General features: G+C 41.2%; 1 protein-coding gene, 2 long non-coding RNA genes and 1 pseudogene across 13 annotated transcripts; 1 reads left to right on the forward strand and 3 right to left on the reverse strand.

Moving 5' to 3' along the window:
* The first annotated feature begins 5269 nt into the window (after positions 1–5269).
* LOC147329919 (band 4.1-like protein 1) lies at positions 5270–109846 on the forward strand. Of its 10 annotated transcripts, none has more exons than XM_086291333.1 (25): positions 5270–5432; positions 57570–57707; positions 59622–59786; positions 64210–64314; positions 70538–70580; positions 70787–70862; positions 71229–71447; positions 71806–71893; positions 71972–72124; positions 74552–74649; positions 75447–75622; positions 75838–76067; positions 76442–76480; positions 77000–77044; positions 78413–78562; positions 79712–79798; positions 81453–82856; positions 84680–84730; positions 85316–85675; positions 86103–86231; positions 100660–100719; positions 101946–102041; positions 102575–102655; positions 102745–102861; positions 104551–109846. In XM_086291333.1, the coding sequence occupies exons 2-25, from the start codon at positions 57669–57671 to the stop codon at positions 104554–104556; spliced, it is 4017 nt and encodes a 1338-aa protein (XP_086147459.1). In that variant the 5' UTR covers positions 5270–5432; positions 57570–57668; the 3' UTR covers positions 104557–109846. The 10 variants fall into 10 exon arrangements, with proteins under 10 accessions (XP_086147459.1, XP_086147461.1, XP_086147460.1 ...); XM_086291335.1 differs by having other exon boundaries at positions 85319–85675; XM_086291334.1 differs by having other exon boundaries at positions 76445–76480.
* On the reverse strand, positions 86875–90192 carry LOC147329920 (zinc finger MYM-type protein 1-like; annotated as a pseudogene). The gene is made up of 3 exons (XR_015129043.1): positions 90171–90192; positions 89866–89919; positions 86875–89437 (listed from the first exon to the last, which is right to left on the reverse strand). The product of XR_015129043.1 is annotated as a zinc finger MYM-type protein 1-like (transcript).
* Positions 92375–93680, reverse strand: LOC147329921 (uncharacterized). The gene is made up of 2 exons (XR_015129045.1): positions 92625–93680; positions 92375–92431 (listed from the first exon to the last, which is right to left on the reverse strand). It is a non-coding gene; the product is annotated as an uncharacterized LOC147329921 (long non-coding RNA).
* Positions 98625–99090, reverse strand: LOC147329922 (uncharacterized). The gene is made up of 2 exons (XR_015129044.1): positions 98875–99090; positions 98625–98681 (listed from the first exon to the last, which is right to left on the reverse strand). It is a non-coding gene; the product is annotated as an uncharacterized LOC147329922 (long non-coding RNA).
* Positions 109847–121896: the final 12050 nt, after the last annotated feature.

Genomic DNA, 121896 nt, shown 5'->3' on the forward strand with positions numbered 1-121896 from the left:
CTCCTATATGAGGCCAAAAGGTGTGCGGGGGCAAGGGGTTCAGGATGCTATTAGACATGCAGCCAGGACAGAGCAGAAATCCAGTTTCAGCTCTAAGACTTAAATATGCTGTTGGCCTCTCACAAGTTTGGTTTCCCAATTTTGGGGAACCCACTGGTAGAATCCAAAAAGGTGATTGCAGTAGGCAGCAATAATACTGATCTAGGTAATGTGAGATGGATGAGCCAGAGGAACAAATAATTTGCACCAGTTCTCACCAGAATTGCCGTTTTGTTTCCTCACAGCATGTTAGTATAATTGAACTGAGCTTAAAACCCTTTTCATCCCAGGAGGGCGATTTAAGCAGGCAAACAATTTCCAGCACCGCCACCGATTTATAAAAAGTACATTTAAAAAACAAATATGCACAAGGTGAACTGAGACAATCTTCTGGTTCTAATGACTTTAAATTAGTCTTGGAAGAAATGTGGAATTAAAATACACGACTGCTAATATAGCCCTAAAAATAATATTTTAGAAAAAATATTCTGGCAGCTTTTTCCACAATTTCAGAGTTTCTCATAAAGATGTTAATGAAAAGCAGATCATTATGATCATCATTACAAAGAATAATTGCTACCTCATGTTTCAAAGGGAACATTAAGGTGATGGTTGAACCTCAACCGGCGGCTCTGACTCATGTTTCTGTGCTTACTCAGCCAGTTTGGATAATTAAATTCTAAGCAAGGGACTGGAGCCCGGGATCAACTTATTAACATCCTGATTGTCTATGAATATGCATTACTGGTGTGCTATGTCCATCCCCGTGTCTGTTCCACTTTCCTCCGAGGCCATCGTCTCACTTCACTCTCTTCTGAAGAGCCATTATGTTTCCCACTGCAGAGGAGATAGATGCTTCATTATTAAACAGGCAGCCTTTGAAGTAGTTCGGATTGATCTGTCCACCCGCAATTTAAACAATCCTGCGTGTGTTAAGGGGAGGCGAGCGGCAAGGATCAATAGCTAAACACTTATAGTAATTTCATTTTTGACTTATAGCTCGGCGCATCGTGCATGCAGATCTGGCCGGCTTGAACTGGAGTAACGGAGGAACACAGCCACTTAAACCACTCTCAGCCTCAGAATACTTTCACACAGAACACATGCTTGTTTTCAAAGTGAAACAACACTTTTATCTCTCACTGACTTTTAGGCTGTCTCATCTACTATTCAGTTCTCTCAGTGGAAATGTCTTAATGATGCAACTTTGGGAAAAGACGATAAATTTACAGACGGGTTACAAATGAAGAGGAGAAAGCTGAATAAAAAATGGAGAAACATAACACTGGATAAGTACGAACAAGGACCGAGCGTTGCCCCCCCGGTTGCGTGCATCAGAACAAAAACAAGCTTCTAAACCCCTTTGATACTACACAGCACTACATGTACACATTTTTGTACATGAAGTTCAATCTATCGATCAGTATCTTAGAAAACATTTCAAAAAATTATTACAGAATGGTAAACCTAGCATCTTACATTACCTATTACATCACTTTCTAGGTTGTGAAGATACCAAAACATTGCAGTGATTTTAACTGTACTACAGCAGGGATTAGGTAACATTTACCAATTATGTCTAACTTTATTTCAATAAAATATTGAAGTGCTTCTGGCTTTGTTTTGTGTTATGGAGCAGTTGTGGTGCTATTGTTAAAAAACTGTCAAGATCAACACAAATTTTAGCAAATAGCGATTGGCACCCACCTGTTACTTTAGGTACACCTTGCTACTACTAGGCTGGACGCCCCTGTTTCCATTTAGAAGTGCATTCATAGATAGATCACAGTGTTGGAAACATTCCTCAGAGGCTTTGGTCCATATTGACATGATAGCATCGCACGGTTGCTGCAGATTTGTTGGCTGCACATCCATGATGTGAATCATTCATTCCACAAAATCCCAAAGGTGCTCTATCAGATGGATCAATGCTTTCATGGTGTATGCGCCAAATTTCTACCCAACCGTTCAAATACTGCCCCATATTTAGGACCCATCGGACCAGGGAACATTTTTCCAGTTTTCTGTTTTTCTGATGAGGCCATGCAAATTATAGCTTCAGTTTCCTGTTCTTAGCTGACAGGACTGGCCCCCGGTGTGCTCCCATGCTTCAAAGTTGGGAGTGTTGCGCATTCAGACGTCATCTTCTTCATAGCTCGGTTGTATTGAGTTGTTATTTTTGAGCTACGGTTGCCTTCCTATCAGCTCGAAGCAGTCTGGCCATTCTCCTCTGACAACTGGCATCGTCGAGGCATTTTCTCCCAGAGAACTGCTGCTCACTGGATCTTTTTTTGTGTTTCAGACACAACCCCAGAGATGGTTGTGCAGAAAAATTCCACTAGATCAGCAGCTTCTGAAATACTCTGCCCAGTCCATCTATCACTAACAACCATGCTGCGTTCACCTTTCTTCCCCCAGTTTTGTTGCTCAGGTTGAAATCCAGCATGCCTGGATGTCTTGAATTGCTGCCATGTAATTGGCTGATTAGATATTTGCATTAGTGGGTTAAAAAAGGGTACTTAATTAAGCGGCCAGTGAGTGGATACTCATAAGGGCACCTGCAGTCAAGTTCTAAAGATAATAAGTGTATAATCACAGTAACCTGTTACTATATAGCCACGCTCGATACTTTCAAACATTAGAATTTGACTGCATATGCAGTAAGGCTGGTGACAAACCATTCCCACTAAGTGAAGTAGAACCGTACTGGGAGCACAAATTAATTGTAGCATGTGGAATGACTTTAAACCTCTGAAATGCACTGCTGCTGCTGTAAACAAAGCCCAGAAATGGTAAAACACTGCATTAAACAGGTGAATACAGTCATGTGCAAAGAAAAAACAAAGGTCTTAAATTTAGATTTAGCTCACAGGTCCAAAACATATTCCAAAGTAAGGCAGCGGATTCATTTTAATATGCAGCCCAAACCAAAATTACACATCAAAGTCTTTACAGGTGTAGTGAAGTGGTACACACAGACTACACAGACTGACATATAGATGCAAGAGATGTCTCGACTCAGTTTGTGCTAATGAAATAATAAAAAAAAAATCTGGGTTTTGGAGTTTGAGTGAGCTTAATCTGTTCCTCTGCTCTGCTTGAGGCTAGCAGCTCAAGGCTTCATTAGCTCCATAACACACAGAATACCCCGGATGGAGCCGTTGGTGGTTAAGTTGTGTTGAGAGTAATGCAGGCATGAGGTTTTTACAGAAAAAAACACATTTATGGTAAATGATTTAGGCTACATGTTCTTTGATACTGACCAGCTCTTTAATGAGACTGTCATGTCCAAGCTGGACTCTTCTCCAGTGCATTGTTTAGAGCTGTTTTGTCAAAGCATGAGGTTTCCCTTCACGTCTGTGCCCTGATGCTCTGAGGGAACTGTTACTCCTGCTCTTGATGTGTCAGTGAGCATGTTTATTGTTTGAACGTGCATGTTTTAACCCAAGCCATGACCGTTTTAAGTGCAAAAATATAACCAATTGGCACCAAGAGCAAACTTGGCAGTTTTCAGATCAACAGTCTAACCATTTTGTTTTTGGAGCCTAAACCCAAGCAGCGAGTGGGAAAACTCAAAAGGTGAAAATGTTAGGTGTCGCTGTGTGCAGACAGGAATAGGACCCAAGGTGCAGACTCCGGAGACAGTCGTGAACTCAAAAAGGCTTTAATTTGGTACTCAAAAATATAACATAACTGAAAAAACTCAAAACAAACTTAAACCAGAGGAATGACAGAACACACAGCTAAGAAAACGGTAGATCGCGACCCGGACACAGAGAAACACAGGGCTTAAATACACAGAGGGAGTAATCAGGGAATGAATAACAGGAGGGAAATACAGCTGGGGCAAATCAGAACTGACGAGACAAAAGGAAGCGTAAACTGAACACACTAAGACAGAGACCTTCAAAGTAAAACAGGAAACACATAACATAGACTCACATGCAGGCACTACAGAGGGAACAGAGACGTGGGACCAGGGCAGACACAAACACTGACTGAACACGGGGATATAGGAACTAAGGATACATAGAGACGCGAACTAGACAAGGGGATGCAGGTGATAGGGGAGACAGAGCAACTAAAGAAGACAGAGACATAAGCCATAAGACGGAACTCAAAGAAACCAAAAACTAGAAATTATAAATAATAACATAAACTCAAAAACCCTGGGTCGACGACCCAGGCATCCTAACAGAAAAACACAAATGTCCTACTGGGATAGGAACAGCGACCTCCTGGCAAACAAACTGCAACCTTGGTACTAGATTATCTGACTCTAAGAGTTTTTAGGAGTGTGCCTTGCTAGTAACCCTGAAAGCAAATATAGTGTATAGAGTCTCATGGCAATCTTACACACATACTGTCCACTAGCTTTCCCAGCATATTGCAGCACTGCAGCACTGGTTTCTGAGAACAGGAAAGGATTAATCAAAACAGCCTCAGCAATATCTCATCAGTGATTAATTATATCTAACTCGGGCTCTCAAAATAATAGCCTACCTTGTTAATTTAGCAAGCACAATAGGGAACTGATACCTCCGTATTATTGCTTTTCATGGACACGCTCCCATTATTTTTATTTACAAGAGGGGGCAGAATAAGGATGCCCTGCCCTTTGGGCCAATAAATCCCATCATCTCTGTATGCAAAAAGGGAGGGGGTCAATAGGCTGTGTGCTGTTAGCTGTTGACTTGGTGATGAAATCAGAGAGGGGATTGTGCCATCCTCATCCTGACGACACTACAAGAAATAAGAGCAGCTCCTCGCGCAGTTAGGGTTTATTATATTGGCTTATTATAAGACATATTATATATTTGATTGCACGAGAAGCTGTCTAAAAAAAAAGAAAAACAAAAGGAAACACATTTAAAAGTGTTTATGTGTCACATTGTCATGGCACACAGGGGTACGTGAACGTAACAGCAGTGGAAACAATAAGAGATGGTGTCACCTCGCTGCCCCATTTCCCCTGCTTTTTTATTCAGATGTGATCACTTGTTGACAGAGAGGGCTTAAAAATGTTCTTGCTGGATTGACACCAGCGGGGTTTTTTCCCTTTTTTTCCTTTCTTTTGCGCACTTCCCCCTCAGCAGCACGCGGACAGTACAGGCTATGTGCCCGAGCGTGTCTTCCTCCCTCCTCCTGCCTGCCTCCCTGCATCTGACAGCGTCCCTCCCTCTTTCTCTCTCCTCCACCTCCCTCTCTCATTACGCCTTTCACCGGCAAAACTCCAACACACACATACACACACACACACATAAACACACAGACACACGCGCCACCTTCCCCTTAAACCGGGAAATAAACACGAAGCGACGGCAGGAGCAGGACCGAACTCCCCCGGCCCGCACCATCCATGGTCCTCCCCTGGATGTCTGTCTGACAGGAGGGTATGTTGACTATCTTCATCTTTTTTTTTAAAATTAGCACACTGTTGGTTTTTATTTGAATGTCGCGCTTTGGTGCTTCCTTCCTTTTCCACACGTAATTGTATGATCACGGCTTCTTGTTACGGTCTTTTTGTGCTGCAGTGGGGCGGGAGGGGACGGGGGCTTTTATCCAAGCTGCAGCTACTTCACGTAGAAGCGATCATTGTAGAAGGCGCACGGACTATGCCCGCTTGCCTGCGCCGTCCTCTGCCGAGGGATGAATAACATTATGGGAATGGAGCAGGGGCAGGAGCGAGTTGTTTGCGCCCGCTGGTATCAGAGCTGCAAGCCTGCAGCCAGGCAGCCCCTCCCTCCCTCTCTCTCTTATATATACGTGATGTTTTCATCCTGAAGTTAAAAGTTGCTGCTTTAAGAACAAAATCGCCTTCTGTGTTTGTGTCTCAGCCTGTCAGGGCAAACTGGATCTTCTCTTGTTTAAGTCTGTTCGTTCTCAAATGCACCCATCAGCACTTATGCAACAGCCACCCTGACAAATACACACACACACACACACACACACACACACACACACACACACACACACACACACACACACACACACACACAGAGGAGTTACTTGCACAATGTTGCCTCCCATCAACACCTCTGGCTTGCCCACACAAAGCAGTTATATTTAGCTTCCAAAACAAAGTGGAGGGGATGTACAGTGCATTTAATGCTGTAAAACCCACAGTGAGTGATTCTGTCAGTGCTGTGGCCTGAAACAGTGACTTTAGTGAAAACTGTGAAGGCAGTTTGGCCGCAGAGGTGAACACTGAGGCAGGTCACGTTATGGAAGTGACCTCACCTTCGCCCCCCTGCCCTCTGGCTTTCACTAGTTATGTGGACTTGGTTGGAGAGTTGGAAGGACTTGCCTTCAGGATGCTTTAGTAGGAATCTTTCAGCATTTGCATGGCTTTCCCAATGACATTTGATAGCTTTGATGTTTCATGCCGATTGAGTTGTTAACAGCTGATGCAAAGGGATATTTCCAAATGTTTATAACCTCTTCCTATTGATTTTGTCATCCTTAAATTTGTGCAAGTCAGACAGTCCCCTCTGCAGGGTTCCTGGCCTGCTCCCTGCCCCCATACAGGTGTGCTTATGGCACTTTGTCAACACATTTCTTCAGGCCGCACATGCACCGTCAGCCTCAGCTGGCAGGCCTGCTGTCACACCGCATCTATGTCGTTAACATCGGACACACTCCTGCTCCTGCTGTGTCAGCCTTGCCTAATCAGCCTGCCAGCCAGCCTCCCTCCGAGCATCACCTGATGCTTCTTCTCCTCCTCCTTCTTCTTCTTTTCCTTCACCAAACACCCCCACCCCCACGCCTCCTACCTGCAGGGGAGCCATTACCTCATCTCAGCACCAGTTTCTGCACTGCTAGCTCATCATTATTTTTGCATCAAATTGCGATCATACGACGTTCAGACATGGGAAAGTGCTCCAAACTCAACGATTCTCTGTGTCTTGTCTTTTTTACTGTAGTGTACACACAAAGTTTCGCTACTGATGTGCACACGTCGGTGTTTGTGCATGATGCCTGAGGGTACTGCTGGGATTTCACAGCCCAGCATGCTGCCTAACAACATTTGCAATTCAAATGAGTTTGTATGAGGCATCTGAAGCAGCCCTCCTCTCCTCTGTGTCTCTTTGGAGGCACTTGCGGATGAACTCAGCCATTTCTTATTTCAGTGTTACGTCTCTGTTGGAAAAAGAGGGCAGTTACTTGCTTCTCAGAGCCACAGAGGAGGAATAAAGTACAAATCTTCCTTCAGCCGTGTTTTAGTTTGCATGTTCTTTAGCATTTGGTACAGGAACATGGAATGCTGCATAATTATGCAGGGTCACCCTGATGTTACAAACATTAATAAACAAGGCACCAAGGCTGTGTGGGTCTGTGTGTGTGCGTGCGTGTCCTGCACTCTGGCTGTCATTGCTGTTGGCCTAGCTAAATGTTTTTTGACCCGTCGTGTTTTTGTAGCTTGGCCAGTGTGGTCACGTCTCTTCCTGCCTGCTGAACTCCAGGGACCGATCCCAGACACACACACGCACACAGAAATGTATTTGCACTTCTGTGTTTGTGTAGACTACCCTGACCCCGACCCTACCCGTCTCATCTAAATGCCTCCTTCTCTAACCTTCAGTGTTATAATCTTCAAAAGCATGGATGCATCAACCTTCAGTGTAACAGCATCGATATTTCTGGCTGTGATTCTTTGAGCTGTTCAGTGTTTGCATTCTGTAGATGCTTCTCTGTGTAGTTGTTTTCACCAATAGTGGGGCTGCATTCAAATTGCATTTCTCCTCCACAAGGGCGCACAATGTATGCATGCGCAAGACGTGATGTGGAAGACAAAAGTTTGTGTATTCATAGATTACGGATCTGATCATTAGTTATCATTTAATAATAATAATAATAATAATAATAATAATGGATTGCATTTATATAGCGCTTTTCGAGACCCTCAAAGCGCTTTACAATTCCACTATTCATTCACTCTCACATTCACACACTGGTGGAGGCTACAGTTGTAGCCACAGCTGCCCTGGGACAGACTGACAGGGGCGATCAGTCAGCCTCGCTGACTGATATGGCAGCAAGGCTGCAGCAAGGCTGCCATATCGCGCCATTGGCCCCTCTGGCCATCACCAGTAAGCGGTAGGTGAAGTGTCTTGCCCAAGGACACAACGACCGAGACTGTCCGAGCCGGGGCTCGAACCGGCAACCTTCCGGTTACAGGACGAACTGCCAACTCTTTGAGCCATGCTTTACCACAAGCATGACTGTCATTATTTAAAAAAAAAAACTGCACAAAGAGTCGTCTCAATCCTCATTTGGAGACATTTGTGCCTTTCTCATTATGAAAAGATTTGCTGCACCCACAAGTAAAAGCAAATAAGCTGAGATTGAAATGTAAAAGCATTGCTGTTGTGATTCATTATTACAAAATAATAAAGTTAATGAAAACAAAATATTCAAACCAGAAGCAGCAAATGGAAAGCGGTGCTAACTCTCCTACGTTTTCAGACATGGAGTACGTCAGATAGCTTCATGCTAGTGGTGCTTCCTATCAGTGACTCTGCAAGGGTTCAAGTGATGCAAATTCCATCATCAGAGGATGTGTAAGATGTTCTATATAGAACCATGATTACAGTGTTTCAAGAGCGATATCGATAGTTAGCGATGTTATTTTGCTTTTACACACAAACATCAAAGTGCATTTTCCTAGCATTTATTTTGTGTAGTTATTTATTTACTAATTTACGCGCATTTACTGTGCTCGGATCAGCTCGTTGTTGTTTGTAGGGAACAGGGAGTGCCCACTGGTGGACAAAATATGCAATGTCAACACTCAGAACATGGTTGAAGGGTGTTTCTTCAGTTTCTTCTTTGCGTTTTACATTTTCATTTATCAGTCACCCAGATCAGCAAATAGCTTTAATCAGATGATAATATCAACACCCCATAAATCATTTGGGCGATAGTTCTTATGAAGATTAAGAATGGTGAAAATGCCACGTATCCCTCAGAGTTTTATTAAGTGCAGTTTGATGTTCAGCACAATTTCTGAACGTTGGTCTGACAGTTACTTTGTAACTACTTAGTTCAGAGCAGCTGTCAATCACTGCTGTCAGTCGTGACAACATCAGATGCTTTATAATATCAAATAAATGATGCAAAGTATATAATAAGAAGCCCTTAATTTGCAGTGTTTTTGATTTGGATTCTATTGTGGAGAAAGTAGTCTGGCAGGAGCTCACGTGCAAGCTACAAATTATTGGTTGAAATGTGCTTTTGAGCAACAATGTTAAATGGGAAATAGTATGTGACAAATATTGAATCAGTAATGCCATCTTCCTCTTCAGTGAGTCTCTGTACTCCAACTCCAAGGTCGTGGACTGCAGCTGCCTCTCAGCGAGTGCACCATAGTGGCACATTAAGCCATTCCCCACCTGCTAGATTGAGTGAGTGGCCATGCAGCTCACAGCTGATCTCCAGGTCAGAGCGACGTCTAGCATTCTCACGTCCACGGGTTATCAGACAGGAGAAGGATATCAAGGACCACGTGAATAGGTAAATGGTTAGTAGTGACTGAACTTTCAAAATAAGAGCACACAACTGTCTACTAGTGACTCTATAGTGTTGTTCTTTCAGACAGATGAAAGAAAAAAAGCCTAAAGGCTGCTAAAAAATCCAAGGAGAGCTCTATAATAACGTGAATCTGATATGTAAGAGATCATGTTTGGGGATTTATTTTCTCATGTCTCATCGGCTCAATAGAGAGAGGTATTTATGACCTATAATACAACCAGCCACAAGGGGCACAATCAAGATACTTTGGCTTTGCTACTGGGAAGATGTCATTTTTGTCCAATCTCAAGCCTATGCTGACTAGAATGCTGACTACTTTCACATGCAAATCGAGCATAGCCTACACACCGTGTGTCTAATGCCTGATACCTGATAAGAGATGAGTAGTACTGTGTTACTGATTGTGGGCTGATACAGCTGTAATTTTAGAGGTACAGCAGTACCTGCAGCACTCTGTAGATGTGTGTTTGTTTAGCCAATATGCACAGAGAGGGAATCTTCTCCTGTTTTACACACTCTTTTGTCAGCTTGATTTGGGGAAAAAAAACAAAAGAGGATAACACAACATTACTGCCACTGAGTCTGACAACATAATTGCAGTGGTTGCGTGATTTGTTTTTTTAATGGGGATCGAATTAAGCCTCATCAGATTGTAGCGTCCACTGCAGTCCTGTCAGAATATTATTAGGGTTCAGACTGGAACATCATTGTTTCACAGTCTGTCTCGGGGTTGCCAGCAGCAATGTCGACACTTATTTGGTCGTCCCCCGTCTTTATGACACAGGTCTCATTTTAAGCCAGTTATATCCTGCCGCTGTCTGTCTGATCAAGGCCGCGTTTTTTAGCTTTCTACAGCTTCTAGCGATTTATTTCCTTCTTCCAGTTGCATCATTCTGTTGCCCTCAGATGTGAGAATAAAGAAGGAGGAGCTATTTCATGCTGTAAGACAGTTTTATGTCGCTCTTCTGTTTCCCACCTTCGGTCACATGTGTCCTCCCTCCCCGGCGATGAGAAGCATCACTTTGTCCTTCTAAAGGGGGTGAGGTGGGGGGGATTCTTAGCTTCACCCTGAGCAGCTGTGGCTCAGCTCGCCTCAGCCTCATGATTGCAGTGACTCAGCAGGTTGTCCTTCTTTTTGCTCCTTTTCCTCCTCTTCTTTGCATACCCGCGCTCGTCTCCCTTGATCCCTCTTCGCTGCCGCCTCCCTTGAACAAATCCCCTGCCTCTGAAGGATGAGACTCATCATGTTGTTGTCTGGCTTTGATCTGGCTCACGATATCCCATAATGCTGCTTTTTCTTGCCTCCCCACAGTAAAGGAAAAATATATTTTACAGGCAAAGTTGGTTCATGTGGGGCGGTGAACAGCAGCCGCTTCTTTTCAGGTTGATTATTCCGCCTTCGCTGAGGTCTGCTGTGGAAATACTTTTATCCAGCTATTTTGGCCTCTTCCAAAAAACCAGGCCAGCAGCTATTGTTTCCTTTTGGCCGCTTCACCTAATTAGAGCCGTTGCATTCAACAGTTGTGGAGGAAGGCTAATTCCGCTGTTGATCTTTGTTCATTTCTCCCTGTGATTGCTGAGCGGGATCGTCTGAGTTTTCCGTGTAAAAATCCGGTAAAACGAGGAAAAAATAGTCGGTGCCAAGGTCGATCTCTGTGCAAACTGTTAATAAATTCATAAATCAAGACCTAAAAAGAGGATTAGGTGAGATTAGGGTTGCAAAAAGTAAAATAAGAATCACAACAATAGCCTGCTTACTGCTGCTTAGCAAAATACAGATGAGGTGATTTGCATAAAATAATTTTCGAGCATGATTAAGTTGCACGTTGCAGGTAAAGTAAGGCTGCATTTGGCCCAAGTGCTCAGTGATTAAAATGTTGCTGCTGCTGGTGCGTGGTTAACGAGATATACAGCTCAGCTAAGGACAGTAGGTACACTCTGATGTCTACATTATATTTCACTGATAATTAAACTGAAGAGGATTGTGCACCAAATGCCCAGTGAAGCAGGTGGGCGTAGTCTGCAGGCAGGCTGTGTTTGGCTGTCTTCTTGCTGGGTATCACCCAGTGGTCCTCCGTGCTGGAAAATATGTTTATTGAGGGTCTTGCTGCTGCTGTTTGTTGCAGTGGTCTGTGGAGGAGTACAGTAGGCGCACATACGACTCCCACTGCCTTCGGGCCCATTGTGTGGCTTTTAAACTGGTCGGACAGGTCGGAAGGCAGATCCAGGCACAGTCATTACTCTGCACTGTGTACAGTCATGCTTGGTTACAGAGTGTGTGTTTACACTTCTCAGTTTATGCTGCGGAAACACGTGACACACTTGTGTGTGTTTTTCTGAGTTGTTCATACGTTTGTTGCACCGACTTGTTTGTGTTGCTGCTTTTGGAGCTTCGTGAAGGATCAACTGTACTGCGCTGTACACACAGAGAAAATCTGTGGCAAAGCATGCGAGCTGTGTACTTATTCTTACATCAAATCCTATTCATGACGTCATCTTTTTTTATATCACAACCGAGAAACCTCTTCAGCTTCACATATTTTCTTCTGTCACAAATCCTTTTTTAGCTAATGGGCTTTTTGTAGAGTCCATTCGGTAGCTGTTTGGACCGTGTCGTGTGATTAATCATGCCAAATTATTGGTATTGGCTCATGCTAGTCCCGTTTAACCTCTCACGTCAATTGTAAACTGGCTAAATGTTTAGAAACGGTATCATGACAAGCTAAAACTGTTTTTTGGCATGAATGATAAATATGTAACAAAAATATTAGTATCTGAATTGGCTATTGGCCAAATGCACTGCTTAAATGAAATGAAAGTTAGTTAACTTCCTGTGATATTGAGGTTTTCCTTTTTATTATTTCTTCTTGAACTTTCAATCAGAACTTTGAGCTATTAAACATAAAACTAAAGGCACCGAAGGACTCAGACTACTTGAAATTTGAACAGCTATACTTTCATCTGCAAAGGAAGACTTTGTGATAAAATGGAAAGCTATAAAACAACTCTAAATGGACCGTATGATTAAATTGTTTTGCCATCAGTCATACTATATTTTACATTATTTTTGTCAGTTTGCTACAAAATGTGTAAACTTTGTATTTACGTTGCAAAGCGTACCATATTTTAAATTACTCAATGCATGAGTCACATCTTCCACGCAGCCATCAGTAGCAGTAACTTATGCACATAATAAAATGATCCGCTTTTAGACTTAAAATGTAGTTATGATGGAGAATCCATCACAGTGAGTTTTGTGACTGTGAGCTTAAGTATGACTGCCTTGTGGCATGCAGTGGGAATAAATGAATAGATAAATGCAGTTTGTAATGGCTGTACTGTACAGCTGACGGCTGTAGCAGACTCCTAGTAGGTACAGAAGTTGTGCAGATCTTCAGAGCAAATTCATTAAGAGTTTTGATTTTTTTTTTAAAGCAAGAGTAAACACCATCCTACACTGAGACATGCAGGCACTTCATATGGTCTGTCTACTGCTTTCCTGACACATTTAAACAGGCAAGGATTTTGATCTCTTTGAAAAAAATTGCACAAAAAAGTTGACACACATTTTTTAGTCACTTAAATACATAAAAAGGCAAAAAAGACCAGTAGCTACAGCAAAAGACACAAAAAGAAATCTCCAAAAGCTCTAAAACATGCCAGGATCTACATGTAACTCTTGCAGCAGTTGGTATCAAAGTGTAAACGACTGCTCAGATTTGATCTGTGTGGCGAGCCAGCAGTCATAGCTGTTCAAATGAAAGAAATCTCAAAATATAGAGTTGTTTGACCACAGTAATAATAGACCGTGTTTGCCCAGAGGAAATACAGCTTTCCAGGAGAAGGAACTCATGATAACTGAAACATAGAGGTGGGAGCGGCCCAGTCAAACACTGGGAGCGAGATGGGATGAGCTATGCATCAGATCAGAAAGTGCTTAGACCTTTCAACAGGAAGATGATCCAGACCGCACTAACCCGTCGAGGAGTGGCTCTAAAAGAAGAAATGGAAGCTAATGGAAAGGCTCAAAGCCCTGATTAGAATTGATCATTGGGTGGAGACATACAGTAAAACCCTTAAACATCTGTGAACTGATAGAATTATACATGGAAAAAAGTTAGAGGTTATGAAAAATTGTAGCTTTTTTTCTTAAAGGGGGGCTTTAGCTACTTTTTCCACAAAAGAATAAGATATGATATTAATTTGCTGTTGAATGATGTACAGAAAGGGACGTTTTCCTTCTGACTGTTTTCAAGCACACCTTTACAGGTAGGTATTGTTTCAAAGAGGATCAAGTGTCTACTTGCACAGCTGTGCTGAAAAAGTGGATACATTCACCTTAAGTGTTGGCAGTGCTTACTTTGAGCTTTTGCTTTATCTCCCACCCACCTTTTTTCATACAGGTGAAACACGTTTCTGCACATACTGTGAGGATTTATGAGTCACAGTGTTCATTTTATGACTGCTTTACCTTCTCTTTGTATTCTGACATTACTTTGTAACGCAGTTGTTGATTAATTCAGTCCAGATGTTTAGTCTGAACTTTATTCTAGATTGTTATGTAACCAACAGAGAACCTAGACAATACCTATATAATAATATTCTGTAATGCCTTTAATATTTTATTCATAACAAGGTAATAGTATAGTTGAACATGAATAAAATTACATGCACTGATATGAATGAAACAAAATAAAAAAAGCTGGTGGGGTATTGTTGTCTAACGGGCAGCAGTAATGGAGGAGGAGAGTTAGCATAGCATGGAAAAATGCTAACAGCAAAGATATTTCACCTGTGCTGCACCGGGAGTTCTTCTTTGTCACATCTGATTTTTTACTTCATCACAAACTGCCGTTTATCTGGTTGCGGCACATAGCCGCCCCTCACTGAGCCTAGCGAGGTGTCATTGTGTTGAAAGGGAGTTTTTCCTTCCCACTTTCGCCAAGTGTTTTGCTCACATGGGGTCATCTGATTATTTTAGAATCTTTACCTTACAGTATAAATGCTTTATGGTAACTATTGTTGTCATTTGGCAATATATAAATAAAAATTGAATTGAAATTGAGGGCTGACATGCTTTCTCTCATTGTGTTCAATCTTATACTTGTCAGGAAACCTACATTTTTGGTTACAAGAAACGAGGAGGTAGCGTGACTGTAAATATCAGCAATGTGCACTAATGACTGTCACACTAAGCTAAAATGATAAAAGTTCTAATAAGTTTGTTGAATGACATGAATATACTTTTTCTTTATCTTGAGCCTGTCGTAATTTTTTGTGAAAAATTCACTAAAATTATATTCCTGCGTATACTTACATGCTACATTTTTTAGTAAAGAAACACGAAACTGATGTCTCCATTCAGTCTCATCATTACAGTATAACTTATTAACACTGGTGTCGTACAGGAACAGGAACAAGTCAATTTTTACTTAAAGATTCTTTAAGCTCAGGGTTAGCTTAATTAACTACCTAGTTAAGCTAATTTCTAGCTTTGAAGTTTTAGCTCTTAGTGAGGTAACTGTAAACTTCTTCTATTACTTCTGCCTGTCCAACATTGCTGACTTGAGTGCATGTTCTTTAATGTAGTTTCCTGTCTTGTTCCTTGGTGTGCTAGTATGGCTCGCACTTCTTTAATATTGTTGTTGATTTATAATCAGCAGGCGCTCCAGTCTGTAGCGGGCCCATCTCTGCAGCAGTTATCCGTGTCCGTCGGTGCCAAACTCAGAGTACAGCAACTACTCCTTGTCATTCTGTTCAACAAGCAGCAGCGTTTTGTAAAGGAAATGAAATGTTGTTGTATTTTAGGGTGGTCCACTCCTGCTTGAAACTGCTGTGCGTTGGCTTTTGATCACTCATGCATTTGTATTGTTATCTCTCCCCGCACAGCACTCTCACTTCTCTCCCCCACCTGCACTCATAAAGTTGTAAGGCTGTTCCTCAGTAATGGAAACCTCTCACTGTTTTGGCATCAGCAGCTCCCTCTGTGATAGTCAGAAAGTGTTTTTTATATAACTGGAGGCTTTTCTTTCATTCTTCCACAGTTTCAGAGCTTTTTGTTGTTGTTTTTTTTGCTGGCATAATGCGTTTGACTCTGCACGTACTGATCATTCATGGATTCTTTGTCATCCATCGATTTATTTTCCCTTTGTTGTTTTTATGTTGGCAGCGGTAATGAGAGGCTCGTTTATAATTGATGCTATGTTCAATGTCCCTTTGGTAGCAGTTTTCATGCTGCAATCTCACCAGGCACTTCTATGCCAACAAAACGCACAGCCCTGCCAAAAACTCCGGTGTACAGATTAAGACGATTGGTGTTGGCTTTCAGCTGCCATTTAGCAAACCACACTCTATTGTCTGCAAAGTAGCAGTCTTTAGCAAAAGGATGATTCTGGCTAAAAAAGTTTTAAAGACAAGTCTAAAATGTGTGCCTGTATCTCTGTGCCTGTCCCTGTCTATACCTAAACAAATAGCACTGAGCGCCTTGTTCAGCATCTTTACAAACCTTCTGACACTGACACCAATAACACAGAGGAGTCCTGTAGTTTCCTTTCAGCCTTAAGACTGATCCTAATAAGGAGATGAATGGCTCTATACAAACAGTAGAGTTGAGCTGGGGACTGGATGTATGCCCACTGGTTCTCGCTTTTTCTGGGTGAAATTCCTTTTTCAGTCCCTGCTGATCTTGTGGCCCTCCACTGAAATGGTCACTGCTCAGTGTAAGTGTGAACAGAGGGGAAAGCTCCCGTAGCACCTGGGCTGGACAAGGTTAACAACCCGAACAGTGCACATGAGGGAGTTGTAAGAACAGAGGGGCAGTGCTCAAACCGGTGACCATGGCACAGTATCATCCCTGCAGGTGTTTCTTGCAGATAGACTGATGGGATTGATTGAACAATCATTTTCAGGACTTGTTAAGTTTGTTAAATATAGTATTAGTATTTGTGGCAGTACTTAGAAGCCATCATTGTCCACAGTGTAAAAAATGGGCCATAATGATCATCTATAATGCTGTTTATTGATCATACAAATTCACTATTGTTAAAATCAAAAATATTCAAATTCACTAATGTGGTTCATTTTTGTACCACAAAAATTATGTATAAAAGAAAAAAGAACCCACTTTCCAACAATATTCTTAAATCATTTTCTAAAAGTGATGGGGAATATACACAATATATATACATATATATTGTATATATATATATATTAGGGGTGCAACGATACTCGTATCGATATTGAACCGTTCGATACAGTGCTTTCGGTTCGGTACGCATTTGTATCGAACAATACATTTTTTAAAATTTATTTTATCAACTTTTCTTCTGACGATGCTGTCTGTGTTGAGCGCTCAGTGGATCTGCGTTCGACTACTCCGCCTAGGCTGCACTGTCAAGCGCAGATCCACTGAGCACAGTGCAAGCTAGCAAGACAGAAGCTAAGCTCGTTGCAACATGGCAAATTGAACCTCCCCCACCCTCATTCTGATCTGTCGTTTGGAACTATTTTGGTCTTCATGTGACGTATGACCCTGATGGTAAGGACAAAAGTAAAACAGTATGTCGGATGTGCCACGCAATGCTCAATTACATGGGTGGGAGTATACAAATCAATGAACTGTCTTTCTGGATAGCGCAAGATTTAATAAAGTTAAGATGAATGCTAGGCTCATGGCACAGAGAGTTGCCAGTTTTGCTGAAAAGCACAAACCACATTGTGTTTGTTTACGTTAGAAAATATATTTTTCAAGTTCTAATGACTCTCTCTTTAGATTACCTAATGTTGCACAGTTCCACGGGGAATATGTATCATGTCATTTCCTAACGGACTAACACTGCACAGGGATTTGATTTCATGGCTTAAAATTAAAAAGGGTAAAATTAATCAATTAAACCATACCTCCCACTCCTTTGAAAGGTTTGTTTTGCCAGCTGATATCAGTACTGATAACTAACTCTATTTAGAAATGTGAGATAAGAGAGTAAAAATGCTGTTTTTAAATAGTTTTACAGTCTTAAGTAATCTTAAGCACTCCTCCACAGTTCAGTTAGTTCTGTGCTTAACCCTCTGCCCCCTGCTTTATCTATCCTGCACTGTATGACACCTTCCCTAAAATTGTTTTTTTGATAAGATCTCCCCTCTTAGAATTAAGGCCACTTTTTACAATAATGATCCATCTTGTACTGGACCACTCTGCGCCTGTCTCACCTTCAGTCCTAAGTAATATCTTTATAAGTCAACAACTATTACGTATAAATCAGATAAGTTTTCCTCTCATCTGTTTTAACAGGTTTCTACATAAGAGGGCCATCAATTTGAACAATTGTCCCTGTCACTAAACAATTGTTTAGTGACAGGGACAGTGCCAGCCTACTCTCTCAACATGCAACAGTCCTCTCATAAGGACGACACATTTTGACCTTATAGAGCCATCATATTTTACCCAGCTCTTTCTTTCTAAAGTACTGGACAAAATGTTTACCTGCAGCTGCAGTCTTTCTTATATAAAAACAATATTTTTGAGATTTTTCAGTCTGGTTTTAAATTTCATCACAGCACAGGATCAACTCTTTTAAGAATTTTCAAAGACCTTGCGTGAGTCATTGACTCTGTTGTCCTCATACTTCTGGATGTCACTGGTGTATTTAGTACAGTGGAGCACAAATCAGCCTTGAGTGATGTAATTGTATTTCTGCCATTACTTGATTCAAGTCTTACCTTACTCATGGCTCCTTTTTGTCAGCATTCACATCTACTCTCCTAACAGCAACTTCTCCTTAACCTGCGGTGTACCTCAAGGTTTAATTCTGGGCCAGTTTTGTTTTTGTTTTGTTTTCACTGTATAAACTATCACTATATTCAAAAAACGTTGTGTTGCTTACTACTTTTATGCTACCTGCCACTTAAACCAGACACCAGCTTCTCAGGCAGGTTGTTAAACTGTTGTTCAGCTGAGGTTAAAACTTGGCTCTAACAATATATCCTTTACATGTATCAAAACAAAAATGAAGCTTTAGTGATTCAGTTCAGACAGTTAATTGTACCAAAACTCAAATCTTATTTTTTAACATTTTACACCTCATGTAAAGAGTATCAGTGTTTTTTTTATTCCTTTTTAAAAATTTGACTTAAAGATCAAATCAGTTACTACAGCCTTTCAGGTTTTTGTCTGTTAACAACCTTGGAAACGTCATTCATGTTTTTATTAACTTACTGCAATTTGTTAAATGTTGGACTGAGCAAAGCACTAATATTACGCTTACAGTTGATTCAAAATGCTGAATGGTGCATGGAAGCATGATCATAGTTTGCCTGTACTTAAATCATTACACTGACTCTTTATGAAGTATAGGATCGATTTGAAAATGTTGTTGATCACATGTATGGGCTTGCTCTATCCATCATTGCATTCCTATTTTCAGTCCTATGAAAAAAAATTCCAGGCATCCTCAGTTGCAGTTCCAAACCTCTGGAATTCCTTCACTCTTCACATTAGGTTATCTACCTTTGCTATCAGTATTCAGAGCCTCTGGCCTTTTCAGTTTCTATTTCACTCTCTGTGTCATTTTCCCCAGTGTATTTTTTGTTTCACTTTTAAAATATTTTTTACATTATTACTTTTATTGGTAGTGCATTATTTGTTAAATGATGATGATGATGATGATGTGCAGCACTTCGGTCAATAACTGTTGTGTTGAATTTTGCTATATAAACACATTTATCGACTTGACAACCACAAAGTACGTAGTTCTCGTAATGGACAGGAACACAATATAGTCCTAGTGGATTTTGTTACAGATTGTCAGTGTAGCAGCAGGGAATTGGCACTGACTGAAATGCTGTTAGTACGAATGAATATTATGTGTGAAGGAAAATAGAGAAGGAAAAAAAAAAAATATATAGGATGTGTAAAGATGCCCCTGAGACAATCCAGCACATAACAGCAGGGTGCAAGATGCTAGCAGGCAAGGCATACATGGAACGCCATAACCAAGTAACCGGCATAGTGTACAGAAACATCTGTGCCGAGTATAACCTGGAAGTCTGAGGTCAAAATGGGGGACGCCTCCAAAGGTGGTGGAGAATGACCGAGCTAAGATCCTGTGGGTACACAAGATACAGATAATGGTGGACGGCCGTAGTGATCGATGTAGCGGTTCCAAATGACACCAACATCAGGAAGAAGGAACATGAGAAGCTGGAGAAATACCAAGGGCTCAGAGAAGAGCTCGAGAGGATGTGGAGGGTGAAGGTAACGGTGGTCCCCGTGGTAATCGGAGCACTACGTGGAGTGACTCCCAAGCTAGGTGAGTGGCTTGAGCAGATCAACATCGGAGATCTCTGTCCAGAAGAGCGCAGTCCTAGGAACAGCTAAGATACTGCGCAGGACCCTCAAGCTCCCAGGCCGCTGGTAGAAGCCCCGAGCTTGAAGGATAGACCGCCTGCAGGGGCGAGTGGGGAATTTTATTTTTGTTAATATTTGTTGATTATTTTGGAATTGAAGCCACATTTCAGCTGCAGAGAGAGAAACATTTCAGTGCTTCATTCTAAGACTAAATGGTTCCTTAATCCTCCAGACTAAGTTTGACACAGGAAAGGAGCATCAGTGTTTTTCAGATAAGGTATGTTTCTTCTACATTTTTGTTAAAGCTGGCAGGTGTTTTATTCGAACTTCCACTTGCTTGCAAATGTGGAAAAAGATAAGAAGAGAAGAAGAAAAAGAGGAAGCAGTGGAAATTGTTAGTGTAGAGGAATATGAAATTTGAAAACAATAAAAACCAGAGAAACGCCAGGTTATTGTCTTTGCTCCAATTTATTGCTCTGAACTGAGTGCTCACTCCACACATGAGTGCTCACTGTGGTTTGCATGTTGCATAACAGATGTGGGAGTGAAGCAGTGCACCGTCACAACATTGCTAGAATTATGTGTTTTTTTGTTCCTTGGTAGCAGGCGGTGTTGCTTTTTACCAGCATATCCACATATTTAGTCCCTTACTTGTTTACAATGAGAACAAATCAGGCGTGACTTTTTTTTCTCCAAAATATAAAATTACTCTCCCCCACAGGGCAGGCTTTACTCAGAATGAAACTCCTTGGAGCTGATCGGGAAACAGCAGCAAACGACGTAAATCGAGGGTTTAATTTAATCTGACACCTCTTATTAACAGCTTCTTTCAGCTTTGACAGAGTAGCCCAGGCTAATGTTTGTTTAGCGATTTGGACAGCATTTAAGGCTGATAAGTCAGTGCTTCTGGTCACTTACTGTTCATTTTGGGAGCTGCTTGATAAGGCTTATTCTGTGTCTGGAGAACTACTGCTAACCATTAGTCAAGTTAATTCTACTTTGCTTGTTAACAGCGAGTTGACAGCATCCTGATTTGAGCCACTAGCTGTCTGTCAGTGTCACTGATTGGTTTTCAAGCCTGTAGCCTGTAGTTTCAGGAGCTTTTCCCAAGAAGCCAGTCATCATTCACCAGCAGAAGTAGTTTAGTTTCCCAAACCGTGGAATTAGTGTGACAACAAGCTTGGACTATCACTCACACCTCTGAAGAAATACAGAAAAATATGATCAATTTATCTACAAAATGTATTTTTACACTTGTATATCAAGTTTCTTCACCCCTAATGGGGGAGGTATGGCAGAAACATCATAAATGTGGAAAGCACAGCAATCTTCCTCAGCTTATTAATACACAAACTACACACATGTGCAAAACCTTTTCCACCGAAGAGCCGTAGTTTCTTCCACCTATAAAAGTATGGGGCTAATCCCGTTGTGTCCTCGTTTAGTATCCTCTCAAACATGAATGCATAACTAAGAGCAAGTTGGATTATATTAGCATAAATGAGGAAATAGTTCATCATGCTCTGTCCAGCTGCAGCATTTTGATTAATTGCCATTAATTATGATTGCTTATGATTAATTACCAATAAATAAAATTACAGTTACAATGAATTACAATTTGGAAGTCAAAAAAATGAGATGAGGTTACTGCTCATTAACTTTTCAGCAATGTGCTTAACGAACTATTAAGCAATTTAAATATCACACCACGGTGTAAAAAAAGGATCATATTGTGTCGTTTCCCACAGAATTAGACCGTATTTGTCTCTGCAGTGTGAAAGGAGGGCCTTCAATATTTTCTTGAACAGCTTGCACCTATATATGGAACGCCATAACCAAGTGGCTGGCATAGTATACAGGAACATCTATGCCGAGTTTGGCTTGGAAGTCCGGATGTCAAAATGGGACACAGACACTGGCATGGTTGAGAATGACTGAACTGAGATCCTGTGGGATCTCTACATACAGGCAGACTAACTGGTGATGGCTAACCAACCGGACATAATATTGGTGGACAAGGAGAGGAAGATGGCTGTAGTAATACATGTAGCTATACAAAGCAATAGCAGCATCAGGAAGAAGGAAAACATGAAGCTGGAGAAATACCAACGGCTGAGAGAGGAGCTCGAGAAGATGTGGAGGGTAAAGGAAACAGTGGTGGACTGGGGGGACTGACCCCGAAACTGGGCAAGTGGCTCCAGCAGATCCCAGGAACAACATCCAAGATCTCTGTCCAGAAGATACAGTGCAGGACCCTCAAGCTCCCAGGTCTCTGATAGAGGACCTGAGCTTCACAGATAGCCGCTAGAAAACATGTTCTCATCCCAACGCGTAACATACCGACGAATGTGACGCGTTTGGAGGCGCGAGATCTGGTTGAAATGAATCTATAAATGTGTCTCACATTCTGACCCTGAATCACTTTGGAAAACACTTTGGTTATGGTTAAGATTAAGGTTATGGCTGGAGCCTCTGCTCCAAGTGTGTGTTACTGACATGAGCAGCATTATATGGGATTCAATATAACGCAGAGCGTTTCTTAGGGATGTGGAAGGGTACTTTTTGCATTACTATGAGACGGCTAGGGGCGTGACAAATCATCGCTATGTTACGTGTTGGGAATGATAATGCTCTGCGCTAGCAGGGCGAATTGATTATCAAAGATAACCCAAGTAAATACGATGGAGTTTTAAAATAATAATTTAATTTCTTAACGGAAAAGAGATGATCTAAACCTAGTTGTGAAAAAAATTGTTGTCCCCTAAATGCAATACTTGTTTGCGCAGTTCTTGTGCCACCCTTGGCAGCAAGAACTACTGTCAGGCTTTTTCTACAGCTAGCACTTGGTCTTGTGTGAATACACACAAACATACACAATACACACTCACACACACCTATATATTTGGGTGTTACGAAGCTAAATTCTTGCACTAGATTCTTCATGCAGATGCCAGTTTCATCACCTAGTGCTCATATTGCTAAACTCATATATCAGTCTGGGTGTACAGCACAGCAGGCCAGTTGTATTTTCATTTTTGGTTAACGTTTTACAATATGTGATTAATGAGACATATGTCTTTATCACATATATGGGGCTGTATATAGTTAAGTGTTTTTTCTTGTAAAATAAGGGTCTAATCCAGGTGTGCGCAATCTCAGTCCAGGAGGGCCGGTGTCCCTGCAGGTTTTAGATGTGTCCTCGAACCAACACAGCTGATTTAAATGGCTAAATTAGCTCCTCAACATGCCCTGAAGTTCTCCAGAGGCCTGGTAACGAACTAATCATGTGATTCAGGTGTGTTGACCCAAGGTGAGATCTAAAACCTGCAGGGACACTGGCCCTCGTGGACTGAGATTGCCCACCCCTGGTCTAATCTCCAGACGGTGTTGTTGCTGTTCCATCCGCCTCCATATAGTTTTAGCTCAGATTTTCTGTGTTGCTATTAGAATGTTTAAAAAGATAAACAAGTTTCCAAAACAAGGGGAAAAAAGGCAGAGTGCTGTCTGGATGACATTTCAGAGCGATCGATACACCCTCACTGTGGTTGCAGCCACATGCACAATAACAAATGTACATGGGTGGTTATAGCAGGGCAGGGCCATTATCATTCACTCTTCTGTGTTGCTTTGTGTCATCACTTAATCCCTCAGCGCTCTGCCTGAAAACTCGATTCATAATTCATATTTATTACATCAACATTTTGAATATTTCATGTCTCAAGTGCCATTTTTTTCTTTCATTGAAGAAATCTTTCTTGGCTCGAAGTGTTCATATTTAATTTGACTCTTGAAGCATCAGGAAAAATGTACCATCGGAGAGGCCGGATGAAACGGCGACGGATTTTTATCAGGAAGTCTGACAAGGATCTGTGTTTGTGTAACTAATTCATATTCACGTCCAGTCATCATGCTGCAGCGGGAATAGATGCGCTAATTCAGAGAATGAGCAGCAAGTTGACTCAACCGGGACATTCAGTCCGATTACAGTAATCGTATACTTTTACTTTTTTTCAACTCACACTAACTCGCCCATGCCATGTTCTCTAACCCTGTTGGCTGCTCTTTTTTCATTTTTCATGCCCTGGTGTCAGAGGTTAATAGAGCCTGCCCTTCTACTGTGTTCTATTATACCAGCTCCTTTACCGCTAGTAAACTGTTCATGTCTCTGCCTGTTGTTGACCAACCTTTTCATTTTCCCCCAGCCGAGATAGTTACACTGATAAGATTACCTATTTCTTGTGTTTTGAAGAACTTCTATTAAAGTCACAAGCAAATTTGATCTACACGTCATTGCACTCAATGCAAGTTTTATTTGAACAACGGCACAGTATTACACAGTCAGTGCCTGGGACCATGCTCGAAGGTTGGGCCGGCTGATATGATTTGTCTAAGCTTAACACGTTCATGCTGAAGTCCTGAGACTGAGGAGAAACCGCTGGTGGTCCAGCCGAGGACGCTGCTCACAGCAAAGCAGGGACGGTGGAAGGTGGAGTCGAACATTTTCTCTCCTGTTCAGCTGATGTTATGAAAGGTGCAGTTTTTGCACACTTTTTTGAGTTCACAAGGAACTTTCTTTGCTAAACTGAGTCTAACAAGTTCCATGAGCAGTGTTGTATAAATAATAGGTGGGCAAACGGGATGTAGGCATAGCTGTAGCCTTGGGGTAAGGAAAGTACACTTTACCAAATTGAGGCTAGATGCTGGCATAGCTTCTCTCTAAGCTTACTTCTTCTTCTTCTTCTTCTTTTTTTTTTTTGGTATATTATGCTTCAGAAGCAGGAAGACGATGTGTGTGCAGTCTGAGCCATCAGAGTTTATAGTGTACCGTCAAAGACTCATGAACACAGCGAAAAGAAGACGAGAGCAGCAGCTGACTTGAAAGGCTGGCTGTAGGCTGCCCACCGGATCAGAAGCAGGAGTTAGGAGAATATCCCCATGTTTCCATTTGCTGTACTTTTTATTTTGATTGGGTGCAACAGTGACATTTGGATGAGCTGAGACCACCCGTGCCGATAGCTACCTCACTTCTGGATTCAAACCTCTTATCCTTTTAAAGATATGTTCCAACTATCAACATAAAGGCTTTTCTTAATCCTGTAACGCCAAATGTATCATATTTGATTCATGAGTTTTTGTGAGTTTTAGAGACCTCTACATCATTTTTTTTCTGCTGAAGAACAAACTTATTTTATATTATTTTGCCAGAAGTTTCAATAAAAACTCCAATTTAAAAAGAAATCAGAATTTTCCGTCAACTCTTTCATGGTTTAGGCTTTACAGGTTAACCGATCTTTGTCTCTCAGAAAAGAAAAACAAGTTCAAACACACACGATGAGATAACTGTGTTTACAGAAATACAATTGATATTGAGATTTAAAGTTGGCAGTGCTATTGGACTGCATTAACTGGAAATTGCCTAATGCAGGAAGTCAGATAGGATTTTCTTAAAGATTTGTTCATTTCTAGGTGTGGCTACGTTTGAGCTGTTGTAATCCTGATAATTCTCGGCGCAGATATAGCCCACTCTAACCCCACCTTAATATTGGCTATGCATGCCGATTGTGCCTCACCCATCAGCCAGTCTAACCTTTAGGCCAGTGCGCCTTTTCCACAATTAACATGCAAGAAGCCACACACAAAGTGTCAGAAACGAGCTGTGAAATATTAAACGTTCCACTCAGCCACACCACCCCGTCTAATGCTGATCCAGGTTTGATTCCTGTGAGTTTTGGCTCTGTGTGGTCATTTGAAAACAAATGGAATCTCTTTGCTGTTGAAAGACCCAACGGGCTTTGTGCCGATGCATCTGTGTGGCCTTTGGCCAGTCGTGGCCCCGTTCAAAATGGCAACATTATGTCATTGAGAATTTGAACAATAAATTAAATGGCTCCAGTCTGATCTGGATGGGCGATGTGGCATTTCACTTGGATCAAAGCAGCTTTCCTCTGGTCACAGCGCCATGGACTGTTTTCAGATGGAACGCGGAAGATGAATGAGCTCAGCGGGGCATCCACCTCTTTGCGTGTTGGCCCACGTACATCATTTATTCCCTTATCATTGCTCGTCATGCCCACATTCATAATTTACACTTATTATACTTTCAGATTTTTCATATTTCACGGCTGAGGGTGATTATCCATTTTTCAACAACCCCTGTCCACCGCAGCTTTGTTGTGTTTGTATGAATATTTAATATCTGGAGATGGAGAGTACATGGCTGCAGCACATTAAATGTTGTCATCAGATGATTGGTGATAGAAGGAAATTGCAGCATTCGATTAGTGCTGATCTGCTCTGCTCCTGCCTTTGAGCGGTGTTCAGTGCAAAATTAAGGATGAGCCATTCATCTAATTCAAATAATTATATCTTCAAATTTCTTGCTTCAGAAGTTCTGCAGAAAGTCTCTCTCCGTGTGTGTGTGGCTGCAAGAATGTGCCGGCAAAGATTATTGCTCCCCAAAATTGTTTTTCTTTCCCAGTTTTTGGAGAACTTGAACTGCCTCTCTTTCAGATTGATAATGATGCAAATTGAAAGAATATATAATTGATTTAAAATTCATTTTCTGAAACCCAAAAGCGAGTAATGGGCTGTGAAAGCTTTTCAGTTCTGGAAATAACTTGAATGTAAAATAGAAAATATTTGAGTTGCTAGAGGTTCACATTATTTAACAACTGAGCTACGATGTCAGGAGGACAAGATTAGCATGTTATTCATATCTCCTAAATCAGCTTTGATTCTTTGGACCAAGAATCCTCCTCATACCCGCACTTCTCTTTGGCAATATGCCGTCTCTGGCAGGTTTGTAAAATAAATGAAAGTTGACTGAAACTGGACTTGACAGACCTTGACTGACTGTGAGTGCCCCCAACACTTCATTCAATATGTAGCTCATATTATCTTGCCACATCCACTTTAAAGCATCACACCTACTAGGAGTGTAAAGCATATGGAGATACTGACATTAAGGCACTGCTGTCTCAATAAACAAACAGTTAGTCTTCCTAAAGAGAAAAGGAGCAAATAAAGGAGTTATTATATAAGAAGGTGGCTCAATGCCTGACAGCTGTGTATAATATATGTGGTAGGTGGATCTGTGTGCTTGTTATAATAGGGATGTAGGCAAGCATAGTTTTCAACTTTTCTTGGCTTACAGTGAAATTGTATTGTATGTTTGTTATGATAGTATTGCATTATATGGTTGGCTTACCTGCTCAAAGAGTGGGTCTGAGAAGGTATGCTGACCCAAGGCCATCTAGAAGTTTACTTTTTGTACAGGAGACTACAAGGAACGGAGAAATGAGTGCCATTTATACATATGTTACGGGCCCCAGGAATCGTGCCACAATAACAAAGGTGAAACCACACATTTTGGGTGTGCCACATATTGAGAACATGGGGTAGAAGGATCAGTGACACAGATGACAGTAGCAAAAGCTCAGTAGCGCAAGAGTCCAGTCAGGTAACAAGATCAGGGTTTGTCTGTGAAGGTTCTCAGTCATCCAGGTCATCGTAGTCAAAGGAGCTTGCAAAGAAAAGCGTCTGGACTTCTTTAAGTTGCTTGAAGACGTTTCACCTCTCATCCGAGAAGCTTCTTCAGTTCTAAGGTCAAATGGTGGAGGATCATCAGGGGGTCCTTTTGTCCCTCTGTGGGGGGTCACTCCCACTAGGTTTATATCTGGGACTCTCCACCATTTGACCTTAGAACTGAAGAAGCTTCTCGGATGAGAGGTGAAACGTCTTCAAGCAACTTAAAGAAGTCCAGACGCTTTTCTTTGCAAGATCAGGGTTTCCACATAGCAGAGTAAAACAAGGGGTGATCTGCCGTGTCAATCTTCTGCACTGGAATGTGCAGATGTGCTGTTCATGTCTCTCTGAAATGAGCATCAGTAAAGCTGTAACGCTGTGAAACAATACACATGTGTTAGTATAACCTGTGTCAAAGGATGTGACAAGTAAGTCGGAGACCACACAGGTTTATTAAGGCTGAAAGATATTTTAATGAAATATAAAGTAAAGAAACTCAAACACAGGTTAAATGATACAACAGCCATAACTGAACAAAACCAAAGGAGCACAATGAGCCCCAGATGAAGAGAGGTTCAGTCAAGGTGGTTTTATATACTGGGACTGGCCTTCTCGGGTGTGCTCTGTCTATAATTGGGTCAGCTCCACCTACCACATACCTGAAAGACACAGGCAACAAGAACGCCGGCCCACTGGCTGTCACACCTGCAAGGGATCAATGACCACTGAAAATCAAGTAATGCAGATCTTTCATTTGTTTATTTAGACAGAGGCATCAGAATAACCTTAAGTTTGTTGCCAAGTTATTTAAAACTTGCTATGGTTGCTATGGAGGGCTTAGTCAGTCGTGTTCATGGAAGTATTATTTCAAGTTGATATGCAGAAAGAGCTCGACAGCGATTGCCCAGTTTTTTAAGAACGTCGACTCTTCGAGTTTTAAACCTTGAACCGAGCCAACCAGCTACGACGCAAAAGATTTGATGTGGATCAAAAAAAATTAAAGGAAAACAAATTAAGGGCAAAGGTGAGGACAGTATACATCGCAGCAATTCCCTACCTTCTCTAATTAATTCCTTTTTATTATTATAGTGTTGTCTAATAATTCAGTTTCTATTGTGTGTGTGTAGTGAAATATAGCTTATTGTAATTGTCAACTGTACAATGAGAAAAGCCAGTTTTTGTCACATTTATGCTAAGTATACATACACTCTGTATGTCAGTAGCTTCTTTAACAGCCCATGCTGTCTAAACAGTGTGAAAACATTGCCTGTGTCATTGTAGGTTTAGGCAAAGGCGTTCAGTATAATTCATCCTGAAACTGAAATGAGCACCAAGCAGGCAAAGAAAACATAGTGTGCCTTCCAAGTAAAAGTTGCATCTTTTGAAACCTGCGGCTTATTGCAAAATAAACTCACAAACGTCAGTATGAAAGTAGGAAAATACCCCCAGAACTGGCATTTTCCCATTATATAAAAACTGCAAAGACCATATTTGTCAGTCTGTCCTAATGCAGATGTTGGGTTGATGAACTAGTGAGCAGACTCTCAGGTTCTGTGCCGTCTCAGAGTTTTTGTAGAAGTAAATGAGTTTAGTCTTTGATGTGGCAGTGCATACAATATCATAATACTCGGTCCTTGACAGTTTTCCCTTGGACACCCATTTCGGTTCCCAATTTTGTTTGCGGTAAGGGCTTTTGCAATTTAGCCTATAATTTACACATTTTTTTGATATTCAAATGAAAGCAGGAGAGCGGGCCAGCTCACTTGTGGAAGAGGAAATATGTTCTGGTCCCTCAGCTGAAGCTGTTTATGCAGCACGAGCGGTGAACTGAATCATCAAGAATCAACTTTTAACAAATTTGGTGTCAATATCCAGCCCTAAATATGACAGACTTCTTAATAAAAAAAAGACTCCTGAAAAGTCAATTTAGTCCTTAAATTAAAGTTACTACCCAAATGACTGTGATTTAAAAGGGATCAAGTTGCACTTGATTTGTTTTGAGAATATTCCATCCAGCTTTTTCTCTCAGCATTCATCCACCCTCTCCTTTTTTCCCCCCACTTCATCCATACCCTCTCTGGCCATCATGCCTCTTTAGTCAAAGCTCCAAATTTCCACGACTCTTGTATTGGTCTTATGTGAGTATCTTGACCAGACTTGCAGGGAGCATTGATTAAAGAGGGTGACAGGTTATTAGCCATCTCTTTTGTTTACTCATCAGAGCAGTCTTCAGCCAAAGTCGAACGCAGGAAGCAGAGCACAGATTAATGTTAGATTTGAAAAGGCTTTTTATCACGCCGCATCAATCGCAGGCTTGTGCCACTGACTCATCCATCATACTTATTTGATAGAATCTCAATTTAGCCGTCTTCTCAAGGTTATTACAATACCTCTTCAGCGGGTGTGCAAAATTGTTGTCAACATCTAAAACTGCATCAGATTGTCCACGGTGCCATCCTTCATGTGTCAGAGCTGTTTATCGCAGTGAGTGCACTGAGGGTGTGTGACTGATTTTATCTGTCAGCTAGAAAAAAGTTTTGACCCCAAGGATGAATCTGTCCTCTGGATTTGACCCATTCTCAATTCTTAGGAGCAAATACAGGCGTTCTTTACTGGCAGGGGATTGACTCTAATTTAGTGCCCAAGCCAACAGCGATGGCAAGATATTTTTAATATAGGACATGTATGACTTTTTGTGTGGGAGGAAACCAGGCCAGCCAGAGGACACCCACAAATAAACATCAATTTCATGCCAATTCCACACAGGAGCATGTCTGAAATGTTAACCCAGGGAGCTCTAATAATTTACTGCTTTACCGAGGTGCTGCCAGGCTAATGCATTTAATCTTAGTGTTTCTAAATCTGACAATTATTACAGCAGATAGATAATAAGAATGATGCAAGGAGATGTAATAACATCATTCTGACTCCACTAACAGCAATGACTGTTAGATCGACAAGACAGTTTTCTGTGATGCCACAAAAGAATAAGGAAACACAGGCACAGGCATTAGCTTTAGCGCTATAGAAGGGCAAACATACGCACTTGGAAAAATTGGTGCATTTTTAAAAGTGGATAAAGTGGCTTACATTGGCAAGCCTATCAAAAAGCGCTGCCCGGGTCTCCACAGTGTGTTTTGGTTTCACAGTCTGCAAAAACCTTATTTGTGTTCACTCTCAGCAAGTGCTTAGCAGGTTTGTGTAGTTAGCAATGTTAGTGGCTAGCTGCTAGGCACAATAAAGCTTTTAGCAGCCAACACACAAACAAATATCTGAAGTGGCTGCAGAAAGCAGTAAGAATATTGGACTTTTCAGATAATCATCATTTGTGAGCTCGCCACAAATATGGAAAAAAAGAGGAGGAATGATGTTTTTGAATAATGTGTAAATAGGTGATCTTGTTAGCTAACAAACAAAAGATAAATGCTACAGTACTGTACTACTTCACGCAGTACCTGAGAGCCATATACATAAATATAATAAGATAATATATATATAGATTAGGGGTGCAACGATACACAAAATTCACAGTTCGGTTCGGTTCGATACTTTGGTGTCACGGTTCAATATTTTTTCGATACAAAAAAATGTTCATGCCTTTTTAATTTGTCATTTATTAAAATTATAAATATATATTTTAACTCAAAAGTACAGTTTTTAAATTTAACCCTAACCCTTGTGCGTGTTTTTTATTTTGACAGCGAATGCGCACCTGCGGACCACTTATGTGCAGCCCTGGTTATTTAGCTCGTCATATTGCAGCCACAGAAATTCTTTTGTCCATGAAACCATAAAGCTGCACTTTCTTTTTGCCTGATAGTCTGATTTGTCATAACTTCTCCGTTTTGTGGTAAGCTTTTCTTTGGCTGTCACTTCTTCACCCTGACCTGTCTTATTTGGCTCAGCAGAACTAAAATATATATGCTGCTGGTTTTACACACGGACTCACGTAAGCTCAGCGATTCTCTGTGCGATCAACCTCTCACATGTTTAAGCTTGCTGCGGGAGATTTCACTTGCCATGTTTGCATAGTAAGCTAACGATTAATAAGACTATGTCAGAGGAATTGGTGCAAAAATTATCATCACTCACAGATCAGTGCTGTCGCTCTCTATACACAGTGAAAGCAAAAAAACAAGCACAAATTCAAACGCGATTTCAATATGTCACATATTGACAGTGGCTCACCGATGCCAATGACATAATTACCCAGCTACATTTCCGAAAGAATGCAAAAGCATTGACATATATTTTTCCTTCCTACAATAGCCCGACGGGCAGGGAAGAGATAGATTTTGGTAGCCCGACTGAAAAAAATCGCTAGCTCCAGGACGTCGGGCTAGCGATATTGCAAGCCCTGTATCTGATTGAGGAATCACTCATCTTTAGAAAAGAGAGTTTATTACAGAGAAATGGCTCTTTCCAAAATAAAAGCTATACTATCCGCTTCTTCTGGGCTATATTCTCAGCAGCATAAGGAGAATCATGTGCTAACAGCTGTCTAAATGACTCGGCTAAAGTTAGTAGCATGCTTGTTGTTTTTGTCTTTGCACTAGGATGATGTCGGCGTAAATGTGCAGTCATATTCGTTGTGTTCCCACTAGTGATTTCAGGTTAATCTCGTTGAAATGACCTTAACGCCACAACACGGCAAATCTCCGTTAACGAGCTACTGCCGATCGCCACATCCAACATACTGTTTTACTTTAGTCCATGACTCGCTTACCTTCAGGGTCATACGTCACATGAAAACCAAAATAATTCCAAACGCCAGATCTGAATGAGGGTGGGGGAGGTCCATGTTACAAGGAGAGCTTAACTTCTGTCTTGCTAGCTTGCCCTGCGCTCTTCCTTCTGATGATGCTGTCTGTGTTGAGCGCTCAGTGGATCTGCGCTCGACAGTGCAGCCTAGGCGGAGTAGTCGAACGCAGATTCACTGAGCGCTCAACACAGACAGCATCGTCAGAAGGAAAGTTGATAAAATAAATTACAAATGTTGTATTGTTCGATACATATGCGTACCGAACCGAAAGCACTGTATCGAACGGTTCAATATCGATACGAATATCGTTGCACCCCTAATATATATATATATATATATATTATATTATATTTATAAAATATAAACAACATAAAACTTTTAAGGGTTAAAAAAGTAACGTAACATTAAATTATTATTAAAATATCAAAAACCGTCGTTTGACAAACGTGTTTGCTGTCGTTCTAAAGAGTAAATTACTGGTACTTCTGTGTTTTTGCTTCAGAATTCATTCAGGGTTGTTAACATTTGCGCTAACGAGGGAATGAATAATTGAATATGTGAGTGGATGATAGATGGCCCTATCATTCAACCTTTCCTATGGTTTTCTGTCTTGCCAGTTAAATTACTTGTGAACTGGAATTTAGTCCAACATGTGGTGGACAGTTATTGATTTCATGTTTTCAGCCCCTTGTCTCTTTTACACTTGACATTGCACTGCTCAACCTAGAGCCCGACTGACATCTTCTTTAACCATACATGTCTACACATATTTATCGTGATGTATTGCGATGTGACTTTGAATTAAAGCTTTGCTTTGCAGTGCACTCATTTCTGATTAAAGATGAAGCCTGAAGCCAATCTTGCATTGGGCATTCAGTTAACAAAAGAGCATTTAAATTCTGGTTATTACTTAACTAGAATTCTGTATTTACTCACGTTCTCGTATAGATATAATAGAAAATTTTCTAGACCAGTAGAACTGTAACAATGTAAACTGCTTTTGAAACTTGTTAGTAAAGGAACAGCACATATTAGAGATTGGCTGATATGGGATTTTTAAGGTTGATTCTCTTTCAGACACACAGAACATAAACAGATATCCTTAACACAAGTTCTATGTACTTTTTTATTTGTTCATTATTTATTTACTTCTTTACTTTCTGCCCAGCAGCTGGTTTCTGTTTATGTGTCATTCCAAACCCAAGTGCTGCAGAGTTGCATAGTTAACCTCTGTTGGACAGACTATTCACCCTCAACAGTCATAACACGGCTGAAGGGTGTTTCTCTCGCTTTCTTTACTTTTTAAATTTTCATTTATCGACCATTAAGAATGCTGGTACAGGTATTTTGGCAAATCCAACAGCTAATGTCAGGCAGGCTTTTGCACATACATATTTGAGTATATTATACATAACATTAATACATTAAGGAGTATTATTAACTAATTTGATAGGTCTATGTTTTGAAATAATAACAGTAGCCAACATTATTACTCCACCCCTAATTTATATCCCAGTCACACAGCTTTGAATCATATTTTTCAGTCACATTGGCAGACGCTGCCTGGAGAAAGGTCTCTAGATTAAGCGTGGTGAGGCAGAAAAAATGTCCACTTAAGTTATTGTATTCTTTTTTTCTCTCAGCTGGACTCAACGGTTCACAACTCAAGGACCCACCACTGAACATTGTTGTGCACAGAAGTATGTGACTGTGAGTGAGAGTGTCCACTACATTTGGTCCCTCCACGAACAAGGCTGATAGGACAGATAGCCATTTACTTACAGAGTGCTGGGTCAGCACATTCGGCCTCTCTTATTTCAAGGCCTGCCAGCCACCCCATGAAAGGAAGGAGGAGAGAACTGAAAGGTGTTTTTGTTGTGGCCCGCTGCTGCCTCTTCTCACTGTATGACTTCTACTGCTGTATGTTCAGGTGACATACAGTCCGCTTTTGTCCTCGATGCTGCCGATGCTGTATTCAGTTGGCAGATAGTGATGAGTACTAAGCAGTGAATCCTCTGCAAGGTCACAGACTAAACCAGCATTCATGCGCTTATACAGGAAGCACCTTTTACTCCGATTGTGCTTTTTTTGAAACATTTTTAATCACGCTGTCAGAAAAGTACTGTATGGGCAAAACGCAAACTTTAGTATACTACTTTACACCGAGTCATCCGATATTAATGAGAACCCTCCACTTAACTCTAAATTCAGAAGGGTACAAGTTAAAGTTGGTTTTGGGTTCATTTTTGTGGAAAAGCATTCAGCATTAACCTGAGGGTGAGAGATGATGATGGGGATTAAAAAGCCTATTGCCTACCGTGCTTTAAAAAGCACAATTATTTCAGATTAGGCTCTGCATGTACACTTCTTTGGACCCTCTGAGGTCTAAGTCAGCATCAGTGATGAACCCTAACCTGATATTTAGACGAAGGCAAAACGTTTGTTTTGGAAAAAAATGCAAACAGCTTTTAATATGCGTCAGTTATAAGGATTACTTTCTTTGCGCCAGCACAATTCCAAAACTACTGATAGCAGTGTTTGTGTGATGACCAATGAAAATGTACTTTCAGCTCCACACTCAAAAAAATATTTTTGCCCAAAATGCTGACTTAAAGTAATTTGATTACATGTAAAATTCCCATGAAGTTTAGTTACATAGGTACAGTGTAAAATTTTAACTTAAATGGAATTTTATTGGGATATATTGAGTCTATTTTCCTAATTATTAATGATTACTTCTTTGAATAAGTAAATCTTTGACTTAATATACTTTAGGTGCATTTCACTCAGAATATCATGCATGTTTATCATAGAATCATTTTTATTTTTTTGCATGCATTGCTTGTAGGTGTCATCATCATCTTTGTGTGATTTCCCCCTTCACAGCTGATTATGTGACCACCTGAAAAAGTACTGTGGAATATCTTAGGCCATGTCCACACGAATAAGTTTTCGTTTGAAAACACATCTTTTTCTCTCCGTTATGGCCTTCGGTCCACACTGAGACGGCATTTTTCATCAAGGAAAATTGAGCTTTTTGAAAACACTCTCCAAAGTAGATACATTTGAAAACACAGTTTTCGCATCGACGATAAAACGACGATGCATTTTAGTCATATAATGCAGTCATGTGACCAATTCAGCTAAGATGGTGGTCGGCATTGTGTAGCAGTTGTTTTGTTTGCTCTCAATTTTGAAAGCCCTATTGAAAGATTGCACATGCTTCAGATAAAACTCGGCACTTTTCCCCAACATTTTGCCGCAACGTTTCAAAGAGCCGCAAAGTAAATAAACGGCAGACGGAAATGACGCAGGCCAAATCGTCTTACGTTTCACGTATGCGCAATACAGCAACGTAGCGTTTTCAGTGTGGATGAAAACGATGGAAAACAATAGTGTGGACGTGGAGCGTTTTTAGACAAAAACCCCTTCTTCAGATTTATCCAGATTAGTGTAGATGTAGCCTTAGTAATAGTAATTTTATTAGTGCTTACATGGGTGGTTTTCATATTTTCACTTTAGGTGGCATAATAAAATCCAATCAGTTGGAAAAATGCATCAAATTTATTAGAATAATTTGTACTGTAGATGTTGCCAAGTTGTGAAATTGGGGGATATACTTAGATAAATACCTTGTATGTACTGAATATTATGTATGATGAAAAAAATCCCATTATTAATACCTCTGCACTCATGCTTGAGGTGCAGCTGGTTTCTTATCTTATCTTATTATCAGCCAATTATGTTTACTATGGATTATATGCTGGATTACCCTCAGGCCAAAGTAGCACCTTTGCGCTTGACTTTCTCCTTCTCCGAGCACGATGCTGTAGTATGAGTGTTTTTAGAGTAATTAATCAGAATTTCAGTAGACTGTAGCTTTATCTGAACGCACTCTTTATCTTTTGATGAAGGCTGAGTCAAAAGAGTGCAAAAAGAGCCTTCTTCTAGCATTAGCTGACTTTCTGCGTCTAACGCTCTTTGGAGGTGTCACGGGGCGGCTCTTCATGTCTTAAGGACGACATAGAAGTTGGCTTTAAGTAGAAGCATGCATTATTCATCCGGTTGCACATGGGAAAAGTAAGGGGGGAATCATAACCAGAAAAGAAGCTCCTGATCTGAGTTTCCTCTGATAGCTCCTCATAAACAGAGCCAAGCATCAGTATGAATGTGGAGCATTTTAGAAAAGGGATTTAAACATCGCGAGTTTGTGTGACATGACAACTTTGTGCCGCCAAGTTTTCCCGTAGTTAACTCAGAGCTTTTGACGATGGAGGAGAATCATGGGTAGCGTGCCTCTTCTTCAATTATTCATCCGCTCTGGTTCCAGGTCAGGCCTTGTTTAGCACAGACTGATAGATTTTATAACTGGCAGGTTTTTACTAAAGGTTCCAATTATACTCCAGGCTCAGGACAGGCATATTAAACAGGAGATTATGTGCAATGCCTTCTGCTATCGATCTGTGAGGGTCTCTGAGGTGACAAACAGTGCAGGAGAAGATCTTGGTGAAACACACAAACTGTTGCACACATACACAGTGCTGTCAAGCCCAGATTTAGGCTGAGGGAGCAGTTTGTGCTGAATTAGAGGCCGAGAGCCGATCTAGGATCGACCTTCAGGTCACCCTAATTGAACCGAATGTGAGTTCAGTACAGATTTGTGTGTTTTAGATGTTCTACAGAGCTGCAGCAGAGATATGTCTGTGTGTGTGTGTGCTTTGGGAGTGTGTGTCAGGTCTCTAATGTGGTGCAATTACCTCATTATCTCCTGATTACCTTTGTTCTATATAAACCTCGCTTTTGATTCACTTTCTCGAATTCCTGATTTGTCGTTCTGTTCGTGTTGCTGTTGTATGTTATAGCATTTGCTTGCTTGCAACCCTTGATCTGATTTTTTGGGTACTGCATTTATGTAGACATTCACAATTTGTAAGGTAACATTTTCATGCATAAAAGTCAAGCACAGCAGTATTATGTAAAGTCATGTTTTCAGATATGTAATTATTCACGACTGCAGTGACATACAACAGACAACAGACACGAGTCAAATGTCATATATGTGGATACAGCAGCAGGCAAAGTGCTCGTCCCTTGAAGTGGATCATGATATGTTGGCTGGACATACTTTAGATTTAGTCCAAATGATGTTAAGCAAGAAGAAATCACTTGCAATGAATGCAACACAGCTGACTTATTCTGCGGTTGAATAAGTTCATGACTGCAATTACACTACAGTTTAATTACAGTTAATTAGATTGCAGTGAAATTAATGAACAAAGGCTAAGAAAAACAGTGTTGCTGATCCACTGTCAACTCAGCAAGCCTGTACAGCACATCCATCCAGCTCACAAAGACTCACTGAAATCCCCAACACAATCTTATTCCATTGGACCAAACATTTGGTTAAACACAGTGAGTGACTAAGACTTCAGGAAAATAGTCGACGTGCTGGACAATTGATATCTTATCACCTTGTGCAATTATTTTTCCAAAGTGAAAAGCCTACGCTGTCACAGGGGAAATAGAGAGGGAGCTCACATGCCTGTCTAGTACATACAGGTGTAATGAATACGTTTCTATTTTGCTTCTTGGAGATGAATAAACATTTTTCTCTACAAAGATAAATTAATTTTAAAAAAGTCAAAAATTCATTGAGTAATCCTGATAAATAATCCTTATCTCGGTATTGGTCAAAATAACTGTTTAATGAGCCCCGCTGAATGATTGCTCTTTTTTAGCATTAGCTTAAAACATCTGAAGCTAGTTAGCTGTAGCAAATTATTGTGACTATCTGAGTAACTATCCATCAAACTCCTGCTTTAGTTATTGTCTAATTGCCTGTGTTGTTAGAAAAGACAAGAGAGACTCTGGTGTTTTAAAAGACCAGCTCATCCGTTAGCTTATTGCATATCGTTTCACACAGCTAGCTTGTAGCAGTTGAGTATACATTTCAAACAGCTTGTGCAAAGTGAACACTAATACAATAAAGGCTGTGCATTATATTACATGATGTGAGCTATCAGCAATATTTTTCCAGTGAAAACAAGTTAGAGCTACTATCCACTTAGGGTTGACTTTGCTTTGAGTGCTGCTGTGATAAAAGAAATTATGTTTTAGGTGGTTCATTTCATACCGAAGTCAGAGATTATGCTCATGCAGGTTAATATTCAGTTTATGAAATAATTGCAGGTTAAAATTCCAGCATGTTATTTTTGTAATGTGCTTTAAAGTGAGTCTTTTTTATACGCCATGTTTATTATTGCCATTGCAGTACACGAGGTAAAGCATGGTTGCTTGCTGCTTGACAAGAAATGCACCTCTCTGCCCCTTCTAGCGCATGCGGACTGATGCAGCCTCCTTCCTGTGCTGCAGTGGTTCCTGCCATGCCCTCAGTGGGAGGATAGCAAAGATTAGCTGAGCATTCGTGTCTTTGCCTTAATGTGTAATCTGCAGTAACAAGGTCGTGTCAGTCAAAGTGTGTGGGCGGACGCTTATGTTTGTGTGTGTATTTTCCCCTCAAGTGAACAAAGTCGCATTTAAGTTGCTTTAGCCTCAGAGCACGAGCTGTGTGTGTATTCCACGGTGTGTGTGTGCGTCTGTTTGTGATTCCCCCGTGTAATTTCCTGGTAGGAATGCGCGCCCATGCAGGCATGGAGGAGTCTGCCGGGCGTCCCATTTTGAACTCCAGCCGTATTCAGGAGTAACCTCACATAGCATTAATGCGTCAGGGGGCTTTTTCTCCCTGTGGCTTTACACTTGGAATGTTGTTGATCTCTCTCCCGAGACTGTAGAGCGCACAACAATAGAGTACTAAAGCGTATGTGTAATAACAAGCGGAGTGAAATATGGTTCTAAACAGGACACGATTATTTGGAAAGAGGCTGGCTGGCACTGTGGCAAAAGTATGAGCCGGGCCTGTCACTGTGGCAAATGCAGGAACGAGCCTTAAGGCGACTGAATTCATTCATAAAGGGATTGGTATGTGAATTAGGGGAAACTCTGCCCATTCCGTCTTAACTTGTCAGGCTGGAGCGTTATCTGTGGGGACGTCTAACCGTGTACATCATAGGAGTCAATAAAAGAAGGCTCGCTCCTCTTGCTAAATGTCTCCAGCTTGTTCGGGGATGCCTCTCTCGCTCACATTTGCTGCAGCAGTGACAATTTAATTCATGGAATTCATGGATACGTCTGGCTTGAAGCAGAACCAAATGAGATTCAAATGCCATCCGAACTGTTAAGTTTCATTGATTCCTCAATTGAATTTGGGCATGGTGGTGCGCGTTTGAAGGGGTGAAATTGGTGTGTGAACTATTTTGAATATGTTTCGAGAACTCTTTTTGATTTCAGTATTAAAGGTTAGATTTAAAACTCAATAAACATGGAAAAAAATATTTGTTGGCATTGGCAAATGCCGTGTTTTGATCCAGCTTGTTTAAGGCAAGAGTCGCTATCGTGTTTTGATATTCTTCACTGGTATATTATATTCCATATAAGCTTTTTTCCGTGTGTGCTGCGGTGCTTGAGTGCAGTTGATCATATTGCGAGGTCACAGCGACGGTAAACCTTTTGCAGACAAGCAAAAATTTTAAATCTAAAAAAGAAGAAGCTTGTGTTTTAATAGGAAGGGGTGGAACACTTCTTCACTGTCCCAGCGACTGCACCGTTGTGCCTCCTCCCATCCCTGATGCCCTCTTTGAGCCACACGTCTCTCCTACTGAAAACATTTTGCACCGTTGTGATGAATACCATTTTAACATGCAGGCGGAAAACTGTTAAGGGAGTGATTTGTGTGCCAGCAGGCTCGATACATAAGACCCTCTCATACAGAAATCCCTCTTTAAAAGGTGACAAAACAAAGCCTTAATTTCTGTTTGTCTTGATTTAAATAAGCTGCTTCTAATGAGGTCTCCTCAAGTATTTTAGACTTTATTTGAGTCCTGATTTGGGCACTCACAGCTAAATAGGACTCCAGCTTTCTCATCTTGATTAAATAGATCAAGTCAGTAGAAGCCTTGGTGTGGTGATAGTGGGTTTACGAAGAAATCGAAAAAGGCTGAGAACAAAACAGCCTCAGCCTTCTTTCTTTGACAACCATGCTGCATATTCGCAGGAGAAAATGGGTTTTGTTTTCTTGCTTTTTTTAGTCAATCTCACCTTTAATTTAGGTTTTCGAGTAAAAAGAGATGCGAGGAAGCATCTTAATGAGATGTGGAACAGTCCCCTGGCTGCCCTTCTATACAATGCCCATTGTTTTGCACCTCAGAGTCGGTGCTGAGAAAATTCCAAAATGCACTGGTCAGTCAGCCATGAAACAAAAACAGAACCATATCCGCTGTTTTCCTGCAGCAGCAGCAGAGGATCAGCTGAATGACAATTGATTAATTCATTGACTCGTTCATCAAGCCAACAGTCCATTAGCCAAGAGTGAAATCAAGCAAAGACGCCAAGCTTCTTTGCTGCTTCTCCATAAATTAGGATATTCCATTTATCATGTTTTTTGTCAGTTTTGTCAGTGTCACTTAATGCAAGCTCAGCAGCCAAGCGCCACATGACTGAACACACACTGTTGTTTTCTTGGAAATGATACAGTTATTCTAACCTATCTCAAAATAACACACGTCGACCAAATTTTGCCACACTTTTGACAGTTGTTCACATTGATTACCTTCATTTAACCCCCAGAGATCCAAATCATCATCATTCGTGACCTCAACCTTAACCCCTGACCCTATGGTATAGAAACAAGGAGAACAGGCTAGGGTTACGGTTATCGATGATCACTTAGATCACTTGGACATGGTTTCCAAGATCTATTCTGGTTTTACCTTCTTATTGTTCCAATGATGGATGCTCATAATAAACATGTTTAAAGTTTGAAATTTTCAGTTCAGCTGAAACCTCTGGCTTCATATAGCAGGTTTTTTTTCATCCCTTACTGCTTTTATATCCGGTCTTTAAGTGACTTATGAACCCTGCTCTAAGCAACTCTGTGTTTATTAAGGCTGTTGTGTTTTTAACATGTTTTATTGCTTTGTAACTTGTTCTATTTAATCTCAACAAGTCCCTATAAAAGTCACTTTTGGCCTCTCTCAGTTTTTATTACCACTATTAATTTTAAAGCTCAGTTTTTAAAACCTTACTATGTAACTACAGCCCAGCCCATGCAGTAATGACTAACCTCGTATTTTGGATGGATTATCTCAGTTGTTCTCCTGACTGAAGTTTGATCCGTTTACAGCATCCTGCCATGCGATTACATTTATCCCTAACCCTCAGGAAGCCTCACGTCAACTTTTATCGAGTGAAATAAAGTTGGCGTTCATCCTCTAGCTTTACTGTGTTTATGTTATGCTAACATAGCTGTATCGCTAGCCACCACGTAGCGCATTGTTATATACCAGCTAGCCCAACTTCAGTAACCCTACAGATGTCACTGCTGTTTACTTTCCTGTCTTCATTTATGTTGGAAGTGATAGCAGAGCTGAATGTTTTAATTTGTTTTAGAAATTCCTCAGTCTGAACATGGTATATTATATTTAGATGGAAACTAGCGAGCTAACTTCCTGCTAACTTCTAACTCTGTTAAATTTCATAAATCCTGTTTCTCATGGATCCCTGGATGTTAAACTTAATTGTTACACCTGGTAGAGCAGCCACACAGATCATTTTATGACACATGAAAGAATTTAGACAGTTTTTAACTCTGAGTGATGCCACAGTGATCGTTTGACTTTGGGACCTGCAGCGGAGTTTGGGGCCAGACACGGCTAATGACGTCAGACTTAAAGACCGGATACCATTAAAGACATTTTGTGAGAACTGAAGCCCCTCCCACTTTTTTTTCAAACAGTCAGTTTATGACATGTAGCCAATTGAAAGAAAGCTGGCTTAAGGGGGGGTGAAGAAGTAAAACAGCAAGTTGATTTGAGGAGCACAGTATAAGATAAATATGGACCATATCAAACTGTGGCTCATGCTCTAGTCCTAGAATAAAACGATGCAGCTGGAAATGAGTATAGTATTTCATCGTTTGGTGTGAAAATGCACCTTAAAATGTAATTTAACATAAAACAATCCCCCACAGATCATTTAACACTTGTCATATAAAAAAGTGATACTGCTGCATCAAACTGCCCCTGGCTTGTGTCTCCTGTCCTCTGACTTCACTGTTTATGTTAACCTTGTGGTATAAAGTCTCCCCTCCACCCGCGCTCCCCGCCTGCTGGCAGATTGTGCCACAGATGTTGAACAGGGCTGCAGGCAGCCCAAAACCTGCTCTGTTTGTCACTTTCTAAGGCCAAGCAGCAGAGGACACTTTGAGGAGGACAGATCGATGGTGGCGAAGCGTGTGTGGTGGCAAATCTCATACCACAGAGAGCAAACAAACACAAGAGCGACACCCGCGCGCGCAGGGATGTCGCCGCAACTGCTGGTTCTTACTGGGACAAATTCCGTTGTATGCATCATTAGTGAAAAACCATATGCCACTGAAGAATTCATATTCCTCTTCTCTTTACCGATATGGGTGGCTCTGCAGATGATTGGGTGGGCAGCTGCTTCACGTTTCACTGGGATTTGCAGTTTGCAGGCAGTGCATAATAACTTATGCTTTACTTTGCATCGGTTTTAAGCTCACTATGCTATATCCTTTTACTCAAATGCATGCATAATTTGCATAGAACACTGGTTAAACTTCCCTTTTAATTCCATATGCTTCCAAAATAGTTTCCCTTGTGTAATAGTATATCTTTTTTTCAAGAGGCACAGATCAAAAATGTACCTCTAACACGCAGACAGATGTAGGGAGAAATTCCCCATTATGTTATAATACAGTTCTCTCTCTGCTGGCCAGTTTTGTATTTTATAGCTGTTCATACAGGAGTAAACACAAAGGTCTTACAGACATATGTGAGGTCAGGTTGATTTTGCATTGCCCCCAGGTTACCACGGTAACATGCCACATCAGGCACTCCTTAAGCCACCACTGCGTCATAAATAGGGCAGAGGAGAAACTGGTGTGTCTGCATACAGTGCAACCAACCTCCGCATGGTTTTAAAATGACAACGTCAGCTAATAGTCATTGCAACTTACAAGTGATCCAGATGAAGGTACTGTCGTCTCACAGGCAGTTTCCTCCCACGGGCCAAAAACAACCCCCATTATTCTAAATGTTGGGAATTGGCCATAGGAGTGGGTGTGAGCTTGTATGGTAGGCAGTCTTTCTGTGTTGGACTGGTCCTTGTGGCTCCAAATCACCACACCCCCCACTTTGCATGAGCAAGGGTGGATGGCCTTACATTTCCTGTGGCTACTTCACACCCTTGTTTCAACTGCATGAGCACTTTTAATATCAAGAAGCAGCAGTATGTTGCAGAGGGTTACATCCAGCCTGCTGGGGGGCAGTTTAGTGCTCTTGCATTTGCATTCAATTAATGCAGCGCTGCAGACTATAAGGCAAACGGAAGGCACATGCGGAGTGTGTAGGTGTAGCTCTTGCTACTTCTGTGTAGACACAGTGGGTGATACAGAGAGATGGGGGAGTTCATCTCCCACTTAAAGCATGAAGAGAGCCAGAGAGCAAAATTAACGCCAAAATGTAAGAGACTGAAATGTAACACCTTCTAATTTCAGAAAATGTGTCTGTTTAGCATGTGGCTAAACAGACACAAACAGACTGTGACCTTAAGTCAGTATGGCAAACTGGTGACCTGGAAGTGTGAAGAAGTTAAGGCTTAACAATTGTCTGTTTTTTTGTTACAGTTAGTCTGTAAAACTAATTTGTTTAATAACTTAATGTTAATATGTAGGAATTAAGCGTTTAACATAAATTAGCTTGCAGCTGTTGAGCTAGCTGCGCCACTGTTAAGCTAGCTAGCTTGGGTGGTCAGCATAAGGTCCACACAGATAAAACTGTGGGTGTGAAAACATCAGTAAGAATAGCACAGACAGTTCAGACAGCAGTTTACTTTCTGTTTTATTTCAGAGGTTAGTGTTCTCATCTGTCTTCTTATTGTTTTACGTTTTGCTTCTGTTTCCACCTGTGTGGTGGTTGGTACCTTTCCCTATCAGACAGTCTGTTCGTCTCCCTTGTCCTCCTCATGCTCCTTTTTTGCCTTGCTTTCAACCATTGGACTTTGTGGTTGTTGTTTTTTTGTTTGCTCTTGGATAAAGTCTCACTTTTTATTGTTTACTTTGCTTATCTCTGAGTCTGGCATTTGATCCCTCTTTCCAACAAAACCATGACGTGGTTTTGTTTACTTGAAACACAAAAGTCCTTCTTCATTCACATTCTGATTTTTAGGTTTAGTAAGTAAAACTGAATGTTCTCTCATAAATTTGATAGATTTGATTACTAGCATGTATCTTTATGTAGTTTATGTAGTCCTGTTAAAGGTTGATTCATGCTGTCGTTCTAGTGGAGCTAGCTACTCTGTATGGCTTAAAATATAAAGTTTATTATTGTTATTTTTTTATTTTTACTATTACCATCAAATCGGGTTTGTTGACTCATTTTCCATCCATGCCCAACAATAATACATTTCTAAAGAGGAAATTGCTACTTGCAGATACAATCAATGGCTATTGGAGAAAAATGCTGGTAATAAATAATGTAAAAATATTTTCAGACGAGAGGATATCAGCATAAGAACCACCACAGCTGGGAACCCAGCCGAGCAGGTGGAGGGTGGAGATGCTGTTGATCCGACTGATGCTTGACTAAATGTAGCTCAGTGCATGCTGCAAAGTTCTTATCTTCAGAGCGCAGTCATAGCCTGTAGTGATCTCACAGTTCGCTGAGCATCGTGCTCAAGCTTCATTTTAATCAACACCTGCCGCAACGCCCCGTCTCCTGTTTGCTTGCTTTTATAAACTGTTTTGATATTGTTTTTGGTACATTGTTTCTTAATCCGTATTTTTACTCGACTGATTGAGCGTGACTCTCCGGTCGTATCTTTTGTGTGCTGACATTTTGATTTCTGTGAAAAATCACCTCATCAAATGTGTCACATCTGTACCTGGAAGACGTGCAAAAGGCTCTTATGTACATCTGACCCATCTGCAGAATTTTCTGTCCAAATGTTGCCGTTTAAATTCAGATTAATAATCAAGTCTAACAGATTGATTCATTTAATTTTTACCTGTAATAACGACAAAAAATAGGAAAAGAAAAAGATTGTGCGCTCTGCTTTCTGCCGAACAGATTTTTTGTCTTGGCTTAATTCATAATAGAAGCCATGTGAACTAAAATTCATATCCTTTACTGTATCTATGTGTGTTTTGGCAACACAGTGAGCGCTTTATCAGCACCACCTTAATGTTAACATTAAACATGCTGAAGCTAATTTCTGAAGTCGATCTTTTGATGATTCTGTTTTTTAAAAGCTCCTTTCTTATGATAATTACGTGTCACTGTGAAAGCTTCCGCTGTTATTACCAGGCTCTGCTGCGGGGTCACACCTGCTGAGATCTGTGCGGCTTTATCTCCGCACTGCAACGGAGCTGCTAGCGGATAACGCGCTAACTGCTTATTATTCCAGGCCTATCAGATCACAAAGGGCACTGGGGAGAGGCAGAACGAGAGACAGAGAGAGAGACAGAGTGATAAAATGTTACTCTAACATGCCTCCTTTATCTACAGTCAAGATCATGAGCTGCCATCTGTTCTACGTGTAAAGATAGTTGCGTATTGCTCGGCTGAAAGGCCCTGGCAAAGGTAATGCTGGGTGAAGGGTGTCTTGTGTTAAACCTCCCAGATCACAGAGACGTTAATTAGTCCAGTGGACAGGATTCGTGCTTTAACAGCTCAGCTCTCCCGCAGAGTGCTGCACTCCGCCACATAGAATACCATATGGTGTGGCATGGTGCCACCTTCTCCGTCGGGCGCTAGGGACCAAGCTTGAAATGGGCCATGATGGGGACGGTGGGTGATGCTGCAGTCTCTATTGCCATAGTGTTTTGTGAAACTGTTAGGGATAATAATAACTGATTTATTTAGCCTCTTTAATGACAGCAGAGCATTAGCAGAGCGTTAGACCACGAATAGAAAGACCGGGAGAAAACAGACAAAAAGCGCACACATTGTGAGTATAATTAAAAAATACTGAATGAATGAAAGAACAAAAAGAAGAAAGAAATGATGGAAAAATAAGCGAGAACATTAAAAAAAACAGTTCTTTGTTTCTCAGCGTCTCGAGGAGGTCGTAACAAACCTGAGGGGCCTTCATTGCAAAAGCAGGCACAAGCACGGTCACCTTTACACCACTGGCTTAAGCGATTGGCTACATGTGTGCTGCACAGGTTGTCTTGCTCCCCCTCTTTCCCCGTGTGTCCTCTCCTGCGGCATTTTGCATCCATGTGGAGGAGCTTGAGACAGCTATGACCTCTGCCAATTCACATTTTCCCTGGCATGGAAAATGTGAATTGGCCTGTATCCAAAACATTTTGGAGTGTGTGCCACTCATCTCGAATGATGGAAAAGCTCATGCCCAGCGTGTGTGTGTGTGTGTGTGTGTGCATAGAAGGACTGGCGATGAAGGCAAGCAAACAAACACTCACAAACTGAGTCGTGCACTCCAGCCTTCTTTGTGTGGTGATGGTCTGCACCTGCACCATGTTGATCCAATGCCCCACAGCCGCTCTGCCCCCTCTCCCCCTCACACTGTAAGCAGTCCATTAGCCAGCAGCAACTGAGGGCTGCCGGAGCTAGCCGGGCAGCAGCAGCTGCAGCAGGAGGATGCATTCAGCTGGCAGAGAGCGGTGCCACTGGGGGCTAGGCGGAGGGTCCATTTGTGCCAAAATAGCACAGAGGCCAGCAAATCTCTTAAGTCTTCTGAATTGTTCCCGGTGGACCACACTGCAGTGTTGTTCTGATGAGGTTTTTATGTTTCCATTAACATTCATGGAAGTTCTACGTAGAAGTGTTCTGGAGATGAAAATAGCAGCTTTTATCTTTCTGTTTAATGCAACAAAGGTGAAATAGTTTCCTCGATGCTGTGAATCACTGCGTCTTGCAGTATTTCATTCATTTTAGAAAGGTCGGCATGAAGCAAATTCAACTGTTCAGTGTCCTTGCATGTGGAGTAGTCCCTGCAAATTCCAGGAATTCTGATCACAAATGTAATGGGATTGCAAAACAAATTAGCTCCAGGCATCCTCCCAAAGGGGAATCCCAACAATTCCTCCTGTGTGCTGCTGGCTGATCCATGTTGATCCCCTGAGTACAGTTCAGATACAGTAAAAAAAAAGATTGGGACTATAACTCAAGGCGACCTGTGAAGAGATGAGTCATGCTGTAAGGGGTTCCTGACACCCGGCGTTTCCTGTTGATTTATGGCATTTGCTATGACTTGTAAGGGTGAAAGGAAATTGGAAAAATCATCTTGGAGGGCACTGCTGTGTGCAAACGGCAGCTCAGTGTTAGGAGGCAGCTAGTTGTGTCCTTAGTATCCAGATAACCGAGTCTTGGCTGTGTTGTGTTCTCTGGAGTTATTCCAACAGAGTGCTGCTCTTTCCGATGAACTCTCTTACAAGGACATGCATTTGCAATATGCACTTGAGCGTGACCATTAGCATAATATATGCCAGCTGACACAAGGCTTCGTTGTCACGTTTGTGTGGCATAGCGCTGAAATCCTCCTGAACGTGTAAGTCGTATTTTTGATTGAGAATAAGTGGGGACTCGGATTGACTTTGGATACATCAAAAGTTCATGAAGAAAGGGCCACAAAAGATGAAAGCGCGCCCTTTTTTTACATTAAAAATGGACTGTGCTGAGACACACTCCTCTTCACTGGGTGCTCGGTTTTAAAGAAACCCTGTCTGCAGATCAGTTTTCCATTAAAAAAGAAAACTAATCTGAGCCTTGTGCCAGTCGGGCTAACACTGCAGGAAACAAAGGCGGGTATTGTATCGGTGCTTATACCGGGATCATGAGGCACGACTCACAACTTCCTGGTTGGAAGGGATGGATTTCACAACAGACTTATTTATCTCACTGTTATAGGCTGAAATATCTAAGGAGAGCTTTTTGTAACGTCTCACTAATACTTTAAATTAAAAAATCATCATTGTTATGTGAATTCTCTTTATCGAGGACAGATAGAACTGAAACATTTTCCTTTAGCCCTTTTCAGATAAAGAATATGTAGAATTACTGGTTTCATTTTTCTGCCGTTATCTTTCAGACGCTCAGTTCTTGTCCATTAAATAAATGGCTTTATTAAAACATTACTCTCAGAGAAATGGCATGAGTTTGAGATAAACTGAAAAACATGTTTCAGGAAATAATGATACCAAGTCTGAACTGAATGCTGTGGCATTAAATTAAGCTGCACTTTGGCAACCATTTCCCAAATGACACTAATTTTAAAGTATAGTGGCAAACCCTGCTGGAATATTCATTTTTCACTATTCTGGTTTGACCTTGTAATGCTCTACTTCGCTGGTTAACTAACCAGTCCTCATTCATTTCCAGCCTCCACAAACGTCTGTTTTCTATGAGAAAAAGCATCGTTAAAGTCAACAAATACCACTTATCTTACCAAAACAGACAATGGTAGAGAACCAATGCCAGTATCTTCAACTTGACACCAGTACGTCTTAGTTGAAACATTTGGTAATTTATCTGTAACATTTTACACACCACAAACAATAAAACCTTCATGCCTTGACCTGGTGTTTTCCTAGATAAAACACAGATTTTCTTTGCACTAAAATTTTTACTTTGTATATACACTATTTTCTCTGCCATGCCTTCCACAGCATGTCTTTTATCCTGTCTTCCTTCTCTCTCCCCAACCAGTCACAGCAGATGGCCCCGCCCCTCCCTGAGCCTGGTTCTGCCGGAGGTTTTCACCGGTTCGAAGGGAGTTTTTCCTTCCCACTGTCGCCAAGTGCTTGCTCATAGGGGGTCATATGATTGTCGGGTTTTCTCGTTATGTATCGCTGTAGGGTCTACCTTACAATATAAAGCGCCTTGAGACAACTATTGTTGTGATTTGGCGCTGTATAAATAAGATTGAATTGAACTGAATTGCCTTCGCACACATATAAATATGGCTCACATCCTATTCTTAATCCATAGGTTTTCCAGCTATAACAGCTTCAACTCTTCTGGCAAGGTTTTCCACAAGGTTTAGGAATGCATTTATGGGAATTTTTGACCATTATTCCAGAGGTGCATTTGTGAGGCCAAGCACTTATGTTGGACGAGAAGGCCTGGCTCACAGTCTCTGCTCTAATTCATCCAAAATGCGTTCTGTTGGTCAGGAGTCTGTGCAGGCCAGTCAAGTTCTTCTACACCAAACTACTCAATCCATGTCTTTATGGACCTTGCTTTGTTCACTGGTGTGCAGTCATGTTGAATGAATGAAGAATTTTAAAGTATTTCAGTATTGAAAAGTTGAAAGTTGTTACTTTTCTCTGTAGGAAATTGTTAAATAAACTCAGTAATGCTGTAATTTTACAAGTTAACAAGTTGCTTGCTAGTTAGCAAAATGGAGAAGTTAGCCACCGAAGTGGTAGAACAAAACAGAGGTTAAAGGATGACATACTGAACCTAGGCACACCTTTAACATCAACTGAACCAACATACGGGATGACATACTGAACCGCATGTCACCTTGACATGGAAGCAGCTACCCACATCACCTTTAGAGCACCTTTAGTATCTTGTTGAGAGCTCGTTTGCTGCCCTAATTGGCTAAAAAAAACCAATTTCTATAAAGCTACAGCAGCACCAGACACATGGAGAGTTTGGTCACTCAGTGAATCAGCATTATTTGTGCATTGCCACAACTGCTATTGAAATTTTACTGAAGGCAAGAATAACTGTAAGCATGTAAAAATGAATGAAAAGCCATATAAACATGAGTTGAATACATACGTAGAAAAGTAATTTAGCAGATTTAACGCAGAAAGGGCAAATCAAAGAGAAAGTGAGAGAACGCCGGCGTGTGGGGGTAAGTGTGTTTGTGCATTTCTTCAAAGGGAAAAGCAAAATGATTGACCGAGTTTGTGTGCTGTGTGGAGGCAAAACTTGAAGCCGTTTGGGTCATCAGACGAGAGCAGTTTGAAATTGTTAGCGGAGATGTGGATTTGTTGACAGCGTGATCGCAAAACCGCGGAGCACAAACAGCAGCTTGTTTGAGATTCGAGTGAGAAGGTTGCACATGTACCTTGTGTTACAGGCTTGAACTTAAAAACTGACGCATGCCAGTGTAAACTACAAAGCTAACAACTGATGTGTTAATGCTGTCAGCATCTTAACAATGTTTACCCTCGTTTGTGCCCTAGTTTCCTTTAACCCTGCAACATTAAACAGTACAAATGCTAGTGAGCATAGATTCCTTCAAAGTGACTCTCTGAACTGCACGGACTTGTTTGCTGTTTGCTGTCATCAGCACTTCTCCAAGAGCCAAACAAACCCAACAGCTGCAATTGTGATTCTAAGCAATAGGAAATAATTTTCCTGTTCAGAGATTACAGTGGTTGAGAATCTGGTTTGGGAAGTGCAACCATTGTGACAGTCTCTCATTAACTGTAGCACATTGGAGGCTTCCTGTGGAGACAATTACACATATGGCCTTTGACAATGTGACAGCGCCTTTTCTTTTTCTTTTTCACACAACAACAGAAGCACATAGCCTCACATCTAAAATGGCTGCATTTAATTGCCGCTTGTACATGTTTTATGCATCTGTTGGGACAAAAGTGGAACAAACTGCACTTTTTCTCTTTTGCTATTACCTGATAAAATTAAGTTAGTTACATTTATGAACTTTAGCTGGGAAATAACAGATATTCACACACAAAGTGGGCAGTGTGAAGAAACAAACATTGCTGGAGGACTTCTTTTGGAAGCGACTTTGGCTATTATTGTCTGATACTCTCAGGAGACCCAAGGAAATATGTAAAAAAGACGCAGCATTAAAGGCCTCTGCCCTTCAAGAAGCACCGATCAGTGAGTTAGGTTTTTGCACAGCTTTGACAGCGCACCGACGAGCCGACAAGCTTCGTCTTGCTATCATGTGTCTCCCTGCCCTCGAGGTTCGTGATGATGCCTCTTCGACCGCCCATGTGTTCCCACGCCCATGTCCTCATTTCCCTGTTTTAAACTCTCATTAGCATGCTCTCAGCCTGCTAGGTTTCACTTTAGTTGCATTGCGTTCGCTTGTTTATCACAATATCAGCTGTGAGCGTGGGGAACGAGGGAAGAAGTGCAAGGGAGGAGGAAAAAACGCTGCATTTGTAGCCCCCGCTGCGAGCATCTTCTGGGCACCCACAGAGACTGATCCATCAGAGGTAAGGTCCTCGTGCATACTCCAGTAGTCTCCGGCCCAGCATCAGAAAGGTCATCTCACATTAGATACGCTGTGACAGAAGGATGTCTCTGCAGCAATTTATACTAACCTCAACTTCTGGCCCTCTCCATAACTCTGCTCTCTATCTGCAACTTTGTGTGCTGATACTTATCTCTTGGTGAGCTCGTATCTTGATTCACATATTTAGTCTGGAGAGCGACACTCCTGCTAGGCCTGCACTAAGGAAAACACAGCCTGTCTTCCTCTGTGGTGATTCCAGACACACTGTAGGAATGTGGAGCTTCATGCTGCTGTTGTTATTGTTGTTGTTGTGCTGTCTGTCTGGCGAAGCCTCATCTTGTTATTGTACTTTGGTTGATGATCACCCATGATTACTTCATGAGTAATGAGAGGGCACTCCAGCTACAAGAGGTGCCCCGACGACATTGCTGTTTAGGAAGAGAATATCATTAGAGCGAGTGAGGGCAGCGTCCTTGAGTCTCTCTTCCTTCTCGGTCGGATCGACTTTATGAACTGCCTCTGACACGTAGCTGTGCGCCTCAGATCAGTGGGGCCGAGACATGCTAGCAGCAGCACTGCTGCTTTTTGGGAGGAAGAGCCAGAGTTGCTGACAACTTGATGAGGTAGCCTATTGCCCGGCACAGTAGCAGATGCCCAGTGACCTTAGAGTGAGGATAGAAAATGCATGGACCACATTTTATCTTTCAACTCTGCAAAAAAAGTTTAACGTGTGGCCAGTATTAAAAAGTTTCGTGCTAGGGGAAAGATGCAGGATTTTACAGCATTTTTCAGTTTTGGTCTCTTGACTTTACCATAACGATGTTGTACAGTTCACATTTGTATTGGCTGAGGTGTGGCCTAGCAGACAATTATGAGCAACTGCCTGTGTCGCCACATCTGTCAGTTACCAAAATCCAAATGGGTGAGTTACACACTGGAAGAACCGGGCTCAATTTGTATAAATTTATCAACACATTAGCTGCAAATTTTGATATTTTCATGAAAACGTGCATCGCCTCTAAACAACTCTCCCATCTAATTGCACTTAGAGTGGCTACTTCATAAATTAAAATAGAAATGAATGAACCTGCAAGTAAAAGTCAAATCAGAGAGCTAAATAACTGATTTGAAACAGCGTTCAGGTAAAACAGTTGTGATAGTACACAGACACTGACAGCACAGTGTGAGGAATAAATATATAATTCATGCTCTGTAGCCCTCTTATTGATATTTTTTTCATCTTCAGGTGCACAGATATTGTGCTGTATTGTAGATGATTGTTTCCAATGTGTATAACATCACAGAAATTGCTTCATAGTGACTCCCGCTATTATCACTGGCAACATATTGTATTCTAACACTCACACTTAAATGCCTTGTGTATGGTGTGTGCATTGCTACTGCAAACAATCCCAAAATGCAGTGTTGCCGAAGTCAAAATGCCCATTGTGAATATGAATATGAGTCACATAACTTTGATATGCAAAATATTCAGAGAACTGTTGCTGCTGGAATGTTTCACAGTCGCTTCTTCGACTTGTTTTTACTGTACTTGAACATCAGCCCTGAAGCAGGGCTGAGCGAAGGCGCCGTGTACCAGGAACCCAAGATATCTCTTTTATCTACATTTTATACCACATATCACTGCTGTTGCTTCATCATCAAACAGTAGGACTCTTTGGACTCTTTCACTTGGCTGCATTTATCCTACATCTAGCATACAGCCCTTTGCAGCAGCTATTCTGTTCACTTCTTTTACTCTCCGGTGCTCTTTGATTACTCTGAAGCATTGCTAATGGTAAATGAGATTAAGATCACCTATTGTACAATCCAGAGTGGTGGATTGTACAATGGGATTAGCAAAGAGTGGTGAGCACAGGGTTCTCATTGCTCAGCATGTAGTAGAAGGAGGTTAGCAGGAGGTGGCCTGCAGCCTCAATGTCAGTCCCTGTGCGCAGCTCGTCCGACGCAAAATCAGAGGAAAGGCTGCTTGACATTTCCTCTGAGTTGCGGTGCCACATCAGCTTATTTCCTGCCTCTTGTAATTTCTTTTCTTTTCCGTTTATCCTCGTTCCCAACCTCTCCACCCCCATCCGCCCGTCTTTCTAGCCGCCTCATCTTTCCCTCCTCGTTCGCTCGGTCTTGCTGTTTCTCTGTCACTCCTCTTTGGAGAAACAGAGGAGAGCGGGCATGAAAGAAAGAAAGAAAAAAAAAGAGAGGCGCTCTATGCCGTTACCATGGCAACTGCATCTCAGAGCCGAGCCAGTAGTCTTCCACAGACGTGCGTGCTCCCTCCCTCGTTTTCCCTCCACTTGGCTAGCTTAGATGAAAGCTCAGCTCTGATGAGAGTGAAGAGAAAGAGGCAGAAGAAACACGAGGGAAAGGCTGCACTTGTTAGGGAAAAGTAGCGTGTCATAACCCTCTGAGGAAACAATACACCGCTCCCTGTAATGAATTATTATTACTGATGGCAGATATCAAAGGCAGACCTTGTCAGTAAACTGCACCCAGCATACAACAAAGGAAGCATGCAGCACATTCTGCCCTCTCAGATTCTTTCTTCTCCTCCGCAGAGGTCTCGCTGAGAGCGGTGATCGAGGCCGTTGTGGGTAATAGTCTGTTGCAGGAAATTAATGCCTTTGCAGAGCTTGACTGCCTCGCTCTGTGACATCAATCTGCGTTAATTTGGTAATTAATCTGATTTCAAGAGATGTCTCAATAAGAGACCCCATCGAGCGCCGAGCCCGCTCCGGATCGTGTGATTTGTATTCTCTCTTACGTGTTACCTGCTTGAACGCGCGTCCTCGACAGGCTTTCTCATTATCGGCTGGCGTGAATCGAAGATATCCCTTCAAAAGCAACAGTAGCTATCGATCTGAGTATGGTTATAAAATGTGTCACGCTTGGCTGTGGGCTTGCTAACGTGTTTGAAGTGAGAGTGAAAAATGTCCACAGCCGTGAACAGACACTGTTAGAGCGGAGCTGCTCTCAGGTAATTTGTTGCTGTGAACACAGCACAACTGAGACAGATATATTCACAGAAACGGCTGTAGATGAATGCACCGTGTCATGTAGCCCAGATGGATCTTAAACGGTGATGGTGGTGGGGGAGGCACGTCAGCTTCTGTTTCTCTTGGACAGAATGAGAAAGCGCGCAGCTGTAAAGCACGCAGGGGAGAGGCTCGGTGTTTTCGGCTTGACTGAATTGGACCAGGGGAGGACGCCGGTGTTGTGCTTCCTCCTCCGTCAGAATGCGATACCTGAGCTTTACCTCTTCACTCGGGGAAGTTTACTTGGCAGTCATACCCACGATCCAGCCAGTGACAGAAAATTGATTTGGCACCTCATAGCTCAGTACTCAGCTGGATCAGACAGCGAGGAGGAAATGAGGCCCTGAGCAGACATACCAGTCCACGCTTCACTTTTGTCCCCAAGTTGGAGAATTCATTTCTGTCAATTTGCTGTGATTGTAAGTAATGGTGCAGTTGTGATAGAGCTGCAGACCAGGAGGAGGAGGAGGAGTGAGAGGAGGGGTTCACACTCCTTTAAACACGTGCGTGTATGTCAAGACCTCTGGTTGGGAGTCGGGAGGGGACTGTCTTTTCCTCTGAACCAGTGTGAACCGGTTGTGCTGCCCATGCTGGCTGTGATTGCCTACAATCCTCAGGTGCATTATTTTGATGTGATTTGCTGCTTGTGGGGCATAGAGACCTCCAGGGTCATATACAGTATGGATTATATACAGCACAGGCCTTCAGGGGACTTCTGTATAACGCAAGCATTTTTCCTGCTATGCACATTATCTACACTGCCTTCTTTTGATCAAAGGTTAAGGAAGAACGTGTTCCTGGGTCATCTTTTTTTGTTTTAATTCGCCCCTAGACTGAAAAAATAATGAGCAGCTTCTTCATTGTTCAGTAAATTGCAAAAATAAAAGCAGGAGCAGGAAGTTTTAACTAGTGTGTATCTGGGCCATCCGCACTAAAATGTTTCACGGCTTCAGAAGCTTCATGCTTAAATCGCTGCTCTCCGCTAATGTTCAGCAATCATACAGTGAGAAATCCATTGTTGGCAGGCAGAGCTGCCTGTTCCCTTTTAACAGACGACTAGGCAGTGCACACAGTGTCATTTTTATTTTTGCATCTCGCACGTAAATGTATCTAACCCACGTGGGCTTCCGAGACATTAAACATGAAGCCTCAGCGCTGAAACAAGACTTCTCAGAGAAGAACATAAATTATTACACAGAAAATCTACAATGTGAACTGAATACCTCTCCTGTGATGGCGTTTCTAAGTACTACAAACAAAATCTGAGTCACAAAAAGCTTCCTTGTTTAAAACTGAAAAAAAAAAAAAAGTAATATGGTGCCAGGAGATGGGGGGGGATATTGCAAACAGAAGTCCTTGATGTATCCTCTCCATTAGTCATTTTATACGAGACAGCCTGTTTTGTTGATGCATGTTTGCTCCATACCATATATAACACTGGCTATTTACTGCACATATTGTGACTGTTACACAATAACCTGAACACGCAGGCATTTTAAGGGAAAACCTCTTTCATATCAGCCTGGAAAACTTCTTCCTGAACTGAGCACAAAGCCCAGAAAAAGAGAGAAACAGGCTAAAGCTCACCAATTACCACTCCAGACTCAGAAATGTTGCTAAAGCAAGGTGAAATGCCACATAAACCCTGGAAAACTCGCAGCCTAAATTTGCACCTACTTCTGTTTTTGTATAAATTTAATTTGCAAGTATTGTGTGTTGTAAAGTAGGTGTAAAGTAAGCCTTTAACGCAGACTTCTCCACTGATGTAGATAAACGAACACATCCTAAGCTAATCTACAATAAGCTAAAACAGGCTAAACTAATCTAAGATAAGATATATAAGACTACAGTTTTTATGTAGTTGTATTTTTATTTAGTTTCACTTTTATTTCTTTACTCCACTACAGTTTGGAAGGAAATATTGTGATTTTTACTTAAAAAAAACCTTGTTTAGTCACTAGTTAGATAAAACTGACACAAAAATATGCATCCATGCAAATGCTAACCTACCAGTTTTGCAATGGATGCTTACTGCTCTGATTCCTGAACCAATTAAATAAACTGAACCTTTACTTGTTGCATTAAGTTGGTAGAATAGTAATTCAACAATGCATCTGCTGCAACATTTCTACGCTGTGGTTTCTAACTAGTGCAGAGGTGTCTGTGAGAGTGTCTTAAGTGTCTTAAGTGTTTATCTTCTGGGCCTCTGTTTAGACGTGCTAACAGTACACACCTCTGCAAACCGATATAACTGGCTGCTCTGCTGTGTGTCTGCAGTTGCGGTTATTGTTCTATCCACCCACACCTATACCCTGCAACTAAAGACAGCAAGCTCCAACAAATATCCAGGAAAATTAACACTTGACTTCAATAAACCTACATAACTGAAACAAAGCGTCTGCTGCTCTCTATGCATTTTTAGATTTATTAGGCAGAATGTTTTCTTTATGCGACGAACAACGGACTATTAGGTTTAATAACTTCTGTGCACATATGCACTCAAATCAGACAGACTGAAGAATTACAGGCGTAGCTGCTGATGGATAAGTAATCTCCTACTGTTACCCTTTTTTTCTCTTTAACAGCTGGTATTTGAAGCAAATACTGACTATAGCGCTCACAACCTGATTTACTTTTTTCTGGTATTCGTCGCCTGAGTGTCAGAACTTGCCTTGCTTAAATAGATGATCACTATCTGGCTCAGTGAGGGATTTTATAATTAAAGTAAATGCCCTTGACGGCAGCATGAATTATGTCTTTGCAAGTGGTGTTTTACAAAGAAAGCATAGCTTTTAGAATTTATAATGAAGGCGCCATTATGGTTTGGGAATACATGCAATTGTGTTTAGAATGTTTCACTTTCTAAAATTTTTCTTTTTCTTTTTTAAAGAGGGGAACGATTAATGACGGCGATATAGCATTGTAGCCCTGCACACAGTTATTTTTCATTATAAACTTGATATTATATATTTGCAATGCTCTTGTCTCTTCTCAGGTTGGTGTTACTTTGCTGAAGTGACAGACGAAGGCCTCGAGTCAGAGGTGAAGAACGCAAACAAGGAGTCCTCCCGGACAGCAGGGGGAAGCAGCAGACATGCAGGACTCAGCCTCTGACAGTAAAATAGCGAAACAGGTGAGCATGGATCTCATAGTGCTACGAGGCTACTGTTAATGCTACAGAAATCTAGTTGGTGGAAACACAGTAAAAACATGATATAATAACTTTTATATAGTAAGTTTGGAACTGTTCTAAGTAAAAGTTAATCTGAAAAATAATTGTTGTCTACACAACCAAAGTCTTTGTTCTTCATTAACCTGTTTACGTCTACTCCATTATCTAATCTTCTTGACTAATCTGTGCCAGACTATTCCTGTATCTTGTAATGCCATACACACATACTGGATAGTGTATAATCACCAGTTGCTTTGGAAAAATGTGTGTTCCTCCACTGGTTGAAAGTGGTTCCTGGAGGCTGCTGGGTCTTGCTGCGTGAAACTATAAAGAAAGTGAAGCACCAAAAATCTCAGCGTGATTGTTTTGCTTGCTAGCTCATTTCTGTGTTTGAATGGAAGTACAGTGGTCCCTCGTTTATCGCGGGACTTACATTCTAAAAATAACCTGCGATAGGTGAAATCCGCCAAGTAGCCAACTTTATTTTTTTACAATTGTTATAGATGTTTTAAGGCTGTAAAACCCCTCACTAAACTTTATACACTTTTCTCAGACAGGCATGAAAATTTTCACATTTTTCTCTCTTGTTTAACCACCTTTGTAGAAAAATAAGTCCAGTATTATGTTTCATTGACATTGTTGTGTTTGTTGGGGAGAAAACTGACAGACACACAGTACAGCACTATAGAGTCACACTGCTAGCGAACGAAGATTTATGTAAATTTGACAAACTGAACGCATTCTGTACTGTACAGGAGGTCTACAGCCAATCAGGATGCAAAACACAATGTGCTGTAAAAAAAAAAAAAAAAGCAAACTGTTGCAATGTGCTAGTGAGCAAAGCGACTGCTGTACGGTTGCAATAGATGACTGAAAGTCTGTAGGCCTGTGTAACTGGAGCTGCAGTAATCATTTTCCCGGGAACTGCCATCAACCTCCTCCAGCCACTTCATACCCGTCTCTAGGCCTGTGTGGTCGGGCTTATTCGCTTAATCCTAGATTGTCACCAAGATTGTCACATGTCCAAAATGGTGGACAAGAGATAAATGTATTTATATGAATTAAACTATTCAGGCAGTCATGCTAACTTAACAAATGTTACTAATGTTCATAACATGACATATTGCAATTTGGGGTATACGAGATTTAAAGTCTTTCCAGTGAACATCATTACTAGACATTGTGACGTGTCGAGCCATATACTACTTAGAAGTGTAAGAAAGAAGAAGAAAAGTTTTGGCTATCGGTTTTGTTAGCTAGCAGCAGTTGCTATTTAGTGGGTGTGGTGAGAAACTGTCACCAGCTCACAGGCCTTTTTATAGCCACCACTGTATAATGCAGGTCTGACTACTGATGTTGAAATGTATCTAAATATAACTCAGCTGTTTTATGTTTATGTGTCTGCAAAAATGATTTGTGTTTATGGATTTTTTGTTTTTGTTGTTTTATTGAATATATTTGTGTCTTCTGACAGTTTGGCACCGAAGCTCATAACTCACACAGATTTTTGCAAAATACAACTCTCACACTTAAAAAATAGTTTTTGTCCAGGCTGTCTTCTCAGGACAGAGCTTTCATCCACTTATTTTGTCATATTTCAGCACAAGATTCTTTCATGTTGCCATAACTTTCTTTCTTGTAGAGCAGAGTGGTTGTATTTCATTTCAGATTGTTGTTTAGCGATTACTTTAATGACTGAAACTCAGGCCCATTTACAGCAGATATATATTATAATGTATTTGCCATTATTGGACTTAGTATGCGTGAAACTGCCATTTTAAAGTGTGAAAACATTTAAACAGATTCAAGTGTCTGTTCTGTTTTTGAGACTTTTAAATCTGTCGTTTCATTTTCTGTATATTCTTTTATGTAAAGGACCAGAACAAGCACATGGATGGACACAGAGAAACCGATGACATGTCTGAAAAGACATCTCCCAACAAGAACCTCAAATCTCCCCAGAAAGGCTCCAAACGGCTTAAAACAGCCCCCTTTAAAGTGACCCTACTGGATTCCTCCGAGTTCGAAGGAGAAACTGAGGTACGCCAGACGGAAAACAATTTGCATTTACACGTTTTCTGGAATTAGGCTTATCGTGCTTTGAGCAAACAGTTGGAAAAAGGGAACATTATGTTTTTCCCTTTGTTGTTGGTTCCCTCTGTGGGCAGTTGTGTGTGTTGTATAGTGTTGCACAAAGCGGATAAAAGGGGCAAAAAGAATAAAAGCGAGGGTGCCATGCTGAGAACTCACCAGAGGGTGAATTCAAAGAAATGTTACACATTTCTGTAATACACACAGAGACAAAAAAAAGTCTTCATTCCACACAAGAGATGTGTCGTCATTACACTGCAGAGTGAAACAGGGCATTTGCCGCTTGCTGAGAAGGGAAACTGAATGCATGCATAAGTGAGGACAGAAGCGATAGATGTAAGTCTATTTCCTTAGATAAATACAAGGCGTCGACTTGAACGTGAACTTGGAGTTTTATGACTAGCAGCAGCATGCACCTCAGGCAAAGGAGGCCTATCTTTTTTTTGGCTAAAATATCTTTTCAGGATGTGAAGGATGTCGTTATATTCAGTTACTTGACTGTGGAGATGACTGGGCAGCAATATTTCAAGCTATGTGACGTTTTAACTTTTTATCCCACTCAAAAGAAATCTGTGTGGATGTACATCAAAAATCAGGAAGTGAATAGCCTGTCTGGAGCCATCGTGTGTGTACAAAAGCTTAGCGGGCACAGTGTTACAACAGATGGATGTAGCCATTGGTTTCTGGAGTTTCATTTGATGTATTTTGGAGCTAAGACTGACTATATTTGGATGACACACTCGATTAGCAAACTCCATCCAGAAACTGTTCATTAGCAACAAACTAATGAAATCCTAGAAATTCAAAAAATCTCTGTAATAAAAATAACCATCCATTGTACAGCCATTGTTTTCTAATGGAAAAACTTTAAATCTGAACTGTGAAGAATATTCTAGGGTGGGGTAAAACAGATTTTTGTAACATCTTGTAAACATGCTTTGGAAACTGACATTAGATCAGTTTTTGCCCCTTTAGCGATTCTAAATAGCATTACAGCAGATATTGCTGCAAAGACACAAGTGTTGCACCACATCGCATCACTTTTCTGCTTCCCCCGAACCCTAGCAACCACCGGCAACACAGCACATGGACACAGAAGGAATAACTGCGCTCGCGACCAAGAGTCTAATTCAGTTCAGTTCAATTCAGTTTTATCTGGATCAACTGAAGGCTTTTCGGGGAGATTTTAGACTCAGCTAGTTTTTCACCATCACTCTTAGACAGGATGTTTCGAACTAGAAATATTGTGGAAATTTAAGAAAACAGCCCCATGTATTTGTTTCATATTTAAGGACATTCCCTGCTCAGAAATAACTCCAGGATTCCTCACAGTGTTACTGTAATGTGATCCAAAGAAAGTATCTAGACACCACATTTCAAAGAAAACTGTCCTTTGTTACAATTCTGTATTCTTACGCTCCTTATTTTGCAAAGAGGACGGTGGAAAGGCGTTTCTGTGAACGTGTTCTTCGTTTACATTAGTAATTCCTCGATACAGCAGATCCTACTATTTGTTCTCTTTATGTTCACCTTATGGTTACTTGGCAGTGATGCTTACAGGCAGTGTTTTTGAACAGAAACGGAATTTTTTTATGGCTGTTTTTAGTTTACAAATCATTTTCAGGTTGCCAGTGGTTAGTATGCCCCTTTAAGCTCCAGTGACACAGTTCAGTAGTATGCTGAAGGCAAATGAAAATAGTAAACTGCAGAACAGGCAGCCGCATTTTGTTGTTTACTGAGTTTAAATAACTTTCATGTATATTAACTATTATAAAGCCTGAAACTCTCTTTATAGCCACCTGGCACTGATATATTGAACTCTCCTGTAAAAGCGTCTTTAAGTTCAAGAATCACATGGTTACATGATCATATTAAATAATTTGGTTACAATATTGACCAAAATTATAGTGTGAGGCTGCCCAGTTATACTGAGTAATTCCCAAAGGTGTCAATAAATTCTGATTTCATTGCATTTTTTAATAAAAAGCCCCCAGCACAGGCTACTAACTGGGTGTAAAGAAATCTATATACCTATTACATGATTGGAGACCCGGTGCAGTCAAGGAGAAAATAGAAGAACAATATTATTATGAAGCAACCCTCAGGACACTAACGCACAAGTGCGTGAAACCTTGTGTATGTGGTGTGATGACGGAGGAGGGGGGCTGTTCATTTACAACAGTGTGTGAAGTAAGACCATCGGCATTGGTGTTCTGGTGCCAACCTCTCCGAGCACTGTGAAAACATCTGGGTTTTATCCGCACCTCAACAGACAACAGCATTATGCTTATGAAAGCTTTGGTATTGTAAGTGCACATCTGGATATTTGTCTACCTACACACGTTTTGTAAAAGTCTAGTTTGCCGACGGTCTCGGACTACAGGCTTGTTCCTGCTAGGATAGAAGTTTTTGAACCTTCCTCATACTTCCAGGAGTAATCATGAGGAACCTGTGAGGAGGCAGGATACACCTTGGGAGCGCTCTCACTGGAGGAGGTGGTACTCACGAGTTAATTAATTCTCTGAGCCTCCCTGCGGCCCTCAAACAGGGAAGGACACACCACACCCTTACCCACTTCTCTCACCCAGCCCCTTCCTTCATGCTTGGTCATGCTGATGTGTTGAATGAGGCCATTTTGGGTGGAATGGCTGGTTAGTTGACATCCAAGATTTCCCCGTCTATTGAGGTGTTTTTTTTATTTTTTATTTTTATTTCGCTGTTTAATTGCGCCGGAGCAGAGAGCAAATAGATGGGATCACTTCAGTCACGGCTTATTAAGACTCCAAGACTCCAGTGATTTGTTTATTTCATTCTTTGTGCCGCCTCCGATGGCAGCGTGCTCTCGTTGTACATAAACAGCGCTGCTGTCGGGGACTCGCTGACTGACAAGATGAGAGCTTAGAAGCACTTCCCAAGTGTTCCTCCACCAACCTCCCTTCACTCATTGTGACGAAAAGGAAAAATACTTTTTCAAACTCTACCCTTGAGATATTAAGGAAACAGACAGCACAAGGAAAAAACTGCTTCAGTTTCCCTGGCAACTCCTCGCTCAATCTTGTCACCTCTTAAAGTAGGCCTTGTGAAAGGATAAAACTGTGTATGCATACTTATAAAGTGTTTTTCTTGTTCTATATTTACTATGGAGTATAAGCCCATGCACAAATTGTACTCCTAATATTATATTCCCTTTATAATACGTATATGCAGCCCAGCCCAGTGAAATATGCGCTGCTTGTTTAAAGATATTCGTACACAGTTATATGCTAATTAATATGGTCACATCCATCACTGTCTGCATTTTTTTGGCAGTCATTCAACATCATTCCTTTGCATCCTGCTAACTGACCTCCTGATTTTTTTTATTTATGAGGTTTTGAAGTTTTCATTTTTGGATTTGAGTCAGATGTTCCACTATTTTAGGAATGCAGTGGTATGGATTTCAAAGGAAAATGTCAAAATCATTATGATGGACAGAATTCGGCAAGAGTATACAGCACCCTACAGTCTTTGATGTTTTGTAGTTTTGCCTCCGTGCATCACCACAGTGAGCTGTAAGTCAGACATGTGATTGAAGTCCAGACTTTCAACTATAATTCAAAGGATTTACAGAATGTTTGTGTAAAATGCAATTTTTATACATAGTGCTTCATTTTCAGAGGTTCAAATTAATGGGATAAACTAACATAAATGTAACATAAAATAAAAGATTCTTTTTAATAGTTGAATTAAAAAACAAACAAACCAAAAAACTGAACTTTGCAGCCAGTGTGTTTCCTCCTTTGAGTGCTCTTCTAGACCTTTAACCCAAATTGGTGCCTAATCAGTTTTGCAGCTTTTGATCCAGAATCTTCTACATTTCTCCTGCAGATTTATTTTTATTGAACTCCATGCTTGCAGTTTGCATACACCAGAATAAATAGATCTCTACCAAATATGGCTGACTGTGCCTTCAGTAGTGTGACAGAAAATATTTTCTTTTGTGTGTGTTTGTGGACACACACACACAGAAGCCTGTTTATTTAATGTGACAGGAAATATTACTAAAATTCACCTTGAGTTCTGTCAATAGTAAGTATCAAATCTCTGCCTGTAGTGCAAAGTCTAGTATTCTGCAGCATGTCGCAGTGACTGTATAACCGCACCAAATGAGTTATTAAATTGTGTTTAGGTCCAGAGAACCTTAAAAAGCCCTGCTGCCTAATAAAGTCTGATAGTGTATTAGTAACCCAGTTCTTTCCATATTAAAAGCTAACTATTACAGTAAAAGGCACTTAGAGTATGCACGTACGATAGTCAAAAATGTAGCAGGCACTGTTTCTCTCTCTCTTGACCTTTTTCCACACTTTTATGTCATGTATGTTTGTCTTTGCAGAAACACTCCAAAGGACAGACTCTGATGGACATGGTGTGTGAACACCTTAACTTGCTGGAGAAAGACTACTTTGGTCTGACCTTTGCCGACACAGACAGCCAGAAGGTCAGTGAGTTGTGTACCACAGTAACCTCTCAGTGCATAAACAATGCTCGCTAAACAATCTGTATTCCTCCCAGTTTTTTGCTGGCACTCTCTGGGGTGCGCTATCCATCATTCAGAGAAGAATGGAAAATGGAAATGTCCGTGCTAAAGTCTGGGCCTGGACAAAAGACATTTGAATAAGTTGTACAGTTGAAGAAGAAATGAAAGTGCCTCATCTACTCTTTGCAAGATGCATATATGAAATTTAGTGATAGAAATATTTCTCAGAGGCAGAGCTGCTCCGGAGGTAGAATAATTTCATGGGTTGAGTTAAATCTCCACGGGCCCCAGCTAAGAGCACAGTTGAGAAAAAATTGAAGAGCTAAAAAGAAAAGTTAGATCAAAATGACTTCAGTGACTTTGCTGTTTCTTTCATTTATGACTATGGTAAGGTGAAGAGTAAGCAGGATGACTTTCTGCTTTTTCTCAGGCAATAGCTAAAGGCAAGTTTTAACTTTTAGGTCGCACCGGCTAATTAGCTAATAAAATTACCTTATTGAGTATTTTTTTATTTGAAATTAGATAAAGGAGAAAGGTTCTCAGTGTTGGTCGTCTAACCATGCATGGATTTGTTTGACTAGGTTTTTTAGAAATGTATTAGGTACGCAGTAATCAGTTAAAAAGATCGATTAGCAGACTGCACTCATAAACTGCACACATATCTGCTAAATAATGCTAAGCAGCAGATTAATAAATGCTGAACTGAAGCACAACCTTCTTGACAGGCTGTACCACACGGGACCATTTTTCTGTGAGATATTTCTGTTAAAAATGCAACAAAAGACACGAACATCACAAAGAGGGTCTAGAGGTCCAGTTCAGCCAGTTTAATTAGCAGAGGTAAAGTATGGCAGACAGCTATCGGCTACAGCTGCAGGTGTCTTAACACCTGTCAATCACAGCAGCCGTTGCCTTTTATCCAGATGGATGGGTTATAAAATATAGTTAGCAATTAACATAGGAGTCTTAACAGCATTAAATCATTTCTAGATGTGCTGAATTTCAAGCCTTGATGTTGCCACTTGGTGCTGCTAAAGATACAAGTAGCTGATTGCTGCGTTTAGTGATCATGTAACATAAACGAAAATGTGAGTTAGAGCAGTAAATATGTACATTAGTTCAGTGCGAACTAAGACCATGAATATAAGGATTCATTTACACAGGCCTAGAGACTGATCAGCTACTTCATGGTAACATCAGTAACTCCAGTAAGGAAAGAAGGTATATTCCAGACCAGTTGGCTAGTTTTTGCTGGGTGTCACTGGGTGAAATAGGTGAGTGCTAAACAACAAAGCTCCTTGTGATTGCTCTGGTCGCTGCAGTGAGTGTTTGCAGACGAGACAGGCCCTTCCCTACAAACTACAGATGAACGCTGCTAGTAACAAACACAATCACATGGAGGGTATGAGATAGAGCACCACATCTTTGCAACCTATATCACCTAGCAAGCAAGTTTCACTGATGGTTAGCATAGAGTGACTCTATTGCCCAAAGGAAAGAGTAATCAGAAACCACATGCATTAATAATGTTGACTGGATGTATTGTAGTGGTGTAGCCATAACAAAGAGCACTGGCTAAATAAGGCAGTGCTTTTCTTTTAAGATAGCAAGACATGCATAGATCAGACACAAAATTAGCATTTAGTTTGATTACATGTTCACTAGATAGTTACTAACTTGTCCATCAACTGGTACCTTAGGGGACAAATTATTCATGATGAGCAGCACATCTTTGTTCTCATGTACTCATAATAAGTTAAAAGAACTCACAAGTTATTAGAAAAATATTGATAATTACAGCTGAAACAGCCTCACATAGAGTGAATCTGTGTGTTTACAGTTCTGAACAATATCTCAGTGGAAGTAATCTCTCGGGTGAACTGACCCTTAAGATTCGTGGCATTATCTTGCTTGTTTTTGTGTCACTTGACTTTCGTTTGCCTCTTTTTTCCATCATCTGAAGTTTAATTATTTCCTGATAAATGGGCTCTAACATTAATCTCCAGTCAGCACACCAACCTTTTTGACATTTTGAAACGAAGGTCTGAATATGTTAGTCACGGATTGTTGTTGCTTTGTTATAAGGTGTGCGGACCAGACTTATCATATAATCGTATAATTAATACGGACCTGATGGGTCCTGGCTGTCAACTCACATGAGAGTGCTGTGTTTGATGTGGGTCTGGGGTTTTCATTGATGTCTTCCCAGAGGGTAGGTATGGGATTGCACAACAGGCTACAGAGGAACCTCCAGTCTTTTAAAGATAGGACAAGACCAAGCCCCTTTTAACATCTGGTGCGTATCCTCTGCCCCAGTCATTGGCTTGTACACAGTTTGTCAGCTCACATGCTGTGACTCGAGGTGCACAGGATAATCTTGGACCTCACAATATGACAGTCTCATCAAAGACGGCCTTATCAGGGCACAGCGTGAGCTTAGTGTCAGGGGTCAGTGCTGATTGGTAGACCAAACAAGCTTGAGAATTTAAATGTCATTTCAGATGCCCTTTCCCTGTCTCAGTTGGGGGAACAAGAACTCAATCTCCGCTCTCCAAGAGAACATTTATTCTATGTGATTTCTTTAGAAAGTAAAGTTGAAAAACAAAGTGTAAAATAATGAATCAGTGATGAAAAGTTTTTCCTGCTTTTCAGCACCTGACTAGTTCTCTTTACCCTTAGCTGATCGAAGGTGGATTCATGGTGACAATCGAATGGCTGCGGCTCTTTAGTCTTTAGCAGTTCGATTAAACACCAGAGGAGTAACGCAGGAGGCAAACTGTGAGAGATACAGTTTGCAGTTTGTCCCCGTTGAGGCCACGGAGTTGCAGTGTAGTGTAACAACCCTTCATGGTTTCACTCTGATTGGTGTAGTACCAGCTGTCAAGACGACGGTCAGCATTAGGAAACAGCTGCTGTGTGGTTTTCAGGTTAGTGCAGATCACTGTCAGCTCTCTGCATCGTGGATTGCTCAAACACCCGTTTTTATGTCTGTAAGCATGAGGGTGGAATTTACATAACAATAGACACCCATTGCAACTCATTTTCTTTAATTAGGTTTTTGCTAGTCCACTGACCTTTCCTCTAGCTCCGCTGTCAGCATCACAGTTTTGATTTCTCCTGAAACTTCTTGGTAACTGCTGATTGGTTTAAGTTTAGATGATTCTTATGAATGACTTGAGCAGCATCTTAACTTTGCTTCCACAACATCCACTGTAGACAGACTTGTTATATGTGCTGAATATAAACTTTGGGGGCTTTGGGGGCTGCATCCTCCTGAGGCCGCATTTGTAGGCCGATTACGTCACAGCGACACGACGAAGGCTGTCCAAATTCGTAGACTCCTCCGAATGTGGCCGACAAATGCGTCCTCCTTTTCCCAAGATTTGAGGGATGGGTCGGGTATATCCTTCGTGGCCATATCCCAGAATTCATAGCGTGGCCCAGCCAATTCCAGTTTCCAACAATAGCAGCAGCTACTTAGTTTTAATATTACTCTTACTAATCTTTCTGGGTCACAAAATTAACTTTTTAAGATATTTTCAGGTGAGAATGTAGCTGTGTAAACGTCAAACATCTGCTCAGTTTATCAAGACATCACATATTTGCAAAAGTACTCCGATGTTTTCGGAGGCACCCATCAGCTTGATAGCTAGCCGGAGGTTCAAGGCTCTCCAGAGCCGGTGAGAACAGCGAACCCCCGGTTATTTGAGATTACAGCTGAATAAATGTCAAACGGAAAACTGATTAAACAGAAGTGTGAGATGATCGAGAATTTACGCCACTGTCCTGTTATATTTTAGATAGAAAGGAACAGACGGCCGAGTTTATTAAACGCCACTGAGACAGCGGTGACGCAAAACTGAAGGCTAGACCGTCCAATTTCACAGCCGTTTACTTCCAGTCTACCCGGCCTTCGGAAGACCTCAGGAGGATGCAGCCTATGAATTTGGACGCGGCATTTATGAGCATTGACAGTGGGAGTGTGCTAGCATGCTGTGACGAAGTTACCGACCAGCAAACATGCCTATAGACTCAGTGTGGTTCACTTTTGCATGTTTGGCAGAAATAGCCGTTTCAGATTATTTTGCATTCCATTAACTGTTTGTGCTGTTAAATAATCTGCTGTTGATATGAAATTCAGTATGTTATGGCATAAAAACCTTAAATTAGCCTAAGAACAATGCAGTTGTTCTTTATAATAAAAGTGTTGCTGCAATTTTGATCTGTTGACATCGTAGTATATAAACCAGGAACCAATAAATTCATGTTTACAAAGGATATACTATGTGTTAGCTTATTTTACGTCATTTATACAACAGTGGGTGCACATAGACAGGGTTCCAATTAAGGAGGTCAGTGTATGTTTAAGTGGGACTGTCTTGGAGACTAAACTCAGGCTTCATACTGCTCTAAGCCAGGATTTACTCATACACATCACTTCACTGATTAATGGTGGGCGTGCCAAACATTTGGGGACAAGACTGGTACAAACAAGTAATGTACCCAAATAAGGCAAGTCAGGGGAGCTTAGTTTAGAAGTTGAGCCAAGCCGGGCACCTTTTACAAACTTTATTTATAAATGACGAAGTGGTTTCTCACCGCAGGGATAAACTTCTTCATGTCAAGGCCAAACAAACTGCACAAGCAATTTTACTGGCTAGCAGCAATACTACTATTACTCTAAAGTCAAATTTTCGCTTGACTCCGAGGCCTGTGCACCACAAGGTGACAAATGGTTTGTGCCTCTGTGATCCTCCGCACAGAAGCACAAATCCTGCTGAAGTCAGGGGCAGCCAGTCAGAAGATAAGCTGGTTTAAAGAGAGAAGCTGCTTATTTTAAATGTAAAAAATATACATTTTTCAGACTTTTCTGATTAGAGTATGTATCATGTATTAAAATTACAACTATGAGGTTGTTTTGGTTGAATTAAATAATGGAAACAATGCATAAATAACAGTAGTAACTGGATATAAGGTCAGAAAAAGACGTCATCAGAAGCCTTGAGAAAGGTAAAAAAAATAAGAAAACATGACATTGAACACAGAAAACATTGCAAACCCCCAAATGGAACCAAAATCTTCATCACGCAAATGCAACCAAGTGTTTGGAATAACTGATAGTGAGTCTTTCACACCACTTTTGAAGACTTTATGCCCACACTTTTGAAATCTTATCAAAGCATCACAATCAGATTGAAGAATTTTGGCTTTTTTACTCATTCAGAGGTGGTCTTGCGAGTCTGTTTTGGATCATTGTCCTGCTCTTGAGCTTCAGGGCATGAACCGATGGCCAGATAATCGTCTCCCTGATTGTCTAGTAGAGACAACGAGGTCCTGAAGCAAATCAGCCCCAGATCATGACCATCACCATGCTTGCCTGCTGGCATGGTGTTCTTGGTGTTATGCCAGATGTAATGGGACTCAAACCTTCCAAAAGTTTACCTTTTTACTCGGCAGTTCACAGAACACTTTCCCAACAGTCTCTGGGATCAGTGAGATGTTGTCCAGTTGTGTTCTGTTTACTCAGCAGTCCCATTTTTGCACAGTGTTGAATCATGAACTCTGACCTCAAGGCGAGTGTGACCTGCATTTGTTTAGATGTTGTTTTTTGTTCATTTATGACCTCCAAGATGAGTCGCCAATGAACTCTTGGAGCAATTTTGGTATTATTATTGTCTAATGTTCAAATTTGTTTCATGTTCTGAAATATTTCGTTGTGACAAATATGCCAAAAAAAGAACTAAGGAGCAAATACTTTTTCACAGCAGTATACATCGTTTTTTGTGGGAGATATTGTTACTGTCTTCCCGCTGACATCTGTCTAAACAGCATGATTTACAGCTGCTGTAACAAGTGAATTCACACAAACTCTTCGGCTAATGAAATGCTCCAGCAACCAAATCTGAAATGGTGCCCCTGTTGGTGAACTGGTTCACTGAACAATCCGATGTTATGAGATCACATAGGTAACTGGCTGACAGTGAGTTTGTGGCGCAGTGATAAAACACGACTGCTCTGTGCGGGTTTGAATGCCTCAGCAGGGGAGGGCTCAGTCTCTTTGTTTACCATATGGAGAGGCTTTCATAAGGAACACATGCGGCAATTAGAGTAAAATGTGACACCGGGGTGTGCATTAGCCATGTTTCCAGTCTACTCTGTGTGATTTCTGCCTTCTGTCTTTCAGAATTGGTTGGACCCCTCCAAGGAGATCAAGAAGCAAATGCGCAGTGAGTGTCTTTTCCAAGTAGCTGTAGTGGATTAATATTTTAAAATTCAATTAGCAGAGACATAAAACTAGCTTTGTTGCTCATTGTACTTGGAGTTGTCAGCTAAATTGCTAAGAGGAGCTCCAAAACTGCCTTCTAATGAACACTTTTTTTCCGTTATACTGGATGTGTTTAAGCTTCCTGCTCTCAATACAATCTCTCACCAGACTCTCCGTGGCACTTTGCCTTCGCTGTCAAGTTCTACCCTCCTGACCCCTCCCAGCTCATGGAAGATATTACCAGGTAGAGTGCTGACACACACTTCTACTACATCTCCAGTCATAATTCCTCTGGCTGTGCTGTCAGGTGCTCCTCAGAATTATTCAAAGGATAAATCGCTAACACGTGTCAGCAGTACAGATAATTTCCTTTTTTATATATTCCCACTGATGGATGTTTACATAAACACATTGTAACAATTCTCATGGCATATTTGCCCCAGTGTCAGAGCAGCCCAAATCCCTCTCTTCTTTTGAAGGATTAGCCCTGGAATGCTACTAACTGCCATGGATTAACTAGGCTGAATACTTGTTGGAGCTTGCATTGGCTCGGGCTTGTTTGACTGCCAACACTCCTTCCTCTCCTCCCCTTTTTCGTCTCATCTGACAGATACTACCTGTGTCTGCAGCTGAGGGATGACATGCTGTCAGGTCGCCTGCCGTGCTCGTTCGTCACTCACGCCCTCCTGGGCTCCTACACCGTTCAGGCCGAGCTGGGAGACTACGACCAGGATGACCACGGCACCGACTACGTCAGCGATTTCCGCTTTGCTCCCAATCAGACGCGCGAGCTGGAGGAGAGGGTGATGGAGCTCCATCGAAACTACAAGTACATGACACGCTGTTGTTTAAATCAGACCTTTGTGTATCCACAAGTGTCTTAGGGTGATCATCTGATGAGTTTTCAGTTGCATCAAAAACACTTCATCATGCACATTGCTGATAGATGCCGTCTGTCACTGAAATGTACACAGTGTGAATCTTGCCAGTGTGACAATACTTCTCAATTCACATGGTGATGCTGTGGCACTGCTTTTTGGCATTCTCCCAAATGAAGTACTTGATGGGAGGAACTTAGAAGAGAATATATCAAGCATGTTCGAATACTGCTCCCGCTGTTCACCATTCTGGATCTTTTATTTAAGAAAGTCTGCTACAGCATTGTTATTATTCTGCTCTTATTCTAGGGGGATGACTCCAGCAGAGGCTGAAATGAACTTCTTGGAGAACGCAAAGAAATTGTCCATGTACGGAGTCGACCTCCATCATGCTAAGGTTGGCTATTCTGGCGTTTTTTGATTTTCAGGTGTCATGAATGCACTCCTGAATAATTTCTGTCTGTGTTTGCTGCAGGATTCTGAGGGGATTGAAATAATGCTTGGTGTCTGTGCCAATGGCCTGCTGATTTACCGTGACAGGCTGAGGATCAACCGCTTTGCCTGGCCAAAGATCCTTAAGATTTCATACAAGAGGAGCAACTTCTACATCAAGATAAGACCTGGAGAAGTACGCATTATGGTTAAGGACCAGGAGGGTCAAACATAAAGCCCAGGGGCCAGAATTGGCCCGGCGAAAGACTCCAATCCGGCCCTTTCCAGGGCTTTTGGAAAAACTTTTTCCAAAGTTTTGCAGCTTTTTCAAATGAAAAATGTCTTTAAACTAACAGAAAGAGAAATTTCACTCCTTTGGCCCACTTAAGATCAAAGTAGGCTGTATCTGGCCCACAATCTAAAATGAGTATGAGTATGACATGCCTGAACTAGTCTGTTTATACAACAATCAAAGGAAATGGGGCTCTTGGTTTTTAGGATCTTGGTGCACTCTTAGAACAATAAATCTTCATACAAATGTGTGCATAACCAAAGGGAGATGTGAGCCTCAATTTTAAGAATTTCCTTGCTACAGCCACCATTGTGCTAGCTTTAAGTAACACAAGGACTGGAAGTATAGTTTTGTACATTTCCATAGTCTCTACCGGTTGCCTGACCCGCCCCATAAGGCCACTACAGGGCGTTTGTGCACCTGTAGCTTATGAAATAAAGAACTTAAATTCGAGAGCTTTTGAGGTGTTAGTAGATGGACGTGCCTGGCCACAATGGCAGCACCCATTTGTCAGTAAAATCCCATTGGGTGTCACTATCTTGGTGTTTTAATGAGCGAGGAGGTGATCTGGCTGACACGGCATGCTCAGAGGGTAGCAGCTGCTACCCTAGTACTACCATACAGCTTTAATGATGACCAGAATTATTCAAATCTACATGCTGACAACTACAGATCAAGCCCATAAACTTAGTTATGACCAAGTTTATGGACTATGACCTTGTATGAGCTGAGTTATGCCCATATTTTATATACAGCATGTAAGATATTTGAAATCAGGCTGGTTATTGTTTCCTTTATGTATATATATATATATATATATATATATATATATATATATATATATATACATATATATATATATCAGGGCTCTAGAGTGCGACCAATTTGGTCGCAAATGCGACCAAATTTCTCCATGGTGCGACTAATAAAAAATACTTGGTTGCACCGGTACGACCAAGTAAAAAAAATACTTGGTTGCACCGATGCAACCAAGTATTTTCTCGGAAAAAAAGTTTCAGCAACCCTGAAAGTCTCCGTGTGTTCAACAACAGACACACATTATGCCCATGTCGTGTTCTAAACCAATCAGAGATACTCAGAGGCGGGGACCTCTGTGATTGGCCGTGGTCCAGATATTCCTGCAGACCTACTTGTGTTTACGTTTGAAAGTGCGGGCAGATAGAGAAGGGTGAGTAGCCCAGGTCAGAAGTTTATGAAGTTGGTATTGAGAAAATATGAAAAGAACAATTGATAACTTTTTCGTTAAGTTAAGACCTGATCAGTCCAAAATTCTCAGCCAGCGCTCTGACACGGAGCCATCAACCTCTCTGTTTTTGTCAAACACTGGTCCGGAGACGGCATCAGAAAATGAGCCACATACGATCGACTCCCAGCCGGAGTCCACTGAAAGTAAAAGTGAGAAAATGTATAAATTTCGAATCGAGTGGCTTGACCAGTTTCCCTGGCTAAGATACAGCCAAGCTGACAATATGATGCACTGCATTTACTGCGGTGTTAAGTAATGCAGTTAAAAGATTTGGGTACGCCTAACTTTTGTGCTTGTACGCCTAAATTTTGTGCTGGTGCGCCTAAATTTTATTTTTAGGCGCACCAGTGCAACCATGGCAAAAAGTTAGTCTAGAGCCCTGTATATATATATATATATATATATATATATATATATATATATAAAGGAGTCATAAAGGAAACAATAACCAGCCTGAACACACACACACTAAACACAGCCTTATACCTCTATTATAAGGGTCTCTATTTTGGCCCTCGTCATTGTGCTGCAGCTTATCCTCCATGCTGAGCCTCAAAGTGTCAGGCTGTCTGGGCGAGACCCAGTCAAGTGACAGAGCTGCACAGTGAGCCTGTGATAGAGCCAAAGAAAGAAGTCTTTTAACAGAGCTGCTGCAGCTGCAGCCACAGTCAGAACAGAGGGATAAAGAGTGTAAATATAGAGCCATGAAGTTGTTTTCCACTCATTTGCTCCCAGCCTCTGAACACTGCATGTTATCCTTCCTGCCTCTGACCTGCTGCCCTCTGTCCAGTCTGCAGAATATATGTAAATAATAAGGTAGCTTATATATTGACATAAGTTTGGTGCCAGCAGTTTTTTGCAAGCACAAAACAAGGACTGTTTTTATTGATTGGCTCCAGTGATCATTCAGATATGAGATGCTGTATATTTATAGATTTTTAGGACTCTCTCTAAATGTTCGTCCAACAAATTGATGCGCCCTTTAGCAAAACAGAGTAAACATACCCTGGTGGTGTTTTCAGCTCTCACCTTCCCCGTCTCTCCATATTTTCTCTCCCCTCTAGTATGAACAGTTTGAAAGTACAATTGGTTTTAAGCTCCCCAACCACAGAGCTGCCAAGAGGCTGTGGAAGGTCTGCATCGAGCATCACACCTTCTTCCGGTAAGAATCGATCCGCTCTCATGGTTGGAGGGTTTTTCGTTCGATGGCCATCAAAGCAAACCGAACACTTCCCTGTGTACAGCTTCATTAGGCACAGTCGCTCGGGCTACTGCCATGGTCACCGTGGCTTTGCTAGTAAACTTAACTTATATACTGATTTAGCATTACAGAGGTCACACATGTATGAACTGCATGATACAGCTCTCTATGTGATAGCACGCAGTTACAATTGCATGTACGTATTATAGAGTGATAAAGGAGAAGTCTAGCTTTACCCTAAAGGTCAAGCTAGTTTACAGTAACAGTCACCACAAGGCACTTTATATTGTAAGGTAAGGCCCTGAGATATTAAAGGGAAAACCTCCAAGATTCAACAGTTAAGCAAACACTTGGTGTCTGTGGGAAGAAAGAACTGCTTTTTAACAGGAAAACATCTCTGGCAGCCATCTGCTGTGGCCAGTTGGGTGGAGAGAGGAAAGAAAATAGTAGAACTCTTCCTGGTCAGCAATTGTTGTATTGTAATGGTTTCATTAGAACAGGCAAATATAGATCAACAAATATGGATCAACAATGGACCAGAGTTTATGAAAGGTGTGAATAAATCTTTCTGTGAACAAATAAATGGAACCATTTCAATCCATGGGAAGCTTGAATCTGTGAATTTGAAGCTGAAAACATGATGCACATTTATTTAAGTTGGACTTGAAATAATTTATTCAGCTATTAGTAATCCACATATCTCTGTATTTTGCCTTTGAGAGATCTAGATTGCTTGCTTATCACAGTCTGTTTCACAGGCTGGTATCTCCTGAGCCTCCTCCTAAGGGATTCTTGGTGATGGGTTCAAAGTTTCGATACAGCGGAAGGACGCAGGCTCAAACCAGGCAGGCCAGTGCTCTCATAGACCGGCCTGCTCCTCACTTCGAGCGGTCGACCAGTAAGAGGTATCTGCTTTCCCGGAGCTTGGATGGAGGTGAGCAGTGCAGCATGAAGGCTTCTCAGGGAGGAAAAGCTAGCTTCACTTTGCTCAAAGAGTAGTGTTGTAAATCACACTGTTTTTACCTTTGAACAGCATGTGAAGCTAAACTAAGTTAAGCCAAAGACAACCTTTTCTCATCATCTGTGGAAGAAAGTAAATTAAGTGTCCTTCCCAGAATATCCAACGCTTCTCATCTGTCTGACCAACAGAGTTCTCACGGCCGGTATCAGCCATGTGCGAGAACCACGACGGCCTTTCTCACCGCAGCATCAGTGAACACCGACGGCTGCACAGCCCCTCCGGGGACGAGCAGGAAACAGAGCTGGAGCCAAGTTTGGAACAGGACGAAGAGGAGAAGGAGCACGAGCAGGGCCGGGAGGCGGAGCAGGACAAAGACCATGACGGCAACGTGACTCCAAGCAGAAAAAAAGAGATCATGGTAATAAAGACCTCCCGATGGAGCTTTAATGCGTTTCCAATGACAGAAGGGCTAAACGCACACTTTTAGTCACCTTGCCCACAACTCTGGCTTAAGTGCAGGGAGGCGATGATGTAAAGAGGTGCAGTGCAAGCGTCTCAGTCCAGCTGAGGTTTATCCAGCAGGGGCATAACGCTGTGGCAGCTTTGCTGGATTTAGCATTCACTAACTCTTCTCCTTTCACTCAGGCTTACATGCTTACTCTGCACTGCTCATAAATCCTGCTAACGGCTTTACAGTTTTTAACCCTTTCTCATTATGCTGACAAATGCAGACCCGAGCCGTGCCTCTGTTTACTAACATGCTTTTTCTATTTTTAAACTCCTGCTGGCGAGAAGGAGGAGGCCGGGTCACCAGTTGACAGTAAACAGGAGGTATTTGGTGTCTGGTGATTTGGTCTCTGTCTGTCTGTCTGTCTGTATGCTGTCTTTATTATAAATACTGTGTCTGTTAATTGTTCCTCGCCCTCTCTGCATATCTCCCACTGGGTTTTGTCTCTGTACCTGTGGCTGTCATCACTGACAAACAAAAAAAGCTATACTGCATTGCACCACATTAACAAGTGATCCAAAGGCTGTAGTGGCCTTTGGCATCCCAGCAAACATTTGAAAGACACTGATGGTCAGAATTAGGTGTAAAGGTTCACTTAAGATTTAGATATGGCTGTAATGCTTATAGTTTTATTAAATGTTCAAAATTTACTGGGATGGCTTTATTTTCTCATTTCAGAATCTGTCTCAGCATGATACGTGTATCTGATAGCTAAATCTTTGCTTTCTGTCTGCCTGCTTGTCCTCTCACCGGCTTACCGCCTTGTTCCTGCACTCTCTTGCCCCGCACTCTTCACCTTTGACCCCCTCTCTTGCTCGCCCATTGTCCTGCAACCAACTCAGCTCTCTCAGTTGGACCAGGAGACTACTCCTCGGCACAAACAGGAGGTACAGGTTCTTGGATTTTGGCTCTTGTGCTTCTTGTCGTGTGTGCCTTTAATAGACTGAGGTTTGCCCGCATCTTTTCAGTCAGTTTATATTTGATTTATTTATATATTTTAAAAGGTATTTGAAACATCCAGCAACAAATCTCTAGCACTGCTTTCAGAGATAGACGTGAGCTTCTCCCCGTCCTTAAGTGCCTGTAATGCAGCATCGGTGCATTCTTCTCTGGGAAAAGCACTCAGATGCTCGACTTAAGTGAATGTGCTGGTACAAGTTCTCCATTTTTAGGTTGTATTACAAGTCCTTCATTCAAAGCTCTACTTTAAGCACAGTAACATCCACTGAAAACATCAACAACACTTCATATTGTAAAATGCTGCTGTATTCTGACACCTATCAGAACCAGCATGAACTTTTTCAGCAGTATGAGCTATAGTAGCTCGTCTGTTGACAGCCTTTGACCCCACGTGCATCGATGAGCCTTAGCCGCCCATCGCCTTTGTTGTTTCACCATCACTTTTGATAGATACTGAGCTCTGTAGGCCAGGAACACCCTACTATAGCTGCGTTTAGACATCCTCTCACGCAGTGGTGTATCCATCACAGTTTAAACGTCATCAAACTTGCTCAGATCCTGACCCTTGCCTGTTTTTCTTGCTTCTAAAGCACCAACTTTGAGGATAAAATGCTAATTTGCTCCCTAAAATATCCCACCCATTAACAGGTGACAGGATTAAAAGATAATAAGTGTTATCCACTTCACCTGTCACAGTTTATAATGTTATGATTGGTGCAGTTATATCTGTAGGGGGCATTTATCAGATAAATATTTACCTGTTATACTGTTAGTGGAACTGAAAAGCTCAAAGAGGGGATGTTGCACTAGAAACAGTATAAGTTCCTGTTCTGAACAGCCGTTTCTTCAGGTGAACTGCAGAATACTGTTTATGCAGGTGAAGGAATATGGGTTTTGTTTTGTTTCCTGTAGCTGTTGTCCAATCTTCCAAAAAGAGAGCTTTCTGAGTTTTGATTAGCGAACGGCATTAATTGATTATTCATATTCATTTTGTCTTGCATCCTCTTTGCAGTGCGTGCCTTGATTGTTGTGCTCATTCGTGTTTTGAAAGCTAATTCTGTCGTAACTTATTGAAGCCATGCTGTAGCTTCAATAAGCATCTTAAATGTCAGTGAACACCAGCACAAAGGACCAAAATGTTAGCGGAATCTCTAACTGGCATAAATGCGAGCAGTTTGCGTGGCCTCCTCTCCCTGTGTACATGAAGTATTACCTCACAACGTTCCCATACATGCCATACAAGTCTCAGGTGTTCATGACAGACTGATGGACTGTTATCTTCTGCTCTTCTCTAGTTTCTGGATAAGTCGCAGGACGTCTTGCTGAAGCACCAGGCCAGCATCAATGAGCTAAAGAGAGCCTTGAGGGAGCCCAACAGCAAGCTGATGAACCGCGAGAAGCGTCTGTCAGCGACCTCCCCAACCAGCACACCAGAGAAGAAGGCTGTGAGTGGGGGATGAGGGTAGGGGAGCTGTGGAGGGCTTTCAGGTCCATTATGGCCAATATCTCAAATCTAGCGACCTCTAAAACTTGACATTCCATTAAAGGCCATCGATATTCCCGTGTGCCAGTGTCCTCTTTCCACTTCTCGCTCTCGTGCTCGTTATGCAGGTTTTTAACTGCTTCATTAGCCTAAAGAGATACTGCACGGTCATATGATTTAAAGAAACATAGTGATTGAGCGTGATTGTTGAAGATAGATTCTGTTTTCCCTGCAGGCATTTCAAACAGGTGTCTCCAATATCATGGCAGTCGGAAACAAACATACAAATCCCCTGTTTATTTTAGGACAGCCGTGTAATGAATTGCTTTCTACCTTTTCTCTGGAATACCAGGATAATTCTCTAAATATCTCCGAGGTGCTTGAAGATGACTGACAAGTAGCACACAAGGAAACATCTTGAAGAGATTAGATCCGAGATGTTTTTGAGATTTTCTCAATGCGAGGCACTCGAGAACTAATCATCAGTCGTTTTTTTCTCCCCTGATTGCCTAACAGTTAGATCGTTTTCTTTATGCTAGATCACAAAATCTCTCAAGCTTTCATGGTATTGTGGTAATAGGGCTTTTAAAGATGAGATTGGCCTCTTCAGATAGGATAGTGTTTGCTGGTGCCTAAGTTGCCTTCAGACAATCTCTCATCTGCTGTCTGCCACAATCAGATTATAACCACAGAATGTCAAATGTTGTCTGTGGCAGAAAATGTAATCTGCTGTGTGCTTCATTCCAGAGGTCGGGGTTGTTTCTGTTTGAGTGACATTCGAAAGCTGGGAAAGTCTTGCTGCTCTTTACTGTTTCCAAGAGATTTAGTGAAACTCAGCTCTTTGATGTTGTTGCAGAATAAAAAAAAAAAATCTTTTTGCATTGCAAATGCCTCCAGATTTGCTTATGTGGATTTGGTGGCTGTCAGGTACATGGAGCTGCATGATTTTAGTTTGAAGTTCATTAAAAAGTTTCTGCTAGAACAACTCGCCTGTATCCTGTTAACACTGATTCTTTCTGCCTTTTGCTTGAAGTTGTGTCTCACAGAATTGCTCTAATGGCTGTTCTTCCTTCTCTCTTTTAAACCCTCTTTTCTGCCTCGTCTCGGTCAGTCGGTGGGCCGGGCAATGGGAAAGGAACCTGTTAACAGCCTGTCTGTTGAGGGTTTCGTCCAGAAGACTCTGGTGACTTCACCTGAGGTTGCACATCTCTCACTCTTTCTCTTTCACAGTTTACTGTTTGTAGCATTGGCATGGTGCAGTGCAATTCCTATTATGTACTGCTGTCTTTCCCCACCCAGCAAAAACTTGCTGAAAAGATGACTTTGCTATGACGTATGACAAAAAAAGTAGTTTCAATAATAATGTCTGTTACAATTGATATGCATAAAGCCAAAGCAGGAGCACCTTAAAGCTGGATTCCATCTGAAGGCTGCTGGATTATGATAGTTGTAGCTGCAGAAAGACTTGCGGTCCTTTAGAAATAAAAAAAGTACCTGTAGTATGAGACCGCATGCTCATTGCATAACGAGCTGTCAATCTCAAGTCAACAGGCAACGAGCGTGCGGTTTCTCAGTCAGCTCTGCCCCATTTTTGTCAAGATGGCAATGGTGGAAAAGCTCATCTTGAGTCTTCCTAACTGGACTTTGCCAACCAACATCACGGTTGCTACATCTATCCTTTATACTGTCTGGACTGTAATAGCGCCTAAACATTGTGCCCTAAAACACAGAGCAGGACTGAGGAGCAGTCCACAAAGAAACATTAGACTAGTCTGTAGAGTTAGATGTGTCTTCATTTTACTCACAGTTAGTCTATTGTAAGTTTGACTGTTTCAGAAAAATAAATACCGAGTCATTTACAGCCACAAAAAACGACCCCCTGTCGGACTCGAGCCTCTTACTGATGTTGCCCTGGTAACAATCAGCAACACCTGCTCTGACTAGTGGCACTCAAAAAGGAAAGAAGGGCTTATATTTTGTACTAATGCTATCATGGTGAGTTGTTAGAGTCTGTAATGACTCACTGGCAATATAAAGCAGTGAGGATACTTTGTTTGCCCTATTCAACTATCCTAGTCTGACTTAGACTTAGCAAAGGCACTGAGCCTTTAGAAGTTATTGTATCCAAGCTATGGTGCGGGTGTTTTATGCTACACTCACTAGAGTTTTGTGTTTCATAAAGTTTTATTTTTAATTATTGCCACACTTCTAAAAATGGCCTTGTTTATGTTAAATTCCTCCAAAGTCCCTCAGTCAGCCATTTTTTTACTCCTTTGAAAAAAGTCTAAATTGGCCCAGAATTAGTTGTTAAACATAAAAAAAAACGACTAAACTTGTTTATTCAGCTAATAAATGTGATGTTTTGTAGATTTAGTGGGAGTATATCAAAAGATGAGGCTTTTCAACAGCCTGAAAGACAATTTGTAGCAACATCTGATAAGTTTGTCTTTTTAAATGAATATTATTGTTATTACTTTACATCTTTTCAACAGGTTTCTGCAGTGTCTGATGTGAGTCTATCAGGGTTACATGTGATCCCAATGGGAGATCCATTTTGGACTAAATTTAGACTAAATCAAATTAAACTCAGCGCAATTTCAATGACTGTTTTTGGGTTAAATAAATGTCAAGACCGGCTGACCCGATTCAGCACAAAGGTCTGCCCATGGTACTCGGGTGGTGATTTGTTTACCGTTTTAAAGAAATGCATATTGAATAGGTAATACCAATGTTCACTATAACTCCAATATGTAAATTTTGGGCCCTTTTCTTGGATTGAAGTCCTTGTCTAGATTTGATTGTTTGCAGTAGCTGTGCTTGTCTAACTGTGTTTAATCTATACCAACATGTAGGGCTCTGAGGAGTGGGTATTGATTGAAAAACAAGAACCTTATCAACAAGACCATGACTGGAAGGCTGAAGAAAAGAACAAATCTGTCACACCTGATTCCTCATGGGAGAAAAAGGGTCTGGAAAAAGAGATAGACGTTAGCAAGATGATGCATAAGGAGGTAGCAGGGTATGACAGAAAAGAAATGAAAAGCCATATTGATGAGTTTCCATCAACAAAATCGTCCAGAGAGGCAGATGTATGCTCTGAGCCTCGACGTTTTGTGATCCAATTATCCGAGAATGCCGACTCGTTTCAAGACAAATCTCAAAGCAAACCAGCTCGAGCCTCAGACCCTGAGGCGAACAGCGATGCAGCCCCGGGCTTGCGGCACATGAAGGAGCGCACGGCTTCTAAACCGAGGAAAAAGAGGAGACCCCAGAGCTTAAACCTGGGAATGCCCACAGAGCTCGTCTACAGGAAAGGAGGAAGCGATTCCACCGAAGACGAAAACGAGGGCTCGGACTCAGACAACAACTCAGAAACAGCACCGAAGAGAGGAAATCATTGCGAGTCGCCCCCAGTCGCAACGATGAAAGATGATCAGGGTTTAGAAAAGGATCAGCTGGTCAGGGTCTATAAAGACGGCAAACAAGAGGGTAAATTAGTTGGAGAAAGCAGGGAGGTCTCCACCCAAGGAGCAGAGCAGGTAAAGAAAAAAGTGAGCCTTGTTGGGACAGCAGATGTCGATTTAGGCTCAGTGAATGGACCTGGAAAAATAGAGCATGATAGCTCATTCTCAGGGTCTAAAGGAGAGTGTGTGCTGAAGATGCGAGGGAAAGGCTTCATTGACAACAAAGAGTTAGCAGAGGTTAAACTACGACAGGTCAGGACACATGAACGGAAGGTCAGTAGCTCTGGAGGAGAGGATGTTGAGGGTTTCTTGGGCGACAGAGGTCAGAGGACGTCTCTCCACCGACTGTCAGGCAGCAGCTACCAGTCGGAAATAACCAGGATTGTTCCTCTCAAGCCGGAGCGTTCGAAGAGCGTCACGTCCAAGGACGAAAGGGACCATACGGGACAGGACGATCCAAGACGGGGGATCAGAAGAGAATACCGGTGGTCGGTTGGCTCTCCGGAGGGATCCTCAGACCTCAGCTGGACCGACGGTTCCAACTTTCATCCAGCGTTCGCGTCAGATCTGGAGGGCGTTGCTAAAATCGAGCATCCAGACGATAGCTTTCAGTGTGGTAGAGTGTTCGCGGAGAGCCAGTCGTTCAGCTCAAAGGTTTCGGGGCTTCCCAAAATGGCCCCTCCAGCGCCGCCGGTGAAAACACAGAAGGCGAGAGAGTCCGTGCTAATACTCCGGAACAGCAGAAACGCCAGCAGGGAGCCGAGCCTGGACGCGGCCAAAAAGAGACACTCGGTAACTCCTCTTGGCATCTGCTATTCAGTCATTGGAAACAAAGCATGAGCTTCAGACAGACTTCAGCATGAGCACGCCATTATTCTTTTTTCTACGTTTTCAATGACTTGAAACACTCATCCATCTTGCCTTGTTCGTGCCTGCATGAAGAGCAGGCGGAGCCGTACCTCTGCTCTGTCTTGTGGCAGTCAAAAAGTGTGGACATTTTCCCATAAGGCAGTCCAGTTTATCCCCCCCTCCCATTGCCTTTTGACATGCACCACACTGTCTGGCAAATCTGTACAGCTCAACACTGGCTGTGAAAGTTTAAACACACACACACGCAAAAAAAAAAGTCATGTTTCGGTGTTTTGGTTCATCTTTTTCAGCTGCTGAACCTGAAATTTCCTCCCAGCTCACATTGTTCTCTGTCAGAGGGCGGCAGACTCACATATTACCGCCGCTCCGATGATTTATCCTCATCTCCATGTCATTTCCAAGCTGGAAATACAAAATAAGCGATTTATTGCATATGAACGTTAGAAATTAAATCACTCATTTGTGAAAGGAGAGGGTGGGGGTGTACTGTCATCCATTACTTTGTTAGAGAGCTAATATCTTCCAAAATTAGAGATAAATGGAGTATAGAATTGGTTTGTGCGCAAAAGATTGAGGAACCACATCAAACTGATAACCCTTAAAAAAAACTACTCAGAATTTACAAACTGTCGCTGGATCCGTCACATGGGTGGTAATAAATCAGAAATCATGCGTTGCACTATTTCCATTTACCCTCACCTGGATTGAAAGCCCAGCGGTGTTCTAAACACACCAGTTCCTCCAACTGTGAAAGCCCAGCAGGCAGCAAGCAAACAGACACCACAGCTCAGTGCCTGACACAGTCAGATTTGCTGCTTTCATTTCACTGTTGGTATCATTGGGAGCTTGCACGTGTTTGGCACCGGAATGAAAGGAATTTGGAGTGAATAGACATGACAGCTTTCATCATTCCCCACCTTTTCATCTGAGTCAAGCTCTTGCATATATTGGATTAAACAGGCATGAGGAGAGAGGTGTTGCGTAGCTCTCAGTGTGCGAACAGACCTCACTGGCGAGTGACAATCACATTAAGATCTGATTGAAGTGGGAGAGGGGGGGGGGGGCTGGGAAAATATTAAGGTGCTCCTCCAAACACGTGGACCCACTCTCCCAGTCATTTTGACAGGTTTTGAAATGCATCACGGCACCTTTTTAAAAAAAAAAAATTTAATCAGAAATGTAACAACATCATTTGACTGTATTTGTGTTTAAATTCACGGTGAACCATTGCAACACTTTCTCAGTTAGTGGATGAGTGGCTGCTCTTACTACCAGAAACCTGCTCGTTATACAAAGTGCATGATTTTCTTGCCCTGCCTCTGCTAACTACAACAAATGGCTGTAGATATCGTGGTTGCTTTTCTGTCCTCTAAACTTCTACTGCTGTTTGCTTTTGTCACTGTAGAGCAGTCCTTGAAATTTGTGCTGGTATCCATTCTGAACCTGACTGGATCTGACTGGTCAGAACCAGCGGGCTTGAATTGGGTCTGGCTGAATTTCTCACCTAAACTTGGGTTTGAGTTAATAGCACAAACTTACTAGTGTGTTTGTGTTTTGTATTTACATTTGGACCCTTCAGGATCCCAGTTTAGGTTTACGCTGCAATATTTTGTGCACAGAACCCCACTGGGCTCATATCTTCAGACCCCAGTCAATCACTGCTGTGTCAGTCAGTCCACACTCCATTCCAGCTTGTGCTAACCCTGAGATCCTCTCTCTGCTCTTTCCTCTGCTTCCCTCTGCAGGAGCCTGTCTCTACTCCTGCTATATATGAAGAGCCATTTGCTGACTTCAAGGTTATTCATTTGTATTTGAACCCACCCTTCATATCCTCTGTCCATTTTTCTCTTTTCCTCCCTCGATGCATGTCTCGTAGCTGACTGCAGCTTTTACTACCTGTTATCAATGTATGTGACGTTCAAGTTGCTACTTTTACCAAAACAAGAGTGAGTCTGTAAGTGGATTGTCAGAGCTTTGGATACAAGAAAAGTCGTGTGTTTATATTAGCAGAAGACTAGCTGTTGCATTGCTAATGTTAGTAAGCTAGCTGTTTAAGGAAACATATTGTAGCTAGTTTATTAGGTAGCTAGGTAGTTGGAGCTAGATGGAATATGCACACCACTATGTCTGAAGCCGGGTTGGTTTTTTTTGGAGTTAGGTCCAGCCCTCATCACATTCACTGTCAAAACGTCAAGGATGCAGTGGCAAAAAACTTTCCTCTCAGGGTCTTCAACAGGACTTTGCAAACTAATGGATAATGGCTAGCTTGAGTAGCAAGTTGCTTCTATAACATCGATGATTCCCATTTCTTGCCATCTCCATTCAAAACACTGTAGCTGTGCGATGCCAGAGTTTTGATCCTGTGTCTGTACCTGCACCAGAAGGAGTTTGGGGAGAGGAGGCCTCAGCCGAGCATAGCCTCGGAGGAGGAGCAGGAACGAGACACCGTGGCATGCATGAAGGAACCCCACCTGGGCATCGAACGCAAGTGTTCCAGCATGACGGTCAGCTCCACGTCCAGCCTGGAGGCCGAGGTCGACTTCACTGTCATCACTGACCTCCACTCGGGCCTCGAGGACTTTTCTAAGGGTGTGCCCGAACTGGGAGAGAGGGAGCGACAGCCAGAGGTGGGCCGGGAGGACTTTGAGGAGACCTCCAGGTTCTACTCTGCCCGTCTAATGGGCTCCCGGGACAAGTCTCCCATGGAGGAGAGGCTTCCTGAGGAGGGAATGCATCATGAGGTAGACAGATGAACGCATTTATACGTATTCATCGCCATCATCACCCACTGGCTTCACCCTGCCTGGCTGGACTTCAGTAGCCCCCTGCTGTATTTTTTATTTATTTTTGGACCATGATGTGTTCCTTAAATTTTGTTGATTCCTTATTGTGTTCAGTTTTTGTTCTACTCATTCTTATGTATTAATTGTAATTCACCCATTTTATTTTTGTTGGTGTTTCTTTGAATTTATTGCACCTCTTGCACGTTGTCATCCAGACTAATAAAAATGCATTTCACAGTTTGTTCCTATAAGTTAACATCGCTCGGTTGCTTTCTTTTGTTTAATATGCTGCTTACAAGAATGGGTCTGAAGTCTTCAGGCGACTTGCTGTGAGCAAATCGCTTGCTGCTCTTTGACTGTATTGTACTGTTTGTGTTTGATGCAGCCTCCCGTGGCAAAGAAAGACCCCAACACGGTGAGCGTGGCCAACAAGCTGAAAAGAGCTGACAGCAAGACGGAGACGCACACAAATGGATCGGAAGCCCACGCCAGCGTCGTTAATGTCTCTTCACAGGTAAACCGAACGCAAAAGCAGTAGAAACAACAGCACTATAGTCTGTGTGAGGTGTGTGCGTGTGAGCGTTTGAGCCGCCATGTTTCCTGCCAGGTAAATGACGCTCCGCAACGTGGTGACGTCATTCGGGGCGACTGGAATCGATAAGGGAATCGTTTGCAAAAATGACAAACAATTCCAAGGAATTGAAACAGTGGGAACCGGTTCTCAACAAGAACCGGTGTTCGATACCCATCCCTAGTCCTGACTGTGTACAGAGCAGCATAATCCACCGACCTGTACCTCTAAAGTGTAAAAATTAATCTTTGCTTTAAAATGTACAATTTTAGGTTGTTTTTTTTTTTTTACAAGAACCTCCATGCCACTCAGCATGGAAGGTGCTGTTGGCTTTACACGTATTTATTTGCACAGCTTTAACTTACAACATGTTAGATGCTGGGCTTTGGATGTGCCTGAAAGCTCTAGACTGAGCTTGGCTTGCTATCTATTCCTCTAACTCATCAACAAGATGAAGATCTGTTTTCCCAAATTGACAAAGTATTTACTTTTTTTTAACTTCTTTAGGAAATGTTGGGTTGAATATGATGAGTACTTTAAATACTTATAGGTGAGTGCCAGGGGTGTCAGAAGGTTTTAAGGACAGGGGGGGCTTAGCCCCCAAGAGATGCACACGACATGAACGAACGTAGTGAATGAGCACAAAATTTCACAAACAGAAAACAAAGACTGAGAAATTGTTTTCCTACTTTTTTGGACAGATTAAACATCCTAGGCCACCAATAGATCTATTGTTTTATTTCAGTCTGCTTTATAATACAGTACAACAAAAAAACAGAGGAAATGTGTTTGCTGCATCAATAACAAGAAAAAAACTGAAAATAAAAAAGTACATTTTTCTGGCTGCAATCACCAGTTACTTGGTGGGTGGAAGCATCAAAGAATGACGTCTGTTTTTAAGAGTGGCAAATCGGTCAATCACTCTGTTGTGACTCAGATGCTGAAGCGTGTCTTTTTCAATAGACATGACTGCAAGACTGTGAAGTCTTTTCTGACCCATTGTTTGACGCAGCCAGGAGTGCAGCCGACGCAGTGCACTAAAGGACCGTTCGCACGAGCAGCTGCTGACAGGCACTGTTAGGGCAACTTGGATGGTTGCCTTCAGAGAGGGAAACATGTCTGAATCAAGGAGGTTGTACACAGACAACATATTTTTGGGTGGACATCCAGCCTCTGTTTTCCGGGTAAGAAAGTTTCTGGCCACCAGAACCTCCTCTTTTTTCAGGTCAAGTCTGTAGTTCATTCAAGTGTGGTTCACTCAAGAAGTTCTCAGATTTAGGACTGCATGCCTGGACGCCTTTTAGCAGCCCTGCATCTACACTGCAAAATCTTTGATCAAGCTCGCCAACCATCCGATCCACACAAGGGAAAAGTAACTCTCTTTTCAATATGTCTGAGTTGTTCAATTCAGTGCGTGAACCCACAGTTGCCTCCAGGACAAAATCCTCCATTTTCCTCTGTTTGTGCCTTGTCTTGGCACCTGGTTCAGGGATACTGTGGGTGTTACACAGGGCCTTGGTTTTCTCATACAGCTCTGTAGCAAATGCATCTGAGTGTTTGCCCTTAAGTGTGTCACACACAGCTTGTTTGCAGATAAAAGCTTCTGCCAGGTCTAAAGTCTCTTTCTGCAGGAATTTGTGGAGTCCTTCGGTTACAGACAGAATCGACTGAAACATCAGTAGTGCATAGACTGCTGAGAACTTGTAGAGCTTTGCTCTGAGACCAACAGCTATGGGGGATCCAATTGCAGATAGGCACTCCAAAATGGCAGGCAATGTCTCAAGAACTGGACTGATTGATCGCAACTGACATGCCCAGCGAGTGTTTGAAAGTTGCACAAGCTCAGTTTTTGTCAATCCAAGCTTTGCCTGAGTCTCCATGAACTTATGATGATTGACTAGGGAGGTGCTGAAGAAAGAATACACACACTCCAACAAGCTGAAAAGCTCCACAGCCTCTGGGACAGCCTTGCAAGTATTGCACAAAACCAGGTTGAGTTGATGAGCATAACAATGCACATAGATAGCCTCAGGATGGAGCCTTCTAAAATGTGCTTGTACACCTCCAGTGGAGCCACTCATAACGGCTGCACCATCATATGTTTGTGCTACACACTTAAGCTCTGCAAGACCATAGTTTTGGATCTGCTGCTGAATCTCATTTGCAATGGACTGGGCATCAAATGATTTTATCTCTGCAAGTGCAAGGAAACGCTCCTTCACTGCCCCCTCTGACACGTACCTGACACAAACAGCTAACTGCTCTGCCTTTTTATCCCTTGCCTTATCCACCATGATGGAATAGACTTTAGACTTTGTCATTTCAGATACAATGACACTAGTAACTTCCTGGGCACAACAGTCAATCATGTCATTCTGGGATGTTGGTGAGATATACTGTGCATTTGATGGGGGATTATGTTTTTGAAGAAAAGGATCAAACTCCTTCAAAAGCTCCATGCACGCAAGAAAATTCCCTCTGTTTGGGCTGTCTTCACCTTCATCATGACCACGAAAAGGGAGTCCCTGTCTCCCTAACATAGAGGTGACTGCAACAATTCGTCTGAGATACTCTCTTCTTTCGACTATCTCACTCACATTTGCAGTTGCTATCATCTGTGCAACGTTTCCCTGTTTGCTAGTTCCCTGGTAGCTTTTCCATGTAACAACACTGTCCTTATGTGTTTGTGCCATCTCATGCTTGCCAAAGATGACTAAAGCTTTCTTCCAGTTCTTGCAACCGTTACTGACCAAACTATCATGTTTGATGTTTTTGCCAAACACTCTACATGGGAAGCAGAAAGCTGCATTCTGGTTGACTGAATATTCTAACCAGTTGTGCTTTTCAAACCAGCTGTGGTTAAATGCTCGCTTCTGTGTACCAAAAGTATCATGTGGATAGCTCTTCAGCTTCACCTGTCTGGGCCCTGTGTCTTTGTCACCTAAATCAAACCCTGTAGTAGAATGAGTTGCTGCAGCTGCTTCATCATTTTCCCTCTCTTGGCCTGTTTGCTCTCCTCTCTCTGTAATAACTTGATCTTCCTCTGCCTCTCGATCTATTTGCTGCAGCTCCTCTGTCTCTCCTTGCTCTCTCTGACTTGAACTTGCCTGTTGACCTTTTTCTCCCTCAGCCACTCCTTCTGCCTCACCCTTCAAGATACATTAAAACATACTGAATTGTAATGTAAATTGCTAATATCATGACTTCTGCTCCCGCTCCACAGTAATTTGTTGCTCCCAAATATTTTGAAGTTACAAACATTATATTTTGAGCACGCATGTGACTAAAATGGTTGCAATTTAAAGCCCTGAAAAATATTACTAAATTACTTGAATTGAAGTAATATTAAAATAGAACCCTCAAAAATATGTGAGTCAGGCTAATTTGACTTATATATATATCTCTCTCTTTGCTCTCTCCACTTTCTAACCTTGACTCTCCTAAATAAAAGCTCAAGTTAAACAGGTCTTATATGTTGTACCGTGACTGAAATGTTTCATATTTCATATCCATATTGAGTCCCATAAAATTCTAATCAGACTGTCTCCATCACAAATGACTCCATCCTTTGACTCACCTCTCCAGCAGACGTCTCTCCCCTCTGCCTCTCTGTGCTCCTCTGCCCTGACTCCTACAGGTTAATGGGGATGGAGTGATTATTATTATTTCCACTGATGATAACCATACCTGAATGAGCTCAGCTGGATTTTTCAGAGCTAAAACGAGTGACAGAAATTAACATTATGCTAACAATTTAACTTAGTGCGCTAGCCAGGTTTTTATTTACAAAATGGGGAGCACCTGGTTCATTATTTACATGGGACTCTCTGCTGTTAGCTGGAGCTAACTAATTGTTACTACCAGCCAGTGATGAAGACTTACTTTCTTGAAAAACTTGCGTATATCCATGATTTCTTGCCGTTTGCCACATGCACGCTAGTGTGTCCGCAGGTGTATACGAGCGGAGTGTAAAGTAGCAGTGAAAACGAGGACTGGAGTTTCAGTCATGTGGATGTCCCCTGTGAACAACTGGAAGGGATTGGATAACGAAGCACTGACGCTACCTTAACAATGTAAAGCGAAAGGGACCAACCGAGTTATGATCATATTTGTGTGAATAGCGACAGGTTTATATTATTATTTCTTTAAACTCATATTCCTGCATCTTTATATTGAATTTGTCTGCAAGTTCTGTAAAAAAAAAATCGAATAAGTTAAAAAAAAAAAAAAAAAAAAAAAAAACCCACCAAATTATTTAGGGGGGCTTAAGAATATTTTAGGGAGGCTTCAGCACCCCTAAAATAGGCCTAACGACGCCACTGGTGAGTGCTAAAGAATTAGGGCTACGGGACTGGCAGAAAGAGGAAATGAGGATCAGTTCCAACAGTCGCCATCAAAGTGACTCGCGATTAAGAATTTCTTATTTGTACAGAGCTTGATTAGAGGAAAAAGCGTCTTCTTTGAGCTGCAGTGACATGATGGCCATATTCCCCAGACACGGATGGAATAATAGCATCATTATGAAGTGATTAAAGTATTGACAGTGTATTAATGAGGATGATGAAAGCAGGTGCGAATCCCATTCATCTCCGGAGGCAGAGATTTGAGTGCCGGCTGGCTGTCCCACAGGAGCCTTATTAAAATGTAATCATCGCTGGGCTCTTTAGCCATTCAGCTAATAGTGTGGATGAACTCAGGCGATGATGTAGAGAGGGTGCCTTTGAAGTGCCACATCAGCGTTGAGTTACATTTTCAAAGATGTCAGAGAAAGCCACAGTACAGAGTATGCTTCTCAGGCAAACTGACGTCATTCGTGGGCAGACACAGATCCTCAGCAGTGACACTGCACAGCCAGCAGAGGGAGACATGCTTTGTCTGTTGAGCTTGGGTTCTAAACAAAAGCACAAAGGCTCAGCAGCTGCTCCGTTCCAGCTGTCTGCAAAGCACCCACACTGTAGGACAATTTATTTTGCTTTCACAAACAATTCATCACGTATAGTTATGAAAATACACCAGCAGCCTCTTTAAAGCAGAACAATAATGGAAATGAATGACACACAAAAACAATTTTAAAGGAATAAAAACAAATCAGTCAAATGCAAAACTTTGGATATAAAGCTATAGTTAGGACACCATCAAAAAGTAAATCTCACATTCCAGTTTAGTACCAATTACTAAACCTTGATGTGACTAAGCTTATCTAATCTGACGTTCTCTCTGCTACTGAAGTGCCATAATGACAAAATCTAGAGAAATTGGTTAATTGTGGGTGCCCATGAGTCTCATTAGGGATATAAAAAGATTTAAAATATATATAAATGAATTATTTAAGCGTAAAAAAAATTCCTGCTGGTGGGTTATACTTCCATTCCAGTAAATTACACCAAAGAGGAGACTGTTTTCTGAGTAAACTCTTTTTATGAGTCTGCTGTTACAAACAGGGTGTATATACACTCACACTTTAATAGGTACACCTCTTCCACTGCTTGCTGATGCATAATAATAAAAATAATCAGCCAATTACGTAGCAGCAACTACAAATTTGACAAGGTTAGCATCTTGACTGTCTAGTAATTTAAGTGACTCTGAATGTGGCATGGTTGTTGAGTATTTCAGAAACTATTGATCTGCTTAGATTTTCCTGCACCACCATCCTTTGGGTTTACCGGGAAAGGTCCAAAAGAGAGTAACTATCCAATAAACGGCAGTTCTCTACACAAAGTCCTTCAAAGCAAGGTGTGCAGAAGTGCGTCTCTGAATGCACAACACATCAAACCTTGAAGAAGATCACACCAAGCGCCACTCTAACCGGCTAACAACAGGAAACTACATTTTCTAAAGGCTCACTAAAACTGGACACTGGAAAAACTGGAAGAGTGTTGCTGGTCTGCAGGTCTGCAACATTTGCATGGCAGGGTCATAATTGAGTGTAAACCACACGAAAGCATGGATACAGCCTGCCTTGTATGTATAGTTGCTGCTGGTGGTGTGATGGCTACCGGAGTATTTTTGCTGGCCATGCATGGCTGTAGCATTCCAGCCGGACTTTATTCAGACGATGCACTCAATGATCATTACGGATGGACCATGGTGGGGTATTCCAACCCATTTATTCACAAATTGCCATAGACACATCGTAAGAGCTGTAATCATAACATAAAACAAATAAACATTCACTTGATATAACCACGTTTCTGTTATGCTAATCAATTCACAGAAAAGGCACAGGAGGTGCTAGCATCAGCCTGCTAGATCGCTCATAAACGTATTAACAATCAAGTAATACATTTACAAATTGTCCGAAATGTAAACAACAAGTACAACACACAAACATACCTGTTCGCCTTCCAGCTAGATGCTAATTTTAAGATGGATGGAAAACGATAACCTTCTCATTAATCCTTTCTGCGGCAAGCAGTTGCGGTACGATCTTCCTTCCCGGAAGTTGCCCGTTCCGAATTTCAAAATAAGAGTCTAATCTATATTATAAGGTATAATTCGTTCAGGGATTTAACTGTTTGAAAAATATCAAATAAACAAATAATCTGGGTCATTTACACTCCCACCAAATCATTAGTGTTCAAAAACATAACTCCATAAACATAGGAAGAAAGAACACAATGATTTCATAATACAAATAATGACCAAACAACAGAAGCATAGTATGCAAGGAATGGACTAGTCACCTTCCAACAATAAGACTAGTTTTTGAACTGGCCGTTCGAGCACTGACCGCTTAGTAAGACGTTCACCATTTTTGCCAAGTTTCCTGTCACCTAGACAGAGCTTCACTCTCCTAACCAGTCCATCTCTGTCCATTGTAGTCTCTACGACTCTTCCCAACCTCCATTCATTTCTGGGCAAGTCTTCATCCTTCATTATGACTATATCCCCAATCTGCAGGTTTCTCTTTGGGGTGTGCCAGCGTTGTCTAAAGGCAATGTTGGCTAAGTACTCTTTCTGCCAACGGCTCCAGAACTGCTTGGCCAAATATTGTACGTGGCGCCATCTCTTTCCTGCACTGTAGAGAGGCCGATTGACTTATCCTTGTTGATCCTTCGAAGAATGCGAGCCACTGCACAGATGGCGCGAGTCCAGGATGAGAACTTTGCCAGCCGATAAGTAAGAGAATCTTGTTCTACAGTTTCCGTGTTTAGAGTCCGTTTTTCCTTAACTTCTGGATCTCCGACTGACAGTTCCGGAGCCACCTCTTCTGAGAGGTCAACTCCCTTTTCCCATAGAAATGCAGGGCCGGTAAACCAGTCCGATGATATTAGCTCATGGACAAAACAACCTCTAGAAGCACGATCCGCAGGATTCTGGTCAGTAGGGACGTATCTCCATTGCCTTTGATTCGTGTAGAGATGTATCTTCTGGATACGGTTGGCTACAAATGTATGAAAACGTCGAGCCTCATTATTGATGTACCCTAGTACAACCTTGGAATCGGTCCAAAAATGCTCTTCAATGTCCGCATATCCAAGTTCTTCCTTCAAAACATTGCTGGTTTTCACAGAGATGACTGCAGCCGTCAACTCTAATCTTGGGATCGTGGTGACCTTTGTTGGGGCGACGCGAGATTTGGCCATGACTAAAGCACAGTGGATGTCTCCTTCTTCATTGCTAAGCCTTAGATATGAACACTGTCCATAGCCAGTAGTGCTTGCATCGGAGAAGTGATGTAACTCACGTTTAATAACCCTTCCGAAATCTGCCGGGGCATAACTTCGGGGTATATTTATCCTCTCCAAGTTGTTGAGGTCGTTTTTCCATTTCTCCCACCGTGGACGAAGTTCGTTGGTTAGAGGGTCGTCCCAACCTGTTCCATGGCAGCACATCTGCTGCAGCACTTCCTTTCCAATGAGCAAAAAGGGGGCTATGAGACCCAAGGGATCGTACAGGGATGCAACAATGGACAATATGCCTCGACGTGTTGCAGGCTGTTCCTTAAGGTTGGTGCTGATCTTCAGGCAGTCTGATTCGACGTGCCATTGGATACCCAACGCTCTCTCTGAAGGTAAGTTATCAAAGGCAAGGTTGAGGTCTTTAATGTCTGATGCACGTTCAGTTGCTGGTATGCTTACCAGGACAGCTTTGTCATTGGACACAAACTTGTGGAGCCTAAGACCACCCAGGGCACAAAGTTTTCTGGCTTCTTCTGCTAACTTGATAGCCTTCTCTGAGCTGTCTGTACTTGTGACTCCATCGTCGACATAGAAATTTCTCAGAATGAACTGAGAGCCTAATGGGTATCGGTCCTTATTTTCTGTAGCCAAATGCTTCAATCCGTAGTTCGCACAGCCAGGCGATGAGGCTGCGCCAAAGATATGCACCCTCATACGGTATTCTTGGGGCTGTGCACCGAGATCTCCTTTCTTCCACCAAAGGAAGCGCAGGTAATCCTGGTCTGACTTCTTCACATGAAATTGGTGAAACATTTTCTCTATGTCGCACATCAATGCAGTAGAGTGCAACCGGAAGCGAAGAAGTACACCGTTGAGATTGTTCATCAGGTCAGGACCAGTGAGCAGATGATCATTCAAACTGGTTCCCTGGTACTTGGCAGAGCAGTCGAACACCACGCGCAGTTTGCCTGGCTTCTTGTCGTGGAATACACCGTGATGAGGTATGTACCATTTTTCGCCCTCTTTCCCATCATCGTGGACTTCCTCTGCATCACCCCTTTCTATGACCTCCTCCATGAACTTGATATACTGTTCTTTGTACCCTTCATCCTTTAACAGCTTCCTCTTTAGATGGCTCAGACGTATGACTGCAAGCTGTTTGTTGTCAGGTAAGGTAGGTCTCTCCTTAAAGGCCAACGGCATCTCGTAGTGACCTAGACTGTTCTTTTCGATGTGGTTCTTGAGTTTGTCCAGGAACAGGATGTCCTCCTGAGACACTGGTTTGCCGTCTTCCTTAGCATCCTTAAAGTCAGACTCTAGAATGCGAATGGCATCTGCCGGAGTGACTGGTGGGAGCTCCCTGACTGCAACTCGGAAGCACTGTCCCGCCGTACTTGAGGTGTCGGGGCATGTCGACGTACCACCAACTATGCTCCATCCTAAGTCGGTACGAATTGCATAAGGCTCATCGTCTCCTCCCGTTATGACGTCTCTTGGTGCCATTGCTCGTGCGCAGTTATAGCCTATCAATAAACCAACCTCACAGTCCTGTAGAGGTGGAATCTCTTCTATGACCTTGGAGAGATGATTCCACCTTTTAGCTGTCTCGCATGTTGGGATATGGGCTCTGTTTACTGGTATGCAATCCTTGGTATAAGCAGGAGGAAGGTCGATGAGGAGGGAAGAGCGATAACCCCGAACACAAAGCCCTGAGACTCTTTGGCTCTTTACGATCACGTCGCGTCCAATCATCGTAGTTAACTTCAGCTTAACTGGACAGGAATCTGCCTTTAATACATCACTCAGTTCCTGGTCAACAAACGTCGTGTCGCTTTGCGTGTCCAGCAAGGCGTAAACCAGTTTCTCAGTTCCTGTATCCTTTTTTGACACCCACACAGGCACAATCATTGATGTGTTAGTTGGCTGTCCAGTAATCACTGACATTGAAGTTGCAGCAGCCTCCGTTTGGCCGGCATTGCTCAGGATAGTGGTTTCCTGTGGCAGAACTCTTTCCTTCTTTAAATAGTTGTCATCGTGTAAACAAGTGGGATGTTTACCCTTGCACGTTTTGCATGAGTGTCGATGTCGACAGTCTTTTGCACTATGTCCAGGTTTGGTGCAGCCATAGCAGAGCTTATGTTCTCTGACAAAATCTCGACGCTCCTCCAGAGTTTTAGCAATAAACTTGGGACATCCATGTAGTCTGTGTTGATTATTTTGACAGAAGGCACAAGGAGACCTTTCCTTTCCTTTAACTGGCTTGAGCCTCTCGGTGTCAGCCTCAGTCTGTGTGTTTAGAACGCTTGCCTTGTTCCTCTTAGGGTCTCTGCTGCCTTGTTTTGCAGTGCTCGACTCAGAGCTGCGGAGGGCATAAACTGAGGTGATTGGATTACAAGCAATCTCTGTCTCTGTCGCCATAAATGCGGCGAAGTCCTTAAAACTGGGGAATTCCTTATTGCCCTTTAAGGCTTCAGTAACCTTCCTGTTCCAGTGAGATGCTATCCACTCTGGTAGTTTAAGGATTAGCTTCTTATTCTCTTCACAGTCGTTCAGTATTTCGAGGCTCTTCACATGTGTCATTGCATCTTGGCAAGCGTTTAAGAAATCTGAGAAGTCTCTTAATCCTTCTGCATCTCTTGGTTGGATCTTTGGCCAATCTGTGAGCTTATCTCTGAAGGCTTTCTGTATAATAAAGGTTTGGCCATATCTGTTATCCAGTTTGTTCCACGCATCCTTATAAGCGTCGCTGTCATTCCTATAGAAAGTTCCTTCTAATGTTTTACGAGCTGGGCCGCCTACATACTTCCTCAAGTAATAAAGTTTGTCTGCTGGGGAGATGGCCTTTTTGTCAATAAGTGACATGAATGAAGTTTTCCACTCAATGAACTGAATGGGGTCCCCACTAAATACAGACGGCTCTGGAACTGGAAGTCTATTTAGAGCCATACTGTCTTGTAGGGCTTGGGCAAGGGATGACACGTTTAGGTCGGGTGGCGATGCTGTGACGGTGGGAGTTGGAGGGTTGATAGCAGGGGGAACATGATGGTTTCCCACTGAACTATTAGAGGAATGGAGACTGCCTTCCTGCGAGGCTACCTGGCTGTAGACTTGCAGTTTGGCCCGAGCGGCCCTCAAATTCTTTTCTGCTTGGAGGCGTTCAAGTCTGCGCTTTTCTACTTCCATTTTTCTGTGCTGTTCCTCTATCTTCTCCATTTGTCTCTCTTCTTCCAGCAACCCTTCAAATTCGACTTCCTTAGCAGCTAGCTCTGCTGCTGCATCCGCCTGTTTGAGTGTTAGAGTAGTGCCTTTGTGACTACGGATTGACTTTGTCACTCTAGATGCAGTGGATCCATAGATGGAGCGTGCGTAGCTGTTCTTAAGCAGCTCCCTGAGACGGCAATGTACTTGTTCTGCATCATAATCACCATCGAGATCTGACATTCTCTCGTAGGTAACTTTCATAATTTCGGCTGTAACTGCCTCACAACTTAATTCTTAATTCTGGAGAAGGTGTAATGTGACTTCGTATTTCAAGGTAAGTGTTTAACACAGTTTCTTTCTCTTTCTCCAAAGAATCCATCAAAGATGCCAGCTCGCCTTTACTAATGTCTGACTTGAGCTGCTCTCTTGACTCTCGGGCTCGAATCTTCCATCTTTCGTACGTTGAGATGAACTTTCTTTCCCTTTTTCTTGCTTCCTCCTGTTGCATTTCGAGCGCCTTTGGAGTTGGGAATTTTGTTCGAGTGGAACGTCGGAGGCCTTCCTTAAGCTCACCTTGTAAGTTGTTCAACGTTTCTTCTCTGCGTTGAATTTCCTTCTCCAAAAGTTCTATTTCCGTAGTTTCTGATGTGTCTTCAAGAGACGCTTTAAGCCCTTTGATTTTATTCTGCAGGTCGACTATCTGATGCTCTAGTTCTGTTTGTGAGGAGGGAGTCTCCATTTCCTTCGTGTTTATGTTATTTACTTATCTAATTTGCAGGCTTTAGTTAATGAGCTGCTTGTGGTTACTATAACTTACAGGCTGCATTAACAGAAGGGAGGAGAATCTTTGCACTTTAAACCAAGTTGAAATAGAAGCGGATAACCAACACAACATTGAGAAGAAATGTATAAAATAATGAATGCAACCTGCTAGCTGTTGCAAACTGATGTGGTAAAGTAAACCTCTTATGCTAAACACAGATCAATACACCATTACTATTGTACAGTTACAAATTGAACTAAATGCCCCTCTTTCACCCCCTTTTGAGTCAGTAGAAAGAATGATAAATATACAGTAGTGGTGGTAAATACCAATAAACAAAATTACTTCACTTGTTATTACTTCATGTCCGTCGTGTCTTAATGCAGCAGATGTCCACAGTAGTTGACGACCTTCTCTCTCCCTTTAACCACCACTGATGAGAATGAATGTCCTTTCCTTGTCGATTAGAATGAAATGTTCCATACCTTTTCTGACCGTCACATCAAACCATTAAGCCAGCTGCATGATGATTATAAAGTCTCTGTCTAGAAGACCCATAGAATGGCACTGAGTTGCTCCGTGAAATGTCTTGTCAATCCCAGACGAATAGCAACACAGCTCCGTGACTCGTCCTCGTGGTTCCGTGGTGCAGGATGGCAGCAGGATGATGCGGGGGATCAGCTCTTACTGTAGCATTCCAGCCGGACTTTATTCAGACGATGCACTCAATGATCATTACGGATGGACCATGGTGGGGTATTCCAACCCATTTATTCACAAATTGCCATAGACACATCGTAAGAGCTGTAATCATAACATAAAACAAATAAACATTCACTTGATATAACCACGTTTCTGTTATGCTAATCAATTCACAGAAAAGGCACAGGAGGTGCTAGCATCAGCCTGCTAGATCGCTCATAAACTTATTAACAATCAAGTAATACATTTACAAATTGTCCGAAATGTAAACAACAAGTACAACACACAAACATACCTGTTCGCCTTCCAGCTAGATGCTAATTTTAAGATGGATGGAAAACGATAACCTTCTCATTAATCCTTTCTGCGGCAAGCAGTTGCGGTACGATCTTCCTTCCCGGAAGTTGCCCGTTCCGAATTTCAAAATAAGAGTCTAATCTATATTATAAGGTATAATTCGTTCAGGGATTTAACTGTTTGAAAAATATCAAATAAACAAATAATCTGGGTCATTTACAATGGCTGCATTTCAGCAGGATAGTGCACCATGCACACCAACATGACTTCATCATGAGTCTGTTGTACTCAAATGCCCTCCACAGTCACATGATCTCAATCCCATGGAACACCTTCGCGATGTGGTGGAACAGGAAGTCAAGGACATGCAGCTACTGGATGATGCTGGCATGTAAATCTCTGAGGAATGTTTCTAGCACTTTCTGCGGCACAAAGAATTATTCAACGCGACTGGGAGGTTCCCGGGAAAAATGTGTTTGCTGTTCTTTTTGAACAATCTGCTGGATAAATGAATCAAATTTCAGTTTTTATTTAACCACTTGCTTCTCATGCCATCCAAATATGGTGATAGAAAATATCGTCACTTTGGTGACATCAAGGACTGGGCAGCTAGCATTTAGCTGCTAGCTGATTCATGTCTGCTGGAAGACATTGTAATTTACCTGAGCTGACCTTAAAAAGGAACGAGACCTTTCAGTGAGACAATAATCTTGAACGCACTAGCAATTCTACCAAGAGATGCCCTCGAATGAAGAATGAAGGCTCGTGAAAAGCTCACTTTGAAGTCCCATTGAACCGTTGTACATTTAATACATTTAATAAAATCCCTCAAATATCTGATTTTGCATAGAAGAGTGAAAAACTTCACCTTTTATACAAAAGTCCTGCACAAAATAGTTATTCTTGCTAAAATGCCAAAGCAATACTTGTTTCTGAGCACACTGCTGTACTTATATTACCTTTACTGTATCCATATGTACTGTTTGAGTACAGGGGTGTACAGAGGTTGGTGTTCTTATTTCTATATATTACCTTGTATATATCCATGATGAAATGGATGCTGTCAGCACAAACACTGTTGACTTGGATTTGATGGAGCAGTAAATCAGTCCTCATCACTTTCTTTAAAGTGAGACTTTTTAACGAGTCAGTGTAGAGATAAACAGAGATAAACAGCAGAACTTCACCAGCAGACATGTGTGATGTGCTTTAGATCGCTTTCACTGTATCTAATGACATAAATAAATAAAGACAGTAAGGCAGCATTAACAGCAGGTCTTTTTGACTCGACAGGAAAAACAGATGAAACAAATTAGAATAAATTGTCCAAACAGCAGTGACACCATGAAGCAGCTCAGCGACGGTGCTCATTATGTTGTTTATAGCCGCTTGTCCTGTTTGACATGCCAAAATGTCTGTTGTGGAGGTCCAGCCCTGGCATTGTCATTAACTGAGGAGCAGCCTTAATTCAGGTTTTTGAATATGACCATTATGTTCCTGCTGTAGTGTGTCAGAATGAACGGCCTCATTTCATCATATATATGTTGTCTCTATAACAGGGGTGGTTCAAAATGTAAATGTGAAAAATTGAAATGTAAACTCTATGAAAAAGGAAGTAAAATCAAACTCCTCAAAGTGCAATGTTAAATCCACTACAATTAGCAGAGAACAAAACCACACTATTCTATTTTAAATATGCACTAATGCTTCTTTGCACTAATCACAGATTGTATTTAAAAAGCTCATTAAAGACTGTTAATAAGGGCCATTTCCTCTTTTTCAGAACTATGGAGTCGTCAGTCCACAGGAGGCTCCTGCTGCCGTCAAAGAAAATGGCTCTCCTGTAAGTATCTTTGATGAGGAGCAAAGGGACAGTACGTGTGTGTGTGTGTGTGTGTGTGTGTGTGTGTGTGTGTGTGTCTGATTTCCTCTCTTCTTGCGTTGAACTTTCATATCCTGTTGAATGACTGTAGAAATGAATAATGTTACACGAGGCAGCTGTTTGCAGGACCACATTCAGATATCTTCACGTGTTTCTTTGTAATATAGTCTGTTGATTCCAACATTTACATTCTACCAGCAGTGATAGCTGTTTTTTCTTGATGCTCATTATATTTCTGTCCAAGTCAAAGTCCTGAAAATGCTAAACTTAGAGTTTTGCTTGATGTTTTAAATATGTGGCCAAGTACTAAAACAACTGCTCAAGGCTGTATGACCAATCAGCATGTCTCACTTGATGTGATGAAACGAAACATTAGAGTACATTAATAGAACTAACAGTTGTGTTCATCGTCCCCTTGTCTTTACAAGCCCTGCAAGCATATTGTGCAATCTTTTTGTTCATTGGTGTGAAAAATGTGATCAGTGTACTAGTGACGAATTTTCTGGCTCTTATTTTGAAAGTTCAGTTGTTGCTAATCGGTTACCACTGACACATCCCATCTCGCGCTTTCTTACCGGTGTGGCTACAGCTAGCAACTTTAAGTTCTGCTCTGGAAATCTAATTGCTGGAGTACCTGCAGCAGGTGCAGCGGCGTTGCAGAGCAGAACAAGGACTGCTGTTGCCAACTGTCATTCAAGACAGTGGAGCTGATTTTTGTTGTTATGCACAGTCCACTATGATGAGACTCACTGGTTTATTAGGCGCAAAGTTACAAAGAATGTACTTCTATGGGAAATCATTACAAGATCAGCTGTTAGTGAAGTTTTTTTTTTATAACGCAGAGAAAGCAAATTGTTGCTGCACACATCAGCATTGTCAGTGGCTTGTATTATTACCAACAGCTGATAAAGAGAGTTTTGTTGACCAGGGCATGTGGTGCACAGAAACTCTGATAACAGTTAACAGATTTCAGATCTTTGATTTAGATCCCAGGAGGCCGAGACCCCCCAAGGCTGGCAGAGCTGATAAAGAGAGTTTTGTTGACCAGGGCATGTGGTGCACAGAAACTCTGATAACAGTTAACAGATTTCAGATCTTTGATTTAGATCCCACGTTGTGTCCGAGCATGTTTTTGCTGTTAGCTTCGTCTATTTGTGTATAACTGCTCTCTAATGTCTGTGCTGCAGGTAAAAGCCAGCACCCAGGGGAGAGAGTCTGTTGTGTCCCCGCTGACCATCACTGCTGAGAACGTTACCTCAGCAACCACGACACAAGTTACCAAGGTAACACTTCATGAGTTCCTATGGTTACAGTTTGATGGCCGAAGCATTAGGTCAGCGCCATCACATCTTTGTCTGCGTTACCCGTCCTTATAGATGCATTGGAGTGGAAGATCAAATAGATTTTATTTTCCTAACTTCTTAACTTCTTAATTAATAACAGGAAACTGTAATTAATATGTTAACAATATATTTTGATAAGGTGATCGACTCTGATAGGCTTTACATGAATACTAATAATACAAATCATTATTCCCTGCAGCTCTATTAGGACTGAATTACTGTTAGACAACATGATTCAGTGTGTTTCTACGTTATCAAGACTTTTAGTGCATAAAGACACATTTAGTTTTACAGGACACCAGTTTCATATCACTTAACAGTTAAAAAAGTCTCACACTAAATAAACTGAATGGATCTGTGTAAATTGGAAGGAGGACATGGATAAAATAGACTACAATAACAACACACTGCTGCTTTTTCTTGTGTGTCATTTTATATGATTCATTAAATTTCATTCTTTCTTTATTCAACAGACTGTGAAAGGAGGCTACTCAGAGACCAGGATCGAGAAGAGGATTATAATCACAGGAGATGATGATGTGGACCAACATCAGGTGAGAGACACTGTTCACAGAAACCCTCGCAAAGCAATGTTCGGATGAGAGGGTTACGACACACGCGTTGATGGTTTTTATGTCCCCAGGCACTTGCCATGGCAATCCAAGAGGCAAAGCAGCAGCATCCTGACATGCTGGTGACAAAAGCAGTAGTTATCAGGGAAACAGAGTCGCCCACTGAGGAGCTACAACAGAAAGCAGAGGTAAATATCTCTTGTTACAAGAACTCTGTACTTTTTAAGGATTACTTCAAGCACTTGACAGGCACAGAGCCTATGCTTAGACTCAAGGTTTTTTGTTGGAAAGTTAACCAAATGATTACAAAACACAGAACAAGTACAGAGGGCCACCTAGGTGCAAAGCTAATCCAAAGAAATGCAAAACAATTATAAACAGTTGGGAAATGACTGCCGAGAGAAATAAAGCAACTAGACATCAAAATGAGATACAAAATAACTACAAAGGAGATAACAGATGATTACAGAGGGATGCCAAATGACAATAACTATATATTAAAAAATTATTGTAAAGATGTAACTGGACTATAGAAGGATGAAAAATGACCTTAAAGAAATGCCAAGTACCTACATAATAATGCAACTACAGATTCAGACCAAATGACCAAGAAGATACAAAGTGGTTTAGACTTGCCAGAGATGCACACACATTACAAAGGAGAAATGAAAACAAAATGATGCAAAACTGTTCCAAATTACTATAGAGAATGAAAAATATGCACAAAAAGATATACAAAGACATAAATTGACTGCTAAATGACGTGCATAATAACCATGAGTAACATAGGGATGCAAAATGTCAACCAACAGAAAGAAAGATATTACATACAGATACAAAACATCTAACTATACAATAAATATTAATTGAGAAGAAAAGAGTAATAAACCCGATGCCTACAAAAGATGCAGAACATTATCAAACAAATGGAACTAGAATAGATACAAAAAGAAAGCAAAATAGCTAAAATGAGATGAAAATGTACCTCCAGCCTCTTCCAGGAATCACTGTTATCACCTCTGAGTATGTTAACCCTCAGATGATGGAATCTCAGCTTTTCTGGCTCAGCAAACAGGTCAGAGTACTGAGTCCTAAAACAGATAAGGATTAGAGATTCAAACCAGATCAGCTCCACATCCAGTTGGACTGTTATTTGCCAGTTCATCCTGTCTGGGTCTGTTTGGATCTCTTCATAGTGGGTTATTCGGTCCCAACATGATCTGTATTCCTTATGGAAAATGGCCCATCCTCCGAAAACTATACTAAAATATTGCCTGTCCTGTTTTTTATTTTATTTTTTGTTGTTAAATTTGATACTATTATTTAACTCTTGGTATTTATGGCTGTGCTATACAGATAGGAGGCATCATCTATCAGTGAAGGCTGATATTAGATGAAGTTGTAAATGGTTATACTGGGGAACACTAAAGTAGATTATTTTCTGTCAAACTCATAGATTATTTCTGCCATGACTGGATAAAAATACTTAATAAATGCTATGGTGAATCTTGGTATTGTAGCGCCATTGATAATGGTGTTCTTTCTCTACTCACATGGACTGAGGGTGATTGAACTCAGAGCTGATTGAAGTAACACTGATCGGCTGTTCTGGAACCAAAAAAGTCAGTTTGTAAAACGTTCTCCGTGGAAAAAGGGCTCAGCTCTCTGTGGGATGTAGTAAGATACAAAACCATTATAAAGACATCTTAAATGAACAAAAAGGAGAGACTAATCCTACAAAGATGCAAAATTAGTGTATTAATGTAGAGTGACTACACATGGCACAAAAAAATGAGAAGAAAGAGAAGAAAAACAGATTTATACATGCTCACGAGCACGAAACATCTTTTTATGTATGTGTTGTCATGTGGTTGCAGTCCTGATTGAACATGGTGGCTCCTGAGACGGGGGACAGGAGAGGATCCTCCAGCTGTGTGTCTCCGGCCCCGCCCTGCAGTATGCCACCAACCCGATAAGAGGACTTTCTACCCCACTGTGTACACACCAACACGACAACAGACTGCGTTCCACGAAGCAGTAGACCTCCACTCCTTTCCCTTTAGACGTACCAACTGTGACTGGCCTCTGACCTGACCCGGCTTCCCATCCCGTACCGGCCGATCCCAGCCCTCCACCCTCTAGTGGAAAGAGGAAAAATCTTCGATTGGAAGATTTCTCACATTTCTTCCATATTATTTAATGTAACATGTTTTGGCTCGTTTGAACCAGTGAGGTGTCACCTCTCACAGTTTGTGTTTAAGGGTCACACGTCTACCCCGTGCTGCTGTTATTATTAGAGAAAAGGAGGGGTGGGAGAAAGTATGGGGACAATGCTGGTAGCATGGGTAGGGATGGGGAGGTGCCAAGTGGCAAGAGCCAGCCTTTTTTGCTTGTTGGCCATCTCCTAGCCATGCCACCTTCAGTATAATCAACTGCTGTCTTATTAGCTTTTTACATTTTTATCTATAGAGGATCTAATTTATGTTCAGTGTTTGCTTGTTTATGAAATATGTATAATATCAGAAGATTATAATCTGCATGATTCAATTAAAAATAGCAGGGGGAATGAAAACAAAACAAAAATACACACATGAATATGTCCGCCTTTGGAAGCCCGGAGAAGTGGGAATGAGGACCGTTGAGAAAGTGTAAAATACATGAGGCCAATGAATGGTGGACAGACTGTACTAACCATTCAGAGGACAGCTGAAACTGGTCCCAGTCTTCAACACACAAGCATCACTGTCCTCGTCCAGCTTCACTGTTATTGTTTTGCTGTCAGCTCACCACCAACACAAAGAGATGCTGGTCACAGTTTTAGGGTTTTCAGAGGAAATTTTAAATATAAATAATATTCTATTTGTGATATATATTTACTTCTTTTTTCCTTACTTGCTTTACTGACTTCCATTGGGAAACAGAGTTTGTTTGACACTCTTGTGTTTTTGGACATTTCAGCCTTTATGTGTGAACATGCTGTAAATTCTCCCTGACAGAGCTGTAACCAACTGGCTCCAAACTTAGAGCTGGTTTTCCAGATTGTAAAGTTGGGCTGCAAAAAGCCAATGTTGACATCAAAGCCACCAGCTGTGATTTACTAATGTTGGCCACGTTTAAAGAGCTTAACAAGCCCAAACTACAAAATCGACGTTAGCAGTATCGTAATAACTGTGCATAAGCGGTAGCTGGGATATTTAAAAAATATTAATAGCGTTAGCGATGCACATATTATAACAGCATAAATATTCATGTAATTGCTCTTTTTTGTGTATTTGTACAGTTATAGTTAGACTTTTGTCATCTCTGTACTTTGTACTTTGACTTTCTTTTTTGCAAAAAAATCACTACTCTGACTTAACAGCTATGGTAAAATTTAAACACTAGCATTATTGCTATCATCATTAAATTGTCAAAAACTTTTTTTACTTATTGACATAATATTGCTATCAAGATAATTATGATATGGCGACATGACGACAGTCTTATCTGTCCAGTTTCACGTTTAGACATCTGTGATAATGAACTTGTTAGCATTTAAGCAAACAGCCAGATTAGCACAAATTAGCATTTATTTGTAGCTCTTTTTCTACCAAGCTAATAATTCAAATCCATTCCTTAATCGCTGTCGGCACTCTTATAGTGCTGGTATGATTTGTTTCTTTTCTTTTTTTTTTCTTCAGGGATTTTGTTTTGCTGTAAAATTCTTCACTATGCTAACTTTGCTAACCTACCTGCAGGCTCATGTTTAGACGGTAGCAGCGCAAGGTTTTATTAAAAGCAGCGTAAACCATGCTGTAAAAAGGTGTAAGAGTGAACCAAAACAGTGAGCTGAAAGGGGCTAAAATGCTAAGGAAACTACAGAGTCAGTTTTTTTCTTTTGATTAGCTTGTTATGTAAAACCACTGATCATAGCAGCTCTTTAAATAGCGACTGGTTCTTGGATTGTGCGCATGTTTGCAGACACAGCCTGAAGAGTTCAAGACACAAGATTAACAAGGGTACTTTTTCTCTCTCATTTTTTTGTTTTGTTTTCAGGTTAACCTTTTGAAGTTGTGGTTTATGAGTTTGTATTTATAGGAGTGGTCGGCTCCTCCCTTTTTCACATCACAGACAAAGCGTATAGTATGTCATGCGTTAAGTGGCCTCCACCCACACAGCGTGCTGGTTGTCTCATATTGTATATCCGTCGATTCTGGGTGACCTTTAATACTATACTATGCATCAGCTATCAAACATACAAATCCCTCTAACGGAGCCCGACCCGTGTTAGCCTGTGTCCCCGCTGTCACTGTTAACTTTTCGTGCTACTGTTACCTGAAGCAGTGACGCGCACTGCTTGTGAGATTTGCAATAAGCAGACATTCTTCTTATTCTGTGTCCTCTAAAGGGAGAAAACTGTGAACTGTCGTGTGTATCAAAGCGTAACCAAAACCAACAACACGGAGTTGTAAAATGACATTCGAAGGAATCTTTCCAACACTTGTGACCATGGCTTTGTTGCCCTCTTCATCTAATCCTCCCTTTGCCCTGATTTGAACCTGTTGACCTGCTGTTGGTGGTGTCTGTGGAAAACAGGAGAAAACTGATGATTTGTATATTCCGTTTTGCTCTGTTTTATTTTACCTGGTCATATGACACTGGACTGTTGAGAAGGCACTTGCTTGCAATGATTTGCAGCACATGTACTGTAACCTGCTGGGGGGGAAAGCCTGTCTTTGCTGTAGGTCTGGACACACTACTGATGGAAAAGAACAACTGTAGGCATCGGGAGAGAAGCTGTGTAATGAGGTGGCGAGTTGGAGGATGGAGGACCTGTATTTATATATAAATATCTGTACTTCTGTGTATTAGCCTGTACACTTTGTAGAAACTGACAGGAGCAGAGATGTGTTTTTATGTGAGGGACGAGGCAGTAAGTAGAACCCGAAGGACAGCGGTGCAATAGAAATGTCACACGAATGGGTGCCTTATGTTAAGAGCCGCGGGAGCAATTATCAGTGCACGCCTGAAAGTGCTCTTAATCACCACGAGGCAGATGGAGGAACGACCTCTCCTCTCCACCCAAGGTGAAGAGGAGCTGTCTCGAAAGCGAATTACTGTCTTGTAAAGAATATGACTTTGAAGGCAGCGAGAAAAGGAGTCTCTCTGAATATGAAATGTTGGTCCTCAACGAGATGACGAACGTTTTTGGCCCCATTAACTTTAGAAAACCAGCACAGTATGGATCACGGATGTGAGTTTTTTTCCCTCTGTGAAGACCATCAAACTGCTCTGCTGTAAAGCCTCCACCTCCAAGTCTCCACTGCCTTTTGCTCTACATCCCCCTAGTGCTTGGTGGTGTGTATTTGCTGTATTTGCATTCAGTCTAAATGGAAAAAAACATACATGCATAAATAAATGTCTCAGTATGATTCAAACACTGTCTCTGATTCTGTAATGAAGGGAGAGGGATTTCTTTTTGAACTTGAGGAAATGTTTGTTTTGTTTTTCCCCTTCTGTTACTTGAATATTTCCATACATTTACAATTCAGCTTGTGAAATAAAGGGCTTCTTTTGTAACACCAGAGTAGTGAAGGATTCTTGCTGGAGTGAATATGATGGAAACAGCCTTGGTCTGTATTGCCATCTTGTGACCACGTTCGGTACATGCAGTAAAAGTGGGCTGCAGTGGGTTTCTGGGTGCTCTTAGTGCCACCTAGCGGATTTCTGAAACCAAAGAAGCATGCTCAACATTTTCACTGAACTTCAAAAATCACTTGGTACTTCACACAGAATACAATCACCTTATATTAGTCTGCGAAACACCTGCAGGATGTCTTCACATTGTTTACAAGTCACAATAGTTTCACCTTTGCTGGTACGGAAAGCCAATTATGTCAAAATTCTTCTTTTTTCTTTTCCCCACATACAGTCTCATTGCACAGATTGTTTTTTTCTAATTGCCCATGATGGGTAGATAACTATGGCTGTGTCCCAGTTTTATCATTTATTTATTTATTTTGCTCTGGCTTTTCCCATACCAGAGTCTGTCACTGCTGCTACAGAAATCCACTTATGTCTTAATTCACCCCCTTGATTTCTTTTTACCAGCTTTAAGTTAGATTTATATCACCAGCTGGCATTTGCACATTTATAATAAGTTTCCATTGCAGGTCTTGATTAATCAGTACCGTATCACCCCAATAGAGCACGTTGCTGTCAGATTATCGGTGGCTCCTATGGTATTTAAAAGTAGGATGGGAGGTGGACCCTCCATCTTTCAGTGGTTTTTATACACGACTCTGCATTTAATTATTAGTTATTATTAGTCTCTGGCTCTTTTCTACAGCGTGTCTTTATCCTGTCTTCCTCCCCTAACGCCCAGCTGGTCACAACAGATGGCCGCCCCTCTGCTGGAGGTTTCCTGTTAAAAGGGAATTTTTCTTTCCCACTTTCATCAAGTGCTCGCGCATTACCGCTGTTTGATCGTTGGGGTTTTCAATGTATTATTGGAGGGTATTTACCTTCAATATTTAATATAAAGCAATTTGAGGAGACTTTTTTTGTTATTAAGGGCTAATATAATTAGAATTGGAATTGAAGCGACAATAACATGTTGGATGATGGGAATTGAAGGATCTAGGTCTGCACAGTTTACTCAAAATAAATAACGAATGAATAATGGATACCGCTTAGTATGCTGGCATTAGGTATTTTCTGTTCTGCAGCAGTTTGCCCTCTAGTGGTTGTTTTTGTGTATTTTTTTTTACTCTGTAAGATCGAGCCAGAGGCAGTTTCACCTCCGTTAATCTGTTGCCATCCATGCCTTCACAAGCTGATAAACGGCATCATCTGTGAGTAATATTGTTTGTTATCACTGAGACAACTTGTGTGCATTATTATTTGTTGTGAAGGCGTGATATAGTTTGTAGTTAGAATTTAATTTGAATGCATGTATAACCTAAGCTAGTGAGGTTAAGCTAGCTCATATGTCATGTGGTTTCTTTAACGTTTTGATCATGAGTGTGATTTCATTTGATGTTTTATTCGGGCACTCACTAAGCAGATAAATATTGTGCTCATATTTTTGAATATGTGTTTGTTATACTGTATATTGAGGCAACATTTTTAATGGTTTATTTCTGGTTTTGTCAACAGTTTCACACTTTTTCCTTATTAAATCATCCAACTCAACACATTGGCCTGTTCCCTGGATTTTGATTAGGAGAGTGTTTAGCTGTCTGTATAGCTGAGTCTACGTTCACGAGGACAACGCTTAGTGAGGACAGAACACTTAGAGCTATGTCAGCGCTGCTAGAAGGTGAAATCAATTTATCCATGTAAAGTATGTCAAGAATAACTATTATGGAGTCCTCTACAAAATACATATTTATTTGTCACTGGTATTTGATTGGTGCAGTGGTTAGCAGGAAGGCTCAACAGTCAAGGTCACCTGTTGCCTTTGGGGACTCTGGCTTCCTCCTACAGTCCAAAGTCAGGTTAAGTGATGATTCTGTCCATATGTGTGGATATAAGAGTGTGTGATTGTGTGGTTGGCTGTCTCTCTCTGTTAGCCCTGCAATGCACTGATGTTGTTTGTGATGTTTCTGAGCTGGCATCCTTAATATTGGATAAGCAGCTAGAGGTAATGGATTGATAGTGTTTGATAATGCCTGAAAGAATTTCACAAATAAAGTAATTGCTATTCCTATTAGTGATATGTCTTATAAAGTGGGTAACACAAAACAGCAGAAGGCACAGCCTTGGCAACTGTGCAACACTGATATAAAAATATTTGAACTAGGAGGAAAAAATAAAATATTTCCAGCATGATTCAGTACATTCATCTATCCAGCTATTTTCACAGCTGCTGGTCCTTCCAGGGCGGCCTGAAACTAACATAAGACAGAATGGGGGTTTTACTCACCCTCCATTACTGGAATAAAAGCCCTAAAATCTGGTATGATCTAAGGCAGTGATACCTTTGTATTCATCACAGATACAGACAATATACGGAAGAATGCACACTGGACCTTTGATGGATCTGTTGTTGACACATCTCTGTAAACGAACAAGACTGGACGCTGAAAAATCCCAACTTTGGATTTCCATCCATGAAACATTTACACAATATTCTAATATTTAATCCACTGAAAGTTTTTTTCCCGATCTCTTTGCATATTAACTTTGTCTTTGATGTCTCCAGTTTTGAGATACTGTGTATTAATGCACCAAAGCTAGATATCGGACATGTTTGAAATCCTTCACTATGCACAAACCAGATAGTTGATGAATATGAATACTGGAGTACTTATTTATAAATCTCAAAAATTCATGTGACATATGGGACAATATCTGGAAAAATGTTGCTAATTTAGGTTTGCGTGCACTCACCTTCTCAGGAAGACCAGCAAAATCCTGTTTGGATAGGCTGACATCTAAAACACCCAGATTTAATGTGCTGCAATCGTTCAGTTGAACAATTTTGTATATTATACTATTTAAAGGGCCAGGGCCCAATTCACACATACAGTCTACAGTTTGTGTTTCTGGTTATTTCTCCACATGAGATATGAGGAGATATAAAGAGAAGAGGGTTTGGATGGCAGAATTCCTTCATCATTCTTGTTTTTAGACTGTTTGTCCGAGGATATATAAACACGCATTGCATGATCTCTGGACACTTTATTAGTTACACTTGCTAGTATCGAGTTAGACCCCCTTTTGCCTTTAGAACTGTCTTAATTCTTTGAACAACAAGTTGCTCGAAACATTCCTCAGAAATTTTGCTCCATCCTGACAGCATCACACAAGTGCTGCAGATTTGTCATTTGTGTAATTGTTTTTGTTATTTATCAAAAACCTACATTTCTTTCTTCTTCCCCTCCTACCTAGACTGGTTAACATTACAGGGCTATCACAGTTACACATTCATTCATGGCTACACATTCAGCCTTATCACAGTCACCAGTTAAGCTACAGTCACACTAGGGAAAACAGTGGTTGGAGACCATGGCATGACTAAAATTACTGCTGTGCCATGGACACTTTCAGTCAGCTGCTGTCTTCAAAGCAACTTTGCTACGTAAAGACAGTGATGACAATAGGATGACTGACTGGTGTCAAGTTGTCAATAACGTGTATTTAGATCGATTTGTGATAATATGATGATTAACTGTGTTTAAATCATCAAAAATTGCAGGTCTCGGTGCCCATATATCTCAATGGGTTGAGCGATTGACCCATTTGCCAAAAGATTACTGCAGATTTGAATGTGCACACATCTCCTCCCTCCTTTCCTGTCTCTTCTACTGTCTTGTAAAAAATTAATTCTAAATTATTACCCCGCCCCCAAAAAGAGAAAAAGTTCATCCAGAACCTCATGGATTTATAACAGAAATTCATTCACAAATGGCGATGTGATTGCTGCAGGACAAAGGCTTAACTGCAACCTTGCTTTCATATAAAACACAACCAGTTGAATTAAGCTCCATTGCAAAGAGACATGTAGCAGTTGGAGTCGGTCTGAGTCAATTCAATTCAATTTTATTTATATAGCGCCAAATCACAACATAAGTCGCCTCAAGGCGCTTCATAGATACAGAGAAAAACCCAACAATCAAATGACCCCCTATGAGCAAGCACTTTGGCAACAGTGGGAAGGAAAAACTCCCTTTTAACAGGAAGAAACCTCCGGCAGAACCAGGCTCAGGGAGGGGCGGGGCCATCTGCTGCGACCGGTTGGGGTGAGAGAAGGAAGACAGGATAAAAGACATGCTGTGGAAGAGAGACAGAGGTTAATAACAGATATGATTCAATGCAGAGAGGTCTGTTAATACATAGACTACAACTGTTTGGAGACAGGTTGCCTCCCACCAGGTGACCTGTGCAGTTGCTTCAAAGTGGTCACCCATAGGTTGAGGGTGTTGCACGGTCAACCTCTGGTCAACCAGTCGGTTTCTGCAGGTACTCGCAATCGGTTTCCGACTGGAAAAGAATTCAGTGCAATCACTGGACAGCCACTGATTTTACATAGTTGTGAGGAGGTTGCAGTCCTATTCTTACTCTAATGTGATTGAGCCATCACCTGACATCTACGTCTTTAGCTTGTGGGAGGAAACCAGAGCGAAAAAAAAGTAGAACATGCAAACTCAGGCCCAAGACTTGCAAATAAGCTAAAATAAATAAATAAATTAAGAATAATAGATTAATAAAGAGAATAAAAGAAAGACGTCCTGGAGGAGAAATTGCAACTTGGGTAGGCAAGGCTGTGGATCATTTAGAGAAGGGGGGGGGGGGTGAAGTTACCCTGTTCACATTAATGGAAAGACAAAGTCAATCGTTAATATTTCTGTTACAGTCCAGAGTTTTAGAAATTAGTCTCGGCAGGGATGAAGAGGCAGATAGAGATCCGAGAATATTCAGGCAAACAAAAACAAAAAAACCAATAAAAAAAAAAAAAAATGCAGCTATTTGCATGGAAGAAGCCACTTCTCAAGAGAAAATCGACAGAGATAAAAACACATTCTGAGCTAAGGAATATCTGGAAAGAGAGACTGATTGCTAAATATGGAGATCTAAAATTTCCTGTGCTTCTTCTCCAGATTATTGTGTGGATGCCTTAATAGGCATCCACACTATTGAGTTCCTGTTTCTCTTTATTCTTTATTATTCCGGGTGTTTCCGTACACTTTTCGCCGTGGATCTACTTCCACAATTTTTGTGCTATTTTCACCGTTCAAACTCTAAACTGTTCTGCTCTTTCTGCTTATGCCGGCTATGACTTTTGGTGTTTATTACTATTATACTTTTTAAAATATTACACTTTTTTCCTTTAATTTGTCCCATTGAAATGAATGGGAAACTTCCACAATTCTGCTAAAACTTTCTTGTCTTTGAAACTTAACTACTGCCTCATACTTTCACCTAGAAACTCCATTCAAACTTTAAAACGTTCTCAAATGATTGGGCTATTCCTGTATGATTCAGCTTTTTCAGATCTTCTACTGTTTTCATCTTATCTCTCTTTAAGTCTTCAGTTGCAAAATTGTGATTTTTCAGAAAATACATGCGTTGCTATGGTTGCTATGCAATTAACTCAGAGGGGACAGTGAAACTGTTTGAATTTTCTCTTCATGTCCAAACAACTTCTTGCTACTCGCTCAATTTCCACTCAAGCCCCACAGATTATACACCAAAACGTAGGTATTTTTGCTGGCTTTCAGAAAATGTCCCTATCATTGTTGTGGGACTCATAGTTATTTTGCAAATTTCCTCAGAGTAACACAAAGTCAGAAAACTCTCCATATAAACTCAATGGAGAGTTTGTTCAAAATCACCGCTGGATTTCTCTAATGAGAGGCATTTTCAAATTGTCATATCTCCTTAACGAAGCGAAGTTAAGACATGAGGCTTGTCCCGGTATATCTTCAGACACTCCTGATGCTCACAATTCAAGAATTATTTTCTCACCTATTACCGTTCTGAGATGAGTTAGACTTGTTTGAGGGTAGGAAATTTGTCCCTCGCTCAGATTTCATCAGATTTCAAATTCTGGAAATGAGTCACTTTTTTCTCTCATCATATCTTTTTGATGGATTTCCACAGAGCCCTGAAAATTTCCATGACTGTTCACCAAAGCCTGCTGTTTCTTACGGTGAAAGAATGATTTTGATGCTCCATATAGATTTAGAGTTACCAAAGGTTGTTTGAGAGCAAGTCAAGGCAGTTTTTGCTTTGCCTCTACTCAGTTACAGTGTATTACAAGTCATATATCTTTAATAATTTATATTTTATCTCTGAATTATGAAGACCTGAAGATTCCCCCATCTCTTCTGAACAAAACAATGTCTGAATGACCGTTCTAGCCTCTACGGTTAGGAAATTATGGCCATTTGTTCGAGGGGAATCCTGAATGTCAGAAATACACTGAAGAAAACTCACACCTCTCTCTGTGTCTGCGTGTGTAAGGGCTGACTACAGCAGGTGCAGCTAATTTAACTGACCTACATATACCAAGCCCAGACTCTCAACAGCTCCTGTTCCCTTTACTGTCTGTGTATGTGTGTCTGTGTATCAATATTTCTCCTATGTTTAGGTATTACTCCTCAATCATAGTATTTCTGCTAAAGCAAAGTACTTCTACTACATCTTAGTACTTCTGCTAAATCATAGTATTTTTTGAAAAATCATAGTATATTTGCCAAATCATGGTATTTGTGCAAAATCATGGTTTTGGGGCCAAATCATAATATTTCTGTTATGTTATAGTATATGTGCTGAATATATTATATGTGCCAAATCACAGTATTTATACCAAATTATAGTATTTATGCCAAATTACAGTATTTCTGCTAAAAAGCAGAAATAGTCCTTTTTAGCAGGAATTTCTGCCAAAAGATAGTATTTATGTTAAAACATAGTATTTCTGCTAAATCAGAGTATTCCTGCCAAATCATAGTATTTGTACTGAGACATAGTACTTCTGCCCAATCACATTATTTGTACTAAATGATAGTACTTGTGCCAAATCATAGTATTTGTGCCAAAGCATCGTATTTGTATGGAGTCATAGTATTTCTTCTAAATCATAGTATTTCAATCAAATCTCAGTAGTTGTTGTTAAAACGCAGTATTATTGCAAAATCATAGTATTTGTACCCATTCATAGTATTTCTGCTAAATCATAGCATTTGTGCCAAATCATGGTATTTGTGCAAAAACATAGTATGTCTGCAAAACCATAGTATATCCCTTATGTTATAGTATTACTACTAAGGCATAGTATTTCTGCCAAATCATAGTATTTGTACTAAATCATAGTACTTGTGCCAAATCATAGTATTTGTTGCACATCATAGTATTGGAACCAAAACATAGTATTTGTCCCAAAGCATCGTATTTGTATGGAGTAATAGTATTTCTTCAAACTCATAGTATTTCAGTCAAATCTCAGTAGTTGTGTTAAAATGCAGTATTATTGCCAAATCATAGTATTTGTACCCAATCATAGTATTTTTGCCATGTCATTGTATTTGTGCCAAATCATAGTATTTTTGCCAAATTGTGGTATTTGTGCCCAATTAATAATTCTGTTATGTTATAGTATTTGTAGTAGTTGTAGAATATCTGTTATGTTATAGTGTATCTGCGGAATATAGTATTTGTGCCAAATCGTAGTATTTATACCAAATCACAGTATTTGTGCTAAAACATAGTATTTCTGCCATATTGTGGCATTTGTGCAAGAACTTTGAACTGTTATGTTATAGTATTACTACTAAGTCATAGTATTTCTGCGTTGTTATAGTATTTGTACTAAAACGTAGTATCTCTGCCAAGTCATAGAATTACTGCAATTTCATAGTTTTTTTTAGGAAATCTGTTATGTTATAGTATTACTACTAAGTCATAGTATTTCTGCCAAATCATAGTATTTGTGCCAAAGCATCGTATTTGTATGGAGTCATAGTATTTCAATCAAATCTCAGTAGTTGTTGTTAAAACGCAGTATTATTGCCAAATCATAGTATTTGTACCCAATCTTAGTATTTCTGCTAAATCATAGCATTTGTTCCAAATCATGGTATTTGTGCAGAAAACTTGGTTTGTCTGCAAAACCATAGTATATCTCTTATGTTATAGTATTACTACTAAGGCATAGTATTTCTGCCAAATCATAGTATTTGTACTAAATCATAGTACTTGTGCCAAATCATAGTATTTGTTGCACATCATAGTATTGGAACCCAAACATAGTATTTCTCCCAAAGCATCGTATTTGTATGGAGTAATAGTATTTCTTCAAAATCATAGTATTTCAATCAAATCTCAGTAGTTGTGTTAAAATGCAGTATTATTGCCAAATCATAGCATTTGTACCCAATCATAGTATTTTTGCCAAATCGTGGTATTTGTGCCCAATTAATAATTCTGTTATGTTATAGTATTACTACTAAGTCGTAGAATATCTGTTATGTTATAGTGTATCTGCGGAATACAGTATTTGTGCCAAATCGTAGTATTTATACCAAATCACAGTATTTGTGCTAAAACATAGTATTTCTGCCATATTGTGGCATTTGTGCAAGAACATTGAACTGTTATGTTATAGTATTACTACTAAGTCATAGTATTTCTGCGTTGTTATAGTATTTGTGCTAAAACGTAGTATCTCTGCCAAGTCATAGAATTACTGCAATTTCATAGTTTTTTTAGGAAATCGGTTATGTTATAGTATTACTACTAAGTCATAGTATTTGTGCCAAATCATAGTATTTGTGCCAAAGCATCGTATTTGTATGGAGTCATAGTATTTCAATCAAATCTCAGTAGTTGTTGTTAAAACGCAGTATTATTGCCAAATCATAGTATTTGTACCCAATCTTAGTATTTCTGCTAAATCATAGCATTTGTTCCAAATCATGGTATTTGTGCAAAAACATAGTATGTCTGCAAAACCATAGTATATCTCTTATGTTATAGTATTACTACTAAGGCATAGTATTTCTGCCAAATCATAGTATTTGTACTAAATCATAGTACTTGTGCCAAATCATAGTATTTGTTGCACATCATAGTATTGGAACCAAAACATAGTATTTCTCCCAAAGCATCGTATTTGTATGGAGTAATAGTATTTCTTCTAAATCATAGTATTTCAATCAAATCTCAGTAGTTGTGTTAAAATGCAGTATTATTGCCAAATCATAGTATTTGTGCCCAATCATAGTATTTTTGCCAAATTGTGGTATTTGTGCCCAATTAATAATTCTGTTATGTTATAGTATTACTACTAAGTCGTAGAATATCTGTTATGTTATAGTGTATCTGCGGAATATAGTATGTGTGCCAAATCGTAGTATTCATACCAAGTCACAGTATGTATGCTAAAACATAGTATTTCTGCCATATTGTGGTATTTGTGCAAGAACATTGAACTGTTATGTTATAGTATTACTACTAAGTCATAGTATTTCTGCCAAATCATAGTATTTGTGTGAATTTGTATACTGTAATATCACTGTAGTATGTAGTGGCTAAGTAGGGGGTGTTTACAGTGTAAATAGGTCATCTCTTGTGTTGGAGTGCCCTCTTGTGGCGCCTTTTGGGTAGTGCCTTAGTAAACGTGAACCCTGTAAGAAGTGGTATCAGACTGATTTGTAGTGGAGGAATTTGTTGCCAGTTTTCTTAATCATAGAAACCACACCATATCACCTCTCCACATCCTCCTACTGTATGCCATGCCTCCCTGTACCATCCATCTGACCGCCAATAAACTCCACCTGTGGTAATCTAATCCCTGGATATCAGCCTCTCCTTCTGACCGAGGATAGTTACTATTGCAGCACCACCCAGCATTAAACTGACGTACACCATTCTGTACAATAGTATTTGTGCTAAAAAGTAGTATTTCTGCCAAATCATAGTATTACTGCTATTTCATACTATTTAAGCGAAATTACAGTGTTTCTGCAAAAACATGTTTGAGGGGTGGAAATCTGTCCTCCTCTCATTTTTCAAACTCCGAAGATTAAGCCATTTCTTCTCTCGTCATGTCTCCGCGACGGAGATACAAAGAGCTATGTAAATCGCAGTCAAAGTACACCAAAGTCCGCTGATTCACCCAGTGCAAGAATTATGCTTCTATCCCACCTAGTTTTTGAGTACAAATTTATACACTATCACAGACCGGTAATTCATATTGATAATTTATTACAATTCTGCAAAGTTTTATGATTTTAGCAGCTTTTCTAATATGGACCTCAGATTCTTGTTAACAGTCTATGGCAGAAATACATACAAGTACACAGCCTGATGAAGCAGACAGAAGCAGTACCTCTGATTGGTTCAGCATTTTCACCTCTTATCAGCACAAATCTCAGCCTCTTCTGCTGTTTTCATTAGAATTGTAAGCTTTTCCACCTTTTTTCAGTTACGTGAGAACCAGTTTGGCTCAATGAGTAGCTGAAAAATATCAGCCTCTTCTGCTGTTTTAGCAGGATTTCAGAGTTCAGCTTTTTCACTTGTTTTAAGCACAAATTTCAGTTTCTTTACCTCATTTCACAACAAAGTTCTTCCTCTTCACCTCTTTTCTGCTAATTTGAGCTTCTGCTCCACAGTGCACATTGTCCCTCTCATCATATCTTTGCTTGTGACCCGAACTCATTCGGCTCAGAGGGTAGGGCATCTGCCGTGAGACCTGGTGGCAGAGGTTTGAATCCTACCTGTGACAGTTGCTACACATGTTCCCTGCTTGCATGCGCTCTGCTTTCTTGTGTGTCACTGCTCTCCAGTGTGTCATTACACATACAGCCATCTTCAGCAAGCACTTCTGCTTCTACACCTCTTTTCAGCTCATCTTTTTGCTTCTTTGCCTCTTTTCAGCAGAAATTCTTCTGATTCACCTCTTTTCTGCCAAATGTTTAGCTTTTTCACCTCTTATCAGCACAATTCTAAGCAGCTTCTGCTAATTTCACCACAATTGTCACTCTCTCCACCTCTTCTTTGTGTGAATGAGTTTGGTGCAGTGAGGTGAATTGCCGCCTTTAGACCAGAAGGGCCAGGTTCAAATCCTGCTCAGGGCAATGTTTTTTGGGTTTTTTTTTTTTCAACTTTTTCAGCTTTTTTCAGCAGACATCTTCACAGTGAAGGCATCCACACAGCATTTTCGCAGGAAATGCAAATTTTTCTAGTTAGTATTAATGATGAGTGCTATTGGCACATTCTGTCATAGTTGTAGTGTGAAGATTTCCCAAGTCTGACTGCACTACACTGAATGAAGTCCTCCTAGTATTTTACCTGCCTTCAGGGCACGTTGTAATAAAACCTATGAAATGGTGCAGGTGTATCACAGAAAAGAGTTCAAGGGGGGCACTTTCTTGCAATATGTCATGCAGGCCGATATCATATTGATGCACCAGAAGCACTCAGCATTGTTCTATAAATCGGTAATCTTTATTAACACAGTATAAACAACAAACAGCAACAGAAGAAACTCTCCTGTGGCGCGTATATGAGCAGAAGACCCAGCACATCTCAGAGGGGCTGACTGAGACAGAAGCATAGACATTAGGCTGATCGTGGTTCAGTTTTCATGGTACACGCACAGTATACACAAACTTATCAGATGCACGAACCTTGTACGGTCCTTAAGCCATTCATTCGGTTTTGCAAATGGACGTAAGAGAGGACAAATTACAGTCATGCTGAGCAACAGTTAGCTACAGTATGAAACAGAGTTGATACATAAAAACCAAGTAAATCATCTCTTTAGAAAGGTTCTTTTATATAAACGATCTGAAGTGTACAAAACAGTATATTACACATTTCTCAATGCATGATTCTGAGCAAGACCCAGTAGCCTACAGTACACTTCCCTTCAACGTACTACAAACTACTTAACTGGATTACAAGCTACATACAGACTGCACTGTACTCTGCGTAGCACAGCAGCCCCACATGGCATCAGGAGACGATGGGAAAAAGGAAAAGATCAGCAGCATTGTCTTTTTTATTAAGAATACACACCTATAAAAATGCACCAGGCCTCATATATTGCCAATATCCCATGCGAAACAGCAGAATGCCATTCAATTCACCTCTGTAACATCAGGAAAAGGATGCTGGCCCCCCTCACTACATACAGTTTTCTATCCACAAAGCTGCATGTAAACATCACCACGGCTGCTTCATAGTCCTATGTTTCTAATGTTTTTGATATACATATGATAAGTTAAGGCTCTTTAAGGACCTGAGGATTTTGAACATATGATGAGGCACACAGAAGGCAAAGAATAGCTCTAGACACAGGACTAACTTAAAGAATGAGGAGCATGAGACAGCCACAAGGGCCCGGTTCCCATTGCTGTTAAACGGCCATGATAGAGGAACCCAGGGGAGAAGCTCTCAACGACAGCTCGATGTTACATCTGGTTACAAAGTCGGTAATTATCACGTGGATGGCTTTAAGTACTTCATCGACATTTTGGGAGCTGTTGGGTAACCCGACCCCTCAAGGGACTGGCACCAAAAACGTGGCATGCTAATATGCTAATGCTTTAGCATCGAGGATGATGGGATTTAGACTCACGCTATACAAATAAACCAGTTATTGCTCCCTGTGATCATTCCTTCTGTCCGTACCGGCTGTTTAAAATCTCTTCCAAGTGCAATTGCAGTATGATCTGTGGTCCGAGACTGAATTCTAGAGTTCAGCAGAAACATTTTAGCATTCTACAGTTAGCAAAGTCCAGCTATTAGCGTGGAGGTTTGTTCTGTCTTCATAGCAGTAAAACTGCTGGAGCACAGCAAGGCGACACAAACAGGGGAACTGGCACATCAAAAAAACATTTAGTCAGTGCTAGGTTAAGACTATAGGATATTAGCGTGAAAGTACCATGGCCAGAAAGATGTAGCAAGGTTATGAGGCATGTTTTAGCCAGTTGAGTGAATGAGAGCTGACAAAAAACTATTGCTGCATATTGGATAGCTTACAACCAACATGCAAATCCTTCAATGGTCATTTGAGGCTGATTCCAAAAGACAGTACGTTCTAATAGACTTTTGTGTTAAAATGCTCAACTAGAGTGATTCAATTAACTTCTTTACAGCTGCTATTTAAAAAGCTTGGTATATACAGTTTATAAAAATTGTATTTGGGGCAAACTATTTTCATAGCTTACATGTCTGGAGTTTGTTTCTGGATTAAAGTTAGGGATGTGGCCTGGCCAAGCAGCCAGTTAGCCTTCACCTTCGCTAATTCAGTCACTGAACTGGATTCCTCAACCATGTTTGAGGTGTTGGTGGGTTTTGAGAGAATTCTGAGTAGGATTATCATAAAAAAAAAAAAGGATACAGTTGGGATACAAGCTATAACTTACTTGCTGTGAGGTACAGCTTGTCCAAGAAGTTATAGTTTAATTTTGGTCAGTTTTAGGGGCGTTATACTTGTACACTTTAGGTTTGCTTGCTAATCAAGCTAGCTTTTGCTGATAATTTAGCCCTCCAAATATGTTCTGACTCAGAAAAAAACAACATATATGAACATCTGACGTTGGAATCTTTTAACGTGACACACTGAGCATGTTTATTAAAATAATTGTGTGGTCTGAGCACGGCACAACCAAGACCAGAACCTCATGTTGGACTTTAGCACAAGTGTAGATTAAGCTAACATGAGGCTGCAGTGGAGCTATGCCATCTTTGGACAGGAGGAATGATTGCAACTCATAACGCTTTCAGTG

The sequence above is a fragment of the Aulonocara sp. 'chitande type north' Nkhata Bay genome, linkage group LG5 (genome assembly GCF_057382095.1).
Source record: "Aulonocara sp. 'chitande type north' Nkhata Bay isolate Kocher_YH1m ecotype deep benthic linkage group LG5, A_spYH_male_GT1.1, whole genome shotgun sequence".
Lineage (NCBI taxonomy): Eukaryota > Metazoa > Chordata > Actinopteri > Cichliformes > Cichlidae > Aulonocara > Aulonocara sp. 'chitande type north' Nkhata Bay.

Bases quoted from the DNA above. Each gene is read 5' to 3' on its own strand.
- LOC147329919 (XM_086291333.1), top strand. From the start codon at position 57,669: ATGCAGGACTCAGCCTCTGACAGTAAAATAGCGAAACAG. The intron at 71,894-71,971 runs GTTGGCTATTCT...TGTTTGCTGCAG, and splicing joins TCGACCTCCATCATGCTAAG to GATTCTGAGGGGATTGAAAT. The intron at 102,656-102,744 runs GTGAGAGACACT...TTATGTCCCCAG, and splicing joins ATGATGTGGACCAACATCAG to GCACTTGCCATGGCAATCCA.